Source organism: Dipodomys merriami, unplaced genomic scaffold, assembly GCF_024711535.1.
Source record: "Dipodomys merriami isolate MVZ:Mamm:240054 unplaced genomic scaffold, mDipMer1.0.p SCAF_3, whole genome shotgun sequence".
NCBI lineage: Eukaryota > Metazoa > Chordata > Mammalia > Rodentia > Heteromyidae > Dipodomys > Dipodomys merriami.
The window spans coordinates 19150605-19267531 of NW_027204492.1; the positions used below are offsets into that span (position 1 = coordinate 19150605).

General features: G+C 46.0%; 1 protein-coding gene across 3 annotated transcripts; it reads right to left on the bottom strand.

The window, feature by feature from the left end:
• Positions 1 to 2582: 2582 nt before the first annotated feature.
• On the bottom strand, positions 2583 to 83252 carry Bcorl1 (BCL6 corepressor like 1). Of its 3 annotated transcripts, none has more exons than XM_070039741.1 (15): positions 83132 to 83252; positions 81781 to 81860; positions 58546 to 58675; positions 54397 to 54487; positions 50870 to 54133; positions 42978 to 43143; positions 39953 to 40033; positions 37151 to 37540; positions 32597 to 32820; positions 27031 to 27252; positions 23776 to 23942; positions 22537 to 22682; positions 10769 to 10846; positions 9616 to 9766; positions 2583 to 4842 (listed from the first exon to the last, which is right to left on the bottom strand). In XM_070039741.1, the coding sequence occupies exons 3-15, from the start codon at positions 58629 to 58631 to the stop codon at positions 4560 to 4562; spliced, it is 5349 nt and encodes a 1782-aa protein (XP_069895842.1). In that variant the 5' UTR covers positions 58632 to 58675; positions 81781 to 81860; positions 83132 to 83252; the 3' UTR covers positions 2583 to 4559. The 3 variants fall into 3 exon arrangements, with proteins under 3 accessions (XP_069895842.1, XP_069895843.1, XP_069895844.1); XM_070039742.1 differs by lacking the exon at positions 83132 to 83252 and adding an exon at positions 82392 to 82479; XM_070039743.1 differs by lacking the exons at positions 81781 to 81860; positions 83132 to 83252 and adding an exon at positions 80785 to 80866.
• Between the last annotated feature and the right edge of the window lie 33675 nt (positions 83253 to 116927).

Here is a 116927-nt window from a genome sequence, read left to right on the forward strand (position 1 = left end):
CTTTTCCCCATTGGCCAGTCGTGCTTTCACTCCGCCCCTTGGATCCTCCCCCCCGCCCCCACCCCCTCTCCCGCCTTCTGAGACCAGCAGGTGAGCACGTTGCAGGCCAGGCCTTCAGCTCTGTCCGGAGCCCACCAGCAGCCCAGAAGAAACTTGTCTCAGACTAGGGGCTAGCTGGCCCCGAGTCTGGACCACTCTTCATTCGGGCCTGCCTTTAGCGCTGCTGTTTTCCTGTTTGAAACCGGAGGCACGGTGATATGCACTTGTCAGCAGCACGTGCCAGGAAGGGCTGCGCAGGGCCCAGGAGGCATTGCTCACAGCTCGCAGCTCGCGGCGGCTGGACACTGCAGTGGTTAACCTTGCGCACTGTGGAAACTCAGATGCTCAAGCCAGTAGGCTCAAGGACTTCAGGTCTCTCTTTAGCAAATGGAGAATACTTTTGGGCAGACATGTCCACCCTTCCCATTCTTCCCAAAACACACGCCCAAGCCCCCGCAAATGTTCACTTCCCAGTTGCCAATTTACTGCTCAATCCACCTCTCATCTACCACACATCATACATCCCGACACGATCCCCACTCCAGGACTAGCGACATGAGCAGGAGCTCTTGCAGACCTGCACTCTACTGTGAAGATCGTCCTTAACTGTAGATGGATGAGTGACCACAGAGGAAATAAGAACACCTAAACAGCCTTATTTCATCCTCAGTATGATTGTCACCTATCAACAGGTTGCTAAACTGGCAAGGAGCAATAAAGCTCTAAAAGATAAAGTACTCATCCATGGTGGGGTAACACAGTGGTGGTGCTGGGTCTTTCTGGCACCACACTGGAAACATTGGAACACCATCAATAGGTCACTAATCAGAGGCTACAGGCAGGAATGTAGATCTAGGATCAGTTCTTACCTCCTCAATCCTTCCATTCCAGCAGAAAGGCAGGTCATTAGGTAAGATGAAGGTAAAGGAACCCGGAAGCATGAAAACAAGAAACTTCTATTTGGTTCTGCTTTCTACTCTCCTCCTTTTTTGGTCTTCAAGCCTTGGCTCAGCTTGTTTAAACTTGTCCCCAGTTTAAGCATTCCCTGTCAACTCTTAAGACCTAGTTTTATGCTTAATTATTCATTAGGCATTATCTCTCCCATTCTTTCTCCCCAGCCACCCAGATGCCCTTCTCCAAGCTCTTTGAGCTCTCATGGCATTCTGGGCCTGGGTGAATCCTTACATTTTACCACGTGGCCTTTTGTGATCTGGCATGTCTTTTTTATTTGTCAGTTGTAGGCTTGAACTCTGGGTCTGGGCCATGTCCCTCAGCTCTTCAGCTCAAAGCTAGTACTCTACCACTTGAGCCACAGTGCTATTTCCTTTTTTTTTTTTTTTGAGTGGTTTATTGGAGATGAATCTCAGGGCCTTTCCTGCCTGGGCTGGCTTTGAACCTCAACCCTCAGATCTCAGCCTCCTGAGTAGCTAGGATTACAGGCGTGAGCCACCAGCACCCAGCATGTCTAATTTCTTACATGTATGTTCCACATAGGACCAACAAAGGTCAGAACTACTATGGTGTGGCTTGTGATTACCTTGGGATCAGAAAGTGTGAAAGAGAAGGCAAATAAATACAAATAATGTTGGGGTTCAAATGCATGATATCCTTATAATCTGGAGAGAATGATGCAAGTTGAAGGAAGCTTCTGAGGCTGGAGCAAGGAGACCAGGTCACAGTTCACTCCTGGGATGGCTGGACTCCTGTCAGCCAGCCAAACAGACCTCCTAGATATAAGCCAAAATTAGGCCAGGCATGGAGGTGCACACCTATAATCTCAGCACTTGGAGGCTCAAGCAGAAGGACCAAGAGTTCTCAAACTAGATCAGCCTGAATTTCACAGCAAGATTCAGTCTCAAAAAAGACAGGAAGAGGAAGGGAGGTATGCTTCAGCCCCAGACTTTCAATATCCCCTTTTCCTCGGCAAGTAAGGAACACATTCTGGAGCCTGTAATGAGAATTACCACTTTCCTCCCACTTTGTGAAGTGGGAGGAAAATCTATAAAATCTAGGCTGAATGTCCTGTCTTCAGAGTGGCTGGGTCCTGAAGGACTAAACTGTGAAAGGCCAGCACTGGGCAGGTGGGCAGGGAAAGCATTGGCACAATGGCCAGGGTGAGGGGAGGGCTGGGATCCCACAGCATAGCCGGGTAGGTAGTCCAGGGCAGGCAGATGATTTCTTTGGGATGTTTCCTCACTGTTACCACAAAGGGCACCTCCCCTAGTCCTGCTACTACTATAACAAACAAGGAATTCTCTGGGTACATACCTTCACAGCAAAGCAACGTAAGTCATACATTCAATTTTCCCCACCCACCAAGCCCTTGGGATTTGTCTCTGCCTTTCCTTGTCTTTCCACATCATGACCCAGTGACCCAAATGTTTATGAGTCACACTACTATGCCTTCACCCACTGCACCCTTAGGGACCATAACTAACAAGCAGGAATGAGAGTCCCTTGTTTGCCGAACGCAGATGCCCATCTTTCTTAAGGCTCAAAAAGCCATGAAGAAGATAAGCAAGAAGAGAGACCAGAGACAAAGGCCCTGACACAGGTTATTCAGTATGCAAGTATTTTTTTGACTCCACAGCCAGTTGCTTAATGAAACATAAAAGGGCAGCCAGAATACACACCCAAATGCAAAAAAGTAAAGGCAAACATAAAACATAAAATAAACCACACAATATCATGAACCCCAACAAAACTAAAAAATTGAAATCCAAAACCCCTCAACTTTATATATACACATATATATACTCATACATATGCATATATATAATTTGTTTTTGTTAGAAAGGGAGAACAATTGTTCAAAATCAACTGGGCAGGATGATGGGGCTGGGGAGTTGTCCTACAGAAGGGGGCCCAAAAATTCCCCCAGGAACAAAGAACACAATACAAAGAAAATAACCATCAATGCTCCTGAATAGGTCAGGAACTTCCAGAGAACAGATTGTCCCATCCTCAAACTGGCTTTTTTTTTCCTTTTTTTTTGTCTTTTTTTTCCATTTTCTTCTTTTGTTGTTGTTGTTTAGCACCTGTACAATAAAAATGTACCATCTCCAACCAGAGCCAGCCACAGTGAGGCCCTCTTGCCTTTGGATGGTACACACTCTCTACAAGGATTGTTCGGAAAAATAGCAATCGGTAGAAAAATAAGAACAAGAGTGGGAAAGACAATAGCACAGAGGGAGCAGGGACATCCTCCTCCTCCCTCCCTTCCTCTGTTGCAGAGCAGATCCAACATTGGAGGCCTAGAGATCCACAGGGAGGCCTGGAGGGCACACTCTTAGTCCTAGGACCCCAGCAATGGCGCTCAGGCTGGAGACTGGTGTCCTGCCCTCATCACCTCGGAAACGGGTGGTGCCCGATCACACATCTGACAGTCAATCTTTGAGCCCTCTACAGATTTCAGAGGAGAATGGGGGGGGGCAGAGAGAAAGGAGGGAGAAAAAAGAGGTGCTGTGAGTCTGGGAAGGGGGTAAAGATGGGGATGAGGGCTGGGAGGGGAGAGGCTCAGTGTGTAGAGGATGGGACATCAGGGTTAGGGTGCTGCAAGGCAAAAGATGCAAGAATAAACCCACATTGTGCACTCTGAGGGGTGCAGGGAAGAAAGCAAGGGAGGCACCTTCATCCCCCGAGTCCTAGTCTCAAAACTCTCTTTTTCTTAGAGTAATTCAGGAACCCCTCACCCCACAATTCTCCTCTCACTAGTAACACTAATCTCAAGATGGCAGGGCTGTTGCAAAGGGGAGGAAGAAGAAAACCTGGCAGGGGAGGGGGAGCACCAAAGCCTCAGGATTTACCCCCAGCCCCCCCAGCTCTGTGTCAGCAGCAGCCAGCTTGTTTACTCACACTAATGTCCTCTACCCTTCCCCAATGGTGGGAAACCAAGAGTGGAAATAACTGTCAGAGGAAGGGAGCAGCCCAAAGCTTATCCAGGAAGAAAGAAAGGAGGTAAAGAAAGTCCCTCAATACAACAAGTTGTCTCAAATTGTCACAGTGATACAGACTTATCAGAAACCAATGAAACAATACAAATTAAATACTAATAAAATAAATACTATGGAAGACAGAAGAGCACAGGGGGATGGAGGGAGGGCGCTTAGAGATTTGGGCTTTTCTTATTTCTCTTCAGGACAAGCTGTGGCCACCAGGCCCACCATTGGTCTTGGTCATAAGCAGAGGGACCAGTCCAAGGGGTCCTGGAGCCACCTGTCACCATCCCTGGATCTCTTGTCTTCAGATGTGGAGTTCAACTTTCCACTTCCATCACCAACCACAACAACAATGATGATGACAGGGAGATGAGAACTAACTGTAACAACAACAAAAAAAAACAAACCAAACCAAACAAAAAAAATCCAGTCACTAATGCTGGCATTGATAAGGCGGCTTCTTGTTGGTCCGTATTATTGCCTCATTCTGCAGTCTGGTGCTCGGTGGAGGAAGACATGGGAGGTGAGGGAAGGGTGAACCCAGGAGGAGAAAGAAGAACAGGGGGGGAAGCTGTTTCCCCGTCAACTGTTCCAAGACTGGAATTCCACCTCAGACCCTAAGAGCCGCAGCAGCTCAGGCTCATAGCGCACCAGCTCCACAGTCTCAGAGGAGCCTGGGGGAGACCTGTCCTCCAGGCCTCCGGGCCTCTCGGTAGGGGTCAGCAGCTGACTGGAGGCCACCTGCCTGTGGAACTCAGCTTTGGGCAGGGTGGTGATTTCCAAGTGCGGGAACCGGGCCTGAAAGATCCTGGAAGAAAGCTTCAGCCTCTTCAGGACATCGGTGAAGAGGAACCAGTTGCAGGGCCTGAAAAGGCAAGTACAGAAATTAGGAAAGCATACCTGTAATTCTGGATGCTCAAGAGGCTAAAATCTGAGGATCGTGGTTTGAAGCCAGTCTGGGCAGGAAATGCTGTGAGACTCTATGTCCCGTGAATCATTAAAAAGCCAGAAATGGAGCTGTGGCTCAAGTGGTAGAACACTAGCCTTGACTACAAACTGCTCAGTGACAGCACCCAGGCCCTGAGTTCAAGTCCCAGGATCAGCAAAAAGAAAAAAAAAAAGAATGAAAAAAAGAAAAGAAGTTAAGGAAGCAAGGATGGGAGGTGGGGCTGGGGAGCAGAAACTGGGGTGCACTAGAAGCTGGCTTTTTCTTTTACTGAGACTCACTGCCCCCTAAAACCACAAACTCTTGAGGCAAGTGTTTTCTCTTGTACCCTACAATGCCTGGCCCAGCTTGTAGCTGAACATCAGTGGGCACTTACCAGTTCTTCTATTAAAACAACAACAACAAGAAGCGGGTAAGAAATTGCCATTCCAGGACTGAAACCCTTAGCAAATTGTACCATGGCTTAACCTGTATCCCTGTGTCCTTAGGACTTATCTTCTCCTCAGCTCCCAACCCCTACAAACCCCATCTAGTTTCCCTTTCCTGTTCTCACTCCTGCTTCCCCCTGCCTCCTTGTTCTCCTAGATTTTCCCCAGCAGAGGGAGAGCCATGGAGAAAGGCCTAAACTGTGGGTAATCCAAAAGGCATTTCTCCTTGGCTCTGGAATGTATTAGCACCGTTGTTTCTGCAGGCTCAGGGCTCACATTACAGCCAGTCTGCCCTTGTAGAGCACACCCGACTGGGCGGCAGCCTGGGGACAGCTGGGTGGGGTACTGGCCAAACACACTGACTAAACAGGAAGAAACACTGCACCCTCGTGTTAGTGGTTTACAGGGCTCTCTCTCTCTCTCTCTCTCTCTCTCTCTCTCTCTCTCTCTCTCTCTCTCTCTCTCTCTCTCTCCTGCCATTCTACTGTGTCAGTTCCAGCTGTGGCCACTTCTGGCCTAGAAGACACTGTCAGACCCCAACTGGCTTCCCTTTGCCAACAGTCACCCTTCTGCACCCAACTCATCCTTGTAGGATCCTCAGTTACAAGTAGTGTTCTAACAAGAAAATCTGACCCTTTAGTCCCCCACTGAACAGTTTTCAATGGATCTCTAGTACCTCTAGGAAGTAACTCCAGATTCTTTTCTTTTCTTTTCTTTTCTTTTTCCTTTTTTTTTGTCAGTTATGGGGCTTGAACTCTGGGCTTGGGCGCTATCCCTGCACTCTTTTTTTTTTTTTTTGAATCTGGTCGTGGGGCCTGAACTCTGGGCCTGGGCGCTGTCCCTCAGCTCTTCAGCTCAAGGCTAGTGCTCTACCACTTGAGCCACAGCACCACTTCCAGCTTTTTTCTTATGTGGTGCTGAGGAATAGAACCAAGGGCCTCATGCATGCAAGGCAAGTGCTCTACCACTGAGCCACCTTCCCAGCCCCTCTTTTATTTTCTTGAAAAGGTATCACTATGTAGCCTAGGCCATACTAGAACTCTGATCTTTCTGCCTCAGCTTCTCAAGTACTAAAATTATAGGCATACACCACCATACCCAACTCTAATTCCTTAGCACAATATTAAGTAAGATCTTCCCCAAATAACCCTGTTTGACCTCTTTATCCTAAGCTGTAATCCCTTCCCCATGTACAACTAATGTGTGCCAATTTAAAAAAATCATTTAAGCCAGGCATCCTAGTCATCATGCCTGTAATCCTAGCTACTAGGTGGCTGAGATCTGAGGATTATGGTTCAAAGTCAGCCAGGACAGAAAAGTCCGTGAGAATCTTATCTCCAATGAACCACCAGAAAATTGGAAGTGGCATTGTGGCTCAAAGTGATTAGAGAGCTAGTCTTGAGCAAGAGTTCAAGACCCGTGACCAACAACCACAACAACAAAAATCATTTAAAAAATAGAACTCGGTAAGGGGAGGTACAGAAATGGAGGGACTAAGGGTGAACAAATGCAGCAGTGGTACTTACTGGATATTATGCTTCAAATGAACTATACAACTTGTGGGTGGGGATGGGAGGGAAAAACTGGGAGAGAGCAAGGAAAGGGGTGACATTGTCCAAAAAGAAATATACAGTACTCATTACCTGGCTTATGTAATTGTAACATCTCTGTACATCACTTTTATAGTAACAATAAACTAAAATAAAAAAAACAACTGAAGTATGTCTCAGGTGCTAGAGCACCCACCTTAAATGACAAAGTCAAGCAAGATGCAAGGTTTTGAGTTTAAACCCAAATACCAGCACCAAAACAAAACAAAAAACCCTCTACATAGGCTCAGGAGGTAGCTTGCCTAGTTTGAGGCCTTTGGTTCAACTCCCAGCAACATGCAAAAAAGAAAAAAAAATAACAAAACAAAAATGATATTGGAGCTGGGCGCCAGTGGCTCACACCTATAATCCTAGCTACTCAGGAGGCTGAGATCTGAGGATGGCAGTTCAAAGCCAACCCAGGCAGGAAAGTCAGTGAGACTCTCATCTCTAATTAACCACCAGAAATCTGGAAGTGGTGCTGTGGCTCAAGTGGTAGAGCGCTAGCTTTGAGCTGAAGAGCTGAGGGACAGAGCCCAGGCGCAGAGTTCAAGTGCCATAACTGGAAAAACAAACAAACAAACAACAACTACAAAAACAAACAAAAAATGGTATTGGCTAAACATAATGATAGCATGTCTAGCCAGACCCTGACCCACAATCCCTTTGTTGTAAATTCAATATTTCTTCAACAAAATGGCCAACTGTCAAGTCACACATTAGGAGTGGAGTGTTTTTATTAAGAGAAAGGGACAACAGGCACCATACCCTTGTACCACCACTTTTTAAAAATGGGGCAAACTCTTCAGAATATATCTGTTGGTACCTAGAATCTAGTCTTGTTTTGATGATTGAGAAAGTGCTTCTGAAACCCATAGGATCTCAGAGTCATTACTCCCTATAGTTTTTCTTTTTCAGAGCAGGGTCTCACTATGTAGCTCAGGCTGGCCTCCAACTCTCAGCCTCCATAGAGCATGGATTACAGGTATGCACCACTCACTACTTCTTAAAGACCCCCAAACATTCACATTGTGCTGCAGTTGTGGAAAAGGGTAGTTTCAGAACAAGTGCTGGAGGATGCCACATGAGGAAGCCAGTCCTGACAGTACCCAGTTCTTAGCTGGTAATATGCTTGGTCGCCCATGATCTTGTCTGCACCTGAAGCAGACAACCTGGTCCTTTTACTGCCTGTGGCCCAAGATCTTGTTTCAGAGTAGGAGGTACTGAATACTTTGGAGGAATTAATTAACTGTGCAATACTATATCCTAGAGGCCTGATCCCACCCTCAGGGATCAGCTTCTGCCCAGAAGAATAAGGACCAAAACTCCCTGAAACTTGAGCCCCACTGGTGTCATCATATAGGCTTTTAAAAATTCTTATCAGGCTGTGGGGGAAGGGATGCAAAGAAACTGGGGTCTAGAGATGAGTGTCATGCAGAGGGGCTCACCTGATGCAACCCGGTCCATCACTCACTCAGTTCCCCATATTGTGTAAACATGCTAATTTGCTGTTTTGGTTGTTTTTTTTTTAAGTGTGTGTGTGTGTGTGTGTGTGTGTGTGTGTGTGTGTGTGTGTGTGTGTGTGTGTGTGCGCGCGCGCTACTCCTAGGGCCTGAATTCAGGGTCTGGGTGCTGTCTCTTGAGCTATTTTATCCAAGGCTACCATTTTACCACTTGAGCCACAGTTCCACTTCTGGCTTTTTGGTGATTAATTGGAGATAGGGCTCACAGACTTTTCCTGCCTAGGTTGGCTTTGAACCGTGATTCTCAGATCTTAGCTCCTGAGTAGCTAGGATTACAGGTGTGAGCCACCACTGGTGTCCAGCTTCATTTGCTGTTTTTCAAAATAGGATCTATATTTTAAAAATTGATACCAAGGAAAAATTATCCTTGACCTTGTTTGTAATGCTATTTAGAAACTACCTAATGATGGAGGCTAAGAAGAAAAGGACAAATGACCCTGACTTTTCATTCTCCTACTCAGCACTTTCCCAAGCTGATACAAAGGGAAATGCAACAAAATCTACGGCCCCACAGGCTATCAAACTTCTTTGAGTCATAAAAAAAGAGTAAGTTGGACTCAGTTGAAGACTAAGTGTCAAGGATACTCTGTTCTCCGAAAATGGGTGAACCCCATTATCATCTGCACAGTCATCTGAGCTAGAGTGCTGATCACCTGGCCAACATTAAGGCTATGAGAAATGGGGTTGTGAATTGCTTAAGGACCCTAGTGGCTCTACAGCTATGGCAACCATATGTCCTGGTTTTTTCCCAGAATCTCAATTGCAAATATTCTGTCTGGCTCTTTCCAGAAACCACAAAAATGTTCCAGAGATTCTAATAGTTCAACCGTTGAAATATCTCCCAGATTATCTCTTATACACACTTAACAGTAAGCAAAACTTGCAGAGGGTAAAACTAGATTTGGGGCTTAGGAAATGCATACAATGGGGAGATACAGTACAGATCTAGAGGTCTATGTACCTCTAGTTTGAGTGGTAAGTTCCGCTCCATCTGCTACAAGATCAAGCTAGCTTTGTCATGTGCTATCTTTCCTATGCTCTAGCACTCATTTACTTGGGCCCTCTCCTGGAGAGCTTCACCATGCCTGGGAGGCTGGCCAGTAGTTGCTAGGATCCCGGTACGTGTTCCCTGTAGACCTCACACACACTTACCCTCGGGACACTGACACTTGAAGATTGTAACAAGGGAGAAGAGGTTTGTCTGAAAGTTCAAACATGAAGTCATCCTCTTCCACCTCTTCTCCTTGCTCAGAGCTCCCAGGAGGATTATTCAGGAGGTCACAGGTAAACCCATCTTTTTTCTCTGGAAGGTAGGTACACACGGGATTAGGACATAGATACAGGCACAAATTAAGGGAAAAGAAATGCTCTAAAACTACATAATGGAACTTTTTTAGGGAGCTGCTTAAGAGAAAAATGAGCAGGTCACAGGTCTCAAGGTGAGGTCAAGACTGGTTGACCCCAGTGGCTCACATCTTTGAGAGGACACAAGAAAGTTTTAGTCCTACAATGAAAAATAGTTTATGGCCAGAGATTCATTATATTACCTTACCCTCCAATGAGAAAAAGCCTGGCAATGCAAAGGATAACCCGTTCAGCTGCAGGAGACAGAAACCTGATCAGTAGTCAAGGGCAAGGTGAAAACACCCACCCTTATCTGGCTACAGATTTCTAAAGGTGCCTCACTGCCACGTCCTGAATTCCAGAGACTCAGGTGGTTTACTTCCTCAGGCCTGTACTTGGGAGTGGCCTGTTGAGTTTCTAACTCAGATTAGGGATGCTTAGGTCCTTTAATCTTTGGCCTTTGACCCGTTGGACAACTACCACAGAAAAAAGGTACGCTGACTCTCCCGAGAGAGAAAGCTTGGGCCCGAGGACTAGCAATCTCAGAAACAAGGTGTACCACATGGGGGCAAGGGAGGGAGAGAATTAATTAAAGCTGTTACACAAGGAGGTGAGTTCTTCTTAAGTGCTCATAGGGGCTTCTGGAGGGATTAACAGTAAGCAAGAGACAGGAAAAAGATCTTAGGAGAGAGAGTTTATGAAGTACCCAAGATGAGGAGTTGTAGAGGGATAGGGAAGGATGACTTTATCCTCATCAGTGTGTGATCTCCTCCTGATTCAGGCGAGTGAGGTCTGAATCTCAGGGAAGGTTAGGGCTCAGTATGAAAGAGACTGTAAACTACTGACAAAGAGGGATGGCGACTTCTGCAGGGTTACAGATACCTTTGAGAAGAATTAATGAGACCCAAACCAGCCCCCAGCCCCCAATCCCTGAATGGGATTCTTCACACTTAGAGCTTACCCAGCACAGAACTGCTGTAAAAATCCCAGGACACACCAGGATCGCCCTCGGCTCGGCCCTGAAGATCCGACAGGTGATCTGAAAAAAGAAGAGAAGGTGGTAACCCTAAGCAGATAGGCTGAAGAGGGAATGTGATGGAATGTCAGTGCATATGGGGCTGAGGGAATGAATGGAAGGAAGAAGGAAAGACAGCACAAGGAGCCAGAAGTGACCAGAAAGAGAGCTACTTCCTGCTCCCAGTCCAGAAATTGCAAACCACCAGCCAGGAGCCTAATCTAAGCCAACTGACTACCTGGAATCCAGCCCAATAAAAGAAAAAGATTCTTAGGGCTGGGAAGGTGGCTCAGTGGTAGAGCGCTTGCCTTGCATGCCTGAGGTCCTGGCTTCGATTCCTCAGCACCACATAAGCAAAAAAGAAAAAAACCGGAAGTGGCGCTGTGGTTCAAGTGGTAGAGCGCTAGCCTTGAGCTGAAGAGCTGAGGGACAGTGCCCAGACCCAGAGTTCAGGCCCCACGACCGGACCCCCCCCCCCAAAAAAAAAAAAGAAAGAAAGATTCTTAGCTGGGCAACGGTGATCATGCCTATAATCCTAACTACTCAGGAAGCTGAGATCTGAGGATTGTGGTTTGAAGCCAGCCTGTCGAGGAAAGTCTGTGAGACTCTTATCGCCAATTAACCACCAGAAAACCATTTTGGCTCAAAGTAGAAGAGCGCTAGCCTTGAGTGGAAAAAGCTCAGAGACAGCATCTAGGCCCTGAGTTCAAGCCTCATGATGGACAGGGCAGAAAAAAAACAAAGGAAAAGATTCTTGACAGGAGCTGGTGGCTCTTCTCTATAACCCTAGCTACTCAGGAGGTTGAGATCTGAGGGTCATGGTTCAAAGCCAGTATGGGCAGGAAAGTCTGTGAGACTCTTTTACCTCCAATTAATTATCAAAATGCTGGAAGGAGAGCTGTGGCTCAAGTGGTAGAATTCTAGTCGAGCACCGAAGTTCAGGAACAGCACCCAGGACCTGAGTTCAAGCCCCAGGACACTCTCTCTCTCTCTCTCTCTCTCTCTCATACACACACACACTCACACTCACACACACACACACACACACACACACACACACACACACACACACACACACACACACACTCCACACACAATTAATTTTAGTCATGGAGCTTGAATTCCAGGCCAGGTGCTGTCCCCGAGCTCTTTTGCTCAAGGCTAGCACTTTACCACTTTGAGCCACAGCGCCACTTCTAGTTTTCTAGTGGTTAATTAGAAGAGTCTCAATGCCTAGTCTGGCTTTGAACCATGATCCTCAGATCTCAGCCTCCTAGGAGTAGCTAGAATTACAGGTGTGAGCCACCAGCACCCAGTACCCCATCATTTTAAAACTGGTGGATTCACTTAAAATCAGAATGTCCAAACTTTTCATGAAGAAAAAATTCAGAAGATCTTCCGATAGAGCTCTGCATTCCTGCATGTCAACAGTTGGCTGGAGGGAGCCTGGACATGTGTGGGCTCCACATCTCACCCAGCCTCTTTTCTCTTTTACACATCAGTTCCAAGGCATGTAGTTTTGGGACCCCCTTTCTCAAATGGCCCAGGGAATTCCTCTACAAATAGAATCCTGGCCCCATCCCAGGATTTGAGTTCCTGCAAGTCCCAAACTTAATATATCCAGTCATTGACCTTTCCACATTAAAGTTAGCTAAGAAGCTGAAGATGGAGCTCAATGTACATGCTTAGCACATGCACGGTCCTGCGTTTAATTCCCAGTTTCAAAAAGATAAAAATAAAAAAATAAAGCTGTGGGTAGAGGAGGAAAGGGAGCAAAGATTGTATGATAGAGGGCAGAAATTTGTTCTAAGCACACTGTGTGCATATGTGGAAATATCACAGTGAAATTCTGATGTAGTACAAACAGATGTTATCTCAAAAAAGTAAAGAAAAATGAAGTAGAAAAATAAAAAGTGAAGCTGGGCATGGTAGCATGTATCTGGAATTCCAGCACTCAAAAGGCTGAGGTAGAAGGATTGTGAGTTTGAGGTTAGTAAATCTCTCTCTCTCTCTCTCTCTCTCTCTCTCTCTCTCTCTCTCTCTCTCTCTCTCTCTCTCTCTCTCACACACACACACACACACACACCCAAAGCAACCTAAGAGTGGTAGCATATGACTGTAATCCCAGCACTAGTGAGGCTGAGGAAGGAAGATAATAAATTTGAGGATAGGTTGCTCTACTTGAAAGTTTATACCCAAAAGAAATGAAGACAAGCATTCAAGTAAAAGACTTAGACACAAAAGTTCATAGTAGCTCCAACTCATGATGGTCAAAAACTAAAAACAGTCCTCCATCAAATGATGAACAAATAAAAAACAACAATGCAATCGAATATTATACAGCCATGAAAAGAGATGACATATTGGTACATGCTAGGACCTCGATGCTTAGATGAAAGAAATCACACACAAAAAAAAACAAAAACAAAAAACAGAATGCTAAAATGCCGTGACATGGATGAACCTTGAAAACACGATGCCAATTAAAGGAAGCCAGTCACAGAGACCACATTATGATTCTATTTATATAAAATGTCCAGAATAGGCAAATTCATAGAGATGGAAAGCAGATAGATAGCTTTGAGGGGCAGGGGGAAAGAGTAAAGAGCACTGACTGCTAAAAAGGATGGAGTGATAGAATGAGTAGAACGATAGAAAACTGAAGCCAGATGCGGGTAACAACTTAACATTATGAAGTTTATCTAAGTGTATAAAGTGGCTAAAATAACACATTTTGTCTTCCATGTATTTTACCACAAGGAAACAACTTTTTCTGTGCTTGATCTGGGGCTTGAACTCAGGGCCTGGGCATTTCCCTTGAGCTTTTTTTTTTTTTTTTGTCGGTCGTGGGGCTTGAACTCTGGGCTTGGGCGCTGTCCCTCTGCTCTTCAGCTCATGGCGAGCGCTCTACCACTTGAGCTACAGCGCCACTTCCGGTTTTCTGGTGGTTTATTGGAGATAGGAGTCTCACGGTCTCTCCTGCCCGGGCTGGCTTTGAACCGTGATCCTCAGATCTCAGCCTCCTGAGTAGCTAGGATTACAGGCGTGAGCCACCAGCGCCCGGCTTCCCTTGAGCTTTTATGCTCAAGGCTAACACTATATTACTTGAGCCACAGATCCACTTTGGCTTTTTCTGAGTAGTTTATTGGAGATAAGAGGCTCAGAGACTTTCCTGCCCTGGCTGGCTTTGAACCTCGGTTGTCAGATCTCAACATCCTGAGTAGCTAGGATAAGAGGCGTGAACCACAAGTGCCTGGCTGAAACAAATTTTAAAAAGTTACCTTTGGTGTTTAGATCTAAACAAAGACTATAGGACACCCTTAACCTTTTTTTGTGTGTGTCAGTCCTGGGGTTTGAATTCAGGCTCTGGGCACTGTCCCTGGGCTTCTTTTTTCTTGAGCTACAGCGTCACTTCTGACATATTTTTTGGTAGTTAAGTGGAGATAAATCTCACAGACTTTCCTATCTAGGCTGGATTTGAACTGTGATCCTCAGATCTCAGCCTGCTGAGTAGCTAGGATTCCAGGCATGAGCTGCTGGCACCCAGATCCCTTAACCTTCTGGTTTGTTCACTAGGCAGCACGTCATTACCTTAGTCACACCTGGACAACAAGCAGTCCTACCAGCTTCCACAATTCAACAGTGCCATCTGGGGGCACACATGGCCCAGCCATCGCCAATAAGTCATTAAGGACAACTGGCAAGCTGAACCATGTGGTTGCCACCAACCCTCAAGTGACACCTGGGTAACAAGACAGGAGAAAGTCCAAAGGGCACAGGTGAGATAAGGGAGCCACCTGCAAATGAAATCCCAGGAGGAAGTTGGCAGCCATTCTGAAAGAAGTGGAGCTCATTTCTTTAGATGGAAAGTATCACCACTACCATCACCACCCAAAGTACCCTCCCTGTGGGGTGTCCTAGCAGCAAGAACTGCCAGCTGTTGCAAGCTACCAAACCTACTCCTTTCAGTCAACTTCTAGGCAACAAAAGGGTCCCCCCTAGTAGGAAAAGGCAGACAGCAAGGAGTTTTCAAAGCAATGGCTGAACAACCAGAATATGAAACCTTTAAGTCATGGATATTAGAGCTTTTGTGTGTTCCATGTAAAACCTGTAGGCTTCTGTGTCACTTGAGAGTTGGAAGCAGTTTCTTTCAGAAACAGCTGCTTGTTAGTTGTGTGTGCTCTGAACCTAGCCTTGAGTTTGGTGTTATGGGGGATAAAGGTTTGAGATGGGAAGTTCTCAAGAGGCAGGGAACAGCAATGGTACAGGCTAAACACTATACTGAAAATGAACTATACAACTTTGGGCAGGGGTGGGAGGGAAAAACTGGTAGAGAGCAAGGGAAGGGCTGACATTGTCCAAAAAGAAAAGTACTCATTACCTGACTTATGTAACTGTAACCCCTCTGTATATCGCCTTTATAATAGCAAATAAAACATTTTTAAAGACAGGGTCTTTGTTTGCTATTGTACCTAAACCCAGTGTCTGGCACATAACAAGATCTTAAGTAATATATGGGGAAGGAAAGAGGAAAAAAGTAAAGACGATGGGGAGGACAGAATCACAAGCAGGTGAGATTATAAAGTGCTTGCTCAAGCAGCATGCCAAAACACATGCACTCAAATGCTGGCTGTCCCCTTTCTCCCACAAGAGGTCACACAAGGATTCCAGCACAGCAGTCCCAGCTCACTGCATTCCTGGGCTCTTCTCTAGGAACTACCTTCAGAGCCTCTGGCACATTCCTCTAATTCTCTCCATTGCCTGCAAATCATTGTCATGGGCAGGTGAACCTGCCTGTCTGAGACAACCCCATGTGAACTGGAATGAGCAAAGAAGCTAAAGTGGGATCAGGCTCTTAAGTGGCACATGGGAGTTACCTGTTCTGGTACTCCTGCAGCTTCAATACATACACATCATTTATTTACATACAATCAAGATGAACTGTGAGCTACCTTTTTCTTGATTCTTCCTACCTCCATCCAACACAACATTCAATCTTTTACTATTTTGTATATGTGCGTCTATGCCACTCATGGGGCTTGAACTCAGAGCTTGGATGCTGTCCCTGAGCTTTTGTGTTCAAGGTTAGCACTCTACCACTTGAGGTACAGATCTATTTCTGGCTTTTTTGGTGGTTAACTGGAGATAAGAGTCTCATGGACTTTATTGTTTGGGCTGGCTTTGAACTTCAATCCTCAAGATCTCAGACTCCTGACTAGCTAGGATTAAAGTTGTGAGTCCACAGTGCCTGGCCAGTCTTTACTATTACCATTTCTGTGAAAAAGTACCCTGGGCTCATCCATTCCACTTGTAGGTATACACTTAAGAGGTATGACACGGGGCTGGGAATATGGCTTAGTGGTAAAGTGCTTGCCTAACATGGATGAAGCCCTGGGTTCCATTTCTCAGTACCACATAAACAGAAAAAGCCAGAAGAGGTGCTGTGGCTCAAGTGGTAGAGTGCCAGCCTTGAGCAAAAGAAGCTTAGGGACAGTGCCCAGGCCTGAGTTCTAGCCCTAGGACTGGCAAAAAAAAAAAAAGAGGCATGACAATAGACAACCAAATACTTGTACACGTTCTTCTAGCTGCATTACTGACAATAGCCAGAAGATGGACACAGTCCAATGTCGAGCAATGGATAAACAGATAAACAAGTGGGGTTTTACAATGGAATACTATTCAGTCATAAAAGGGAATGAGTACAGACACATACTCATACATGAATGGGCCTTGAAATCAGTACACTCTACATCAGAAGTCAGACACAAAGGCCCTGGGTTGTAGGATTCTGTTTATATGAACTGTTTAGAATAGGTGTCTCCAGAGAGCTAGAATGCAAATTAGTGGCTGTCAGGAGTAGGAATGAAAGGAGACAGGGGAGCAACTGCATAATGAGTATAGGATCTCATGTAGGGGTGATGAAAATATTTTGGAGCTAGATAGAGATGCGTATAGAGATGATGGTTCCAATTTACTGAATGCACTGTCACTAAAATGATTCACTTTATGCAGATAGTACTGGAAGTTGGACTCAGGGTCTCATACTTATTAAGCTCTCTACCTTGCAAGCCACAGTCCCTGTTGCTTTTTTTTTCATGGGGCTTGCACTCGGGCCTGGGCGCTGTCCCTGAACTCTTTAGCTCAAGGCAAGCACTCTACCACTTCCAGTTTTATGATTGGAGGTAAGAGTTTCATGGACTTTCCTGCCTGGACTGGCTTTGAATCAGGATCCTCAGATCTCAGCCTCCTGAGTAGCTAGAATTACAGGCATAAGCCACTGGTGCCCAGCTCATGTTGCATTTTTTAATATAGTGCCTTGCATATAAGCTCAGTCCTGCCTAGACCACAATCTGCCTATTTACTCTCCCCACATAGCGGGAATGACAGACTCATGTCACACTATCCAGCTATTGAGATAGGTCTCCAGTTCATGCCTGGGCTAGTGTCATACTGTAATTCTCCTGATCTGTACCTCCCAAGTTAGCTAGAATTACAGGTGTGAGCTACTGTTACTGAACAACTAAACTGTTCACTTTGTAAACTTTTTTTTTTTTTTTTGGTCGTGGGGCTTAAATTCTGGGCCTGGGCACTGTCCCTGCGCTCTTCAGCTCCAGATGAGCACTCTACCACTTGAGTTGCAGCGCCACTTCTGGTTTTCTGGTACTTAATTGGAGATAAGAGTCTCATGGGGGCTGGGAAGGTGGCTCAGTGGTAGAGTGCTTGCCTTGCATGCATGAGGCCCTGGGTTCGATTCCTCAGCACCACATAAGCAGAAAAAGCTGGAAGTGGTGCTGTGGCTCTAGTGGTAGAGCGCTTGCCTTCAGCTGAACAGCTGAGGGACAGTGTCCAGGCCCAGAGTTTAGGCACCATAACTGGCAAAAAAGAAAAAAAAAGTCTCATGGACTTTCCTGCCCTGGCTGGCTTTGAACCAGGATCCTCAGATCTCAGCCTCATGATATTTCAGCCAGGATTACAGGCATGAGTTACCAGCACCCAGCTGTAACCATTTTTTTTTTGTCCTCATACTGGGGCTTTAACTCATGGGCCTGGAACACTTCCTTGGCCTTTCTTTCTTTTTCTTGCCAGTCTTGAGGCTTGAACTCTGGGCCTGTGTGCTGTCCCTAAGCTCCTTTTGCTTAAGGCTCTACCACTTGAGCCACAGCTAAACTTTTGGCTTTTTTGGTGATTTGACTGGAGATAAGAGTCTTACAAGCTTTCCTGCCTGGGCTGGCTTTGATCATCAGATCTCAGCCTCGTGAGTAGCTAGAATTACAGGTGTGAGCCACTATCACCAGCTTGGCATTTACTTTTATAGTTATGCTATAACACTTGAAGCATGCCTCTAGTTCTGCTTTTTTTTTCTGGTAGTTAATTGGAAATAAGAGTGCCACAGACTTTCCTGTCTGGGCTGTCTTCAAATTGCAGCCCTCAGATCTCAGCCTCCTAAGTAGCTAGGATCATAGACATGAGCCACAGTGCTTGGCTTCAACTGTGCACTTTTCTAAAAATTTATTTATTTTTATTATCTTGAAGTAGTTGTACAAAGGAGGATGCCATTTAACAAAGAAGTTTATGAATACAATGTATTTTGATCAATGACATCTCTTTCAACATTCTCACCTATCTCTCCCTTACCCTAAACTGTTGGCTTTTTTTTTTGGTGGCGGGGGGCGGAATGTCATTCGTGAAGCTTGAACTCAGGGCCTGAAAGCTGTTCCTGAACTATTTTGCTCAAAGCTAGATCTCTACCACTTTTAGCCACAGCATCACTTCCTAACTGTTCATTTTTATCTGATTAATTTTATATTTCATGAATTTTCAACACTTTTTTAAAGCACTTTTGGCATTCCATTTGTAAGAACAGAGCCTTTCAGCTCTGCATGAGTGGACATCGTCAGACTTTCTCTAGTTCCTTGGGTCCCATCACATCCTTTCCCACTTCCTTCAGCTAAGTCACTAGCTGAGGGTCATGAAAGGAGTGAAAAACAACAACAAAAAGGAGCAGTCTTCAATATAGAGCCATATAGCAGAGGTCTCTGGCAGAAAAAACAAAAACCTGTGATTCAGTAACTTGCTAATAACCCTTTCATCAGTGAAAAGAAAAGCAATCCCTGGACTTCCTCGGATGCCCCAGTCCAAACTGTGACAATTCCTCCAATCCCCACTCATTTCTTCCACTAATAGGCAAAATGAGCCTGTTTTCCTCTGTTAGTCTTTTCTTCAAAGGGTTAACGGTAAATCAGTCACAGTCATTCTACAATTTGGCCCAATGGAGAAGCCTTTCAAAGGCTTCCTGGGGGTTCAGACAGTTTGGTGCTCCAAATCTAAGAATGATATAGAGAAGATTTACTGACTGGCCTCCAGTGCCCAGCACAGCACCAAAAATCTAACAGATGCTCAATAAATGGATGAGCAGACAAACAAATGAGGTAGTACCACTTCAACTTTCATGATCTCAGAAATGGGCCTCACTTGAAGTTAACTCAGCCTAAGAAAATGTATATTGCCAGGTGCTGGTGGCTCAAGCCTGTAATCCTAGCTACTCAAGGAAGCTGAGATCTAAAGCTCATGATTTGAAGCCAGACTGGGCAGGAAAGTCTATGAGACTTTATCTTAATCAACCACCAAAATGCTGAAGTGGAGCTGGGGCTCAAGCAGTACAGTGCCAGTCTTGAGAAAAAAACAAAGCTAAGGGACATAGCCCAGGACCTGATTCAAGCCCTAGTAACATCCTTCCCCCCCCCCCACACACAAGAAAAGAAAACACATTTACAACCCTGATCCATCACCAGCATCTTCTGCCAAACAAAAGGACTGACTTCCCAATACCTGTGCCTCTCCTTTGTGTACTTAGAAGACAATTCTCATCCCAGACAAACATTCTAGGACAGGGGCCTTGTGCAAAGTGAAGAAAGCTGTACAGGAGGCATAACCCTCATGCTCAGTTTGTCCACCTGCACAAAACAGAGCCCTTTGAGTATACCCTACAGAGATTCACCTTCATTTTCTGCCCAGTGGACTCTCTACCAGAGGAAGATGGAGACAATTAATATACAGAAAGTGTGGTCAAGCAAATGCTTGGGGATGGAAAGCAAAACACTTTTAAAATACTTCAGCCTATTGGGCAAGCTTAAAAAAAATCCAAAGCTCAAGCTTGGCACCAGTGGCTCACGTTTGTAAGCCTAGCTACTCAGGAGTCCGAGATCTGAGGATCATACTTTGAAGCCAGCATGGGCAGAAAAGTCCCTGTCAGACTCTTATCTCCAATTAACCACTCAAAAACCAGAAGTGGAGCTGTGGCTCAAAGTGGTAGAATCTTGAATAAAAGAGTTCAGGAACAGTGCCCAGGCCCTGAGTTCAAGCCCCACAACCAACAAAAAATAAAAAAAATAAAAAAATCCAAAGTCCAGGCAAATGTACCCAGGTACTTCCCTTATCCTCATCTTTTATGTATTCCTTTGTGGCCACTACCCCATATACCTAATAGCTCATGGAGAATGAGTGGGAATGAGTCCAGGGATGAAAAGGAGGAGAGAATTGGATGCAGGTAGCTCACTCTTATACTCTTAAACTACTCAGGAGGCTGAGATCTGAAGATCATGCTCCAAGGTAGCCTGAGCAGGAAAATATGTGAGATTCTTATCTCCAGTTAATTACCAACAAAGCCAGAAGTAGAGCTGTGGCTCAAGTGGTAGAGTACTAGCCTTAAGGAAAAAAGTTCAGGGACAGCACCCAGGCACCAAGGCTCTAAGTTCAAGGCCCAGGACAGTATGAGAGATACAGAGATAGAGAGATAGAGAGAGAAAGACAGAGAGAGAGAGAGAGAGAGGGAGAGGGAGAGAGAGAGAGAGAGAGAGAGAGAGAGAGAGAGAGAGAGAGAGAGAGAGAGAGAGAGAGAGAGAGAGAGTTCTGGGCTGGAAAGACCCCCAATGATGGATGAGCAACATCATGAATGCACTCAATATTACTGAATTATTCACTTTAAAATCATCATGTTAGGTGAATATTGCTTTGATGTTTTAAAAAGTCCCTGAGTATTATCCTTTCACCCTCCCCCCTACCTACATGATCTTTGGGCCTAAGTCTCTCTTCCTGGGGCCTGCTGACCTCTGTACATGCCTGACTCCTTTAGGGTATCAGGCCAAGGTTATAGCTTGGCTTATTACAGCTTTCCACAACAGCCAGATAAAGCTCTTGACTTTGCACAGAGAAGAGATGGCCCAGTCTATAACACTCTATCAGCTTTTGGCTCCCATTAGTAAGCTGGCTGCATGCCTATAAATTGAGAAATACTGACAAGACCTGAATGCATGTGCTCTGCCTGGACAGGCTAGGAGTGTTGCATTCACAAATCTCAGAATCGTGCAACATGGACTAGCATGCAAGTTAGCTAAGGAGGTGTTAGAAGGCTGGCTAGGACTTAGGATAAGTTGACAGAAATAAGTGGGTAGTGCTGGAGACATGACCAAAGTGGTAGAGTTGCTTGACTGTGAGTGCAAAGCCAAGAGTTCAAACCTTAATACCACCAGATTTTTTTTTTTTTTGAGGATTAAAAAAAGTAGATCCTAGAGCTGGGCACTGTGCCTATTCAGGAGGCTGAGATCTGAGGATCGCAGTTCAAAGCCAGCCTGGGCAGGAAAGTCTGTGAGACTCATCTCCAATTAACCACCAGAAAACTGGAAGTGGTGCTGTGGCTCAAAGTGGTAGCCTTGAGCTGAAGAGCTCAGGGACAGCGCCTAGGCCCAGAGTTCAAGCCCCATGACCGACCAAAAAAAGAAAAGTAGATCCTTAAGAGAAAGAAGGGAGAAAGATGCTTATTTCCATTTTGTTGTATGTGTGTGCCAGACCTGGAGCTTGAACTCAGGAACAGGGTGCTGTCCCTGAATATTTTTTGCCCAAAGGCAAGTGCTTTAACACATGAGCCACAGCTCCATTTTTGGATATTTTTTTGTGGTGCTTAATTGGAGAAAAGTCTTAAAACTTTCCTGCCCAGTATGGCTTCAGACCATTATCTTCAGATCTCAGCCTCCTGAGTAGCTAGGATTATAGGTATGAGCCACCAGTGCCCAGTGCCAATTTTTTAACTACTAGAAAAATGATTTCAACATTCAAATTCCCTTTGGAATTTTAAAGAAGGTATAGAAATGGGTTTATTTGCTTCCTAAGGCAGTCAGAGATTTTTCTTGAACTCAGGGATTGCCAAGACCTTCTAGAGGGTAGTATCTAGTGCAGAGAGGAACCAGGAGTAGTTGTTCAGACAGACAGAGTTTCATGTTGAGCTCTATCATGCTGAAATTCTTGGGATGCACAACAGCGTCACATTCTCCTAGGAATCCAGTGAAGCACAGACAAGGTTTGTATGTAGTTTGACAGTACATGTATGTGTGTGCTGTATGTAGGAAGAAGCCACAAAGATATACTCCTGGTGACAGCTCAGCTAAAGGGGGAAAATATCATCCCTGGGTCAGAATAAATGAACATCCCAAACTTTCTTTGGGAGCTGGGGACCTAGAACTGAAGAGAGGAAAATAGGAAAGGCAGCCCTTCTATCTGCTAGCCTGAAGCCTATTCTGCAGAGTTTCATCAGATTGAGAAAAAGTCAAAATCTCCTATCACCCTCTGCTCTCCCCATAGGTTGAACAGTACAGAGGAAACAAATTCAGTGTCTGAGGCTAGTCCCTAGGACACCAGCTGCCAGTCCAACCCATGCTTACCTCTGAGAAAGCGCTTCATGGTGTCACTGCTAGCCAGCTTCATGGCTGTCTGACCTGAGTAGGTAGCCAGTGTGGGATCAGCCCCGTAGGACAGCAGGAGCCAGATAGTTTCCAGGTTGTCATTGACCACAGCATCATGAACTGGTCTGTGGAAGTTACAGAGGGTGATGATAATAGGACCCAAGTGGAACCCGGGCACCTGGGCCACATACTTTTACTTGAGGAAAAAGAATGAAAGGATTCTATGGCAATCTCAGAATAATATGGGCTGAGACAGGACAGGACAGCCACCTCTGGCCCACAACCACCTATCCTAACTGCCCACCACCTTCTTTCTCAGTTCCTGTTCTCTTTCCCATTACTCTCTCTTATCATCTTCTGCATCATGGGACAATCCCTATTGCACAGTGTGGTTTCACTGGTGGTTCTGGAGTCTAGTAGTCAACACTCCATGATAGAGCTAAAGTTAAAGCAGATGCAAGGAGGAAAAATAGAAGATCCAGGTCACTTCCAAATGGCAGGGATGAGCAGAATAACTCCACTTACACCAAAAAGGCAGTGGCCAGGCAAAGCCTTTTGGTCTGGGTCCTTCTACTTGGTATTCATGTCTGTTTTACCCAGGAAGTAGAACAGAGAACATGTACAATATCTCTAAGACACAGAAGGTATATTTTTTAAAGTGCATAGAGTTCAAATTAGAAAAATCAAATCTAACCCAGAACCACTGTCTAAGGATTGGGAGTTGCCTAGATAACATGACCATGTATTATTTGTCTAGCTCACAGCATAAACGCTATGCTAAGAGCTGCTATTTTGAGTCTTTAAACTCCCATTTCCTACATGGAGAACAGGAATGTTTCCCTTTTTTTCTCTCCCGACTTTAACCCCGTTCTACTAAAATAAATCCTTGCTAAAACTTTCCAAAAAAGAAAATTCAAATCTGGAAGGAAGGCCGAGTGGATTCTCTTATGATAGCTGGAGGGGATGTGATGAGCTGTGGACCACCTCAGCTTCCTGTTAGAGCCAAGATGGACCGGCTAATCAAGCAACTCATTGGCTCCTGCTCAAAACCAGTTGGTTCTTCAGTCCGCAGAAGACTTTCTAGAGGCTCCCTGGCAAGAGCTCTGAGCAACTTGCCACTTGCCGTGCTACCAAGGTCTAGGTTGTGGCAAGATCTAACAAGTTGGGGATTGGACCGGGGATAGGGGAAAGGGTCTTGAGGAGGAGCACCCTTCTTGCCTTGTGCCATCCTGTGCGCTGCAGTTCACATTAGCCCCATGCTCCAGCAGGATGTTCAAGATGTCAGTCCAGCCCCGGGAACAAGCCTCATGCAGGGCCGTGTAGCCAGCATTATCGCGGTGATTCACATCCTCGCTGTCCTTCTGGAGACAATAGAGAACCACATCCTGTGGGGACACAGACACCTCTGTGAGCAAAGAGAGCTCGAAAATTCTTGACATCATTCCAGTTAAGACTCAAAGCTCCCCAAATGTCTTGAGGAGTCTCACAGCCTGCCCTTCATATGGAGGATTGGAAGGTACATCTTGAAAATCTTCACATGGGGCTGGGAATGTAGGTTAGTGGTACAGTGCTTGTCTAGCATGCATGAAGCCCTGGGTTCGATTCCTCACTACCTCATAAACAGAAAAATGGCAGGGCTGGACAGAGTGACTCCACTTACACCACATAAGGCAGTGGCCAAGTGGTAGAGTGGTAGCCTTGAGCAAAAGAAGTGCAGGGACAGTGCCCAGGCCCTGAGTTCAAGCCCCAGGATTGCAAAAAAGAATTTCCACATGTTTTCTATACAGTATTTCCAAACCTTTACAATTTTTTTTCTTTTTAAACATCAAAGGGTTACCAAGTGTGCCTACAAAATCTAATAAAGCAAGGTCTTTAGATCTGAAGCTTTGGTGGCTGCTGACACATACATTGGATGGGGGCATGGCTTAAAAGTGGTAGAGCTGAGTATGTGAGTGGGCCGGAGTTCAATTTTCAATATCACACACACACACACACACACACACACACAAACTTTGTCAGCAAAGTTACTTCTAATCCTCCATTGCTAGGGCCGCAGCTCTGGGCCATGCTCGTGTAATGTAGAGAGATTTCTTATGACCAAAAACACTCATGGACATGGTGGTTATTGAGGTGAGATCTTCAGAGACTCTTCCCTGCCCACCCAAACCTCACATACCCAAACCTCATCTTTCTGAGCTTTGTGAGCCAGTCCCAGAGTAGGAAACTGAGACACAGGGTGGCAAGTACACCTGCTGATGTGAAGTCAAGAACAAAGAGCAAAGAATTGTTTTAAGTACCATTCCTAGATGCTGGACTCAGCAGGAACAGTGTTCATGCCAGAAAATCAGTTCCAGCCCTTCCCTTAAGTCAGGATTGTTCCAAGTGCAATCCAGTTCTCATTCATTCATACTTTCATGCTAACCTTCCTTGGGCTGAACAGGTATGACCAGAGGCAGAACTTAGGCAATGTAAGCACTCTAGCTAGTGTGGGATAAGGATGTGAATAAGCTGTGATGGGGAGCTGGCAGCCTTATGGGTGACCTGGTTTGAAAACAAGTTACTTGCTAAGGCACTGGAATCAGCCATCTCTGGTATGGGGCACTCCAGCTCTTCCTTTTGGCTGACCTAGAGCACTGTGTGCCTATTGCAGGCACTGCTACCAATGTACGGACACTGGCCTGCTGCCTTTACCTGAGACACACTGGGAAAAACACAAGGCTTCCATCCTTACCAATGCAGATGTCCACCTCTTGCCCAAGGCCCCAGACTATTCCTCCTACCCACCCAACAGCCTCTAGCAAGGTCTTCTTTGTTCCTCTAATGGCTGCCTATTTCATATTTTTTTCTCTGGTGAAAGAAAAGTATCCTTGAGGACAGAAATTAGTCATCACCTTCCCTTCAGGTCTCCCTTGGCTATCATGCAGGCACCACACTATGTGTTCAAGAAAGATGGCCTGGGGGCTGGGAAGGTGGCTCAGTGGTAGAGCGTTTGCCTTGCATGCATGAGGCCTTGGGTTTGATTACTCAGCACCACATAAGCAGAAAAAGCCGGAAGTGGCGCTGTGGCTCCAGTGGTAGAGCGCTAGCCTTGAGCTGAAGAGCTGAGGGACAGCGCCCAGGCCCAGAGTTCAGGCCCCATGACTGGACCCAAAAAAGAAAGAAAGAAAGGAAGGAAGGAAGGAAGGAAGGAAGGAAGGAAGGAAGGAAGGAAGGAAGGAAGGAAGAAAGAAAGAAAGAAAGAAAGAAAGAAAGAAAGAAAGAAAGAAAGAAAGAAAGAAAGAAAGAAAGAGAAAGGAGCGAAGGATAGACTGGAGGGAAGTATAGAAGGAAGGAGAGAGGGAGGAGTAACGCTAGAGGGAGGGGAGGAGGGGGAGGGAAGAAAAGAGGGAAGAGAAAAAAAGAGAAGGGAAGAGATGAGAAAGAAATAGAGAAAGAATGAAGGAAAAAGAATGAGAGAGAAGAGAGGAGAGAAGGGAGAGGAGAGAGGGGAGGGAACGAGAGAGAGAGAGTGAGAGCGAGAGAGAGAGAGAGAGAGAGAGAGAGAGAGAGAGAGAGAGAGAGAGAGAGAGAGAGAGAAAGAGAGAGAATATGAAGTGTTTGACGGGGGAGACATTGTCAGCTCTCCTGTACTGACCACCTTAGCTAGGAGTGGCAGGCAGGCTTGAAACATATCACTTATAGGTATGGAAGGTCTTGAAAGGGCAATATAGTTTGTAACTCAGCAACTACATGCTAGGAGGAAATCATCAAGGTGGAGGACAAAGATACATGGTCAAGGGAGTTCATATCAACAAAAAGTGAGGAACAGAATTGTGTGCCAATACAACCTAATCATGCTAGATGATTAAATTCACTGGCACTTGACAATCAAAAAACTCTGGTTTGCACGAAGACACATATTCATAGAGTTGGCTATATCATTAGCTTTCTCATCTGTAAATTAGAAATAAATATCTACCTCTCCAGGTTTACTAAAATCAAAGCTCTTCACATGGCAAAAGAGGTGTCAGCTGACAGCTGCCTTTCTTGCTTTCATTTCCATGTGTAAGGAAGACAGTTCAAGGTGGGGTTAGCTCTGCTTTGCCCCTTGAAGGTGCTCTTGATCCCTCTACCTGAAACCCAGGAAGCTGGAGGAGATGAAGCAGGAGCAATAATCACCCCTTGCTCTTCCATGTCAGAAAGCCACCACACAGGGAAATTTAAGACAACATGAAAAATCCCAAAATCCACTTCCTAGTCTAGGAATGTAGACGATGATATTGTGTTACCATCTCAATTACATTCATCTCAAACTGACATTCAAATGAGCCTGCATTCCCACACACTGAAATCAGACAAGGAGCAAGGCAGCCTCCCAGGCGATGTGGACAATGGAGACAGGCCAGCCTGACACAAGCCCCACAGGGGTCAGTGCAGAGATCTATTCAGGCCAATGGCAGCCAATGTAGCTCAGCACCCTGGGATCTCACTTACCTTATAGCCCAGACGAGCTGCCCGCTGCAGTAGGGTCTCACCAGCATTTTTGTTCACTATGAGCCGCCGTGCTTCTGGGGGGATCTGTCGAGCTGTAGGTGACTCTGAGACTTCCTCTGGGCCGGCACTTCGGGACTTAGAGGGTATACATGGTTCTGTGGGCTTTGCTGGGGTGGGAGATTTGACAGATCGTGTTTTCAGCTGGGTCCAACGACCTTTCCCCTGGAAAGCATAGATGCAATCCTTGGTCAGGCTAGGCTGCATGTCTCATCCATCATAGCCATGTCACTCGCCTGCCTAGGCCATCTCACTTGGTTAACAGTACCCCAGATGGTCCAGACCACTGTCAGCTTTGGGACTAGAGGCTGGGCCAGTCACTAGCTATGAGAGGTATTTCCAAGACCAGCACTGCTTCCTGTACTTTTCTGCCTGTTGGGAGGAAAGGAGGAGAGGTACAAAAAGCATTAGATTCTCAGCCCTATAAACCATGAAATGATGAAGGGACTAGAAAACAGGAGTGGAGAAGATATCCAAACTTCTCCCAGGCACACTGCATGTCTTTTCTACGTGCCTCAAACTCACTCACTGAGGTTTGAATAAGCCTCCTTGAAGCTTGGTATCTCTTAACTATCGACAAAGAACAGCAGAGACAACTGACTAGAGTCACAGTTCCTAATACCTTCACTCTTGTTGCAAACAATCCCCCCCCTTCATCCAACCTCATAGGGTTTTTCCCACCTTTCACCACACCACATCTTCAGATCATGCTCAGGTCCACATGGGGTAGTGGAACAAATCAGCTTGGAAAGCAGACAGGGCTGGGTGTGAAGCTTGCCTCTGCTATTAACTAGCAAGACATGGGGGCATGGCCTCACTTTTTCCTGTGCACAGTGTTTTGAAATACTGAATGATTACTAAAGTTGCAGAACTACCACATGGCAGGAAAGTTTTATACTCATGAGTGACTCCTAGGCACCACCCTCCCTTTTTTCATGCTTGATCTCAGGGCCTGGATGCTGTCCCTGAGCTTCTTTTCCTTCTGGCTTTTGGGGTAGCTTAGTGAAGATAAGTGTCTCACAGATTTTCTTGCCTAGGCTGGATTTGAACTACAATCCTCAGATCTCAAGCTTCTGAGTAGGTAGGAATACAGGTATGAGCCACTGGCACCTGGCTTTCCCCCAACTGTTATCTAAAATATTCCGATGGCTGTCTTATTGTAGTATACTAGAACTGTGGGGCAGGCGACTTGTCTCTTTCCTTCAGGTAACTGAACAAGAAGGAACTGTGTGGGAGGAGCTATACTCAAGGACTCAAACAGGTGCCTTCCCTGCACCTGGGCAGTTAGGATGACTGAATTCTAAGCTTAGCATTGGATGCTAGAGCACACATTGTGGTAGTCACCCTCCAAGAGGGCCCTGAGGATCCTCACTCCTGTTCCCCATGCTTTTGTGTGTCCTGTCCTATACTGTACAGCATATCTAACAGGAGACATCACATGACTTTCAAGGCAAGGTCCTCAAAGACACTGTTGGCCTCTGCCTTATTCTCTGCTGGATCACTCATTGTGAGGAAAGCTGGCTGCCCACAGCATGACACTAAAGCAGCCATTTGGGGAGAGCCACAGGGCAAGGGAAGAAGGCTTCCTGGCCATCCACCAGCCCTGACTTGCCAGCCATGTGAGTGAACTATGCTGGAAGCAGACCTTCCAGTACCAGTTGAACCTTCAAATAGATGTAGCCCTAGATGACACCTTGATTGTAAACTTGCCAAAGACTCCATGCCAGGCCCCCTCATACATTGCTCTTGAATTCCCGAGCTCCAGAAAAGGTGTGGGGGCAATATATGTTTATTATTATGTTAAGCACTATGCTTTGGTGATTTGTTACACTGCAATAGAGCATACACACACACACACACACACACACACACACACACACACACTCATACACACATATTTTAACCCAATCCCTCAGAGCATGAAGATCTTACCTAAACTCCATATCTTCTAAACAATTCGATACCATTCTGATGTCTTCTACCCTCTTTCTGCACAATCAGCACAGATACTCTGAATCATATAACCTGGCATCTGATGCCTCACTTTATTTCCTTACATTGTTTCATAGCTAATTCTCTTTATTTTCCAGTTCTGGGGCTTGCATGCAGGGCCTGGGCACTGTCCCTGCACTTCTTTTTCAAGGCTAGCCCTGTATCACTTGAGCCACAGCACCACCTCCAGCTTCTTCTGGTTATGTGGTACTGAGGAATCTAACCCAGAGCTTCATGCATGCTAGGCAAGCACTCTACCACTACATACCTAATTCTTGACTCCTCTGCTGGACTTTTTGTATCATTTATTTATTTTTATCAATACTAGGGTCTGAACTCTGCATATTAGGCAGGGACTCTACTACATGAGCCATGCCTCCTTTTTTTCTTTATTTTCAAGTACAGACTAGAATTTTTGCCCAGGATGACCTTGGACCTCCTACTTCTGCCTCTTGCATAGCTGAGATACAGGAGCACAAAGCTATACTATGATTTTTGGTTGAGATAGAGTCTTGCTAAGTTTTCATCAGAGCTGGCTTCCATTCTCCATTTCCTGAGTATCTGGGATAACAAGCATGAGATACCACATTTGGCTGATTTTAGTTTTCTTTGAGGATAGGTCTGCCCTATGTTGTCATGGCCGGCCTACCAACTCCTGGTCTCAAGGAATTGGTACGTTAGCCTCCATGCCCAGTTCCCCTGTTAGTTCTTAAACTCCTTGGAAGCACAGTTCATACTGTCAGCTTCTCTTTTGTTTCTTACAACACTGGACTTTGGGCTGAGCGGCACATTACCACAACAAATATGTAATGCTTTGATTAAAGCCAGCTATGTGTAGAACACTGGACAGCCAGAAAAGTTACCTAGAAAAGAGCAATACCAGAAAAAAAAAAGATGAAGGTCATAGGGCATTTGCTTCCTCTGGTAAATCCCAAATTCATAAGAAACCACAATAAGTCTCCATTCCAAAAAGAAAGAGATACTATCCCTAGGAGGAAGGCATTGGCTATGAGAGTATAATGCTGTTTTAGGTGCTGGGACTAGGGTTTGAATTCAGGATCTTGCAATAGTTTGACTTGCTTGCTCAGCTGGAGTTCTACCACTTGAGCCATGTCTCCAGCTCAGATTTTTGCTGGTTATTTTGGAGATGGAGGCTCTTAGACTTTCTGCTCAGCCTGGCTTGAAACTGCCATACTCTGGATCTCTCCCTTGAGTGGCTAGGATTACAGGTGTGAGCCATTGACAGTCAGCTATAATGCTGCTTTATCATCAGGATAATGGAATATACAATAGAAGGACTAAAAGATGCTGGGTAAAATACCTAGACTTTTCATAAGCCAAGCCAGAAACCAAAGAATGACTCTTCTTCTGAGGGCTTGAGTGACCAGAGAGCAGGGAGGGGGGAGGTGACTCAAGTGAGAGAGAAACAAGAACAAGTAGGGGACACCCTCACCTGGCTCTGAGCCTCTGTGGGCAGAAGACTTTAACCAAAGTTCTGATTTAGCATTGCAGAATTGTCCATCTCTCCCCCATTTCCATACCTGCTTCTCACTATGAAGCCCTGTGCCATGGAGCAAACAGAGCAGGTGGTGGTGACTAGGAGAGAAAGAAAAACAGGGGGAAAAGGGAGGCTCTGGGAAGGAGAAAACTCTCCCCCAAGAGGAACATTTCAGAGGACACACTACCAGGCAGAACAGCCAGACAGAAGCATCAGAGTGCACTGCTGAATGTCAGGCAGCTAGTTACCCTTGTGTGGAATGGGGCCATCTAAGAGTCCAAAGAAGAGGAGGGGCCAAGAGCCTAGGACTCACAGCTTTTGCCAGAGCTTCTTAGAGTTGTAATGTTTTCTGTCCCAATATCTTCTGGATACAGACAGAAACCACCCATTCAAAGCCTACAAAGCACATGGACTGATTGGAGCTCTGGGGGTAAACAGATTTGCTCGAAGTCCTAACTAACCATCAGAACCATTGAGGGACTTCATTTAAGTCCCTTAATCACTCTGAGCCTCGGTTTCCTTAATGTAAAATAAGGACAATATACATGCCAACCTCTAAGACCCACTGCATGAATGAAGACTGCCAATTTGAACTGTGCACTAAGCACAGAGTTGGGTTATCAGCTCTTTTGCTAGGCCAGTCCTTCTCCCACCCTGTGAGTCAGAGGGAATGAATACCAGGCCATGCTAGACCATGCTGGGTCTCTGTACCCCAGTTCCTGTCTGGGCCTGAAGCATGAGGATACACACCAACCCCTGAAGAACACTTTACAGTTATGAAAGACTGTCACAGACATTTCCTCTTTTGTTCACCCAAGCACCCTTCTGAGACTGAAAGGGCACAGAATATGAAATCCAGTTTCAAAGATGAGCAAATAGACTTGAGTACCTTGTCTGAGCTGAACAAGGCTCCAGGCGGAGGCAAGGGGAAAGGAGAGGGAGACAAGCACCTATCCTTTGTCAGAAACGTTCAAGAATCCTTGTTGGGAGCTGGAGAGTAGGAAGACTCACAACCATCCAAACCAGCTCAATATGGTCTCTGTCTCTGTCAGTGTCTCTGTATCTGTCTTTATCTAGCTCTCTTTCTTGTCAATGACAAATGAGTACACATTGGATTTTTATTTCTTTCAAATGTAAAGCTCACCCATTGTGAGTTCTGTCTTTTTTGTACTAATGCCAGAAACATCAGACCCAAATGAGATGGTGATTTGAAGAGGGGTCATAGGAATTGGCTTGGCTGACTGATGAGTGTCCACTGAATCACTCCTAGGCCTCTAACAAACACAACAAGCCGGAGAGTAGAAGAATTCCTTCAATTGTACTCTCAAGCAACCTTTTTGTCTGGACATCAAACCTGGCTTCTACAAGTTTTTTTTTTTGCCTTGTTTGACTCAGAAAGCTCCATGTAAGTTAAACCCAGACAAAAGTTTCTTGACTAGATGTTTGTTTTGATTTTTTTGGTGCCAGTCCTGGGACTTGAACTCAGGCCCTAGGCACTGTCCCTGAGCTTCTTTTGTTCAAGGCTAGTACTCTATCACTTGAGCCACAGCTCCACTTCTGACTTTTTTGAGTAGTTTACAGGAGATGAGAGTCTCACAGACTTTCCTGCCCAGTCTGGCTTTGCATGGTGATTCTCAGATCTCAGCATCGTGAGTAGCTAGGTCAACCATGAGCCACTGCTGCTCAGCTTTATGGGATGTTGACAGCTATTCGGACTAACATCCTGCCATATACTTTAACTCTTCCTTAACTCAAAGGAGACAATGATTGTAGAGAAAAAGCCAGCATGTGCTACCCTACATAGTAAGATATAACTTTAGTTCCCTTTCTTCCCATCTACCCACTAACTCTAGAAATAGTTTAAAATACTTTAATAAATCAAAGTTGATTTGATCCTCTCATCCAATCCCTCCCTCTTTCATCTCTGAGAAGATTCCTGATAGAGGGATTTGGTGGAAAATCAGCCCCCTCTCAGGCTCATGCTCTCCCCTGGATAGTTCCCCTTTGCTAGCCACACACCTTTATCTCTTCTGAGACGTTTACCATGTGCTTGGTCTTGCACTTTCGTTTTCCTGATGGCTTCTCTGAATTTTCAAGGCAGGCTGGCTCCTCTAGGTTATTGGGGAGGAAACCATTTGGTGAATCCGAGATCCCCTGGGCTTTGCTGGACAACAGAAGGTTCCTGTTCCTGAGGCAGAGCTCTGAACTTGGGGAGGAAGTCTTCTGCTTACGAGCCTTTAAATCTAAACAAGAAACAAGAATCACTGTCAAAGAAATGGAACACTGAAAAGCAGTACCGGCCTCTATGATGAACCACATGACACTGGGGATTCAAATCACTGGGCAAAGTTGTATAACTATCAGCTATCAGTATATAGTGCAGTGGTGATTAATCCACTAAATGCTTCTTGAGTTGACATTGTACTTCAATATCCAAGTCCCACGTGGACAAGGAGACAGCTCCCAGCCCTGCCAGCAGGGGGCAGGCCATCTGGCTGTTCCCCAAATGAGGGCAATTTATAAAAGATTTTCCTATAACCCAGAAAAAAAAAATCCGAATTGCTTTTCATCATTTTCTCTAATCCTTTCATCTTTTTTTCCTCAAATGCAAATAAATTTAGTGGCTCTGCCAAAGTTAATTATCTAGCACACTGGAGCAGGAAAAACATGGTAGAAGGCTTGCCCCACCTGACTGCCCTGTTTGCCACTGTGTAAGGACATAAAGATCAAAGCAACAGAATCTCCCTAAGACCAGATGATACCATGGACCTACTTAGCTGATAGGCAATGGAACATACCAGCAACAGCTCTAATTCTAGCCACAGTTCTGAACACTAGACATGACACATGGCAAAAGATCGGTATGTCTGTTGCCTCAGTTTCTCCCATTTGTGAAATGAAAGGATTGAGATCCAAGAGCTAGCTCCTCTAAAACCGACAAAATTGACATGGATTTTATGGGAGCCATTGCCAAGGACAGATCCAGATGTGGGAATCATGATTCCAGTATGAAGAATTGGCTGTAACTTATGCACAGCTCTTCAGAGGCCAGCTGTCTTACAACTACTTTCTTCCAAGTAGACCTAGTCCACTAGTGGGTCTGCAGCCTGTCTAAAAATTGCTGTGCTAGATGGTTTGTAATGATACTTCCAGACCACTAGTCTGGAACACTAATCCAGAGCTTTTGACACAACATGTTTGAGCTGAGGCAAAAGAGGAAGGAACAGAACTGTTAGGAGGACCTCAGGAAGCATGAGGAGCCATATGGCAGTGTTAAGTGCACAGGAAAAGAAATAACCTCTACTTCATCTACCCAGGGCAGGGCAGGGCAGGCTCTGGAATTTATTCAGTTGCAGAGAAATAGGGCTTTATGGTAACACACAATGGAACAGGGAGTAGATGTAACACATGTGTGAGTGCAGCAGACTACTTTAAAATTAGGATGCTCCAAGCCAGTATTGGTGGCTCACACCTGTAATCCTAGCTCCTCAGGAAGCTGAGACTCAAGGATCATGGTTCAAAGCCAGCCTGGGCAGGAAAATCTGTGAAGTTCTTTTTTTTTTTTTTGCCAGTCCTGGGGCTTAAACTCAGGGCCTGGGCTCTGTCCCTGAGCCTCTCTGTGCTCAAAGCTAGCGCTCTACCACTTGAGTCACAGTGGCACTTCTGGCTTTTTCTGTTTATGTGGTAGTGAGGAATCAAACCCAGGGTTTCATGAATGCTAGGCAAGCACTCTACCACTAAGCCACCTTCCCAGCCCTGTGAGGCTCTTATCTCTAACTACACTAGCAAAAACCCAGAAGTGAAGCTGTGGCTCAAATGGTAGAGTAAAATAGCCTTGAGTAAAATAGTTCAGTGAAAGAACCCAGACCCTGAGTTCAAGCCCCAGGACTGGTGCCCACCCCCCTGCAAATAATGCTTAGTTCAGTGAGCTGTGGTTACTTTGGGCCCCTGCACAGGTAAATAAGGGAGACAGCCAATCCCAGTATGAAAAAAAAAGTGACTAGGCTCAGACAGGAGAAGAGTCACTTTCTGCTTCTCTGATATTGTCCTGAAAGACAGGTCACTTTGGTCACTTTCTGCTTCTTTGACATTATCCTGACAGACAGGTAGAAGTAGGTAGGACTGGAGCTTTCTGAGGAGAAATATGGCTATTAAGCTATTCTCACATAAAGAAGCTATCATCGAATCTGGAGGAAAGTGATTAAATCATGTGCAAAGCCAGAGACTTCAATACAAAACCCGACAGTGGGAGAATAACTTTTCAACAATTGGAGCTGTCCCTAGATCAAACAGGTACCTGATAACAAGTGTTCTCCCCGTTACTGGAGGTTCTCAAGCAAAAGCTAGCTAGCACTCTGTTACAAATGCTGTGAAGAACCCTCTCTACTTCTGCATTGGGTGGCAAATAGGATGCAGCAACTGCAAAGGTCCTTCTGGTTCCAAGAGCCAATTGCTCCATAAGAAGTGTCCAAGCTCAGAAACTGGCCTTCAATAGAAAAAAAAATCAGATGATTCAAAAGCTCCTCTTCATCCTAACACAAGTGGCTGGGCCAATGGTTTGACAACTCATTCATGACCAATCCATTATGGCTCTAGTAAAAGAAAGGGAAAATTGCCCCACTCACACAGTTGATGAAAATGAGCTCAATTACTCTCTTGAGCATAGGGATTGGTGTCACAGATATCTCCACTTAAACAGAGCCGGAAATGAGGATAAACCTTCTTTGCATTATAGCAAACCTAGAATCTACTACCCATTCAATGTGAAGTTAGTCCATTTTAGCTAATACAGAGACTGGATATTTACAAGCAGCTCAGTATGAATACATTATAGGAAACAATCAATTGTTGCTTTTCAAGGGGAGAGGTCAGAGAATGAAATGGACAGACAGTGTTCTGACAGAATCCAGAGAAGTGCTTTTGACTCAATTCGAAATCCACTAAAAGAAATGGTTCTGAACCATACTTAGTGAAGCAGTCTGTGATTAGCTTCATGCGACTGTGCCTCCATGATCACATTTGATGTGCTCAAATAATTCTGGCTTTCTCTTTGGACTGCCTGTTTCCCCAGCTCAGGTCCAACAAATAAGATGCCACGTTGTGTCACCTTGAAGCTTCACTTCAGGGCCAGGCATAGTGGCTCACACCTCTAATCCCAATTACCAGGGAGCCAGGGGTGCAAAGAAGTTTGAGGTCCAAGAGTGGTCCCTGGGCAAAAAGCAAGAGACTGTATTTGAAAAATAACTAAGGCAAAAAGGGACAAGAGTATGGCCCAAGTGGCAAAGCATTTGCTTTCTACCTCTGAATAATCTTTGTGCCTTTAACTGAGAAAGAAAAATGTGCTCACTTCTTTTTTGTTGTTGTTGGTTGTGGGGCTTGAACTCTGAGCCAGGGCACTGTCCCTGAGCTCTTTACTCAAAGCTAGCACTCTATCACTGAGCTACAATGCTACTTCCAGTTTTCTGGTAGTTAATTGGAGATAAGTCTCACAGATTTCCTGCTTGGGCTGGCTTTGAACCATGGTCCTCAGTTCTCAGCCTCCTGAGTAGCTAGGATTACAGGTGTGAGCCGCCTGGTGCTGAGCTCCCACTTCTATTTGAAGGTTTTTTAATTAGTTTAATGGAATCACTGTACTTCTTTTCAGTTTAGGAAAGGCAGGCAATGCCCTCTTTCTTCTTGAATGTAAGATTCTAGGAGAGAGGACTTGTCATCTCCCAAAACATGACTCCCTCAAGCTAATCAGAGAATTCCCTGGTATGGTGCTGGTGGCACATGCCAAGGAAATCACTATGATTTGGCTCACAGGTTCAAATGTCTGTAAGCCAAGAAGAGAAGCAATGTCTACAAACCAAAAGGGAAGAGGAATGTGATTGTTCATGCTTATAATCCCAGCTACTTGGGAAGTAGAGGTTGGAGGATTATAATTTAAAGCCAACCCTAAAAAAAACCATGAGGCCATATATGGGGGGAAAACCCTTAAGGCAAAAGGGCTTAAGCAGAAGAGCACTTACTTAGAAGGTGTGAGACCTTTCATTCAATCCCCAATATTTACCTTCTCCCCAAGAAAGAAAAAAAAATAAGAAAACCAAAAGGCTTAGGCTTTCATATAGTCAGTTCACCCATACGTCAGTCCCAGCTAATATCTTTTGGTTTTGGTGGTGGTGGTAGGGGGCTTGAACTCTGGGCTTGGGTGCTGTCCCTGAGCTCTTCAGCTCAAGGTGAGCACTCTACCGTTTGAGCCACAGTGCCACTTCTGGTTTTCTGGTGGATTATTGGAGATAAGAGTTTCACAGCTTTTCCTTCCCCGGGCTAGCTTTGAACCGTGATTCTCAGATCTCAGCCTCCTGAGTACGTAGGATTACAGTCATGAGCCACTGGCACCTGACCCAATTAATTTCATCTCAATGCAAAGGGGCTGAATTTGAGGGACCACTTTGGCAGCTGGAGATCCCAGCAGCAGATCTGTATGGGTCCAGCAGCTTTTGACTGGTATAGAGATGTAACATAGGGAGGCCTGATGGCTCCTTGAAGCCAATCACACTATGGGGACAGGAGCCCCTTGGCCAGCCCTACCTGCTCTCCCTTTCCGCCGCTGCTCCTCTTCTTGTTCTGTCAGGTACTCCCCAGTCTGATATTTCCGGCTCTTCTGCCGTCTCCGTTTCTTCCTCTTTACCAAGCCCTCCTCGTCATCTTCCTCTTCCTCCTCATTGGTGTCCCACAATTGCCGGGCAGCCTCTGTCCTCCAAGGCATCTCTCGGGCTCTCCATAGATGTCTGCGGCCTTGGCCCAGCAAGGTCTTGTCCTGGGCATGATGGCTGCGGTACTGGGTATCTCGTTGGGTTTTTCTCACCTTTCGACGTTTAGCTGGGGTGGGAGCCACCTCTTCTTCCTCCTCTGTGGGGAAGACTTCCTGGCTTCCCATGTCACTGTCTGCCATACCAGCAAAGGAGCTACAGATGCTTCCTGTGGACAAGATATACAGAAGATGGTCAAGTACCTCTTCAAAGGATTAAATATGGTGTTGACACAAGTACCCTTGACTAGTACTTTGAAGGTCTAGGTTCTGTTATTAGTTGAATGCTTTAGGAAAGTTTCTTTACTGCTGTTTCCTCATCTATAAAATGAGGATAACTATTTTCCCCTGGCTGACATCACAGGACAGTTCTAAAGCTCATGTGGCATCTTTATAGAGTCAAGTACCAAGAAAACACACCCTTATTCATCCATGATGCTATAGCACTTGAATTCATTTCATAAACCTTTGCTTCATGCTTTACTAGGAGCCAATCATTGTGTAAAAGGCAGGAGAGAACCACAAGTCTCTACTGTTTGGGGAAACAAGGACTGAATAGAGGGAAAGGGAGGACAGACTGGTATCACTCTCCAGCAGTGCTCAGTTGGTGGCACCATCAGCTTCACTAAAAGTCGCTCACTTCCAGCACTCAATATAAAACAAGTCCTAGGAATAGTAGATCAAGGAATCCTTTTCCTGTGACAGTCTGGCTTGGCCATATCCAAATACAATACAGTAGGCTCTCTTCCCTTAAACTGACCTGATCTCTTACTGAGTTGCAGAGAATTCAGGGGTAGTTTTTTCCCCTGGACCTCTCTCACCTGCTGCTGCAGCTGTTCCTCACCACTGGGCAGGCACTTCTTCTTCCACTCCTGACCATCCAAGGACATATAGCACCTTCCCTGTTCTCTTGGGCCACCTTGCCAAGAGGCCATTTTCTCTACCCACTCTCTTTTGCTAACAACAAAAGTGCAATCCTAAATTAGTCTGGCTTTGCACTACAGGAATTTTTTTTTTGCAGGTCTCAGGGCCTCCTACTTGTTAGGCCAAGCAGCAAGCACCACTCTACCATTTCAGGCCCAGGCCCGGTGCAACACTCTCCTTAGAAGCAACACTAGCCTCTTTCTCTCAAAGCCCAGTTGGCTACTTCAACAATTCCCAGAGACCACAGCAAGGTCAGAAGAAATAAATAGCTTGAGACAAACAGAACCACTGTTGACCAAAGCTTTTTTTTTTTTTGGCCATTCCTGTGGCTTTGAACTCAGGGCCTGGGCACTGTCCTTGAACTTCTTTTGCTCAAGGCTAGCATTCACCACCTGAGCTACAGCACCACTTCCAGCTTTTTCCGTTTATGTGGTTCTGAAGAATCGAACCCAGGACTACATGTATGCTATGCAAGCACTCTACCACTAAGCTACATTCTCAGCCCCTGACCAAAGCTTTGGGTAGCAACTATCTAGTAAATATTCCATTATATGAACCAAGAAGGGAATGAAGTGTTCTGCACATAGTCTGGTTGATATAGAATCACTATAGAAATCACACAAGAATCACCAATTTCCAAACAATCAAATATAGTGCACAATATGTTTAACAAAAAGGGGACTGACCGGTAACTTCATCACTCTTTGATGATTCAGAGGACACTTCAGAACTTTTTGAGGCCTCCAGGCCATCATTAATGAGCTCCAATTACCACTGCATTTGTCATGTGCTACAGTGCCAGTTGACAGAATGTCAGATGATTTGAGCTTACATTAGGCCCTGTTTGGCCATCCCATCCAATTTGCATGGAAATCTTGGTGAATTGGGACAACTATCTCTGTCCTTCCACACCAACATGGAGCTAGCATAAGACATGGAGGCTAGGCAGGACTATCATTTTTAAATTTCAAGGACTGACCAACACAAATTGAAGAGGCCAAAAGTGATACTGCTGTCCCTAACAACTCAGTAGCCTTTCCAAAAAAATGTTTTTGCTGGTACTAGAGCATGAACTCAAGGCCTGATGCTCTTGCTCATTTTTTTCCACTATACCCCTTGAGCCATGCCTCCACTTCCAGTTTTTTGTTGGTTATGTGGAGATAAGAGTCTCTCTCTGGTTTATCTGCCCTTGCTGGCTCCAAACCACAATTCTCAGATCTCAACTTCATGAAATAACTAGGCTTATAGGTGTGAGGCACCTGTGCCTGGCAACTTATCTAATTTTGATGACTTCTATTTCATAGAATAAGAAGACTGAGGCCCAGTGATTAAATGTCTGTGCCTAATATGAGTCTCAGTAAAACCTGGCATATTATCAATTTTCTTTAGGCAAAGGCTTTTTCTCTTTTCATCATTGCCTCCCAATAAGTCGTCAAATCTCTGCTTTGAAAATCTAAGCAAATAATCCTAAAATTGTGGGCAATGCCCTCTGCCTCCACCTCAGGTTCTCTAGCCTCTGCAAGGGGCCCAGCCTCTTGACACAGTGAAACAAATTCCCAAATTTCCTCCTGGACCAATGATAAAATTATTCAACCAGATGTCCATCCCTTTTTTTCATAGGAGTTGCCAAGACAGGCCATTGCCTTAGTCTCACTCACCAGACTGACTGCGTGTCCGAGTGCTCAGAACCACAGGGATGAAGTCACGGAAACTGCTCTTCGCTTTCTTTTCCAAGGAACCTTTCCCAAGGAGTGATGTGTGGTTTAGGGGCAGAAAGCAGAAATATTACAATTAGAGTCTACCAATCAGAAAGCCCACCTGAGAGGTACAATTGGGAAAAACTAGAGGGTTTGTGACCCCATGGCTACCCTGACTTATCCCAATTGACTCCCTTCATGCTATTATCACATGCCTTCCTCTTTTTGGAGAATGAGCATTTCCTGAAGGATTTTAAAAACTGGGAGTTGGGTCATTTTTGCTGACATAAAAAAGGCACTACATAGACTCAATTGACAGTATGCCAGAAAGTAGAAAGCCTGGCTCCTGCATGAAGTTGCTCAGATAAACGCAACATCAGTGAATCTTAGTGAGGCAGGAAGCCAGATGTAGGGAGCTGGGGACAGAGAAAAACTACTTTTCATTTTTTGATTTTAGTCCTGGGGCTTGAACTTAGGCCTGAAAGATGTCCTTGAGCTTTTCTGCTCAAGGCTGGCACTCCCCCGCTTGACCCACAGCTCTACCTCTGGATTTTTTTTCCCCGGTGGTTAATTGAAGCCACTGGTGCCTGGAAAAAACTGTTCTTTAAAAACTGACTAGTAGGAAGTGGCGTTGTGGCTCAAGCGGTAGAGCGCTAGCCTTGAGCTGAAGAGCACAGGGACAGCGCCCAAGCCCAGAGTTCAAGCCCCACGACCGACAAAAAAAATAAAAATAAAAAATATAAAAAACTGACTAGTAGTGGTACTCACTAGACACTATGTTGATAATTAACTATACAACTTATGGGTGGCGATGGGACAGAAAAACTGGAAGACAACAAGGGAAGGGGTGATATTGCCCAAAAAGAAATGTATTCTTGGTGGGCACCAGTGGCTCATGCCTGTAATTCTAGCTACTCAGGAGACTGAGATCTGAGGATCGAGGCTCAAAGCTAGCCTGAGCAGGAAAGTCTATGAGACTCTTTTTTTGGGGGTCCGGTCGTGGGCCAGGAAGTCTGGGCCTGGGCACTGTCCCTCAGCTCTTCAGCTCAAGGGTAGTGCTCTACCACCTGAGCCACAGCGCCACTTCCGGCTTTTTTTCTTTTTGCTTATGTGGTGCTGGGGAATCGAACCCAGGGCCTCATGCATGCAAGGCAAATTCTCTACCACTAAGCCACCTTCCCAGCCCCGTCTATGAGACTGTTATCTCCAATTAACCACCAGAAGACTGGAAGTGGTGCTGTGGCTCAAGTAGTAGAGTGCTCGCCTTGAGCTGGAGAGCTCAAGGACAGCACCCAAGCCCTGAGTTCAAGCCCCAAGACTGGCAGAAAGAATGAAAGAGAGTAAGAGAGAGAGAGAGAGAGAGAGAGACAGAGAGAGAGAGAGACAGAGAGAGAGAGAGAGTGTGAGAGAGAGAGAGAGAGAGAGATTGCCTACCTGACTCATGTACTGTAACCCCCAACTCATGTAACTGTAACCCCTCTGCACATCACCTTTATAATAACAATTAAAAAAAAAAAGCAAGCCAGGCACCAGCGGCTCATGCCTGTAATCCTAGCTACTCAAGAGGCTGAGATCTGAGGATTGCAGTTCAAAGCCAGCTTGGGCAGGAAAAGTCCATGAGACACTTATCTTCAATAAACCACCAGAAAACTGGAAGTGGCGCTGTGGCTCAAGCGGTAGAGCGCTCACCTTGAGCTGACAAATGCAGGGACAGCGCTAGGCACCTGAGTTCAAGCCCCATGATGGACAAACAAACAAGCACACAAAAAGCATAGAAGCAGCAGGTCATGTCAGATGGGCAAGACCACGAACATAGGCTACTGTAGTCAGGACTGTCTCCGATTCTTTCCCTGACGAGGTGTCTAAAGGACCATCTGTGGCCAAATGCGCAAGACAAGCACTTACCAAAAACATCTTCTGTGTCTCTAAATGGTAATAATAAGGGTTTAGGATATCTTTAAATTCTTGTAGCTAAGTAGCTAGCTAGTCATTTTTTTTCAGAATGGAATTTTTTTAATATAGCCAAGTGTAGAGAAAATAGCGTAATGAATTGATGAAGGTGGAGGAGCAAGTGAGAATGCAAGTTCCCATGCTCATGTTCCTACGTGCTCTTCTGTGTGTGTGTGTGTGTGTGTGTGTGTGTGTGTGTGTGTGCGGGCACGCACATGCATGCGCACATACTTGCTGATCTTGGGGCTCGAACTTAGCGCCTGGGTGTTGCCACTGAGCTTTTGTGTTCAAGAATAGCACTCTACCAATTGAGCCAAGGCTTTACTTCGGGCTTCTTTTTAGTGGCTAATTGGAGATGAATCTTAGGGACTTCCCTGTCCAGACTGGCTGCAAACGTCTATCCTCCAGAATAGCTAGGATCGCAGGCGTGAGCCTTCAGCGTCAGACTAATGAATGTTTTTTTGTTTTGTTTTTTAAAAAAAAAATCTGGGGCTGGGAAGGTGGCTCAGTGGTAGAGCGCTTGCCTTGCATGCAAGAGGCCCTGGGTTCGATTCCTCAGCACCACATAAGCAAAAAGAAAAAAGCCAGAAGTGGCGCTGTGGCTCAAGTGGTAGAGTGCTAGCCTTGAGCTGAAGAGCTGAAGGAAAGCGCCCAGGCCCAGAGCTCAGGCCCCACAACCGGACCCCCCCCCACAAAAAAAAAATCTGAATGCTCATATACCTGCTTCTTTAAGCCTAGATCCACTTCTACGAAATAAGGTGGCAACTCTGTTGTAGGACTGCCACTTGTCTGTCTTCAAACCATCTCCTTTGGTCTTCACACTGCAATATTATAGTGTGAGGAAGAACATGCCCCTGCTCCTTCCTCCCTAATCTCTGGCTTTTTTTTTTTTTTTGGTCAATTCTATCTCTCTTCCAACAGTGAAGAAGGCTTGCTTTTCAGTCAATCTCTGAGTTTTTTTTTCTCTACCAAAAATGCCACAAATATCCCTCTGGAGCTCAGCCTAGTTGGCTGGGGCCTGTGGGGGGAGGCCTACCTTCTTCGTGGCCGTCTGTGCATTTTCCTGGAGACTGAGATTCCGAGTTTGTTGGTTTCCGGTGCTTGTGCTTTCCCCTGACTCCATTGTGCTCTTTTCCTGAATCTGAAGCCCCCCTGGGGCTTTTCTTGGTGGGTTCCTGGGGATCACTTGGCAGCTTCCGGCACTGTGCAGAGGTAAGAGGAGAGTTTAAGGTCAGTTTTGCTTCTTAAGAAAGCTCTCCAGGGGATGGGGGGGGAGTAGGAGAAAAATGAGGGAGGGGGGTGACAAGTTCAACAAGAAATGTACTTACTATCTTACTTATGTAACTGTAACCCCTCTGTACATCACCTTGACAATAAAAAGAAAGAAAGCTCTCCAATGGTCCAACCACATGCCTGTTTGTAATATATGGGCACAAGTTGCCCAGAATAGGGGTCTGGCAAACAGGAGCTCCAGTGGGCTATAAAGGCTCTACTGAACTGAATCCAGCACACTTGCTGGTCCCCATAGCCAACCACACCCACCATTTTGAACAAGTCTTACAGAATCTGTATTCATAAGTCACTGAACATACATCTAAAATCCCTTTAACAGGAAAATACTGAAAGGGGTGACATTGATCAAGATGATGGACTATGCTCCTTTGTACAACTACTTAAGGCTAATAAAAATATTTTTAAGGGTACAAGCTGGGCATTGGTGGCCTACGCCGGAGGCTGCAATCTGAGGATGGAGTTTCAAAGCCAGCCTGGACAGGAAAGTCCATGAGACTTTTATGTCCAATTAACTGTCAGAAAACTGGAAGTGGCGCTGTGGCTCAAATGGTAGAGCTCTTGGTTTGAGCTGAAGAGCTCAGGGACAGCACCTGGACCCAGACTTCAAGCCCCATGACTGACAAAAAAAAAGGGGGGGCACAATAAACTATATGGAAAATGACTTATGTAGCTTGTGGGCAGGGATGGGAGGAGAAAATTGAGGGAAAGTGAAGGAAGGAGAGTTATTGTCCAAAACAAGAAATGTAATCAGGGGCTGGGAAGGTGGCTCAGTGGTAGAGCGCCTGCCTTGCATGCATTAGGCCCGGAGTTCGATTCCTCAGCACCACATAAGCAAAAAGAAAAAAGCCAGAAGTGGTGCTGTGGCTCAAGTGGTAGAGCGCTAGCCTTGAGCTGAAGAGCTGAGGGACAGCACCTAGGCCCAGAGTTCAGGCCCCACGACCGGACCCCCTCCCCCCCAAAAAAGAAATGTAATCATTATCTGCCTTTTGAAATGGTAGCCCGTTTGTACAACACCTTTAAAAAGACGCAAAGCTGCTGGACATGAGTGGCTCATGCCTATAATCCTAGCTAATCAAAAAGCTAAAATCTGAGGATCAAAGTTCAAAGCCAGCTATGGCAGGAAAGATCTCCAACTAACCACCGAAGAGCCAGAGGGGGAGCTGGGGCTCAAGCGGTAGAATGCTAAAACAAAAACAAAAACAAAAAAACAACACCTTAGGGACATAAGTCAGGCCTTGAGTTAAAGGCCCAGGACTGGCACAATAAATAAATGAACGAACAAATGAATGAATGTTGCAAAGCCAGGAACAACCCATATACCTGAACACCAACAGGGAGCCAAACACTAAAGTAAAAACCTCTAAGTGAGGTGACTAAACTGTTCAAATAACTGAATGGTATTGACACTAACACCTGAAAAAATAATTGAGTATAGGCCAAGTGCAAGAAAAATTGTCTTTTCAGTTGTAAATAAATACCAGAAAACAGATCCAGACAGGCAGAAAGAAAAACCACACAAAACAGTTCCTATCTCTACACATTTATGAAATGAGAGTATAAGGTTCAGTCTAGGAATCTGGCTTAGTGGTAGAATGCTTGCCGAGCATAAATGAAGCCCTGAGTTCAACTCTTAGTACCACATAAACAGAGAAAGGCAGGCGTGGCACTGTGGTTTAAGTAGTAGAATGCTAGCCTTGAACACAGAGAGGCTCAGAGACAGTGCAAGGCCCTAAGCTCAAGTCCCAGGACTGGCAAAGGAAAGTATAAGGTTCAGGCATGGTTAATAAGGCTACTTTAATTCTACAGCACTTTCAACTTTTCAAAAAGACTTATCTGTATTATTTAGTCAATCCTAAGAAGCTAGTACTATCCTCATCAAACAGATAGATGAGGAAAATGAGACTCTGAGACAAAAGGTTAAATGACTTTCCCTGGACAACACACAGACTGATGGGTACGCCTGCTCAGGGTGCCCACTTACCTTGCCACCCTGAAAATTACTCATTTGTGCTTGCAGTCAGAAACACATAGGATCTCAGACTAAGACCCAAGGGTCTTGGCCCCAAGCCTGGGCCTCTTCACATCAACTGTCACTAGACTCCTCCCCTATTTGTTTCCTCATCTGCTTTGGCTAAGTTCCACTCGCACCTATGACCCAGGTCATTCCACAAGCACTATGATTGTGCTTATACACTGCAAGGACACTATCAGCCTAACAGTCACAGTTTTTCACAAGCTCTGAGGACTTACTGCCCTGAACAAGAATAACAGCAAGGCAGGAATTTCCAGTATCCCAGTATCAAGGAAGTGTAGAATAAGCAAAAGGTGTTTTCTTTTTTTTTCTCTCTTCCAGTCATGGAGCTTGAACTCAGGGCCTGAGCCCTGTCCCTGAGCTCTTTTGCTCGAGGCTAGCACTTTACCATTTTGAGCCACATCTCCACTTGCAATTTACTAGTAGTTAATTGGACATGAGTCTGAGAGACTTTTCTGTCTGGGCTGTCTTTGATCTCAACCTCCTGTGTAGCTAGTATTAAAGGCATGAGCCATCAGCACCTGGCCAAGCAAAAGGTTTAAACAATGAAAGCAGGTTTTAGGAGGAAAGGAACAGTTAAATGTGCTTGAAGTTGTATGAACTTAGATGTATGATGGTTCATCTCATTGCATTGAGAAGCACCTAGGAGCTTAGTAAACCATGCCTCTGGGTTTGTGTATGAAGTTGCTTCTAGAGAGCATTAAATAGAAGATGAAGACTCACCCTGAATGTGGGTAGCATCCAATGGCTGGGGGACCAGATGCAAAAAGGGGGGAAAGAAGAGGGAGCCTCATAATATGGACATTCTTTCTCTGTTCCCAGGCTGCCAGAATGTAAGTTGCACTGCTCTGCCACACCCATTCCACCTTCTAGAAGTTTAACATGATCAAGGTCCAGCTAAGAGGATGGTGGATATATTACTGACAGAATAGTGTTGAGGGGATTTAACTAGGGGGAGGGGTTCTCTGTTAATCAAGAGATTGTACTGCCCTATCCCATAATATCGTCTTTCCGACTCAGCAGAGGACTAAGCTGAAATTCAAATTCAGTTTCTTCCCTTTGCTTGCTATCAGTCCCTACTACTCAAACTGGAAGAAAACAAAGAATTGAAGCGGGACACTGGAGGCTCACACCTATAGCTATTCTGAGGATCTGAGGATCATGGTTCAAAGCCAGCCAGGAAAGTCCATGAGACTCTTATTTCCAATAACCACCAAAAATCCAGATGTGAAGCTGTGGCTCAAAGTGATCAAGCACTAAAAGAGCTCAGGGACAGTGCCTATGCCCCATGACGACGACAACAACAACAACAAAAACAATAAAAAACAACAAAAGAATTTGGAGCAAAGAGGAAGACAAAAAACAGTTGCTTAAAATCTTCTAGTGTGGAGTAAAACTATTTTAAATCAGTGTGAATAAAGTTAAATGCACATAAATATGAACATGTCCTATTTATTTTGGAATATAATTTTAGCTGGCTCTTCTTTCAAGTACAGATCATTAATTTTTACTTCTTAAGGTAGACAAAAACAAGTGAAACAGAACATCTAGAAGGGATTTCTGTCTCTATCTACAAGGGCAGCAATGAAAATAAAAATATATTGTTCACCACAACTTATACAAAAAGTTGGGATGGCAGAGATATGGTGAAAGATGAATGCTTTGGTAACCAGGATTTTAAAATATTTTTCAAAGACTGAAAAGACAGGGGCTGGGAAGTTAGCTCAGTGGTAGAGTGCTTGCCTTGCATGCATGAGGCCCTGGGTTCGATTCCTCAGCACCACATGCAAAAAGAAAAAAAACCGGAAGTGGCGCTGTGGCTCAAGTGGTAGAGTGCTAGCCTTGAGCTGAAGAGCTGAGGGACAGCGCCCAGGCCCAGAGTTCAGGCCCCACGACCGGACCCAAAGACTGAAAAGACAATAGAATACATGCAGCATTAAATGAAGCACAACTCTCTCATGGTCCAGAAAGCCCTTTCAGATTCTGAAAGGCCTTGGACAGATGACACGGGGTGATTATTCTTGGCCATACCCCAGAAGAGATAGTTTTGAATTAACCCTTAATCATAGTTTGCTTATCATCAGTTTCTTTCTCAGGAACCTAACAAAAATGATCTGGGGTGGGAGGAATGGCTCAGGTAGCAGAGTGCCAGCCAATGAGAGAAAATGTTATATACCAAGTTCAAGTCCCTGTCTGTGACCAAAAAAAAAGAGATCTAATTTTCTTATTTCTTCCCACATACAGATTAACTAAATTGTCATGAGTAGTCACTCAGTATGGATTCTTGCACTCCCATCCTGTAACTTTATTCTCTGCTCTCTATATTTGTAAACAGGTCCACCGAACTCTTCATCTCATACTGAAGGGGCTGTGCCTGCATGCCACTGAGTCATCAAAAAGACACAACAGGCCTGGGAAGGTGGGTCAGTGTAGAGTGCTTGCCTTGCATGCATGAGGCCCTGGGTTTTATTCCTCAGTACCACATAAACAGAAAAAGCCAGAAGTGGCAATGTGGCTCAAGTGGTAGAGTGTTAGCCTTGAGCTGAAGAGCTGAGGGACAGTGCCCTGAGTTAAAGCCCCAGGACTGGCAAAAAAAAAAAAAAAAAAAAGACATAAGCGCTGGGACACCATTGGCTCATGCCTGTAATCCTAGCTACTCAGGAGGCTGAGATCTGAGGATTGCAGTTCAAAGCCAGCCCCAGCAGGAAAGTCCTTGAGATACTTATCTCCAACTAACCACCAGAAAAGCAGAAGTGGCGCTGTGGCTCAAGTGGTAGAGCACTTGCTTTGAGCTGAAAAGCTCAGGGACAGCGCTCAGGCCCAGAGTTCAATCCCCATGACCAACAACAAAAAAAAGACATAAGCTCCATAAGGGAAAGGACCACATCTATTTTGTTTGTAGCTCTAACAATAAAAACAGCAGCCACTGGGGCTGGGAAGGTGGCTCAGTGGTAGAACGCTTGCCTTGCATGTATAAGGCCCTGGGTTCGATTCCTCAGCCCCACATAAGCAAAAAGAAAAACGCCAGAAGTGGTGCTGTGGCTCAAGTGGTAGAGCGCTAGCCTTGAGCTGAAGAGCTGAGGGACAGCGCCCAAGCCCAGAGTTCAGGCCCCACGACTGGACCAAAAAACAAAAAACAAAAAACAGCAGCCACTAACACTGAGCATTTACTATGTGCAAGGAGTTTTAAGCACTTGTATATCATCTCCTTCAGTCTTCTAATAACAGCTTTACAATTCAGTTATTCAAGTATACATTTCAACTGTGTCAATATAGTCACAGCCTTGTGTAACTTTATCATTTACTTAGTTCTGGAACTTTCTTGTTACCCTGAACGAACACTTCATAGGCATTAATCAGCTACCCCTTTTCCAATTCCCCACCCTCCCAAGCCCTAGGAAACCAATCATGTACTTTTTCTCTATTGTTTGTCTATTCTAGACATTTCATGTAATTATCCCATTTAATTTTCACAGCAATCCTATGAGTAAGTTGTCACTGTTTCATTAACCAGATGAAAAAAAACTAAGGGTCAGAGCTAGGAAAAGACTGAAGCTCTGTTACAGACCTTATAGGGGCACACTCATCACCAGTCCTCTGGTACTCTCTTAAATAAGTAGTGCCATTGCCTGGGAGGGAGTGGCATAGGAAACTACTCAGTAAATATTGGCTAAACATTCAGTGAGGTGGTTCAGATAAGGAAAGTTGAAGAGAGTATGGCATTGCTGAAGACTTTGAAGCCAAAGAGACCAGAGTTGTAGTTTCAGCTCTGCCATTTTGTAGCAGTGTAACTTTGGCTAATATCTTCTCTAAGCCTATTTTCTTCACCTCTAAATTGGGTGTAGTATTTCTCTCATAGGATTATTATAAGGATTAAATTAAATAACATATGTAGAGAGCACTTAGTATTTAGTAAAAATTCTATGTTAAGAACTCTAATGATATGGATTATTACTATGATTATTTGGCAGTTAACCTGGCCAAATGTCATACATTGTACTGTGTACGATCCATGTTCCTATTATGCATGTCTCTCACATATAAGGGGTACGTATGAAGTCACTAAGTAAAATCCACCCAGACTCTCCCCCAGGGTATTTTTTATCATTTCTTTTGGGAATAATGGTAACATAATTCAGGGCCATGCATAGGGTAGGCAAGCTCTCTATCACTGAGCTACACCCCTAGCCTGTTTATGAGACCCTCTTGCCTTAGGCTCTAGAATTCTGGATCCCTGGGATTCTTAACCTGAAGTATATAGGTGGGCATTGGGGAGGGAATGGGTCTATGAATATACTGAAATTATTGGCAAACTTCTGAGGTCATGTTTCTGGGGACCAGGTCCATGGCTCTCAAAATGATCTCCAGCCCAAAATTGACTAAAAGTTTGTGCCACAAATCCATGGCACTCTGGCTAGTAATTTGTCCCTTAAAGTATATCAACTGTGAAAATATGTTAACAGAACTTCCCATTGTTCCAAGTGTTGAACAAGCTCTATCACTGCACTGTCTCAAGAATTTCCTCCAGGTTGGAGGCATGGCTCAGGTGGGTGAGTGACAGCCAATAACCAAAAGTATCAGATACTGAATCTGAGTCCCAGTCTCTGGAAAAAAAAAAAAAAAAGAACTTGCATGGCTTCATGGCTTACCAATATTTTCAGTTCCCCTTAGGAAGAGGAGTAGATGCAAATCAAGTACTCCTGGCCTACCTTTTTTTGTGCCATTCCTGGTACTTGAACTCAGGGCCTGAGCACTGTCCCTGAGAGTTTGTGCTCAAGACTAGTGCTCTACCACTTGAGCCACAGCTCTACTTCTGCCTTTTCTGGTGGTTAATTGGAGATAAGAGTCTCATGGATTTTCCTGCCCCAGCTGGCTTCAAACTTAGATCATCAAATCTGAGCCTTCTGAGTAGCTAGGATTACAGGTATGAGCCACCAACATCCAGGTTGGCCCACCTTTTTACTTCATACTCTGCCCCTACCCATAATCTGTCTATTGTGAACTGAGACTGGATGCCCATCTGTATCACCTGCCACATTCTCAAGTGCCAAAACCCAGTGCTGCCACCTGTTCAAACAGGAAAGTGCCAAGATTCTGGTGGATTATCCTGGAATCCCAGTGGGCTCTGGTCCCATAATACTCCAAGCAGATCCAAAGAAGGATCTTCCAGTAATGCAAGGAATGTCTTGCCATAGGCTCCTTCTCATCCTGGACCCCAATATCTCAAGGCTAGTAATCAATCATCTTGTTAAATGGTAAGGAAGAATGGTTACTCAGGAAAGAGTGTGCTACTAATTGATTTTCCTCTCCAATACTTTCTTCGGCTTTACAACCTCATGGGACAATCGCTTCCCTGGCTCCCAAGATTGGATCATTCGCTCTATCCTAAATGAAAAAGTCTGCCCCTTCCTCGGTGAAAACACCATTCATATACAGAGAATGTAAGTTAGAAAGGAAAAAGCCTTCACATCAGTGCTGTTTACATAGGTACTCAAGAACAGTGGGGTTTAGGAGGAGCTCAAATGCAAATGAGATCTGCAGACGAAGCAGACCAAAAAGGTCTCTCCTCAACCCTTGAGCTCAGACTGGGCACTGGCACTCACCTTGGATCCCAGGGAACTCCGGACTATGGGCTTGACTTGAGGTGGAGGTGGCAGCTGCTGTTCCTCAGCTTCTTTCTCTTTGCCACACTTCATCTTCTTGGGTGGCAGAGATTCTGTCACTTCATCTGGCTGCCACTTGTTCTTGCAAGTAAAGACCCCAACACTTTCCCGCTTCACTCGAGGCTGCCCGGCCTTAGCTCGCACTTCCGCTTGACCCCTCGGGGGAGCTACTGGGAGGCCATCAGCCCGGAAACAGCTGGCTAAATTGAAGACCACATCACCATCCACCTTTTCCATTTTCACCCGCCCCAGATCCACCTGGCTTCCAAGCTGCGAAAGCTCTGTGCTGGAGCCCCTCTTGCTGCTTGGAACCACGTCCAAGATAAGTTCCTTGGGGTGGCTGTCATGAGGTAGCAAAGGCAGCTCAGACATCTTGCGCAGGTTCTGGGGAGTGGCCAGGACCAGCTCATGAGACATATAGGTAGCCAGCACTTGGTTCTTAGGCTTTGTGTCTCCTGCTAGCTTCAAGCCACAAGCCGCCTGGGGACTTTCCATCTTAAGAGTACTATCAGAACAGAGGTGGCTGTCTGATTCCTCGGGCTCCTGATTCACTCTTATGTCCCCACTGCTAGGTGGAACTGACAGAGCCAGGGTCCCTGTCTGAGGGCTGAGAGTCAGGAGGACAGGATTCACTTGTTCTTCATAAGGCTTGGCAGCAATCCGGCAAGTTTTGTTCTTTGTGACAGTGTCCTGCTCTGGAGAAAAGGGGCCCCCGGGCCGCGACTGCCCCTCAGGAAGTCCATGCACAGCTTCACTGGGGCCAAGAGATGGCACACCAGAAAACTCTGGTCTGATGGACATCCCCTGACTGGGAGTCAGCTGCCCGGCACTGGAAATGCCAATGGAAAGTAGAGATGCTTGGTGGTATGGTGACCAGCCAACAGGCAGGACCTGGGTGCTGGTGGGTTTCCCATTGACTGAACACCGTGGATAAATATTTGCCTGCCCTGTAGGTTTCCACAAGGAAAGTTCCTTGGTTTGGCACCCTGGCAGCCCAGGGGCAATACGGGTTGGGGTGTAACGAGTCTTTGCTGTGCTTGGCTGTCCTTCAGCACCAGTCTGGGTGCCCTTTTTGCCACATGCGGCACCAGTGCTCTTGGGCTCTCCTTGATCAATGATGGAGATGGGCTCCTGCTTGGGGAGATGGCGGGGGTCTCGAGTGAGGCCCAGGTTGGGCTCTTTGTTCAGCAGCAGAGATGCAGGCACTGGGTTGGCCACTCCCACATATGTGCCAGGAATGGTGCTGATCAGCGCAGTGGAGTTTTTCACCCAGGTGCTGGGATCCCCGTTCCTCACAATCTCAGGGAAGATCACAAAGGGTGAGGACGTAGAGCCCAGGCAGGAGGTAACATTGCTGCCAGCAGCCTGGGTTGTGCGCTGAGACCTCGACAGGACTGTGGAGAGGAGGGCCTTGCTGCTGGTGTGTACTGGCGTCAACACGGGCATGGGAGGTGTTTTGCGCTGGTTCGGCAAGGGAAGCTTCTGGCGGTTAGACTTGGAGGAGAGGTCAAGGGGCATCTCGCTGCACTCTGGTGGAGAGGCCATCTCCCGTTCTAGCTGTGGAGGTGATTTGAGGGGAGAGAAGGTAATAGAACTCCCTTCTGTTTGCTGCTCAGCACCACCTGGCATCTTGGTGGGGTGTGGTGGGACTGAGCTCCCACCAGGGGCTGGCAACAAAGGCTGTGCAGTTGGAAGCACCTTGGCAGAAGCGGTGGTGAGGGAGGTATCTGCCAAAGGCCCGGGGACCCCATCAGGTGTGGGCTGGGTGGTAGAGCTACTGGATGGGGAAGTGCACGGGAGTCTGTTCACTTCCAGAGAGACTAGCTTAGAATCTGATGTCAGAGGACGGGTCACAGAAAATGCATATGGGTAAGACCGGAGTTCCGGTGAGGCCAGCACGCCCGGGAGACACCTGTCCTGCAGGTAGGATGGCAGGACAGGGAGCGTCAGAGTGGAGGACACTCCCAGGGTAGTTGGCAGTGTGGCCACACTGAGTGGCTGCCCACAGCTTGGAGGTGGGATATAAACCAGTGGCTGGTTTGGGGTTAGCACTGTCCCTGGTTGAAAAGACAGAGGGACTTTTTGCATAGCTGGTGCCTGAGCTGTAGGAAAACACACTCGACTCAAACTGAAGGAAGCTGGGATGGGGGCCGAAGTGGGAATGGCAGTTGGTGTGGCAGCCGGCATGGGCGTGGGGGCTGGAGTAAAGATTGGGGCTGGGGTGGGTGCAGGCACGGGCGTGGGAGCAAAGGCAGGAATGAGGGTAGGGGTAGAAGGCGGGCCAGAGGACGGCGTTGGAGTGGGCATCGGCACAGACGGAGGGGCAGGGGCTGCTGGAGGTGTGGATGCTGGCATAGGAGCCAAAACTGGTGTGGGCACCGGAGCGAGGACCAAAGTGGGAGCTGAAGGAGTCCCAGAAGCCTGGATCAGGGCCAAAGGAGGGGCTGAAACGGGCACTGAGAGAGGAGTAGGAGCAGGAGCTGACAGGGGGACTGCGACCGAGGGTGGAGCAGATGCTGGCACAGGCACCAACACAGAGGCTGACACAGACAGGGGGCTTGAGTCCGAGATAAGAGTGGGTACTGAGGGTGGTGCTGGGGCCTGGGCCAGAGCAGGGACTGGCGCTAGGGGAGGAGAAGGAGCTGAAACCGAAGTAGCAACTTGGACTGGAACTAGCCCAGAATGGGGTACTGGGGCAGGGACAGAGAGGGGAACCTGGAATGGATCTGGAACAGATGGGGGTACAGAGGCCGAACCAGGAGCAGGGGGACAAATGGGAGCTGGCAGCGAACTAAAGTTAGTGGTAACCAGAGGCAGGCTCCCATCCACGGGGACTCCGGTTCCCAAAGTTGCCAAAATGAAAGTATTCTTGTCCCCAACACCGTGCCTTGAGTCCAAAGCCTTTACCCCAGCTGCTGAGCAGTCAACTTGCTTGCTCATTTGCGTGCCGAGGGGAGTCCAAGAGCAGTCGGCCCTGCTGTTGCAGGCCTCGGGGCTGTCAGGAGTGGGCAGTTTGAGCCCGTCTCCTGGGCTGCTCAGTGGCACCAGGAGCCCCTCAGCCTCTGCAGTATTCCCAGCATAGTCCATTTTCGACTGGAGATCATCAGGCTGCTCCTCGGACTTGTGCCCAAGTTTTTCTGTCGCACTGCCATCTGAGTCTGCCCCCCGGGCATTGCTGCCACTTCCAACTGCGGTGAGCTCCACCTGCAATGACAGAACAGTGTGCCCACTGTTGTTGAGTTCCTTTTGGCTGGTGCATGTATCCTGAAGGCCTTGAGAGACAACTCCTGGTCCTCTCTGCGACTCAACCAACTAGATCTTGGCAGAAGCAAAGCAAAGCCAGCCGATATCTGCCCCACCAACAGTAACCCAGGGGAAATACCCAGTCTCCCTCTAGCCCTCCTGCTCATATAGGAAAACCTGCCTCACCTTTGGAGGGCAGCATGTGGCAGCTCATAACTCCTTACCTTGGAAAAACTGCCGCCAACACAAAACTCCTGAGATCCAAAGTGCTGGCAGTCACCTGTCGTGGACTCCTCATCAGAAAGAGGTGCTCTTCTGGCATGGGAGACACAACCAGAGGAGGGATATGAAGCTCAGATCTGGAATCACCACGGCTTTCCCCAAAAGGCTCTCTGCCTGCTTGGTTTCCCCCAAAACCATCCTGTGTCATTACCCAGAGTGGCTTGGGGGATATCACAATGTATTGGTGGAGGGGGCGGGGTGGGGGGCGTGTTTCCAGGATGCAAAGCAGAGTGTCCACATGTAGCATTGCAAGTTCCTGCAAAGCACACTGGTCTGAGTAGATTCTTGTCTCTGGGATGTTCATCCTGCTTTCTAGGGTTCTTTCCAAAAGGACCCCTCCAGAACCTTCAAATTCCTCCCTCTTCCTCCCCCTCCCAAGAGCTTACCCACCAAGGTAACCATTCAGGATCCATGAGGCATTGCTCATATGGGAGAGAGATATGAACCACTGCAGGCCTCAAAAGCTACACAAACTGTTTCTTTTCTTCTCTTTTCTTTTTCTTTCTTTCTTTCTTTTTTTTTTTTTTTTTGCCAGTCTTGAGGCTTGAATTCAGGACCTGGGTGCAATCTCTGGGCTCATTTTGCTCAGGGTTAGCACTCTACCACTTGAGCCACAGCACCACTTCCAGCCTTTTCTGTGATTAATTGGACGCAAGAGTCTCAAGGACTTTCCTGTTGTGGCTGGCTTCAAAACGTGATCTTCAGATCTCAGCCTCCTGAGTAGCTAGGATTACAAGTTTAAGCCAACTATGCATGGCTTCTAATAAATGTTTCTTCAAGGAAGGAGTGAATTAATGGTAGAATGACTAATGACTAGAACAGGCCATCTGGGACCAGCAGAAAACCCATGTCCCCAGTTCTGTAGTCCACAACTGTAGCTGATAAAGCCTGGCAGGCTTCTACAACATAACTTCCAGAGTTAATGTCCAAGAGAAGTTTTATACCCATAGTGTCTAAGTTTTACAAGTTGGAAATGTGGAGGGAGATGATTTTTACATACGATAGGATAATACTTTGGAAATCAGCTGTAGCACGACCTAGATTGTGGTAAGGTGATGATAACACATGGATGAATGAGATCAGAAGTAGTAATGCTTAAAAGGTCATTTTAAACACTAGGTATATTTGGTAATTGAGCATCCCAAAAGAGGTTTGTAAAGAGGAAAAATCAGATTTTGAGACCATTCTTGGCAGCTATGTAAGGGTAACTTGTTTCCTGGTTTCTTAGATGCTGTTCCACATCTCTACAAAGTGTCCACTACTTAGAACTAGACCAACATAACTTACCAGTGAATATTGAATATCTACACAAAGCAACACCACCATTTTGCTTTGCTGTAGATCATGTCTTATTAGTTATCTACGGATAACATATACACAGGAAAATCTCAGCTGCTGTCTCTCAGAAGAATTCATCTTATTTTCCTTGGTCTTGATTTTTGGAGTCGAAAATTAAATTCATTTTAAGCCGATCTCTAACTTGTTCCTCAGTATGGAACAAATTATGTTTAATATCATGCATTAATGGCTATCAGGCTAAGAGCTTCAGAAAATAAGCCAGTCTATTTTTTTAGTCTTAACCTTAGAAAAGCATATACCTCTAGAGTTAGGAACAGGAGAAAAAGGTAGATTAAACAAAAACATAAAGCCGAGTAGTGCCAGTGGCTCATGCCTGTAGTCCTAGCTATTGAGGAGGCTAAGATCTGAGGATCACGGTTCAAAGCGAGCCCTGGCAGGAAAGTCCATGAGACTCAATTATCTCCCATTAATCACCAAAAACCCAGAAGTAGTGCAATAGCTCAAAGTGGTAGGCTGCTAGTCTTGAGAAAAAAAAAAAGCTCAGGGACAGCACCCAGGCCCTGAGTTCAAGCCCCAGGACTAACTAACAAACAAACAAAAAACAATATGGGCTGGGAGCCAGTGGCTCACATTCTATAGTCCTAGCTACTCAGGAGGCTGAGATCTGAGGATGGTGGTTCAAAGTCAGCCCAGCCAGGGCAGAAAAGTCCTTTGAGACTCTTATCTCCAATTAACCACCAAAAAGCTGGAGGTGGAGCTATGGGTCAAGTGGTAGAATGCTAGCCTTGGGCAAAAATATCAGGGACTATGACCAGTCTCTGAGTTCAAGCCCCAGGACTGGCACAATAAAGCAAAAACATGGGGCTGGGGTATAGCTTCATGGTACAGCACGTGCTTAGTATCCCTAAGTTCCTGAGTTTCTCCAGAGCACCACAAAAATACATAAAACAAAGACATCCATTCATGGGGCTTGACTTCAGGGCCTTGTACTCTCTCTTGGCTTTCTTGCTTAAGACTGTGCTCTACCACTTGAGTCATACCTCCATTTCCAGATTTTTTTGGTTTAATTGGAGATAAGAGTCTATTAAGACTTCTAACAATTTTCTGCCCAGGCTGATTTCAAACTGTGATCCTCAAATCTCAGTCCGCTGGGTAATTATGATTATAGGCGTGAGCCACTAGTACCTGGCTCATTCCCCTTTCACTTTGAAATTACCAACTGAACCACCAGAAAACACCTGCAAGCACAGGAGAACTTAGTCTTCTTTTAAAATGGAGAGACATCACAGATACCACATGTAGCCAACATATGAAAACAAAATATAAACTTTGAAGAGCATTTTAGGTGCCCTTAGTACAGGGCATTATCAGGAAATGGCCTACCTGGGTCAACCAAATATTGTTATAATCAGAAAATGGAAAACACACAAATCAGACAAGCATCACCAACTCTCAAGCTTGTATTAACACTATGTTCATAAATTTAACTGTGGGACTGTTTAGGGAAATGAAGGGGAGGACAGAAAAGGAAAGAGAATAATGAGGATGAATACATGGTGTCTGTGTATGAAGATGGCATAGGGAAACTCACTAAAAGCTACTGAACAATAGAGGGTAAAGAGAACCAGGAAAAAGAGCAACAGATGAGGTCAATCTGGCTAAATTATAATATATGCATGAACAAATGATGAAACTCCTTTGTACAGTTAATGTACTCTGAAAAAAAAAAGAATCACAAGCCAGGCACCAGTGGCTCATGCCTATAATCCTGGCTCCTCAGAAGGCTGAGATAAGAGGATTGTGGTTCAAAGCCAGCCCAGGCAGGAAAGTCTGTGAGACCCTTATCTCCAATTAACCACCAGAAAACTGGAAGAGGTGCTATGGCTCAAAGTGGTACAGCACTAGCCTTGAGCAAAGGGGCTCAGGGACAGCCCTAAGAGTGACCAAAAAAATGAAAAATGACTCACAGAAAAGTAAAGCAGGTTTTATGGGGAGGGAGGTACCAGCAGGAGTGAGGAGGGCCAACAGAGAAGGTGAAGGGGTGAATACCGTAAAAGCACTTTATAGGCATATATGAAAATGGAACAATGACACCCGTTGAGATTGTGTCTGTGTGTCTGTGTGTGTGCTTATCCTGGGGCTGGAACTCAGAGCCTGCACACTTTCACTGAGCTTTTTTACCCAAGACTAGCTACCCAGCTGGGCACCGGTGGCTCACACCTGTAATCCTAGCTACTTTAGGAGGCTGAGATCTGAGGATCTCGATTCAAAGCCAGCCCAGGCAGGAAAGGCCATAAGACTCTTATCTCCAATCCACTCAGAAAACCAGAAGTGGCACTGTGGCTCAAGACATAGAGTGGTAGCCTTGAGCTGAAGAGCTGAGGGACAGCACCCAAGCCGAGAGTTCAAGTCCCACGACTGACAAAAACAAAACAAAACAAAACTAGCCACCTCTCCACCTCTGGTGGTTTTGGTGATTAATTGGAGTCTCATGGTCTTTCTTGCCTGGGCTGCTTGACCACAATCCTCAGATCTCAGCCTCCTGAGTAGATAGGATTATAGCTGAGAGCCACTAGTGCCTGATAGTTCTTAACAAACTAATACTAACAAAGGCCATCTGAATAGGGACAGCATGGCAAGGCAGTTCACTCCCCTAACCTCAGATTCAGCCCATCTCAGGGGAATTAGAAACAACCAGGAGTCTTGTCCACAGGCCTTACTACATACTACCCCTCTATGGGCAGTTACCACTCACTGGAAGTCTGGCAACAAACACTATCAAACCTCCTCACCTCTCCTCGTTGATGCCACACATGCGAATCCGGTCAGAACTGGTCCAGTTGTGCACGCCGCTGTAGAGCGGTGCTGTAGAGATCATGACAGCCACTCACCACCAGATAAGATCTGCCGTGGCCACTCCCCCTGGGAAAAAAAGAATCCCCCAAAGTCAAAACTCAGTACAGGACAGCTTCTTTACCAGGCTTTTATACAGAAACTTAAATTGAAGTTACTTATAGCATTAAAATATTAAAGCAGACTCTCCCAAACCATCCTGCTATGGAAAAATAAAAGTCCAAATAGGGGAAATGGTGCCATTGGTTTCCCAGGAATATATGTTTCAGGGTGGACATGAAGACTCAGAAAATCACTTGGTGATTCTAAAATTCTCTTCAAAGACATATATGCTAGAGTTGTTGAGGAAATTCAATCTATTGTAGACAAATGAAATGACAGCTTATTTTTCTGTACATATTTAGCGTAAGTGACTACAATTAGAGGCATACACCCATTTGAATAACAAGTGCATTGCCAAGACCAGGGGTCTTTTTCACATCTGCTCTCTAATCCATTGGTACTGAAGGATCTGAGTGATGAAACCAATTTAAGCACTCCAGAGGAAGCACATGCTTTCTTCACAAGCTCTTCAAGTGTAATCTGTTCTGCCTCCAAGTTGGTCATAATGCACCTATCTAACATAGTAGAAAAGCTGCCCCTGAATTGGGTGCAATACTCCTTGTACTCTGTCCACAAGCAAACAAAAACAAAGCTCCATCAAGAACTACGTATTAGCTGGGCTCTGGTGGCTCACACCTGTAAGCTCAGCAAGCTGTGCTTGGAGCATAGTGGTTCAAAGCTAGCTTGGGCAGGAAAGTCCGTCAGACTCTTATCTCTAATTAATCATCAGAAAACCAGAAGTGGAGCTGTGGCTCAAAATGGTAGATCAATAGCCTTGCACAGAAAAGCTCAGGGACAGCACCCCAGGCCCTGAGTTCAAGCACCATGACCAACAACTACAGCAAAAAGAACCACATATGTCTTTGTCCCTTCATATTAGTCTGCCACCCCCATAATCTACCTCTTCCTTCACCAACCACTATCCAGCTCTTGCCATTGACAACCACTGCACAGTCAATTCTACTTCTAGCTAAGGAAGTAACAAGAAAAAGAGCTTTATCCAAAGAGCCTGTCTTGAGGCCCTTAAACTCCAAACTTATTCTATTAGCTAAAATCCTTATTCATCAAAACTCTAAACAGAACCCTACAGTGATGAGAATTTTCTATTCTCTATGTCTCAGAGTACGGTCACATCATAAATTTGTTCTATTTATCATTTTAATCCTTTTTCAATCTTGTTCATTGTCAATAGCATTCACTTATTCATTGAACAAATATCTACTGAGCTTTTACTATGTGCCAGAACTGTCCTAGGTACCGGGGATTTAACTGAATAAAATAGACTCAAATCCATGACTACAGCATGCTTAAATTCTTCAAGGATAAGATGTATAAGAAGTATGTTAAATCATTTTATGTTATAGCATGTTACAAGGTATACCACACAGGCTAAGGAGCATGGGAGACCATGTGTATGGTATATGTGAATGAATGGACTATGACTTGAAATAGGGTGATCAGGGTATTCCTTCCTGAGAAGGACATATTTCAGCAACCCAAAGGAGATAAGCAAGCAATAAAGCTATCTGGGGGGAGAGCATTCCAGTAAAAGAGTATATGCAAAGGTCCTCAGGCAAAGGGCTATCTGCTAAGGTCAAGGAAGTGCCAGGAGGCCAGGTGGCTAGCCCTAAAAGGAAGGAAGGTGTCAAGCGAGGACAGCAAAGATGCCCCCTTTTTGCATACTTTCCCCTTTCCTAGCTTTCCTGACCCAGTGGCAGGTGGCTTCTCTGTTACCCTTCTTGTCCACCCTAGAATCTTGGGTATTCACTGAAGACTGCCCCTTACCTCTGTGTGTCTTTTTTTTTTTTGGTCGTGGTCGTGGGGCTTGAACTCTGGGCTTGGATGCTGTCCCTGAGCTCATCAGCTCAAGGCAAGTGCTCTACTGTTTGAGCCACAGCACCACTTCCGGTTTTCTGGTGGTTCACTGGAGATAAGAGTCTCACAGACTTTCCTGCCCAGGCTGGCTTTGAACCACGATCCTCAGATCTCAGCCTCCTGAGTAGCTAGGATTACAGGTGTGAGCCATGAGCACCTGGCTGTGTGTGTCTCTTCTTAACTCTGTTACTATCTCTCATTTCTTTTCCTTCCTGTTTTCCAAAGTTCATCCCTCTCTCCTTAACTCCACTCTCTCCTATGCTTCTCTATTCCTTCTACTGTTTCTTCGTCCTCCTCTTTCTCTTCCCCCTGTTGTTCTCCCAATGTGCTCTCTCTCTCATACACACACTCACACACACACACACACACACACACACACACACACACACACACACACACACACACACACAATTCTCTTCTCCTGTCTCTCTCTAAGCACAGTCACCACTCCAACTTTCCCTTCTCACTTCTCTTCCCATCCTCTCTTGACTTGGTGTCATTTTCTTCATTTACCTGAGGTTCCTCTTCAGTCTCTCCTCCTACTTTTCTCTCTTCCTTTTTATCTTCCTCTACTTTTTGCCTCCTGCTGTCTCTGCCTTCTCTTTCTAATCTTTGTCTATCTGCATCGTTTTCCTCAGTGCTTTTCTGGCTCTTACTGGCTTTTCCTCACAGCCTCTATCTCTTTGCCTATGGATGTCAGCTCTGCCTATCCCTTCTCTCTTATCTATGAGCTCCCACTGTTTCAATTCACCCCTGGGTGCGCTGACAACTTCCACATCTGTATCTCTAGTCTTGACCTCTCTCCATAGGCCCAGACCTGAATTCCCAGCTGCCATCAACTCACTGTTAATTGGATGTCCACTGAGCCTCTCAAATCCAACGGGTCTCAAACCAGACTCATTATCTACTCCTGTAAATGTGCTCCCCACACGCCATGCCAGACACAGCATGCTTCCTGTCTTAGTTAATAGCACTGTCCCCTAGCCTGGAAATTTGTTCAACTCCTCTCCTCTTCACTGCCCAGATACAATCAGGAGTCAAATCTTGATAAAGCCTCTTCTCCTCTTCTCCTTACCCCTCTTGCCACTGCCCTGGTGCAGGCTCTCATCATCTCACACCAGGAATATTACACTGGCCGCTTAACTGCTCCCTCTACCTATCTCTTGATTCTACAATCAATTCATCTCCTAAAGCACTGATTCGATCAAGTCTCCCCTCCCTCATCAAAAGCCATCAGAATTAAACGAGATTCCTAGCACATCCTTCAGGGCCCTCAGGACTTGGCCTCAAACCTTCTCTTCAGTCTCCTCTTCTGCTATTTCTTGCCCTTTCCCTGCCAACCTAGCCATGTCAGATCCTGACCCTTCCCTAAACAGGCCATCCAGTTTCAGGTCTCTGCTGCTTCCTCACTCTGAAATGGCCTTTTCCCACCCCCTGTGACCCCTCTTCCCCTTGCTGTCATCCCTCAATGCCTGGTTTAAATGTCATTGTGTCATCCCCTCCACCTCAGTCCCTGATCAGTTAACCCCTCCATCTCTGGTTCTCCTCCAACACCTAATTCCTACCTTTAGCCTTGTACTGATTTTCCTCTGTTGTGTGATTAGCTGGGAGTATGGCATGTCTGTCTCCCCTACCACACAATCAGCTACTTGAGGAAAGAATAACATCTTTTTTTTGTCTCTGGTTCCTCTGAAACACCTTACACATAGCAAGTACGCAGTAAATGCATGTTATATGGTACTGAATTCTGGATCTGAATTGAGGTGATGACCCTGAGAAATCACAAGAAGCAAAAATCAACCAAGAAAGAAAAAAGAAAAAGAAAACACCTCCGCCAATACTTGCTTACTATAGAAAAGTACCTGCATTATCTATAGCATACCTTTCAGAGATGCCTGATTCTACCTCAGTTTATCATCTCTGACTTATTTTGCACCTCTGTAAATTGCAGATAACTGATAGATAAGAAAACTTGTCTTGCCTCATAGAGTCTGGATTAACCTCCTTCCTTGGTGTGGAAAAAGTTTTGCCTGAACTAGCCATCTAATTCCTTCACTCCATATAAATTTGTGCTTTTTGACTTTTTCTTGGAAATAACTATAACATCTGTCTGATTCCCTTGCTGATTAATGAATAGAATAAAATCTTTAACACGTGTTTGTTTTTATATCTGTACAAGAGTCATGACTTTTTACTTTTTCTGAAAATAATTTTTTTAACATTTTGAAGCCAATTACATGAGCTAGCATAATTTTAGAGATTTTTTTTTAACAAAGGTGCCATTTGCCAGATGTGATGACATCTGCTTGTAATACTAGCACTCTGGAAGGTAGAGATGAGAAGACTAAGTGTTCAAGGCCAGCCTGGGTTACATAGCAAGATCCTGTTGAAACAACAAAATGAGCATATTGGTTAATGAAGTATTGACTATTTCTTAGAATATCTTGGAATAGTCTTCAATCAACCAACAACAGCTCAGCCTATTGGTGGATCCACCAAAAATTTTTTTTCATCTTTCCTCTCTAGGAAGTATTAGAGGACTCAGGCAATGAGAAGTACCATTCTCACCATGAAATGAATTTCGACAAAAATTTCTACAAGTTTTAGTTGATACTTAAATATATGTGGACAGTAGGTATGTCAATGAGCATGGTTTTTTTCCCTGTCAGTTTTCTTTTTCTGCTGTTTAGGAGTGATTAGTAAGCTTGTAGATTGTAGAATAGAAATCATGGAGGGAATCCCAGGGTTTGGAAACAGAACAACATAGCAAATATATCCTAAATAGTTTTTAGGCCAAACAAAAACACAGAAGGAAAAGTAAGGTAAAGCTAAATGTGCTCATGACACATACTATATGACTACCTACAATACAAAACTGATACTGGATGCCCCATCCTAAAGATAAGAGTATTCACTGAAATCTTTGCCTCTCAAACTTAGATCATGGTTCTGTCAAAGTATCATCCCTATATATTTGAGGCCCTCTTTTTCTAATTAACAATACTGTTTGTAATCAAAGGGAGGGGAGGAGCAGAAACACAGGCACAACACTGAGCTAAGTAGTTTATACCAGAAGGTAAAATGGGTGTAGCCAGACAGTCAAAGGTGCATCCTGATGGCAAGAGATGAATTGGGATGATCCAAATTAACCACTATTTCCCAAGCTAGAATGACTGGGGAGCTCATTCCAAATACAGATTCCATAAGTCTCAAATACATGCACTCTCATTCAGTATGCCTTGTTCTTGTTGTTGTTGTTGTTGTTGTTGTTGTTGTTGTTGGTGGTGGTGGTGGTGGTGGTGGTGGTGTGTGTGTGTGTGTGTGTGTGTGTGTGTGTGTGTGTGTGTGTGTGTGTGTGTGTGTGTGTGTGTGTGTGTGTGTGTGCCAGTTCTGAGGCTTGAACTCAGGGCCCAGACGGACACTGTCCCTGAGCTTTTGTGTTCAAGGATAGTGTTCTATGACTTGAATCACAGCTCTACTTCCACCTTTTTGGTAGCTAATTGTAGAAACCTCCCAAGGCTGGCTTTAAAGTGCAATCCTCAGATCTCAGCTTCCTGAATAGCTAGAAATACTGGAGTGAGCCACTGGCACCCAGCTAGCCTTAGGTTTTCTTTAATTTTTTAATGCCCAATCAAATTAAAAACCACTCAACTATAAACTACTCAAGGGAGATGAGCAAAAAGAAAATACTTTTTGGATAAACACACATACACACAGGTAAGTTCTACTAGTGTGCACACATTCATGCCAGCTTGCATTCACTAGAAGCATGCACAGTCATGTGTGTGTGTGCATGGACATGAGTATACACTCATGTTCTTGCTTTCTCTGATGGGAACTATCACATCAAAGGCAAAGTTCCAAAAAGGAACTTGGAAGAAACATGGTAATACCAAATGACCCAGTGAGCAGAAGCACAAGGATATGAAATACCTCAAAGAATTTTCCCAGATGTCACAACTATGTAATTGGTAAGAAATGAACAGCTGCATGGCCTAAGAATTAAATGCTAGTCAATGCCTGGGAGACAGAGGGACCACTGTGGAGGGAATAACACCAAAGTTATATTCAACTTATAGTCAAACAAAAGAGAGCAAATGTTCCATCAACTCAAAGTGATAAATGTGGTTGAAAAAATAAAATTTTTCAGCTGGGCACCTGTAACTCTAGCTCCTCTTAATTCTAGGAGGCTGACATCTGAGAATTGCAGTTTGAAGTAAGCCTAAGCAAGTAAGTCCATGAGACTCTTATCTCCAATTAACTACAAAAAAAAGCCAGAAGTAGGGGCTGGGAAGGTGGCTCAGTGGTAGAACGCTTGCCTTGCAAGCCTGAGGCCCTGGGTTCGATTCCTTAGCACCACATAAGCAAAAAGAAAAAAGTCAGAAGTGGCTCTGTGGCTCAAGTGGTAGAGCGCTAGCCTTGAGCTGAAGAGCTGAGGGATAGCGCCCAGGCCCAGAGTTCAGGCCCCACGACCGGACCCCCCCCCCAAAAAAAAAGCCAGAAGTGGAGCTGTGGTTTAAGTGGTAGAGAACTAGCCTTAAGTGAAAGAGCTAAGGTACAGTGTCCAGGCCCTGAGTTTAAGGCTGAATACTTATATGCACATACACACACAGGTGCAAGAGCACACACGCACATACACACACACACAGGTGCAAGAGCACACACGCACGCGCACGCGCACACACACACACACACACACACACACACACACACATGCACACAACTTTTTCAATTCAGGAGACCTATGCATATAGAATCATAAAGACAGTCTGAAATCCAAGGAAAGGAGTCCAACAAGTGGGCAGCAGAGAGCAGGGAGCAAGCATAATCATCACTCTGGAACAAAAGAGAACAGAACAAAGTTATTAATTGTATCTTTACAATGGTGAAAATAGCGGCTAAGCTAAGGGCAAGCAGGTAGTAAAAGAGATACCTAAATGATATAAAAAAATTTAATTCAAAGGAGGAGGAAAAAAATCAAAGACGAGAGCAGGTATAAAGGCATGAAACAAGCTTGTGGCATACAATAACCAAAAGGAAAGAAATGAAATAGGGGAACCTGAAATATTTCACCATCATAGGCCAAACTGAAACTGTGGGGAAGCACTGAAGACAGACATTTTAGTAAGGTTTAGAGAGAATGTTATCAAAAGGGTAAGAATATCACGTCATAGCACAGGTCAGGGTTGGGGGAGAGTTATTAATAGAGGATGAACAAGAGTAAAATCCAAACATATTATGGGTAGGGTAGACATGTTTGTCTTGTTTTGAAATGGAGATGCCAACCCAAGCATATTTCACAACAATTACAAGCAAACTCATTGGCATCATTGTGCTTATGAGGAAGAGTAAAGCCTTTAAAGGAGTTAAAGAACATGTATCTGACAAGTGTTTTATTCTAAGATGGATGTTGCTTCCAAAGTATTTAACCTTAAGAATGGCAGTGTGGCTGGGCTCCAGTGGTTCCTGCCTGTAATCCTAGCTGCTCCTCAGGAGGCTGAGATCTGAAGATCATGGTTCAAAGCCAGCCTGGGCAGAAAAGTACAAGATCATCTTATCTCCAATAAACTCCTCTGAAAAAGCTGGAAGTGGTGCTGTGGCTCAAGTGGTAGAGTGTTGGCCTTGAGCATAAAGAGGCTCAGGGACAATGCCCAATCCCTGAGTTGAAGCCCCAAAAAAGAATGGCAAAAAAGACTGGCAAAAAAGAATGGCAGTGTGGTTGGGTACTGTACAGTGGCTCATGCCTATGTTTCTACTTACTTAGGAAGCTAAGATCTAAGAATCACACAGTTCAAAGCCAGCCCAGGCAGGAAATTCTGTAAGACTTTTTCTCCAGTTAAGCACCAAAAAGCCAGAAGCAGAGCTGTGGCTCAAGCTGCAGAGCACTAACCTTGAGCATAAAAGCTCAGGCACAGCGCTCTGGCCCTGAGTTCAAGCCTCAGGACTGGCACAGACATAGACAGACAGACAGACAGACAGACAGACAGACAGACAGACAGACAGACAGACACACACACACACACACACACACACACACACACACACAAATATATTAGCAGAGTGTTCATCTACTTGAAAGGTAGTCCAGAAGTATATAACTTCCTTTCTATCAAAAAACCTTTTAAGTACTGAACAAATCTGGCAACTTATAGGACATAATGGGACCCTCTACACAGCATGAAACCTGTCAGTTTGCTCATGTCTGTACTCTACCATCAAGACAGTAAATTAAAATCCCAAGATTAAGAAAGTCTCAGTTTAACTAAATCTGGTAGTACTCTCCCATGCTCCTTTTGGCTCATACTGCCTAGTGACCTGGAAGCAATTATGACTTTTAAAAAAATGAAAGAGTGAGAAAATATTCAGCTTGAAGCCTGGCCCTGAATCTGTCCTCAAGAGGATAGGCGTGGCTAGTAGACAGGAGGGTTGAGTAACTTATGACTAATGAAGAAAGAAAACTAACTTTGGGACTTACTACTCCAATAGAAACCCAGAGCACTGGGTGAAGCTCCCATAAGATAGAGACAAACTTCACAGAAACAAAGGAGAAGCCATCTCATTATCCTACTTTGAGAAAAGCAGCAAAGACATCCTCAAGACCAAGAGAAATCCAAAAGACCTTGAGATCCCAGCGCTAAAATGAAAAGTCCAGCCACTGGAGGGCTTTTAAGAGAAGTCAAAACCAGCAGAGTGCCAGTGGAGAACCAGTGGCTCACACCTGTAATCCTAGCTACTCAGGAGGCTGAGATTTGGAAACTGTGCTCGAAAGCCAGCCCAGGCAGGAAAAGTCTGAGACTCTTATTTTTTTTTTTTTTTTGTCAGTTGTGGGGCTTGAACTCTGGGCCTGAGTGCTGTCCCTCAGCTCTTCAGCTCAAGGCAAGCACTCTACCACTTGAGCTATAGCCCCACTTCCGGTTTTCTGGTGGTTTATTGGAGATAGGCGTCTCACGGTCTTTCCTGCCCTGGCTGGCTTTGAACCTCGATCCTCAGATCTCAGCCTCCTGAGTAGCTTGGATTGCAGGCATGAGCCACTGGCACCCGGCAAGTCTGAGACTCTTATCTCCAATTAACCACTAAAAAGTTGGAAGTGGAGCTGTAGCTCAAGTGGTAGAGTGCTAGCCTTGAGCATAAAAGCTCTGCAACTGCACCCTGAGTTCAAGTCCTAGGACCGGCACAAAGATTAAAGAGAGTGGGGGGAGGGAGGGAGGGAGGGAGAGAGAGAAGATAAAACTTATGGAGCCATTGTTTTCCAAAGGAAAGTGTACACACACTCCCCAAGTAAAACCTTCCCTAGCTTTAGCAACAAAACTGTTTTATTTCTATATTTTCAGTTCTAATGATTGAACCTAAGGCCTTGTACTTATGTGTAGCTCATGCCAGGCAAGTGCTCTACTACTGACCTATACCTCCAGCTCTAGACTGCAGATCTTATCCTCCTCATTGCTCTGCCTCCTTCCATGAATATTCAACAGGAATATAACGTTCCTGTTTTCCCTGTTTCATCATATACCTGACCTCCAATAAGAATGTTCTAATTCAAACTGTTCTGTTTCAATGACTTCCCATAGAGAAGTTATCTTTTCTGCCATTAACTAGCTACCATACCCAGATATGCAACAGTCCTGTATATATGCCCCAATCATGTTACTTTGAAACTTCATGCAAAGTAGTTTCTTAAGCGGGTGCTGGTGGCGCACGCCTGTAATTGTAGCTACTCAGGAGGCTGAGATCTGAGGATCATGGTTCAAAGCCAGCCAGGGCAGAAAAGTCCGTGAGACTCTTATCTCCAATTAACCACTAGAAAATGAGAACTAGAGCTGTGACTTAAAGTGGTAGAGTGCTAGTCCTGAGCAAAAGAGCTCAGGGACAGCACTGAGGCCCAGTTCAAGCCCCATGACTAACTGAAAAAAGAAAAGAAAAAGAAAAGAAAATCCCTCCATCCCCACTTCTACCAAAGAATCAGACTTATAAGGACATTCTATTCTGTTCCCACATACATTAATTTTGTATTGAACAGGAAGGGTAACTAGCTGTCTACATATGGTTCCAGCACAGACACCTTCACAAATTCCTTGAGTCCCTCCATTCTTAAAACTTTGTCTATAAATATTTATGAGTCTGAATACAAAGTAATGTTAACTGTCAGTTAAACACATAAGAGCCTCCTCATTCAAATGAATGTAGTTACTGCCAACATAGTCACCTCAGGAGACTGGACTTTCACCTCAGTAACTGGATGGCCAAGGCTTACAATCTCCCTTGGAGCTCTTGAGAGCACTTCCATACAAACTCATCTATACCCTTTTCAAACTCCCAGCTACTGGTGCTGTGTCCCATCCTTTCAGGGACAATTTGATGTTTAAAAATACCCCGAATGCATTCAGAATCATCTAATCAAACAGAAGCAGCATTAAACAGAGCCATCTAAAACAGTACCTGGAAAAGTGACTCCAGGACCAGCAACCTAAACTTAGGTGGAGACCCTGAGAAGTACTTCCAGTCTCTATTTCTCAGCCATGTTAATACACCCATTTACCATGGCATTTGCCAAATGCAGATGCACTGTTTATATCTACAACTGAGTAAAACAACCAGTACTTAAGAACCAGAGGTATTCTATTCCAATGATAAGGTGGGTCAAAGCAAAAGTTTTCATCATTTACTTAGTTTCATGTCACTAGATTGTTTTAGTGAGTCTATACATTATGTCATGAACCTTTTCCCTATAATTCAAACGTTACTCACTTCTATTTCTTACTTCAAGGAAACTATTCAACTCAATTCAAGGAAAATACCTCATCATAGCTTTATGCTAGACCTAAGCCCTAGCTATGAGAGTTTATACAACTTCTGATGGGCATCTAGGAAACTTAAGTATCACTATGAAATTAATCAGTCCTCAAAATGCCAATCCACCTAAATTGTCACCCTAAGTAAGTAAATAGGGTCTTTCTTTTAAGCACTTCTAATTTCTGACAGACCAAAGATAAGAGCCTTGGTCTTCCTTAGTCTCGATCTTCACCCTCTGATCATTTAGTATCTCTCTCATACTCATAGTTTTTTCCAAGTCTTTTTATTTCTTTGCAAATGGCACAATATGATTCTTTGTAACGGATGAGTAAAATTTCATTGTGTATATACACCACATTTTCTTGATCCATTTGTCCATTGATGAGCATCTGGAATGATTCCATACCTTGGCTATGGTGAATAGTGGCTGCAATAAACATGGTTGTGCTGGTGGCTTTTCTTATGGTAGATTCAAAGAATATCTCAAATAGTGTAATTCCTTAGAAAGACAAAATCAAAGTTCAGCAAAATAAAACAGCAGGATACAGGTACTTGAAAGGAGTGGAGTAGCATCAGGGAGAAGGGTAGACAAAGTAAGAGGAAAAAAGGGGAAAATTGCAGACAAGAATCCAAGGTATATCCTATAAAATTAAGAGTGAGGGAAGGAGTAGATAGAGGATGGATGGATAAGAATGTTGAAAAGAGTGACATTGATTAAGATACATCGTACTCATAAACTGCCTTGTTAAATGGAAACTCCTTTGTACAGATACTTAGTGATCATAATAAAAATTAAAAAGGAAGAATAAAAAGATCTCTCAGGTATTTGCATATGAGGTCTAGGAGACTTAAAGAACAATCTTCTTTTCTTGAAAAATGCTATATCATAAATGAGATGTATTGAAATGGAGACACCAGAGGGCAACTGTCATAATCCATAGCAGCCAGGACACAGAAGGGATTCAAGTCTCATGCTATAATGATTCAATTCTAGAGTATGAGAGAGAGGGCATTACAGTTCGAGCCCAGCTTAGGTATAAACCTTTACAAGACTCTGTCTTACTCAATGGCTTGGCTTGGCGGTATATACCTGTTATTCCAGCTACAGAGGAAGCCCAATGGGTAGACACAGTGGAAAGAGCCTGTCATCCTTGATGATACAGGAAAACACAAGTAGGACCATAGAAAACCAGGCCAGGCTAAGCATAAAGCAAGACTATCTTGACAATAACCAAGACAAAAAGGAGGTGTAGGTGTAGTTTAAATGGTAGATCACCTGCCTTGCAAGCATGAATGAGGCCCTGAGTTCAATCCCTGGTATCATCAAAAATAAAATTTTGGGTAAGTCTGGCTCAGTGGTACATGCCTATAAGTCCCTCAGCTATTCCAGAAACTGAGGCATTTCAATTTTGAGGTAACATAGGAAGACTGTCTCAAAAACCAGGCATGTTAGATCATACTTATTATCCTAGCTACTTAACAGGCAGAGATCTCAGTCCAAGTCCAGCCATGGCCAGGTCAAATAGTTTCATGAGACCTCATGTTCACCAACAAAAAGCTGGGTATGCCGGGAATTGGTGGCTCATTTCTGTAATCCTACTCAGGAGGCTGAGATCTGAAGATAGTGTTTTGAAGCCAGCCATGGCAGGGAAGTCCAGGAGATTCTTATCTCCAATTAATCACAGAAAAAGCTGTAAGTGGGACTGTGGCTCAAGTGATAGAGTGCTAGCCTTGAGCAAAAGGAGCCCAGAAAGCCAGGCACCGGTGACTCAGGCCTGTAATCCTTGCTATTCAAGAGGCTGAGATCTTTGGATCACAGTTCAAAGCCATCCTGGGCAGGAAAGTCCGTGAAACTCTTTTTTTCTTTTTTTGGCTTGGGTGCTGTCCCTCAGTTCTTCAGCTCAAGGCTAGCACTCTAGAACTTGAGCCACTTGAGCCATAGCACCACTTGCAGCTTTTTCTGCTTATGTGGTACTGAGGAATCTAACTCAGGGCCTCATGCATACAAGGTAAGCACTCTACGGTTGAGCCACATTCCCAGCCCCCATGAAACTCTTATCTCCAACTAACCACCAGAAAATCAGAAGTGGCGCTGTGGCTCAAGTGGTAGAGTACTAGCCTTGAGTAAAAGAAGCTCAGAGACAGTGCCCAGACTGAGTTTAAGCCCCAAGACTAGCAAAAAGAAAGAAAGAAAGAAACAAACAAACAAACAAACAAACACTGGAAGTGATGGTACACCTGTCATCCCAGCTACAAGGGAAGTTTGTTATGGCCAGGCACAAAAGCAAGACCCTATTCAAAAAATAGAGCAAAAAGGACTGGAACATTACTCATCTGATAGAGCACCTGCCTAGAAAATACAAGCCCTAAGTTCAAATACCAGTTCTGTCCAAAAAATAAAAACACATTGAACCTATGGATTATTTTACTATTCTTGCTCTAACAGCAACTTCTTTTTCTTTATCTGCACAGTAGACAATCATAAATAAAATCAGGCCAGACAAAATAATAAGAATCACCTTCCAACTATCTATAGCTATAGCTAATTTTTAAACCTGGCTGACTTATGGACTGCCTTCTGCCACCATCAGTAGATGTGTGTTCAGGGAAGAGCTCCCTTTAATATTTGCCTAAACAGAATATAAATAGGCAGGCAAACCTGCTGGGGAGTGGGAGCAGGTAGAGAATAATAATGCATTTCTGAAGTCAAACAGAAATTATTAATTTGTCCACTAATCTACTGCTCTCAATTGGCTAGTCATCCATTTCTCCTTGTATTGGCATAGCTAACAGAAAGCCAACTGTTGGCACCAAAGTCCACTTGAGCTGCAGAGAGGAGATCTACTTCATAGGCTACTGATTATCTCTACTCAGAAGTTTGGTTTGAGGAACCCAGAGCTATTTGGGGTACTATTCTCCCCTATTCAATCATTGATGAACACCCTTGTCATGGAGTCATACCAGGCCCAAGCTTGATCTACTAGCTTTTGTAGAATTTCTAGATGCCAGAGAGAGCTGGAATACCCAAGCAGTCATCATTAAATACAACAGTCCTTTGCAGAAACCAATGGTTTTTTAAAATGTCACCTATGAGCCAGGTGCTGATGGCTCACACCTATAATCCTAGTTACTCAGAAGGCTGAGATCTGAGGATCACAGTTCAAAGCTAGCTTGGGCAGGAAGGCTGTGAGACTCTTATTTCCAATTAACCTCCAGAAAATGAGAAGTGGCACTGCTGCTCAAAGTGGTACAGCACTAGCCTTGAGTAAAAAAGCACAGGGACAACACCTAGGCCCTGAGTTCAAGCCCCACAACTGACAAAAAATGTTACTGATGGCCCAAAATGTTCTTAAAGTTTCAACTAGATACAAACTCCTCACTTCCCACCCTGAAACATTGAGCAGTGTATGTCACAGCCATTAAAGAAGCTACTACCTTCTACCTAAACATAGATGCAGTAACAAGTCAAGCTATCTCTGCCAACTATGTTGTAATGCTAAATGAGTAGTAATGCACAAGGAACATGGAAAATAAGGGCAGAAAATTAAGATAAGGAGGAAGGCACTCACTCTGCCACTATGTTTTTTATATAATGTAATATAAAAAGCAATGTCTCTAGGCATTGGTGGCTCACACTTGTAATCCCAGCTACTCAGGAAGCTGAGACCTGAAATACTGTGGTTTGAGCCCAGGCAGAAAAGTCTGTGAGACTCCATCTGCAATTAATCAGCAGAATGCCAGACTGGATGTGTGACTCAAGTGTTAGAGCACTAGCAATGAACAAAAGAGGGGGGGGGAAGCAAGAACACAAGGCCCTGAGTTCAAACCCCAATACCTACACACACACACACACACACACACACACACACACACACACACACACACACACACACACACACACAAAGTAATGTCACAGGATGTAGCTGAGTAAGAAAAAATGATAATATACTCCATTTACTTATTAGGAACCTATTATATTGGCCTGGTTACTATATAAACTTCATCTCATACAATTCTCACCACTCAAACATCTTATTTCTATTGTATAAATGAGAACACTGAAGTTCAAAAAAGTTAAGTGACTTGTAGTCAAGTGGCTCACATATATAAGCCTAGCTTCTTGGGAGGCTGAGATTAGGAGAAACATGGTTTGAGGCTTTCTTGGGCCAAAAAGTCCATGAGTCTCCATCTCAGTGGAATAAAGAGATGCTGCACCCCTGTCATCACAGATAGAAAAGGAAGCCTAAAATAGATAGATTTTGGTACAGGGACATATCTGGTCAGGAACATAGACCCTGTCTCAAAAATAACCAGTGCATAAAAAGGTCAGGTGATGTGGCTCAGCACTAGTGGTTGCTTAGTAAGTTCAAGGACCTGTACCACCACCACCACCAAAAAAAAAAAAAAAAAGTAAAATTAAATAACTTGGTTCCTGTCCTATAGGTATGAAGTTGAAGAGTAAGAAGTTTTACAGCTGTATATCTCCAAAGTGGTAGGTTAATTCAAATTCTTTGTGAAGTTTGAGAACTACTGTATTATACAAATTTGATCATAAATTAAGTTGGGTAAAATCTCATCATAAGCAGATAGGCTGGGCACTGGTGGCTCAGGCCTGTAATCCTAAACTACTCAGGAGGCTGAGATCTTGGGATCCCAATTTAAACATAACCAGGACAGAAAATTCTATGACTCATCTCCAACACCTGTAATCCTAGCGGCTCATAGGGTGAGATCTGAGGATCCAAGTTCAAAGCCACTCAGATAGTACAGTTTGTGAGACTCATTTCCACTAAATTACCAAAAAAGCCAGAAGTGAAGCTGTGGCTCAGGTGGTAGAGCACCAGCCTTGAGCAAAAGAAGTTCTAGGACAGCACTCAGGCAGTGACTACAAGCCCCAGGATCAGTACCTATGTGTACCTGCACACACACACACACACACACACACACACACACAACAACAACAACAACAACAACAACAACAACAACAACAAAGAGAGAGAAGATGTATAACCATTTCATGGATTCAAGTAAAGAGCACATTAATATTATCTAGGATCATATTAATGTAGTATGTACTTCAAAGAACTTAGAAAACTGAAAATCTGTTAGCTCTTCTTGTCCCAATACAACAGCATTATGACAAAATCCCACTGTACCCTTAAATGGCACTAAGACTATGATTTCCAGGCATACCTTAGTAATGAGGTAACCAAATTAAGTTTCTTAACCAACAGTGGATAAAAAGTCCAAAACTCAAAGCTCTCCCAATCTTTAGTACTCTCAATTCTTTGTAGCCCCTTGGCCTAAGGTCTTCTTCAAATCCAGATGAAGACATATCTGGCCTCACACACTCTAATGTGTGTGAAAATTACCACGTTACAAATAATAAATCATCTCTCTTCAACTTCATCACAATTTATTGCCCATGGAAAATATAACCTTGATATGTAGCCTGCAGTTGTTGTGGAGATTTTAAATGGTTTGTTTTTTGCTGGGTGTCAATGGCTCACATGTGTAATGTTAAGCTATTCAGAAGGTTAACACCTAGATAATCAGAGTTCCAAGCCAGCCCAGACAGAAAGTCCATGAGACTCTACTGTCAACTAATCAGAAAAATGCAAGACTGGAGTCATGGCTCAAGTGGTAGAGCACCAGCCATGTGGCAAGACAGCACATTGAAAGGTGAGAACCAGGGCCTATTTCAAATGTTTTGAGGGAAGAGTAGTTTCTGCTCAAGAAAAAAAAAAAGAAGAAACTAGAACAGCTTACTTGAATTATGATGAGGGGCAGAAACACAGAGGTAAATTTTTCTCTTGAACAGAATGTAATTTTAGCTCACCACACAAAGTTTTCATCATAAAACATTGCTTTTAATTTATAAACAGTAGGAAAAAGTATGCTTTAGAAAGACAGTTTCTACACTATTTCAATGATGACCATTCACAAAGGGGCATGAATATGGCCTGATTCATATAAAATACTGTCCTAGCAACCTAGTGGCAGAAAGGTAGATTGCTTATTTCCTCCTTCTTTAGTATTGCTGATGTTAAACATTCTGGGCAAACTTGGACTCACTGATTGTGAACTCGAGCACAAAGAAATTTCTTTCTTTTTGAAAACTTGAACACCTAGGGGCTTCCTTCACCCCCATATATTCATGAACGGCTTCTCCCCTTTTTCTTACCTATTTTATTCCAGCAATTCTCATTTTCCCAGCACTCTCTTCATTTCCCTCTAGTGTTCACTTTCCCACCCAAATTCAACCACAAATTCCTTTCTCAGAAAATCAGACTGTTGACACCCTATAGCCATTCTACTTCACTCCAAACAGCTCAGCCTAGAATCAATGACCCACTATAAATGTTGTCCAGCCCAACCCTAATTAGAGCCTTTCCTCCATACCCCTAACACTACCCTCCAATTCCTGCCCAAGGCTCTCAAGTCCCTGGTTCTTTATCCTGTTTCACTCTGGAATTTCTACCACTGGACTCCTTATATCTAGGATCCCTCCCACTTAGATACTGGATAACTTGGTGTATTCTTACTTTCCCCTTCTTCCAAAGTCATTTTATTTGCGGGACACTGACACTTTTTCCCATTCAGAATCTTTAGACTTTCTAATAGGGCTTGAACTCAGGGCCAGGGCACTGTCACTGAGCTTTTTTTTGTTCAAGGCTAGTGCTGTACCACTGAACCACAGCTTCACTTTTGGCTTTTTTGTGGTTAATTGGAGATAAAAGTCTGACAGACTTTTGTGCCCTGGCTAGCTTCAGAACAACATTCCTCAGATCTCAGCCTCCTGAGTAGCTAGGATTATAGGCATGAGCCACAGGTGCCTGGCCTCACAATGTGCATTTTTAACCTGTATGCTATCTCTAAGTTCTCTATTGCTTATGGATAAATATATTTACACTTTTCCCTAAATGTCAGTTTCTCCTCAAGCCTACCTTCCCCTCCAATCCTAGTAATCTCAGCAATAAAAAGTGCAAAGAGCCCTAAAGGTTCTCTAAACTTTCCTTTGGAAAATATCCTGGAGATTTCCAGATGCTGTTTTCTTTTCCTTAGTTGGCCCTAGTATGAGACCAGTGACAGTCACCTTCCTTTTCTCTTTACCGCCCAACCAATCCTCTTCCTGATTTGTTTTTGCATCCCAGTTTTTGTAGTATTAAAGTCTTTTTCTCCAAGGATTCTAGTTCTCTCAAAGAAGTACTTCCTTAATATCCATAACCAGATTAAACCAGATTAATCACATCATGAGATCTTCTGCTACCTGTACATAATATTTCTTTTGCTATTTAGTGAACCATATCATGAATAAAACAGAGCCCTCCCCTTGGTATAGCTGCATTTGCTTCCCAAGAACCTGTAAGCCAGTGAGAAAGAAAGGAATCCCTAAATCAAAAAATCTAAATCTAAGCCAGGTGCCAGTGGCTCACATGTGTAACCCTAGCTACTCAGGAGTCTGCGATCTAAAGGATTGATGTTGAGGCCAGGTTGGGCAGAAAAGTTCACTAGACCCCATCTCTAAAATAGCCAGCAAAAAGTGAGACTGGAAGCATGGTTCAAGTGGTAAAGTCAAAAATCTAGATTCCCACAAGTGTCTTTGCTGCAGCCACCATTTCATTTCTTCTGGAAATCCCCTCTACTTTGTCTAATCCAGACCCCAATACCAGAGCTTAGCAGCACCATAGGTTTCTTATGCCCTGCTCCAATGATTATCCTGTTCCTATTGCTTCATCTTAAAGACTAGTCTTATTCAACCCAGACTTCAGAGTCCTTTCCCTTTCCTCCATCAATGACATATTCTCTTCTTTCCACAGCCAGAGCAGAAGAAACTTAACCTTCTCTTACTACAAAGCTGGTTACAGTGTCAGCCTTGTTAAAGGAAATCTTTTTGTGCCAGTCCTGGGCTTGAACTCAGGTGCCAGTCCTGGGCTTGAACTCAGGGCCTAGGTCCTGTTCCTGAGCTTTTGTACTAAAGGATAGCAGTCTATCACTTGAGCCACAGCTCCACTTCTGGCTTTTTGGTGGTTGACTCGAGATAAAAAGTCTCACGGATGGGGCTGGGAAGGTAGCTCAGCGGTAGAGTGCATGCCTTGCAAGCATGAGGCCCTGGGTTCGATTCCTCAGCACCACATAAATAGGAAAAACCGGAAGTGGTGCTGTGGCTCCAGTGGAAGAGCGCTAGCCTTGAGCTGAAGAGCTGAGGGACAGCGCCCAGGCCCAGAGTTCAGGCCCCATGACCGGCAAAAAAAAAAAAAAAAAGTCTCACGGAATTTCCTGCCTGGACTGGCTTTGAACCACAATCCTCAGATCTCAGCCTCCCCAGTTAGCTAGGATTACAGGATTGAGCCACCTGGACTGGTAAAGCCAATTTTTAACAAGATTCCATACCCCAAGACGTGTAACTCTCATCCCCTAGATCTTCCTCCAGGGCAACTGTCTCAGTTCCCGTATCAAAGATGCCTGCCTACCAACAGCCTCATGATTCACTCAAGGTGGCCATGCCCCTCCAAAACTCTATAACCAAACTTCAGATTCTCTTAAGATATCAAAGCTCTGGTTCCTCCCAGTTTCCCCCAATCTTTCCTAATAACTTTGCTTCTCCACCAAAATGTTCAACTTTTTTTTTTTAGGATTATGCCCACTTTTATTTATTTATTTATTTTCAGTGGTGAGGGAGGATAAAATCCAGGACCTCATGCATGCTTAGCAAGTATTTCACCAACATCCCCAGTCCTGAGGATTACCCAATTTAATCCCTAGTGGAGTATTCCAAGTTTCTTTCCTACATGCTGTCATCTTCAATATCACATAGTGACATCACCATCCAATTTGAGTATCCTAAACTCTGCCCAAACATCCTCCATTGTGCTACTTACCATCTCCACATAGTAAGGCTCCCTCAATACCAACCTTCAAGGACAAGATAGACAACTTAGATGATCTTTTAACTTCCATTCCACCCTTGGAATTTTCTTACCAAATGATTTCACTCCCAATTCCAAACGCATTTCGGCTTTGAGAATAACCTTCTCAGCTGAAACAACCATGGGGCAAACCCGTAAAACCGAGAATGCACCCCCACACACACCCAAGAAGTCTCAGCAACGCTTTCGCGCAACTACACTCTACCTGTTCCACAGGGACGACCTCCAAATCGCCTTGAGAGGATTAAGCTAGGGCTCAAAGTTGCAGACCCCCTTCCCACACTTCTGCTAAGAGCCCCTACACCCTTGGCAAGGGCTGCCTGTCTTTGCTGTCTACTCTAGAAAACATCATGAATGAGTCTCACCACGTCGACAGTTAGATCAGCCACCACTGAACATTTCAAAACAATAAAACAAAAACATAGTGCTTCTATTGGGGGCGGGGGAGAAACGCAAGCGGAATAGAAGGGCATCTCCACTGGCCTATGCTGTTGGCCTCCCAGGTTTGCAGCGTGCTTCCCTCCTGCCTTTCCCCTCGACCACATCTTTCCCTACAACAATCTCCTGCACCTCCATAACGCGAAATCCCCAGCCGTGGTGCGGCGAGCTCCTCCCAGCCTTCCGGACGTCCCTCTGGCCCAACCTTCCTCTTGGCGGGACCCCGGTGAGGAGGGCCCCCTCCAGCGTCCAGTTTGCCACCCTATTCCTTCCCGGGCTTCGGGGCGCCTCTGCAAGGCTCTGTCCTGAAGCTGAACCTCGAGGAACCAAGCCCATGAGGCCCGTCGCGGGACCCACCCCCCCCCTTTCCTTTTCCCAGCACCTCGTCCTCCATGCACCCGGCCCCCGGGGCTCTTCGTCGTCGTCGTCCCGGCTTGTACCGCCCCCCGTCGGGGGCTCCACCCCCTCCTGCACCCGCCCCCAAGACGGCCCCCTCCCCACAGTGCGCTGCCTAAGCCCTGTGCCCCGGCACGGGACTCTCTTTGGCCTCCGTTCCCCGCCCAGAAGCGGCGGCGGCGGCAACGGCTGCGGCGGCCCCAGCAGGAGCAGCAGCGGCGGCGGCAGCGGCGGCGGCGGCAGCAGCGCCGCCCCGGCCCCGCCCCGCCGCCCGCCGGAGCCCCACGCCCCGCCCGCCCGCCCCGCCGCCGGACTGCTCCCCCAAGCCCACCACCAAACCCCCTCCTCACTCCCCGGCCGCGATCTGCTCGAATCCAGCTCCGCTGGGCCTGCTGTCTGTACCGCACGCCCCTTAGGACCGGGGTGGGGGAACCATGGTGGGGTTCGTGGCTATCCCTCTCCCTCCTTCTCCAAGGGCCAGGGGATTGCCCCTGAGCCCAAAACCCGGCCCCGTAACCAGAGCCTCCGTCCTTCCATCCTTTGGCTTCTCTTAGACCCCTTGCCTCCAGGCCTGGCGCGAAGCGGGTTGAGGGCTTGCACACCGGCTGGCCCCCCCACCCACCGGGCTTACCGGGGTTAGTAAGAATTGCCCCCATCTCATCCTCCTTCAATTTAAGCCCCCTCCCCGCCGCTCCTGGCCCAGCAGCCCCCGCCCCTAGAGCGAGGGCAGCGGAGCCAGGGCGCTCCGAAGTCATCCCCCGCCTTTTTTCCAGGGACTCGAATAATTGCCCCTGCCCCCATCACAGCACTCCCACTCCCGAACCCAGGCCCCACAACCACCTAGGGGTACCCCTAACCCCACGGTTCCAGCACCCCAGCACAGAGGAGAAAGCAGCCTTGAGAGAGCACCTCGTCGCACCTCCCCTCGAAGGTTGGTGGGTATTTTCTCCTGGTCCCTTCAAGACTTCACCACAGACACCCCCCCCAAAAAAAGCCTTTCCTCGCCCTGCCCTGTGGGCCATCCTCCCTTCTGATCCACGGATCCTTGGATCAGGGTTTGAGGGCCAGGTAGTTCCAAGACAGCACAGCCTCCACCTCCCTTTCCGAGGAGTGGGGTAATTCCTTTGGTTCCCCCCACCCCAGGATCAACCGACCCCCGTTTCCATGGAGACCCCCGCCCAGCCGAGAAGACTCAGATCGCTGCGAACAAGTCTCACCTGGCTAAGAGAGAAGGGGATCGAGAAGGGGGTAGGGCAGGGCAGGGATGGGGTACGAAGGTGGGAAGTGGAGGGGAGCTATCCCGAAGGGAGGGGCGAGGACAGAGCGAGCTCCCGGGAGCGCTACGTCCGGGGGCACCGAGAGGACGGCGCCCCCGGGGGGCAAGCAGAACGGCCGCCAAGCGAAGAAGGGACAGGGTTGGGGAAAGGCTCAAGATAGAAAGAAGCTGGTGGGGGAAATACAAAAAAGCCGGGGAGTCAAAAGGGGTGGAGGGGTTGGGGGAGAGGAAAAAAAGACGCACCTGTTCCCGGGTCGGCTCCGCGGGGAGGCTCAGGCCGCCACCCGGGCTCTCTCTTACCCCCTTGGAACAACCCCCCGCCGAATACTGCCCTGATCTGGTGCCCCCATCCGCCCCTTATCGCCACCGACCTCCTTCTCGTCTCTCTCCGCGGCGGCGGCGATCGGACTCTAGGAACTGAGAGGAAGAAGGGAGGGCTCAGCAAAGCGGAGGAGAGACAGAGCCACACACTGGCAGCAGCCGCGGCGAGCGAAAGAGTGAGGGGGAGAGCGGTGTGTGTGTGTGTGTCTGTGTGTGCGAGCGAAGCCTGGTAGAGTGGGTGCCGGTCGCAGGGCTCGACGGGAAGTGGAGTCCTGCCCGGGCCGCCAGTGGCGCCATCGCGGGCTTCAAGAGACTACAATTCCCAGAATACAGCTAACGCGGGGGGGGGATGGGGAGGAGGAGGCGAAGGGAGGGAGCGAGCAAGAGAGGGAGGGACGAAAGCAGGGAGCAAGCGGCGGCGAAGGGGGCAGAGCCAAGCAGCCCCGGTGACACTGGGAGGGGAGGGGAGGAGGAGGGGATCGCAGCGAGAACCGAGCGGATTCCGGAGAGCGAGGCAGCGGTGGCTGCAGCAAGCCGGGCAAAAAGCTAGACTCCAGGAAAGGCGGGGGCACTCAATTGGCTGGGCTGCAAGAGCCCCCCACGCCCCCCCTCCGACGCCCCTTAAGAGGGAGGTCGAGGAAAAGAGATCATCAGTCCGCTGCGACCAGGGTTTTTTTCTCCTTTTCTCCCAAGCTCTCCACCTAATGCCCCGACCTGACTTTCTCAGGCCACTGGTTCCTGATCTAGTGTACAAAACCCGAGACCCTCAGATCTCCCCTGCCGGGCAGCACAGAACAAACGCATTCAGTCTTCTCCCAGGGGCTTGAGGGAGGCTCCCCTCGCAAGCAGGGCGTGACTCTCCCATTCTTCCCGCCCCCCCCCGTCGTCGCCACCCCCAATCTCCCTCCCCGGAACCCCTCCCAGAGGCCAGGGCTCGCCTTTCTCTCTCCCCGCCAAGGAAGAGTCCCTCCGGGGGCGACTACCCACCCCCCACCCTTATAGTGGGCACTGACCCACCCACATCCCCTTAGCGTCGTCCCTCTCACCGAAGTAGTAGTGGGGGCGACCCGAGTTGTACTGGTGGCTACTTTCCTTCAGAAATTAGCTGTCCTTCGCCATACAGACCCTATGTAGAGATAGAAAAGCACATTAATGTTCTCGTCTCCCTCCCCCCGGGTTTAGCTCCCCATGGAAGTAGCTCACTGTAAAGAGAGGTTGGTAGTGGAAGTGAACTGGGGGTGAATCCCAGGACTCTTAACTCCATTCCAGCCCTGGAATCGTACGGATTCGTCCCTTTCCTTAAAAAACCATCTAATAGCTGAAAGGAGAGGGTTAAATTATCTGAACCCCAACGTCCACGGGACTAGAAGAGACACTACCTTGTAGGAATAAGATACGAACTAGATTGCCCCCACGGAAGGAAAAAAAAGCCCCCCCCAACCCGTACCCTTAGGAGAGTCAAATGGCCGAGAAGGAGGGGGGGCAGTAGGAGTGCTAAAGAGTGAAAGGATTGTGGCGGGGAGGGTCCTCGGCCCCCAGAGAGCAGAATCCAGATGCTAAGAGGTGGGTGGGTGGTGCGGCAGAATTGCAGACCCTGTCTTTCCCTGCTTTTCCTGGAATCCCCGCCGAACACCGTCTAACACTCGGAGTTGCTTACCAATCGGTCCCCTAGCCCCATTTGTGCGCATGAGGCGACCAGAGCCGGGCCGGGAAGCTCGGGCACAAACTCCGCGGAAGCTGGCCTTCGCCGCCGCCGCGCTGCCGCGGGCCTCCCTCCCTCCGCTCGCGGCCCCGCCGATCTACCTTCGCCCCCGGCCGAGGCCAGACCCCGGTCGCAACTCCACGCCCCTACTCCACCCCCGGCTCCCCCCCCCCCTTCGCCCTCTCGCAGCGGGTCCGGCCCAGCCCCTAGCGCCGCCCCGCCCTATCGCTCGGTCCAGAGCCCAGCAAGTGCCCCGAACTCGCCCCCCGCCCCCACGCCCAGGCCAGTCCAGCCGGGCCTGGTTTCCCCCTTCTGCCGCGCCCCGCCCCCGAATCCACGTCCTACTTCGCCACCCAACTCGGCCCGGTTCAGGTTCGGCTCGCGCCCATGCCACTAGATTCCCCGGTTCGGTCCGGTTATATGGCCACCCACCCTGCCCTTGCCTGGGTGCCGGCCTGGCTCACTGCCTGCGCTCGCCCAAGCCGGCCCAAATGCACGGTCCCGATCCGAGGGCCCGCCTCGGTCCCAGTGGCATTGCTGCGTCTAGCCACGAGGGCTCGGATCACGCAAGATCCGAACCCGCGCGAGGTGGGGGCCGCGGAAAGCAAGTTTCTTTATCTTCCCCCCGCCCCCAAGAGCAGGGCCATGCCGTCCCCTCGCCCCACCACACACACCCCGTTACAGCGCCCCTTCACCTGGGCAGAGCCCCCTGACCGCTGTCGCAACTTTGCTCTTCTCCACGCCGCCTGGGAAGCGGGCGAAGCGGGAGGAGGAGGGAGGGGGCGGGGGGGGGTGCTGGGATCAGGCCTCTGGGCTTCAGGAGGACACGTGGGGGAGGAGGGGAAAAGGGAGGAGGAAGGGGGACAGGCCTGCCGTTCTCGGGGCTCCCCTGCCAGCCCTGGGGAAGCCAGAACCTTACCAGGCAGCCTTAGACCCCGCACCGGCCACGGGGGCAGAACAGAGCCACCTTCCTCCGCCAGCCCCGGGCTCCAGGAAGAGGGGGGGGGGGCAACGTTGTTCGGGATCGGAGTGCGATCGTTTTCACTCTTGCCTTATGCGTGACTCTCCAGGTTTTGCCCCAGTCTATGTAGAAGGGTGTGGGGAGGTCTTGGTTAAGAAGGGACGCCCCAGTCAGATGCCCCGCCCCTTCTACGGCCCCTCATTTCCCCACCCTGGGAGACTTCTGTGCGTGATTCTGGCGCTCCGGCACTGCGTTGACTGCAGGCGCAGCCCCAGCCCCGGCGCCCAAGTGGGACAGGTGCTGGAGAAGGGAAAATGCCCAGGCTTTACGCCTCTGGACTGGGGGGGGGGAGTGGCAATCTTTCGTGGCAACCTCGTGGGCTACGAGCCCCTTGGGCTACTCTCTATGGATAGCCCCTTCCTGAATGTGGAAGCATTTGAATGTGCGGGAGTGGGAGGGGGGAATCGAAAGACTCAAGGGAGGAAGGAGGAGGAGGGGGCGATAGGTCTGTAGAGAGGGAAGCTTGAACGACTCCGGAGGCAAAACCTGGCTCAAAGAAGACTTGCCTTCTGCCCGCTTTCCCCGAACTCGAGAGCCACTAGTCTGAGCCCCTGACCCTTACCCTTTACCCTAACGACTCCCTGCCTGGCCACAGGAATAAATCTTCATGTGTGTTTACATCCCAAGCTATCCCCGGGACTGAAGGGCAGAGAGGCTTGCGGTCCACATTTGAACTCTAAAGACTTTACTACATTAACTCTGAGAAGAGCGGCTTGCGAAGGAGCTGAAGCTGCCGGCCAACTTACTTTCAGTCTTAGGGTGTTTCTTAGTAGCTCCAACCCTGAGCTGGTGGTGGGGACTTCAAAGGCATCACCTCTATCTACAGGGTATTTGGGGAGCTGCCTAGCAGTTCCTGGAGGTTTCATTGCTTTGTAAATGGAATGTAAAATGAATAGCAGGACTTTGAAAAACATGTATATGTGAAGATATATCGATTCTGTTTATTACATAGGTATCTTAGAAAGCCAAAGGGTCATTTGCAGTAGAAGGAAGTCCTGAGGGATTAATGTCTACTTCCTCCCTGCCTCCCCCCCCCCAAACACACACACACATACATGCACACACATTAGGCCCAGAGGTTCAATCTTTAAGCTATGGGGTGTCTTTTCCCTTTGGAAAGACTTTACAGATGGCAGTTGAGACTTGCCTTAGTATGTCTCCCTCACCTGGACTGAAAGATGTGCATGATCATAGGAGCAGCTAGCTTAGGTGGCAATGGCTTTGCCTTACTGGAGGCCTGGTGTTCCTTGATCCCGTCCTCACCAACCTCAAAATCAATTGCCAGCAACGTGGACATAGCCTTGACCATTGCATTTTGCTTTGGGAACAGTTTCACTGGCTGTTTTACTTGGCCATACTTGCCTTTCCGTGCATTAACTTCTCTCATACGTACTTTTTGTGCATTCACATACACACTAGTGAAAAAGTTGTTTGACATAAATTGCACCAAGGGAAAATAGAAGATTTGGAAATGATATGCTTAAACTGATCAACATATTAACTCAAAATATATTCCTAAGGGGAAAATCCCTTCCATGGGGCCTAATAATGCTGATCCACCGATTCTGCCTTAGGTTGACTGTCTTTACTGATTTTAATTAATCTAGCAATTGCTAAATCTCTAGTTCTCTCAAGGTCCTAGGATCTAATGGCTATTTTGTTGCTTGGTTTGAGGTGGAAATGGATTTTGGACATTTGAGTTTGTACTAGTCTGTGCCTCACCATTTGCCTGCATCATTTATCTGGCAAAATGAAGGTTGGGGCAAGTTGGTTATTTCCTGGCTGAAGCTTTAGCTTCTCTGAGTCCTTTCCTGTTGGGGGTCAGCTTCCTGCCCTACAGGAGGTGATGGAAAACCAAGAAGCAGGGTGGGGACAGCTGTGGGAAACCTTGTAAAGAATGAAGATATCAATGGCTTTTATTTAAGGCTAGAACCACAACATAACCATAATAAGAATACCTTACTTTTGCACAGTGCCAAATCAGAGTGTTGACAAAATCGTTTCACTTGTGCGATTTTACCGTTCTCACTACAACTCTTGATTTGGTCATTTGAGGAAACTGAGTCTCTGAGTGACTTGTTCAAGGTCACGTGGCTGGCTAATGAGTTCCAGAGCCAGGAACTATTGGAATGGTCCTACCTGTACCTCCAGAGTTCTTTACAAAATGGTTTAGGACCTCCATTTAATGCCAAAGTAGTCTTGTTCTTTCTTAATTATTTCTCCCACCAATAACAGCTACTGATTCAGGCTAAGACACTCAGAGAGGGACTGTGGTGCCATGGAAAGTGGACTATTTGAGGGGAGTTCTAAGAATCAGATCCTAGTCCTATCTTGTCAACAGCAGTGAGACCTTAAACAAGCCCTAGCATTGACCAAGTAGTGCTAGCCTGATGGCCGGTACTATGTGTGGGGCCTACTCTGCCTATGGAAGTCTATGTACCTACCCTCCTATCCAATGAGCATCAAGTGAGGAATACAAGAGTTATTCGTATTAGGGTTGGTATCACAGTCTCCCTGGATATAACATAAAGACCTTGAGGTGATACAGGCCTGTGCTCTGTGCTCCTGAAGCTTATTAGATAACACAGGGTATTTGAGGGTCCCAGGGTAATTTAGGCTCCACATCAACCTCTGACTAAATCCACAGGATAATTACGTTAATTTTCTGCTTTGTTCTGCAATCAGAAGCCTTGTCTCACTAGTAAAACTGCATAGTCTTATGACAAAATAAAGAATCCCACTGATTTAGATCTTTAGAGTTATCAGAATGAAACAAATTTGGAGTTTCTGGTTGTCTCTTTATTCTCAAAACCTCAGTCAACTGAAGGTAAAGTCAGGTGTGGAAAGCAGTCAGGACAGCAGAAGGGTTCATTCTGTCACCCCAGTTGAAAAAGGACAAGGGAAAGAAGATACAGAAAAATCCTCACAAGCCTGGGAGGGAAAAGAGTGTTTGTTATAGGCTACCATGTGTGATCTCTAGTGTTCCACTTTAGGATCCAGGGATGCGGTGGAGGAAGGGTTCCTTGCCACTATTTTCTATTTGTAAATCTCAGCAGTACAAGTCCTATCGCAGGGGCTTGCCTCTGCAGATGCATTCCAGCAGTCATCTGAGGGCTGAAGACTCGATATTGGCTCCCTGAGAACAAACAGCTTGAGGAAGGCCTGGTCTCTGCCCTCTCAAAGCCCTGGGTCTAAATGGGGAGACAGCATGTCTGGTTAAACTTAACTCTGTAAACAACCAACAATCTTTCTGGATTTTATAGCCAAAGGAGAGGAAAAGAGGATGGGGGCTGAAATTACCCCCCAGAGGCCTCACCAGGTCAAGCCCCAGGTAGAGGAGATTCTAAGAAATGATCTACCCTCCTGAAAAACTGGTTGTGGCTGGCCACTACATGACAAAACCAAGTCCATAGGCTTTCACCATGTTTTCAGGGCTCTCTCTGATCTGTTTCCAGCCTCTTTTCTTTCCACATCTCTCACAAGCACTCTGTTCCCACCAAATCCGCCCCCTTGCTATTCCTTGGACAAGATAAACTTTCTCAGCTTGGTGAAATCTCACTCAACCAGTATATAAACCCTCTTTCTCACTGTCTTCCCTAACCACCAACCCCTCCCTGTACAAGTTAACTGCTACTCCTGGGTACTCCCTCAATGACCTCTTTCCTCTCTCAACATCCCCTACCTTAGCACACAGAGGCACCTCAATAAATGTTTGTCGAGTAAATGAATGGATGATCCAACTATTCTTTTATTTTTTGTCAGTCGTAGTACCTGAATTCAGGGCTTGGGCCCTGTCCCTGAACTGTTTTGTTCAAGACTAGTGCCCTGCCACTTTGAGCCACACAGCTACACTTCTGTTTTTGTTTTGTTTTGGTTTTTTGGTGGTTAATTGGAGATAAGAGTCTTACCAACTTTCCTGATGCGGCTGGCTTGGATCAACAGTCCTCAGATCTCAGTCTCCTGAGTAGCTAGGTTTACAGACGTGAGCTACCAGTACCCAGCTTTCCAACTATTCTTATATAAGTGTGGGAAAGCTGAGGTCCAGACGTGTCTTCCCTTTTCACCAAAGGCTTATTTTTAGGTCTTGGTGGCTCTTTTTCTCTTAATTTACTGGCTGTGTAAACAACCTCTGAAGTTAGGTAGTCAAGGTTTGGAGGTCAGGGAAAGTGATAAGAGAGGTGTGGTTGATTGGAATATATTGTAAATGTGTGGAAATGTCAATTAACATCCCCCCATATAATTAATGTAAGCTTATAAAAGTGTTGCAGCCTGGCACCAATGGCTTATGTCTATAATTCTAGCACACTGGAAGCTGAGCTACAAGAATCATGGTTCAAAGCCAGCTCAGGCAGATAAATTGGAGAAACTTTTATTTACTAGCACAAAACTGGTGGTGGAGATGTACCTCAGTTGGTAGAGTGCTGGCCTTGAGTGGAAAAAGCTCAGGAACAGCAAGAGGCCCTGAGTTCAAACCCCAATACTGGCCCCTGTGTGCATACACACACACACACACACACACACACACACACACACACACACACACACACACACACACACACACGTTTACACAGAGGAAAAACATAGGCAAGTCAGACTCAGAAAGAATAGGCATGGTTTGAATCCTGGTTCATATCAACTTGGATACTTTTCTCTAAACCTCATGTTCCTCTTTACAAAATAGTGGCTAATTAATAACTTCTGTAAATATTATAAGGATCAAATGAAATCCTTGTAAGTTAGGCACTTAGGTTTGAAGTTTATACTTTTTGAGTGAAAGGCTTTTTTCCATTTGTTTAAGTTTTTTAAATTGTTATTGTAAAGGTGATGTACAGAGGGGCTCCTGTTTCATAAGTCCCGTAATGAGTACATTGTGTCATCCCTTCCTTTGCTCCCTCCCAGTTTTCCCCTCCTGTTAGAATTTTTCTTTTTTTTCTTTTCTTTTCTTTTCTTTCTTGCTTGCTTTCTTTCTTGCTTGCTTTCTTTCTTTCTTCTTTCTTTCTTTCTTTCTTTCTTTCTTTCTTTCTTTCTTTCTTTCTTTCTTTCTTTCTTCCTTTTTTTGTAAGTCATGGACCTGAACTCTGGGCCTGGGCACTGTCCCTCAGCTCTTTAGCTCAAGGTTAGCACTCTACCACTTGAGCCACAGCACCACTTCTGGCTTTTTCTGCTTATGTGGTACTAAGGAATCGAACCCAGGGCCTCATGCATGTGAGGCAAGCACTCTGCCACTGAGCCACCTTCCCAGCACAGGATTTTTCTTGTTAAGAATTCAAATTTTATGTTTTGGAGGTGTGGGTCAAGGGGTAGTGTGCCAGTCAATGAACAAAAGTCTCAGATACCAAGTTTGAGTCCCAGTCCCAGACCAAAAAGAGAGAGAGATGGGGCTGGGAAGGTGGCCCAGTGGTAGAGTGCTTGCCTTGCATGCATGAGGCCCTGGGTTCGATTCCTCAGCACCACATAAGCAAAAAGCCAGAAGTGGTGCTGTGGCTCAAGTGGTAGAGCTAGTGACTAGCCTTGAGCTGAAGAGCTGAGGGACAGCGCCCAGGCCCAGAGTTCAGGCCCCACGACCGGACCCTAAAAAGAGAGAGAGAGAGAGAGAGAGAGAGAGAGAGAGAGAGAGAGAGAGAGAGAGAGAGAAAGTTCAGATTTTCAGAGCATTGACTGCATTTGAGCACAGAAATAAATACCACAACATGAAAATAAAAAAAAAAGAGGTATCAAACTAGGGATGTAGCTCAGTGGTAGAATTCTTGCCCAGTATGTATAAGGTCATAGGTTCAATTCCTAGAACTGCAGGAAAAAAGAGAAGTGTACTTTTGCAAAGAGAATGGAATAATATCCAATAAGGCCTTTCCATAAAATTACTACCTCTTCTCTAAAAAGGGCTAAAGAACACGGTGCCAGAGGCTCAAGCCTGTAATCCTAGCTACTCAGGAGGCTGAAAACTGAGAATCATGGTTCAAAGCCAGCCCAGGCAGGAAAGTCTGTGAGACTCATCTCCAATTTACTACCACAAAACCGGAAATGGCACTGTGGCTCAAGTGGTAGAGCACTTGCTTTGAGCTGTAGAGCTCAGGAACAGTGCCCAGGCCCAGAGTTCAAGCTCCATGACTGACCAAAAAAAGAGGCTAAAGAATATTGAGAATAAGCTGGGCACTGGTGGCTCATGCCTGTAATCCTAACTATACCGGAGGCTGAGATCTGAGGATCTCCATTCAAATCCAGCCCAGGCAGGAAAGTCCGTGAGACTCTTATCTCCAATAAACCAACAAAAAAATTATTGAGAATAGAACTCAGATCAGGAGCCCATGTGACTAGTACAATTGGAGTGGTTACATTCATTTGTTGCAGTGGTGGTTCTAAATAGACTTAGGAATCTTCTTAACAGGCTTATAATTGAGGTGCCTTGGTGAACTCATACATACTATTTTTTTAAACACAGGACCATATTGTGTACACAAGACAGTCTGAACTCACTTCATAGCCCAGGCTGGCCTTGAACTTTTTTTTTTGTTGTTGGTCATGGGGCCTGAACTCTGGGCTTGTCCCTCAGCTCTTCAGCTCAAGGCTAGCACTCTACCACTTGAGCCACAGCACCACTTCTGGCCTTTTCTGCTTCTGTGGTGCTAGGAATCGAACCCAGGGCCTCATGCATGCAAGGCAAGCACTCTACCACTGAGCCACCTTCCCAGCCCCAGTTCTACCTCTTTCTACTGTTCTTGCCTCTGAGACGTTCTCCTATCTATAAACTCCTGGCTTCATCTTCCCTATACCTTAGTTCCACAACCCCTCTGGGAGCAGGTATCTTGCTGGAGAGGCAGTGTTCCCCTCAATTCCTGATAACACTTGAGAGGGAAGCACTCCAGAAATACATTGGGATTGACTGACCAGTAGGTAGGTGCTCATGCAGACAATGTGGCATGAGTTTCCTCAAATCCTGCCTATTATGGCTACCACACCATTCCCCAAAACAATACAGTACAGTACACTATCTTTCTCTCTCATTTTGAGATAGGGTCTCTATATATAGCCCACTTCTCAAACCAGTTGCCTACATGAGGCTCCAGCCTGTTCAGCAGCCATCTTGTCTCAGAGTTACTAAGGGTCTGGACAGCATGGACCATGTTTTGCTGGGTCCTCCACATGGCCCAGCCTAGAGCTTCCGACACTAACAGCATTGTATAAGCACATAGTTCCACTGCTATAGATACCTCAGTAAAGATATCATTCTTATTTTGGGGGTGTGTGTTTATATGTATTCTCATGTGTCTGCTTTTGCTTGTTAAACTGCAAGGGACTCTAGAGAAGGACTTTCTGCAGAAAGTCAGATGATGGTTCAAAAAATGAACAAAAACCTGGGATTTGATTCCCCCCACCCCAAATCCAGGAAATGATTGTTCTGTTTTTGATTTACAACCTATGCTTTTTACAACAACAACAACAAAAATTAGACTGTAATAGATATCTGAATTTCCAAGGGGTGCGGACATGGAGATTGCTAGAACTCATCTTTCACAGCGCTTGGAGGTGTGCTTGCCCAGCAAGCGTGAGGAGCTAAGTACAAACCCCTGTACTGCCAAATAAAAAGTCATATTTCAGGTCTAGAGGTGTCGCTCAGTAATAAAGCATACGTTTAGCATGTGCAAGGCCATGGATTTGATCCTTCTCCACCGAATAATCAGACTCCAAGTCACCTTTACCCTCAGGATTGATTTCTGTGTGTGCCAGTACTTGAACTCAGGGCCTGGGTGCTGTCCCTAAGCTTTTTCATTGAAGACTGGCACTGTACCACTTGAGCTACAGTTTTACTTCCTGCTTTTCCAATGGACAGAAAGTCTTACAGACTTTTCTGCCTGGGCTGGCTTTGAACCTGGATCCTCATCTCAGCCTCCTGAGTATCTGAGTCATGAGCCACCAGTGTTCAACTATTTTATTATTTCTTTCCCAAAAGTCATATGTCACTCAGTATATGCCAGATGCTGTTCTAAGGATTTTAAAAATAACTCAGGTAATACTCATAACAGTCCCATAATGTAGATACTATGATTTTCCCATTTTATAAATGCAGAAATTAAAGTACAGGAAAATTCAGTGACTTACCCAAGGTCATCCAGTCAATAAGTTTTCAATTGGAGTCTAATTCATATAATATAAAATTAATCATTTTAGGGCTGGGAAGGTGGCTCAGTGGTAGAGCGCTTGCCTTGCATGCATGAGGCCCTGGGTTCAATTCCTCAGCACCACATAAGCAAAAAGAAAAAAGCCAGAAATGGCGCTGTGGCTCAAGTGGTAGAGCGCTAGACTTGAGTTGAGGAGCTGAGGGGCAGTGCCCAGACCCAGAGTTTAGGCCCCAGGACAGGACCCCCCCCCCCAAAAAAATCACACTCAGTATAAAATTAATCATTTTAAAGGGTACAATCAGGTCAGTGGCACTTAATACATTCACTACATTGTAAAACCACAAACTCTTTCTAGTTCCAAAGCATTTTTATCACCCTAAAAAGAAACTCCATTACTTGTTCCCCATTACTTTCTTCCTCTAGCCTCCCTCTTTCTTTTTGTCTTTCTCTCTCTCTGCAGCTGTCTCTCTCTGCCCTTTTTTTCTCTCTCAACAGGGTCTTACTATGTTAGGATGACCTTAAATTCAGATCCTTCATGCTTCAGCCTCCCTAGTGCTGGGATTAAAGGCATATGCCATCACATTCATCGTTTTATAGATTTACCTGTTCTGGAAATTGCATTGAAATTGGAGCATATAATATATGGCCTTTTGTATCTGGCTTCTTTCTGTTAGAATAATGTTTTTGAGGTTCCTCCATGTCACAGCATGTATCTGTACTTCAGTCTTTTTGTTTGTTTGTTTTGTTTTTTTTTTTTTTTTGCCAGTCCTGGGGCTTGACCTCAGGGCCTGGGCACTGTCCCTGAGCTTCTTTTGCTAGAGGCTAGCACTCTACCACTTGAGCCACAGCACCACTTCTAGCTTTTTCTGTTTCTGTGGTACTGAGGAATCGAACCCAGGGCTTCCTGCAGGCTAGGCAAGCATTTTACCAGTAAGCCATATTTCTAGCCCCTCCCTACTTCACTCTTTTTATGGCAGAATATTTCATTGTCTCATGGGCCACAATTTTCTTATTTCCAGCTAATAAGGTTTTGTTGGTGGTAGTGGTTTTGTTTGGGATTTTTGTTGTTGGATGGTGGACACAGGGTCATTTTTTGTAGTATAGGCTGGCTGAAAACTTACAATCCCCTGCCTTAGTTTCCTGAGTACTCCAACCAGTAAGTTTTGAAGTCAGGATTTGAATCCAGGCAGTCTGACTCAAGTTTGTGCTATTAGTCTTCTGCATTCAAAATACTTGTCCACTAAAACAAGATATATCTGCAAATAATTAATTTGCCATTTAAAATTTACCACATATGCTAGGTGTATGTGTGATGTGGTACATGTGTATACTCTCAGCACTCAGGAGGCTGAGACAGGAGGATCATAAGTTTGAGGCTAGACTGGACTACATAGCAAGATTGTTCCAAAAAACAATATCAAATACATATAAAACTTCATTAGAATTTCAGGTCAGCCTAAAATGGCCACACTGAGGTCATTAAATTTCTAGCCAAAGCGGAAAAAAAACCCACTTGATATTGATATTAACCTCTGTAGCCTCATACAGGTTTATGTGCAGTTTCACAAGATTTTATGAAATATGATACATAATTCATAGACCTTCACAGAAGTACTCAGAGCCTTGGGAGAGTCTGATTTGAGATATATTGACTACACATCTCTATAAGACACGTCTTCAACAAGAAGATTCCATCAACTTGCTCTGTAGATTATACTCCCAATCCAGAAAGTGGGCTCATGGAAAGATTTCCCATGGCAGGCAGCTGAGCAAAAAAGGTGGAGGTTTACTGAATAAATGAGAGTATCCAAAATCCAGAAAGTCTCCCTGAGTGTTGTAGTTAATGAAAATCTTGCTATAAGAGATGTACATGACCATGTCCTCAATAATATAACCCTTTAAGGCCCCTTGAAAAGCGACTTCCCAGACAGGCTTTCCAGACTTGAAGTGTTTGCTCTGACAGAATGGGAGGTGAGAATGCTATTCCAACACAATCGCATGATCACATGATTTTTTTCTCCTGACTTCTCAAAGGTGAGGGGAAAAAAAATAAAATAAAAAGCATCTCTTCTACAGCTTTTAAAAATTTTTGGTGCTAGTACTGGGGCTTGAACTCAATGCTTTGTGCTGTCCCTTGGCTTTTTCACTCAAGGCTGGCACTCTACCATTTAAGCCACACATCCTCTTCTCGGTTTTTACTGGTTAATTTGAGATGTCTAATGAACTGTAATCCTAGCTACTCAGAAGGCTGAGATCTTAGGATCCTGGTTCAAAGCCAACCGATGCACAAAAGTCTGTGAGACTCTTACTTCCAATTAACCACCAAAAAGCTGTGGTAGAAACATCCAAGGGAATAGTGACTTGCTATCACAGGCCTTCAGGGACACATCGGTCCTTGAGGGGCTGGGCTGATAGAACTCAACTCCTGCACCTGAAAAGACTGAGATTCAGCTGTGTGAAATCAGTATTACAAAAACCATAAAGGAGGCCAGAGGGTTGGAGTGCTCCTCCCTGATTTCCTTCCATCAGTCATTCAACAGCAGACACAGTGCTGGAGCTCCTTGTCCCAGCTTGTTCTGGGTATTGAGAGTGGGAAAAGACTCATTTCTTTGACATCTCTGGCTGTTATTTGTGAGATCTTTCCCCCTTCAAGTCTCTCCCTTTATTCCTTATAACTCCAATGTTGAAGGAATGGGTTCCAACCAAACCACCAATCATAACCCCCTTCTCTCTCTTACACACACACACACACACACACACACACACACTACTTTGTCGAGGACCCCCAAATACTCAGGGCTCCCTTGGCTCTGTCATGCTTTTGTATCAGAATAGTGAACAGAGCAGAGTTTAAAATGTATGGGACTAATCCTTCATATCTCTATAGAACTGCATAGTTTACAAAATTTTTCCATCCCTGTTTCCTTATTTGAACTTGTGTCCTGTTGTCATCTTTCATACTCAAAGAATATGATCTAAGTGTGATCTCCAATTGCATGTGAAACATGAGTAATGCTGGCCGAAGAGGCCTTCCTGTTCCAGGAGCTGATGGTTCATAGCTGTAATACTACTTACTCAGGAAGCTGAGATCTGAGGTTGAGGTTCAAAGCCAGCCAGGCAGACAAATTCTTGAGACTCTTATCTCCAATAAACCAGCAAAAAATTCCAGAAGTGCACCAGCTGTGGGCAAAAATGCCAAGTGAGAGTGCCAGGCTCTGAGTTCAAGTCTCTCTACTAGCTCAAGAATTTTTTTAAAAAGAGGCCTTCCTGCTTTTTGGTAATAGACGTCATAATGGGTTTTTTCTCTTTTCCTTTTTTTTCTGTTGGTCATGGGGCTTGAACTTGGGCCTGCTGTTGTCCCTCAGCTCTTTTGCTCAAAGCTAACACTCTACCACTTAAGCCACAGTGCCACTTTCAGTTTTCTGGTGGTTTGTTAGAGATAACAGTCTCATTGGTGGTTCACGCCTGTAATCCTATCTACTCAGAAGGCTGAGCTCTGAGGATCCGGTTCAAGACCAGCCCAGGCAGGAAAGTCTGTGAGACTCTTATCTCTAATAAGCCACCAGGGGCTGGGAAGGTAGCTCAGTGTCTGTAGAGTGCTTGCCTTGCATGCATGAGACCCTGGGTTCGATTTCTCAGCACCACATAAGCAGAAAAAAAAAAAGCCAGAAGAGCCAGAAGTGGCACTGTGACTCAAATGGTAGAGTGCTAGCCTTGAGCTGAAGTGCTGAGAGACAGCACCCAGGCCCAGAGTTCAGGCCCCACGATCGGATCAAAAAAAAAAAAAAAAAAAAGCCACCAGAAAACCGGGAAGTGGCGCTGTGGCTCAAATGGTAGAGTGCTCGCCTTGAGCTGAAGAGCACAGGGACAGTGTCCAAGCCCAGAGTTCAAGCCCCACAACAGACAGACAGACAGACAGACAGACAGACAGACAGACAGACAGAGAGAGAGAGAGAGAGAGAGAGAGAGAGAGAGAGAGAGAGAGAGAGAGAGAGAGAGAGAGAGAGAGAGAGAGAGAGAGAGAGAGAGAGAGAAAGAGAGAAAGAGAGAAAGAGAGAAAGAGAGAAAGAGAGAGAGAGAGAGTCTCATGGATTTTTCTGCCCAGGCTGGCTTTGAAGCCAAATCCTTGGATCTAAGCCTGTTGAATAGCTAGGATTAAGGCGTGAACCACCAGTGCCCAGCTTTCCTTTCCTTTTTTTTCTTTTTCTTTCCTTTTTGCTTTTTTGGTGCCAGTACTGGAGCTTGAACTCAGGGCCTGGTCAATGTCTCTTAACTCTTTTTTTTTTGGGGGGGGGGTCTGGTCGTGGGGCCTGAACTCTGGGCCTGGGCGCTGTCCCTCAGCTCTTCAGCTCAAGGCTAGCGCTCTACCACTTGAGCCACAGCGCCACTTTCTGGCTTTTTTCTTTTTGCTTATGTAGTGCTGAGGAATCGAACCCAGGGCCTCATGTGTGCAAGGCAAGTGCTCTACTACTGAGCCACCGTTCCAGCCCTCCCTTAACTTTTGTATTTAAGGCTGGCACTCTACTATGTGAGCCACAGCTCCACGTTTAGCTTTTTTGGTGGCTAACTGGAGATAGGAGTCTCACAGACTTTCCTGCCTGTGCGGCTTTAAGGGGGTGGGGCGATTCTCAGATCTCAACCTCCTGAGCAGTTAGGATTACAAGCTTACCACTAATGCCTGGCTTCTAGGCCTTTTAAAATTATTTCACTCACCCACATTCCCTGATAAATTCCTATGTGCCTTTTCATTGTACAGTTTTCTCTCTGAGCCACCATGGGCCTCCATTCCTACAATGTAGCTCCAATTTTCTGAGCTAATGATGTAGATTTCCAAAACCATCTCATCCCAATAGTCTCAAACTCTGCCAACCATCCTTCTCTCTACCTGGTTCCTAGCCCATGGTTTCAGCCATACCAGTCCCACCCTTCACCTAGCCCTGTGCAGGATCCAGATGAGAATTCCATAGAAATGAAGAGGAGAGGCTTATAAGCCCATGATACCAGGGATGGTTTGCAGTAGTAGAGGGTCAAAGCCCATTCTCTCCTGGTAGGAGGGATCAGAGCTGTCTGTCTTGGCAGTTTCCAGCAGGGGGTCCAAACAGCAGGAGAAAGCTGCTTTTAGCTAGGAGCCAGATTAGAAAGAAATGACAGTGCCCAGTGGCTGCCACGCAGGACAGAGACGGAGCTCTATGACCCCCTCCCTTCATCCCCGGCGGTATTTATCAGCTAGTTGAAGCTTTCAGCCTCTGCTAGCCTTGGAAACTCCCTTCCCTCAGGAAAGGAGTTTTCGTTCCAGCCCAGGAGCAACCAGCCGAGTCCTCTTTCGGCTCCAGCACTGAGCTCTGACGTTTAGAGCTGGACGGGTTATCATTGTCACTCCGGTAGTGGCAGCCAGTGAGGGGCGGGAGTGTGTAATTGCAACCACTTCCTGCCCCAGCTTGCCCTAGGGCTGGCCCCGCCCCCTGAGGATAGTCAGGGGCAGGGCCCAGGTACAGTAAGAGAGTCTGGTGGGGGTGGATGGGTGGGTGCTGCCTAGTGGACCTGCCCACAAGGGAAACCAGCTGAGATTCATAAACCACGTAAGGGGGCAGGCAGGGTGGGGCAGGAAGACTGTCTTCTATTTGAGCCTCACAGTACTAAAGGGGCCTGGGGCATTCTATTGACACAACCTGTCCCTACAAGGAAGAACCTAGTCAACAGTCCTCTCCAACTAGTTAGTATACAATTAGGTCCAATGTTAGTTTTATTCGTGTGCCAGTCCTGGGGTTTGAACTCAGGGCCTGGGCACTGTCCCATAGCTTTTACCACTCAAAGCTAGTGCTATACCACTTGAACCTCACCTCTACTTCCAGCTTTTTGGCGGTTAATTGTAGATAAGAGCCTCACAGACCTTCCTGCCTGGGCTGGATTCAAACTATGATCCCAGATCTCAGCCTCCTGAGTAGGATTACAAGAATCAGCCACCAGCCCTAGGCCACTATTAGCTTTATTCTTGAGCTCTGATAATTCTAAAATGGCTACGGAGGGCAAGAGGGGCCAGCCAGGGTCTGCAGGTAGGGATGCTCTTCTTTCTGGCTTATACAGATTGCATTGCTACTAAGCAATTTAGGGAAGAGAAGAGAGGTAACGGTTGGGCCCAGCTGAAGACCCATGGTGTGTAATACCAGAACTCTGCAGGTGCCTCTCCTTTCCTGGAGATTCCAAGATCCACTGGCAGGTTGCATCCCTGGTCTCTCTGGCTACTCAGGCCTGACAATACCCGTGTACACAGTGCTAATGCTCCAGCAGGCATCCTGGAGATACCAAAGAAGCAGAAAATTGACACCCTCCCTTGGGGAGAGCCAGATATGTACTGGGCATGAGGGTGACAGACTGGTCCAAGCATGCACTTTGTAGTTAAAGATGGAGGCCCCACCCCCATATATTAGCTGTGTGACTTTGGGCAGCTTGCTTATCTTCTCTGGGCTTTAGTGTTCTGGTGGAGACTAAAATGAAGCTAATATGTGCCTTACAAAGTTGTGGTAAAGGTAAAATAAGACATGTATGGGAAAGGGCTTTGAGAGCTGTAAAGCATTATGCAAAGACAAGGTACAGATGATCACATTTAATGGTCTGGAGGTGGGAGAGGGGACCCTAATGGGGAAATATGAGCAGCCACCCATGAATGAAGGTACAAGCTATCCACTAGAGTGTTAAAGGAGCAGGATATAAAGGGGCTATCAGAGGCAGTGGGGGGTCAGCCTGTGTAGGCTTCCCCTTGGAGGTAGGAGATCCTGGAAAAAGGCTGGCAGATGAGAGGGAAAAAAGGCTATAATATCTCTCCTTTTGAGAAGGGCTTACCATGGCCCTGATTGCCTTAGTCGTGCCCATGTGAAGAGAGGCCAGCTACGGGTAGTGAGTTTTGTTTGGGGGGGAGGGGGTGGCCTGTCAGGCCTCAGAGTGTAAGGCAGCAGCTGGAAGCATGCCGTTTATCACATACCGCGCCTGCAGCGAGCACAGGCTCGCTGGAATGAGCAGGGAATGTCTCTTCTCACTCTCTGCAGACAGAGGAGAGGGGAACTGAGGGGAGCTGGGCAAGCCAAGCATTTTAAATGACAGCTGCAAACCTGTAGGCTTCTTTATCCCCTTTGCAGTCTGGCAGGGTGACCCCCTGCCCTCCCTCCTCTGAACTGCTGGAGTTTTGCTTCCATTAACACTTGGATGAGAGCATCCTTGCTTGGTGGCTACTGCAGAGAGGGTGTGCCCACGTGTAATGGTGGCACAAGTTTCAGGATGCACCCATGTCTCTGCATGTCAGCAGCCATATGTGCAGGTCCAGGCAGGTGTCTGTATACAAACATGTGTCACACAGGTGCATGCTGCAAGTATGCAGAACACTGGGCTTGCCTTTCTGTTCCTGTCTGACTTTGAATCAGGCTTTCTCATCTGTAAAACAAAAGGATTTGTACCACAAAGTCTCAGGGGGGCCTTTCAGCTCCAATGTTAAGTGTTTTGACACTTATAGTGGTGGCTGTTTTAAAAGTCAAGGCAGTGGAATAAGAAAATCAGCCAAACCAGTTGTGATGTTGGCTGTACACACCTCAAATGTTTAGGTTTAGAGATTCAACTTTCAAAAGGCCAGTTATTTTGCATCATGTAACATCTGCTCATTTTCCAAGGAATGGTCTTATACTGACCCGGAGACTAAATGATAGCATGGAGTTCATGTATTCAACGGACGTATTGGTGCTGGTACTGGAGCCTGAACTTAGGGCTTGGGCACTGTCCCTGAGCTCCTTGCCCAAGGCTGGTGGTACTCTTACCAGTTGAACCACAGCTCTGATTCTGGCTTTTTTGGTGGTTAATTGGAGATAAAAGTCTCACAGGCTTTCCTGCCTGGCCTACTTTGGAACTGAGAGCCTTAGATCTCAGTGTCCTAAGTAGCTAGCAATACAGGTGTGAGCCACTGATGCCTGGCCTGGACAGCCCTGTTGTGAACTAAGATCTGTGCCAGTAGCTTCAGAGATAAATAAGGCATCCTTTCTGCCTTCCAGGAGCTCACATTCTTGTGGAGGAGAAGAAGCATATAAACAAATAATTGTAATACTGTGTGATAATGGAGGTATAAATCCTGTATGACTTCTATGCACACAGAAGAAAGTCCAATTCATTCTGCCTAGAGGTGTGTGGAGCAGAGACTATGTCTGAAACAAACTTTACAACCATTCTACAGACAGTGAGTTTTTACATTCACCTTCATACTTCCAAAATATCTCTCCTTGCTCTTTGCCACTCCCAGCCCCATTCCTTTTAGCAAAACAAGGAAGATACAGAGTGGAAGGCATCAAGAATTTAGAAATTATCTGGGCACTGGTGGGCAGAAATCTGAGGATCCCAGTTGTAAACCAGCTCAGCTAGGAAAGTGCTTGAGACTCTTAACTCCAATTAACCATCAAAAAGTGGGAAGTGGGGCTGGGAATGTGGCTTAGTGGTAGAGTACAAGCATGCTTGAAGTCCTGAGTTCGAAAATGGCACTGTGGCTCTAGTGGTAAGGTGCTAGCTTTGGGCAAAAGAAGTTCAGGGACAGTGCCCAGGCCCTGAGTTCAAGCCTCAGGCAGGACTAGCAAAAAAGTGGGAAGTAGTGGTGTGGCTCATGTGGTAGGTAGCTTGGCAGACTTGAGTGGAAATAGCCAAACAAGCCAGTTGAGTATGAAAGGTCCTGAGTTCAAGCCGAGTACTGGCACCAAAAGATAGAGAGGTGGCCATGTGTTGGTGGGTCATGCCTGTAATATTAGCTACTCAGGAGGCTGACATCTGAGGATCCTGGTTCAAAGCCAGCCCAGGCAGGAAAGTCCATGAGACTCTTATCTCCAATAAACTACCAGAAAACTGGAAGTAGTGCTGTGGCTCAAGCGGTAGAGCTCTTGCCTTGAGCTGAAGAGCACAGGGACAGTGCCCAAGCCCAGAGTTCAAGCCCCATGACTCTCTCTCTCTCTCTCTCTCTCTCTCTCTCTCTCTCTCTCTCTCTCTCTCTCTCTCACACACACACACGATAGAGAGGTGGGGAGAGAGGGCAGAGGAGAGAAGGGAATAGGAAGAGGGGAGGGGGGGGGAGGAGAGAGGAGAGAGGAAAGGACCAACCAGTGGGGAAGAAAAAGTCCTTCCTTGGGAGAGTGAGGCTATGCAAAGAAAGTCATGGTATCCACACAAAGGGATGGTCTGCACAACCAGAAAAGGATTGGCTAAATGGCATTCTGGGATCAAAACAGCTCACTGTGAGCAACTATCTCCCTATACCCCTCTCATTTACAGGCCAGTGAGAGGCCCAAGTGGGGACAGTTGAAGTTGTCTGTCATTTGCTTACCTAGCACTGAAGGAGTGGAGGCCCGGAGGAAGGCCCAGGGAATAGAGAATCTAGAGAATCTAGTCCTTCTTGTCTGTTCAAATAGTGTATGGATGGAGATCACCTTCAATGGACCAGTCTGTTTGGTCTCCGCACTAGGAATAGAGGTATTCCCTCTGCATTGCCCAGTGCCCATGAACAGCAGTCCATGTTTGTGAGATGGCCGCTAAAGATAATGGGGCAGCCCAAGTTCTTGTGGAGGGTGAGAGGGAAGCTGGGGGGGGGGGAATACAATAACCTTGGGATTCTGCCCCAGGTTCTATCCAGTACCCTAACCTGTCAGAGATGGCCTGAAGCCAAGGAGGCGAATAAGCCTCGCCCCACCCTCTGTCCTCAGAAGCCCGAATATTACTCTATCCAGCCCTAATCCCTGTCTCCCTAGCACTCCCTTCACAACCCATCCTTCTATGCATGAGGCCAGGGGTTGTTGCCGCGAAGGGAACCCTGGGAATGTGCCTTGAATGACCCCCTAAACACATCTGGATTTTTGGAGTTGAGGCCAGCCCCTGAAGTGAGCCCCAGGGAAGTGAGCCAGGGGGAGGGATCAGGAAAAAGAGAGGCTGGGCAGAGCTACGGGCCTGCCAATTTAGGATTTCTAGCCCCCTCGATTACGATGACTAGGACGGTCCCAAACTTCCTGTTTCTTCCGGCTGCTTTGACCCTAGGGCTGTGGCTCTGATATAGCTCAGGGCCTGGAAGTGCATGCTGGGTAAGCGCAGACGGACGGCGAAGGCTTGCTGCGCGCTGTCTCCAGCCCAGGGCCAGTGTGGGCGCGCACTCGGCTTCCTTCTCTGGCGGTCACGCTTTGCATGTGGGATGGGCAGCAGGCAGGTGGCAGGGAGGCCCCCACGCTGAGAGATCTGGGAGGAGCCTGAGCCTGGGCGGAGGTGGAGGGGGGAGAGGGAGGAGGCGGTAGGAGGGGCTGGAGGTGTGGGCTGGGAGTTTCTGCATTTTAAAGGGAAGCAAAGTTGCCTTGGTGGAGGCCGAAGTTCGAGCTGATTTGACCGTGCCTAGTGCAGGAAATCCTGGAGATGCCGCGCAGCCCGAACAGTTCAGACCAAGACCAGAGCTCATGAGCCCTCCTCATAGTTTAAGACAAATGAAAGGATGCCTTCTTACACTTGGCAAAAAGAAAATTTAATGCAACTGGTGACCCTCTTCCCAAAGGCGGGACACATGTCGGATTTTAACAACAATAGAAATACAGAATTTGCTGGACTGGACTCGTTAGAGAAATGAAGGCAATCCTCATCCATAAGGGTAGAGGCGTGAGAGGGTACCTACCACTGAGTGCTTTCATTCTCAAGACTGGAGTAGAGGGCCACTGCTACCAGTTAGCTCCCACTTCAACAGTGGAAAAGAAGGTAGTGTTAGAGAAGAGAGGGTCTGAAGGTGATGAAATACAGAAAGATGGTTATGTCAGAATAGACGTTTAACTCCATTTCTACTCTCCCCCTTCCTTTGGGACCCCACCCCTTGCACTCTGTAGAATCTCCCTTCCATTAACTCTCCAATTTCCCATACTCTGCCATGTGTTTGCACAATATCTTCAGAAAACTTATATTAGGGACTCATTCCAGGTGGATAGGCCCTGCCTCACAGATTGTTACTCCTAATTTTTTGTGTGTCAGTACTAGGGCTTGAACTCAGGGCCTAGGCACTCTCCTTTAGCTTTTTCACTCAAGGCAGGCACTCAACCACTTGAACCACAGTTCCACTTCCTGCTTTTTGGTTAATTAATTGGAGATGGGAGTGTGAGCTGCCTTGGCTGGCTTCAAACCCTGATCCTCAGATCTCCCTCTCCTGAGTAGTTAGGATTACAGGTGTGAGATACAGGTGCTCTGCTTCATTACCCCCACTTTGAAGATCTAGAAACAGACTGTCCAGAGCACTTAACCATTTGCTAGGCTTACACAAGGAGTTGGTAATAGAGGTTAAAACATGGCCTGGGAATAGAGGATAAAATGGATACTTCCATTAAACAACCACATCTCCCACCCATTGGGTCTCTCTGGATCTCCCTGCCAAGTGGCTGGGTGCTACTTTAATAATCTTCTAATTTCTCTATGGCGGCACATTGCACTAGAGCTCTTTCATTGCTTTTGTCATCTATGCTAGATTATAAATGCCTCAGTGATGGCGAAAGGATCTTCCTTTTATTTATTTTTTGTTTATGTGGTACTGAGGAATCGAACCCGGGGCTTTATCCATGATAGGCAAGCACTACTACTAAGCCATATTCCCAGCCCTGAAAAAGGATCTTAATACCTCTCTTCAGTGCCTAGCTAAGTGACTGGCAAATAGAAGACACTCAATATACATTTCTCTGCTGAATGATAGGAGTCCAGGCATCTCGACTTTTTCCAAGTCAAATACTGCCTTATCTATCCATCCACCTATATACCTGGCTTAGAGGTACTCTCTCTTTTTTGGGGGGGTGGGGAGTCCAGTTGTGGGGCCTGAACTCTGGGCCTGGGCGCTGTCCCTCAGCTCTTCAGCTCAAGGCTAACGCTCTACCACTTGAGCCACAGCACCACTTCCAGCTTTTTTCTTTTTGCTTATGTGGTGCTGAGGAATCTAACCCAGGGGCTCAGGCATGCAAGGCAAGCACTCTACCACTGAGCACCTTCCCAGCCCCAGAGGTACTCTCTTAAGGGTAAGACCTTTCTATTACCACATAGCCTTGGTTCTGGGCTTTGCACTTTGGGGGAGGGGCTTTTAAATATAGACACAGAGGGTAAGGGACCATGTTTGCCCAATGAGTTAGTTCATATAGCCAGGGTGAGGGTGAAGCTGCCTAGTTACAAATCTGTTATATATGTTCTATGCCCTGGTGCCCTTTTCCCAAACCAAAATCTACCAGGCAGTGCAAACATTATGCAAATGAGCCAGGAGCCCAGCTGCTTTCAAAAATAAATGATGGAGCCCCTATCAGCAGTTGCAGTGTGTCTTGGCAGGGTTTGGAAGGGGCCCTGCCCACCCCTTGCTAGTTCTTTCAGGAAGCACAGCACAGTGAGAAGCAGTGTCCTCTACCTCTTCATAGTCCCCTCTGCTCCCAAACTACAAACAGCCACAAACCACATGGCCCACAAGCAACTGAGATTTGTGGCCTTTGGAACCTCTCAGGGCAGGGGTCAGTCAGGAGGTCAAAAGGGGTGTAGGCATCACACAGTCCAGAGTCATTACTCGAATGCCCTCTGGGAGAGTTTCCAATCAATGGGACTATTTGTCCTCCCTCCAGGGAAGACTGGGGGTAGGGCAGTGGGGGTCCATTATTAAGCCCACCCCCACAGCAGTGCTTCCAAGAAGTTCACCCGGGTCTGGCATTCTGCATTTCACACCATAACCTAGAAACTGAAAACAGAAATGGGATGATTTCCATGGAGTTGGGCAGATAGGAGGTCTTCTTTCTCATTCTAGGTTAGGAATCTTAGAGTGTATACTTCCGCTGAGAGACCTATGGCACTTAGAGAGCCAGAAGGATGACACTAGGCCCTTGTTGGCTGTACATTTTGGTAAATCATCAATTTCCAGTAAGATTGTGCTAGGGCCTAAGATTGTCTCTGTTCCTTCCAGAAGAGCTTTAGAATAACTCCACATGGAGAAGAGGTCTGGACAGTATTATAGCTAAAGGCCTAGACTTGGGCGTTGAGTAGGCCTGGATTCCAAGCCCAATTCTGCCACTAGCCAGTTGAGTGACCTCATCCTGATGAAGGACCTTACCTTCAGTAAGCCAGAATTTCCTTATTTGTTCAATGGGGATAATAATAGTACTGACCACATGAGACTATTATTGGGATTCAATATGATGTGTGTTGTATATTTGGTCCTTGAGATGGGCTCAACAAGTAGCTGTTTTTTACTTTTCATTGCAAACATATACTGCTCTGCTTTATATGTGTGAGGCCTGGGGTGCTTCTCAGTTGAAGACCCTCCCCAGGATGAAAGTCATTCTGGCACCTCTCCCCTCTCAGGGACAAGGTTGGCTAGGGCTATAACTAAAGTGCAGCAAACGTTACTATAGCCACTGGCAACATCCTCTGAGGGGACTTTACTTAACTGATTAAAATGGTATTATTAAGTGATAAGCCAAGGAGGGCCTCTGGAAAAAGTCACAGCTAGGTCTCTAAAATGCACATTCTCAGTATTTAGAGCCAGAGTAGCACTTGGGCTCTAACCTCTTACTAAGACATTTGCATTTACAAAGAAGTAGCAGCTTTGGGGGGGGGGATGATCTGTGTGATTGTCCTAAGTCTTTGTTTAAAATTTACTCTAAAGTGGAAAGGAAGTGAGTTCTCCCCCTCCCTTCTACTGGGGCTTTAACTCCAGACTTCAGCCCTGTCCATTTGCTTTATCCACTCAAGGCTGGTGCTCTACCATTTGAGCCACAGCTCCGCTTTCAGCATTTTATTTTATTTTATTTTAGCATTTTTGCTTTTAAGCTGGAGATAGGAGTCTCCTAGACTTTCCTCCCTAGACTGCCTTTGAACCTTAATCTTCAGCTCTTTATCCTTCTGAGTAGCTAGGATCATAATAGTGAGCCACCAGTACTCAGCTGGAAGTTCGCTGTTAATTCCAAGTTATGGCTGTGTTTTTGGGATGTTGGTGGTAGGATGAGATGGTGGTAAGTTGTAGACAAGATGACAAAGAAATACAATCAGGTCTTCCAGGAGTTCACCAATATGTAGGTCCAGTGCTGCTTTTACAGGGCACTGTCTTCCCCACCCCAATACTGGGGACTGAATTTGGCCTCAGGGTAGCTAGGCAAGTACTCTGCCACTTGAACCATATACCCAGTCCTATAGGGCACTTTCCTCTGTTCCCCTTTCTTCTCCTCCCTTCCCCTCTGCTCTCCTCTGCTGTACCCACTTCCTTCTCTTCATCTCCTCTCCTCTCTCCTCTCCTCTCTCTTCTCCCCTCCCTTCTATTTTTAGACAGAGTCTTGCTTTGTAGCCTAGGCTAATCTCGAACTTGCCAGGATCTTGTCTTAGACTCCTTAATGCCTGGATTGCAGGCCTGCCCTATCATCAGCTGAGCTCATTTTAGTTTTGGGTTAGTTCTTACTGGGTTTGGACTACAAGTTGGGGAGATACTGTCTCTTATTAGACTTCAGGATCCCTGAGGTTGGAGCCCTCCCATCATCTTCACAAGACAGCGGGATGGGAGTCTCTTCCCCTAGCCTGGCGAATGAGCTGCCTCTGCTCTGGGAGCGTCTCCCTCGCCCTGGCCCGGTGCATTCCTCTGCATTTGAAGCAGTACCCACAGCAGAGCGAAGAGGGGTTGGCGCGAACTGGGCTGGAAAGGATGCCTGGGTGTGTAGGGGGGGTGGTGAACTCTGCAGACCTCTGCAAGGGAGGAGTGGAGAGCCGGGAGCCGTCTTCAGCTAGAGAAGGGAGGGGCCACGTGGTGGTTCCTTGCCCAGGGGTGCCCCGGAGCCCCTCCAGGCCCTTTTGTCTGTCCCCAGAGTGCCTGCCACCGCCAGAGCCCTCTCCCCAAAGAGAGCTGGCTGCCCAGGAGGAGGGAGAGCCAACAAGGGGGAGGTGGGAGGGGAGAGGACATGATCACTGTGGGGGCTGGGAGAGGCTGGGGCAGGGGTGCCGGAGAGCTAGAGGCCCAGCAGAGAGAAGCTGCCCGAGAAGGCACGGAAGAAAAAGCGGAGGAAGGAAACCCATCCTGCCCGGAGCACACCAGTGTCTCCTGTTACCAACCGAAAGGTGCTGCTCAGGAAGAGGTGATCGCAGAGCCGTTGAGAGCAAGCAGTCACGTGAAACGAGAGAGAGAGAGAGAGAGAGAGAGAGAGAGAGAGAGAGAGAGAGAGAGAGAGAGAGAGAGAGAGAGAGAGAGAGGAGACAGACAGACAGACACACACACACACAGACACAGACCGACAGACAGACAAAGACCCCAAGAAGAGAGGGAGGCTGGCCACTGTGGACTGCAATTGAAAGGAGGACCACGAGGGAGTAGTGGAGTGGGCCTTTGGTCCTTCCCCTCCCCTTCTCCAATCTTTTTTTTTTTTTGGGGGGGGGTCCGGTCGTGGGCTTGAACTCTGGGCCTGGGCGCTGTCTCTCAGCTCTTCAGCTCAAGGCTAGTGCTCTATCACTTGAGCCACAGTGCCACTTCCGGCTTTTTTCTTTTTGCTTATGTGGTGCTGAGGAATCGAACCCAGGGCCTCAGGCAAGCAAGGCAAGCGCTCTACCACTGAGCCACCTTCCCAGCCCCCCCTTCTCCAATCTTAACTATCTGATCTCAAGCTGGGGTGGGAGGACAGTGACTGAATGGGGTGCTTGAGGTTCAGTCATTCTGACCAAGGAACCCTATTCGTCCCTGCCATTTCAAGTGTGTCCAAACAGCTACATTTGATGCTATTACTACTCCTGGAATAGCAAAATGGGCGTAACGACACCTGGTAAATACTTCTTTTAACAAAATACTGACGAGTTTCTATTAACCACAAGGAGTGTCCCCAGGACTCTTGGAATCTGACCTTAGAGTCCCCCTCAAGTTCACTGGGACTTGGGATCTATGGTAAACTGAGTCTGTTCTGTTGGGCAACAATGAATGAGGCTTTGGCTATGAGTCCTGTGTACCAGGCACCGTGCTAGGTCCAGGGGGGGCGGGGCTTGCTGAGATGGAACCTTTGGTGTTTTTTTTGTTTCCTGTGTATGTGCACCCATGTGCTCATGATGGTCCTGGGGCTTGAATTCAGGACAGTCACTGTCCCTGAGCTTTTTTGCTCAAGTCAAGCATTCTAAAACTGAGATACAACTCCACTTCTGACTTTTTTTTTTTTGGTCTGGTCGTGGGGCCTGAACTCTGGACCTGGGCGCTGTCCCTCAGCTCTTCAGCTCAAGGCTAGCGCTCTACCACTTGAGCCACAGCGCCACTTCCGGCTTTTTTCTTTTTGCTTATGTGGTACTGAGGAATCGAACCCAGGGCCTCAGACATGCAAGTCAAGCACTCTACCACTGAGCCACCTTCCCAGCTTTTTGATGAGATGAGTCTCTCAGGCACTTTCCTGCCCATGCTGGCTTTGAATTGCTTTCCTCAGCATTGTGTCCTAAGTACCTAGGATTACAGGTGTGATTCACCATGCTGGTTTGGAATCTTTTCTTTTTTGCCAGTCTTGGGGCTTGAACTCAGGACCTGGGTATTGTCTCTGTGCTTCTTTTTGGTCAAGGCTAGCATAGCACTCTACTAGAACTACTTCTGGACTTGTCTGTTTATGTGATACTGAGGAATTGAACCCAGGACTTCATGTATGCTAGTCAAGCACTCTACCACTAAGCCACATTCCCAGCCTGGAAGCTTTTCTTCTAGAGAAAAAAAGGGACACAGAAAAGGCTGCCTCTGAAAGGGATCATACCCAGTGTCAGAGGGAGCATAAAGGAAGGAAGAAAGAACTAAAGATTGGAAGGCTTCTAGAGGGAGGCAGAATTTCAGTGAGATGAGCTCTGGAGTCCAGGAAGACAGACTGTTCTAAGCAGGAAAGCTGGAGCAAAAGCCAGTTCCTTCTAGCCAGAATCTGCACCAATTTATAATTATAAAGGTAAATCTGTCATTTCAAAACAAATTGAACTATAACTATTGCTATTTTTCTTTATCTGATTGAAGACCCTACCTTATTGGCACTGAGAATTAGGTATAATTTTCCAAAGGGTTACCAATTCAATGAAACTTTGCTCAGCCTAATTTTTTCCATTGGGGAAGTGAGGACCAAAAGGAAATGAGGTCAATATCCTGTCCCTTGTCCCCCTGCCCCATAAGGATAGGAGGTGGCCACCCATTCAATGAGTATGGCCCAGGGGCACTGAGAGGTTTGCTCTGGCATTACTCTCTTCTCTCATCATAAGGAAAGCCTTACATTATTCAATGAGATTCGACAGCAAGGGGTAGGGAATGCTACTGGAGGGCCTGGGGGTGGACAGCAAGGGCAAATTCCAGGTTCCTATGGTCAGAAATTCTTGGGTATTTCAGTCCTTTCCTATTGGTGTGTGTGTGTGTGTGTGTGAGAGAGAGAGAGAGAGAGAGAGAGAGAGAGAGAGAGAGAGAGAGAGAGAGAGAGAGAGAGAGAGAGAGAGAAATAGAGAGAGAGAAATAGAGAGAGAGAGAGAGAGAGGGAGAGAGAGAGAGAGAGAGAGAGAGAGAGAGAGAGAGAGAGAGAGAGAGAGAGAGAGAGAGAGAGAGAGAGAGAATGTCCTAAGGTTTGAACTCAGAGTCTGGGCATTCTTTCTCTCTTTTTTTCTCAAAAATTAGCGCTCTACCATTTTCAGCTTTTTGTTTGTGGCAGTTTATTGGAGATAAGGGCCTTATGGACTTTCCTGCCTGGACTGGCTTTGAACTGAGATCCTTAGATCGCAGCCTCCTGAGCAGCTAGAATTTACAGGCATGAACCACAAGTGCCCAGCTCCTATTAGCATCTTAATCACTGAAGTCACCTTATGTTTGCAAAATGCAATCAACTCTCCATTGTCCCAAGGGTCCTGAGCACGTAGCATCTCCTCGCTGAGATTGACTGTTCACGGTTGGAGTCTGCCCCAATACATAGGTATTTCAGTGGGAGTAAAATACGGCATCTCTAAGCCTTATGTGGCAGATGGAGAACATGGGACCTCCATGGCTAGAGATATCACATGATCCAGGCACGGGTAACTCACACCTATAATCCTAACTACTCAGGAGGCTGAGATCTGAAGGTTGCAGTCCAAAACCACCCCAGGCAGTAAAGTCCATGAGAGTCTTATCACCAATAACCAAAAACAAAAGGATGGAAGTGGAGCCTTGGCTCAAGTGCTAGAGCACTAATCTTCAGAAAGAAAAAAAAAGCTCTGGCACAGTACCTAGGCCCTGACTTCAAGCCCCATGACTGGCACAAATAAAAAAGAGATATCACTTAAGAAGTGGCTCTTTTGGGGGGGGAGAAGGACTGGGACTGGGGGGGAGGGGGGAGGCTGGGAAGGGATGTGAAGGATAAACAAAGGAGGAGGCTGCAATGCTTGGTAAGAAATGTATGCATTATCCTGCCCATGTAATTGTAACCCCTCTGTACAGTATGTTCACAAAAAAAAAAAAGAAAGAAATGGCTCTTTTGGGCTGTTCAGGCAAGAGGACCAAAGTCAAAGGAAGATTTTGTAGACTAGTAACACCCTTCTGTACATTCTGGTGAAATGGCTATCTCTTCACCAAATACCTTGTGTTTACAAGGTATTAACATCACCACAATCTTTTTCTTTTTTCTTTTTTGCTGGTCTGAGGCTTGAACTGTTCCTGGGGGCTTTCCCTAAACTCCTTTTGCTCAAGGCTAGAACTCTTCCACTTGAGCCACGGTGCCACTTCGGGCTTTTTTCTGTGATTTAATTGGAGATAAGAGTCATAGAATTTCCTGCCTGGGATGAACTGCAATCCTCAGATCTCAGCCTTCTGAGTAGCTAGGATTACAGGCATGAGCCACTGGAACCCAGCTGCAATCAATTTTTTTTGTAAGTGATATTCATTCCTTCAATCCTTTATTCTGCAAACATCTATTCAATATTACTGTGTGATTCTCTGTGCTTGGGGCTAGGGACAGAATCCATCACTGAGTTCACAATTTCTAAATAGCAGGAGAGAACGCTTTCCTTTGTTCTCTGTAGCTGTTGTTTGAGACAGGGTCTAGCTATGTAGCCCAGGCTGTACTCAAACTTGAAATCTTCTTGGGTCTCCTTGAGTGCTGGGAATATAAGTGTGTACCACCAGGCCTAGCTTTCCTTTTGCTCTTATACAAGAAAGATTAATTAGACAGGGAAAGATAAATTTAGAAGAGGCAGAAAGCATGTGTTCATTATCACAAATTTTTTAAAAAAGGAAAAAGCAGAAAATATTTATTTTTATTTTTATTTTTTATTTTTTTGGGTCCGGTCGTGGGGCCTGAACTTTGGGCCTGGGTGCTGTCCCTCAGCTCTTCAGCTCAAGGCTAGCACTCTACCACTTGAGCCACAGCACCACTTAAGGCTTTTTTTCCTGCTTATGTGGTACTGTGGAATCAAACCCAGGGCCTCAAGCATGCAAGGCAAGCGCTCTACCACTGAGCCACCTTCCCAGCCCAAAATATTAAAAAAAATTTTTTGGCTGTTGTGGGGCTTGAACTCTGTGCCTGGCGCTGTCCCTCAGCTCTTCAGATCAAGGCTACCACTTGAGCCACAGTGCCACTTCTGGCTTTTTCTGCTTATGTGGTGCTAAGGAATCCAACCCAGGGCCTCATGCACACAAGGCAAGCACTCTACCACTGAGCCACCTTCCCAGTCCCTTTTCATAAATTTTTATGTCATTTATTAGCTATGTGAATTTTAGTCTGGAAGTTTCTGGGAGCTTCAGTTTTCTCACCTATAAACTAGGAATAACTACCTTACAGGGTTATTCTGCAAAATCATGTGATAATTTATGTAAAAAAAATGCCAGGTATAGAACCTAGTTTTCACTAGCTTGTTACTGCTTTGTAATTATAGTGTTACAGAACTGTAGGCTATTAAGGCTACTCATCTTCTGGTGCATTTCTTTCTAGTCGTTGTATGTATGTATGTACGTATGTATGTATGTATGTATGTATGTATGTATGTATGTATGTATGTATGTATGTATGTGTGTATTTTGCTAATCCTAAGGCTTGAACTCAGGGCCTAGGTACTGTTTGTGAGGCTTTTGCTCAAGGCTAATACTCCACTACTTAAGTCACTACTTCTGGCTTTTTTGGTGCTTAATTGGAGGTAAGAGTCTCATGAACTTTCCTGCCAGGATGACTTTGAGCCTTGATCCTCAGACTTAAGTCTCTTGAGTAGCTAGGATTACAGGCATGAGCCACTAGCACCTGGCTCAGTCTTTTTATTTATTTTATTATTTATTTGTTTATTTTTTGCCAGTCCTGGGGCTTGAACTCAGGGCCTATATGCTGTCCCTGAGACAGTTTGTGTTCTGGTTTTTTCTGTGTAGTTTTTAGTAGAGATAAGAGTCTCACAGACTTTCTTGCATGGGCTGGCTTCAAACTGTGATCCTCAGAAGCTTAGTGATAGAATGCTTGGCTAGCCTTCATGAAGCCCTGTGTTCAATTCTTCAGTATCACATAAAAATAAAAAGCCAGAGTGGTGCTATGGCTCAAGTGGTAGAGTGCTAGCCTTGAGCAAAAGAAGCTCAGGGACAGTGTCTAAGGCCCTGAGTTCAAGCCCCACAACCAGCAAAACAAAGCAAAAAAAAAAAAAAAAACAACTGTGAACCTCAAATCTCAGCTTCCTAATTAGCTAGGATCATAGGCATGAGCCACCAGCACCCAGCTTTTTATTACTTTTAAATATAATTTTATTGTTATTAAGATGTTGTACAGAGGGGATACCATTTCATAAATCAGGTGATGGACACATTTCTTTCTGGACAATGTCACCCTTTCCTTCACTTTTTTAGTCTTTTTACCTTTAAGGCAAGATTTCACTATGTAGCTCAGACTAACTTCAAACTCACTATATAGTCTAAGCTGGACTCAAATTTATATTGCATATTCCTCCTGTCTCAGCCTCCAAGTGTTGAAATTACAAGCATGTACCACCATGCCATGCTTTAGTTTTTCTAATAAATTATTTTAGTTTTCTTGCAGTGCTGGGCTCAAACCCAGGACCTAGAACATGCCCTGGGCTTCATAGCTCTACTACTAAAGTATATTCCAAGCCTTTTAGTCTTTATTATTTTCCTTTTTGATTATTTATTTCTTTTCTGCTGGTACTAGGGCCCTCACTTGGCTTTCTTGCCTCAGGACTGGTGCTCTACCACTTGAGCTCCAATGCTGCTTTTTGTTGTTTATTTTGGAGATGGAGTCTCTTCTACTACTTTTTTTTTTTTTTGTCAGTCATGGGGATTGAACTCTGGGCCTGGGCGCTGTCCTTCAGCTCTTCAGCTCAAGGCTACCACTCTACCACTTGAGCTACAGCGCCACTTCCGGTTTTCTAATGGTTTATTGGAGATAGGAGTCTCACAGTCTTTCCTGCCCAGGCTGGCTTTGAACCGCGATCCTCAGATCTCAGCCTCCTGAGTAGCTAGGATTACAGGCGTGAGCCACTGGCGTCAGGCTTTCTCTTCTACTTCTTTGCCCAGGTTGGCTTCAAATTGTGATGACCCATATCTCAACTTTCTGAGTAACTAGGATTACAGATGTGAGCCACCAGCACCTCATTCTCCAGCCACTTTTTGTTTTATTTTTTCATTTTAGCATGTATTTTTCTTTTTTATTGTTATTATAAAGGTGATATACAAAGGTATTACTGTTTTATAAATCAGGTAATCAATACATTACTTTTTGGACAATATCATCCCTTCTTATTCTATTTTTAATTTTTTTTTGTGATACTGTGGACTGAACTTAGGGCCTCATGCTTGCTAGGCAGGCATTCTACCATTTGTGCCATACATCCAGCCCTAAAATAGTGTGCGTGCGTGTGTGTGTGTGTGTGTGTGTGTGTGTTTAGGTGCCAGTACTTGGACTTGAACTCAGAGCCTCTCGATTTCATTTGGCTTTTCTGCTCATAGAAGATGCTCTACCACTTGAACCAGGCCTCCACTTCCTCTAGTCTTGTTTGAAATGCATATGCATATTTTCCCTCCATAGTCTGAGATTAAACTCAATACTCAAATGTGTTGCTTGCTTTTTAAATTTAAAATTGTAACAAAAATGCTCTTACATTATTCAAAAAGCTCTCTATAAACACCATTTTAATAATCACATATTATATATAGCCTATTGTGTAGAGGCTTGTTGCTTTTTTGTTAGTTGTGGGGCTTGAATTCAGGGCCTGGGTATTGTTCCTGAGCTCAATGCTAGTGTCCTACCACTTTGAGCCACAGTCCATTTCTGGTTTTCTGGTGGTTCATTGGAGATTAGAGTCTCATATCCTTTGTTGACCAGGCTGACTTTGAACCTTGATCCTCAGATCTCAGCCTCCTGAATAGCTAGGATTACATTCATGTGCCACCAGTGCCCAGGTCAAATGTCTGTTCTTAATGACAACTAAAACATTCTCAGACCTGGTGGTACCAGGTTATAAGTCAACATAACTTTAGCCTGAGAGGACCCTCTCTTTCTTTTCTTTTTTTTTGGGGGGGGAGGAGGTTCCAGTTGTGGGGCCTGAACTCTGGGCCTGGGTGCTGTCCCTTAGCTCTTCAGCTCAAAGTTAGCACTCTACCACTTGAGCCATAGCCCACTTCCGGCTTTTTTCTTTTTGCTTATGTGGTGCTGAGGAATCGAACCCAGGGCCTCATGCATGCAAGGCAAGCGCTCTACCACTGAGCCAACTTCCCAGCCCACAGGGCCCTCTCTTTCTTGTCCTTACCATCATGCCTCTCTTCAATTTCTTGTCTGCTCTCTGAGTTTGTGCTGGAAGGGTCCCTAAGGATTCCCTGGGGGCTAAAATGGTTCTGCCATCCAACAAGAGATGGAAGCTCACTGCTGCACAAATTCAGATTTTGTTGTTGATGCTGTTGTTTTTGTTCTGAAATAGATTTTCAGTAAAACCCAGGCTGTCCTTGAACTTGTTATATATGCCCAGGCTGTTCTAGAATTGAGACATGTTTCCTTCTCCTGCCTCCCAAGGGGTGGAATTATTAGAGACATGTGCCACCACACCTGGCTGCAAACTCAGCTTTGATGTTTGCCAAAAAAGTAGGCCAGGAGTTAGCACTGTAGTCACTGGCAGGCATCAAGAGGACCAGGTCAAGCCCCCACGTCTATGTCTAGAGGAAGATCCTCTTCTCTCACAGACATTGGAGGGAATGAGACTTACATAATAGGGAGCCAGAGAAGGGATAGAGATGGGGTAGGGGGCTTCCTTTGGGCCATTTATTCCACGAGGAACCAGGCTCAGGAAAGGGGAACCAGGGGAAGCAAGCACAGCCAGGATCATGACTCAGTCTCACTTTCTTAGGATGTCCTCACACTGGTGGAGTCGCCTCCAGAGACTGCTGCATTTCTGAATGCCTGGATGCAAATACCTCCAGGATGAATTGTTCTCTGCGGCACTGTGATGCTCCAGTCACAAAGTCCAGAGGAAGAAATAGCATCCAACTGGTAGTCCCTGGCTCACACCTCTTCTACCTAGCTGCCAGCACAGACCAAGAAGGAGTATCTATATTTCATGCTTCTCAGGATTTGCATCAAATCATCAAGGTGTTTGGGTATTGAGCAACCAAAATTGAAAAGAGTCAACTATAATTGGTGATGTTTCTTGAGTACTAGCTATGCCCAGATATCCACTCTACATATATTATTTCATATAGTCCTTAAATGAATGTTTTATCTGGGCACCAATGGCTCAAATCTGTTCAGGAGGCTGAGATTTAAGGATTGCAGATTGAAGTCAGCTCTGGCATGAAAGTCCATGAGACACTTATCTTCAATTAACCAGCAAAAAGCCAGAAGTGGAGCTGTGACTAAAATGGTAGAAAGCCAACATAGCAAGTAAAGGCATACAAGTACAAGGTTTTGTGTTCAAAACCCAGTATTGCAAAAAAAATCTACTTTATTGAATAGCTGAATCTATTAGTCTTTATTTTGTTTTCATGGTACTAGAAATTGAATTCAGGGTCCCAAGCATGCCAAACAATTGCTCTGCCACTGAGCTACACTCCCATCCCCACATAGATGAGTCCATTCAAATCTTGCAGTTCAGTGAGTTTTGACATATGTTTCCACCTATAAAACTACTAGTATCAAGCTAGAATACATATCTATTACCACCAAAAAAAATTTTTTTTATTTTTATTTTTTGCTGGTCATGGAGCTTGAACTCTGGGCCTGGGCACTGTTCTGAGCTCTTCAGCTCAAGGCTAGCACTTTACCACTTGAGCCATAGCACCCACTTCCAGCTTTTTCTGTGTATGTGGTACTGAGGAATCGAACCCAGGGCCTCATGCATGCAAGGCAAGCACTCTACCACTGAGCCACCTTCCCAGCCCCTACCACCAAAATTTTATTCATGCCTCTTGGTAGTTTAAATCTCCTGTATCACTGTTCTCAGATGACTATTGATTTGCTTTCTGTTACCACAGAGGTATTTTTTGTTTGTTTGTTTAATTTTTTTAGTCATGAGGCTTGTACTCATGACCTGGATGCTGTCCCTGAGCTCTTTTTGCACAAGGCTAGTGCTCTACCACACTTTGTTTCTGAGTGGTTAATTGGAGATAAGCGTCGCATGGGGACTTTTCTGCCTGGGCTGGCTTTGAACTGAAATCCTCAGGTCTTAGCCTCCTGAGTAGCTGGGATTACAGGTGTGAGGCACCAGTATCCACTCACATAGGTAATTTTTTTGCTTGCTTGCTTTGAGATAAGGTCTTGATACATTGTAGCCATTCTGGCCTGGAACTCAAGATCCTCCTGCTTTTACCTTCACTGTGTTGGAATTTGCTTGCCGTGCCCCTATTATTTTATTTATTTATTTATTTTTTGGGTCCAGTCGTGGGGCCTGAACTCTGGCCTGGGCACTGTCCCTCAGCTCTTCAGCTCTACCATTTGAGCCACAGCGCCACTTCCGCCTTTTTTCTTTTTGCTTATGTGGTGCTGAGGAATTGAACCCAGGGCCTCAGGCATGCAAGGCAAGCGCTCTACCACAGAGCCACCTTCCCAGTCCCAAGTGTCCCTATTATTTTATTTGCATTTTCTAGAATTTTATATAAATAGTATTATATGTTAAAATATGCATTGAAAAAAGATTGGATGATCAAGCCAGGTACCAGTGGTTCATGACTGTAATCTATTTTTCTTTTTTCTTTTTCTTTTCTTTTTTTCTGTTAGTTGCGTGACTTGAACTCTGGGCCTGGGCGCTGTCCCTCAGCTCTTCAGCTCAAGGCAAGCACTCTATCACTTGAGCCACAGTGCCACTTCCAGTTTTCTGGTGGTTAATTGGAGATAAGATTTTCCTGCCTGGGCTGGCTTTGAACCGAGATCCTCAGATCTCAGCTTC

Bases quoted from the DNA above. Each gene is read 5' to 3' on its own strand.
- Bcorl1 (XM_070039741.1), bottom strand. From the start codon at position 58,631: ATGATCTCTACAGCACCGCTCTACAGCGGCGTGCACAACTGGACCAGT. The intron at 54,134-54,396 runs GTAAGGAGTTAT...CTGTCATTGCAG, and splicing joins TTGGCGGCAGTTTTTCCAAG to GTGGAGCTCACCGCAGTTGG. The intron at 4,843-9,615 runs GTAAGTGTGTGT...TTGCCTTTTCAG, and splicing joins CAAGTGTCAGTGTCCCGAGG to GCCCTGCAACTGGTTCCTCT.